The sequence below is a fragment of the Pelobates fuscus genome, chromosome 12 (genome assembly GCF_036172605.1).
Source record: "Pelobates fuscus isolate aPelFus1 chromosome 12, aPelFus1.pri, whole genome shotgun sequence".
In the NCBI taxonomy this organism is placed as follows: Eukaryota; Metazoa; Chordata; class Amphibia; order Anura; family Pelobatidae; genus Pelobates; species Pelobates fuscus.
The window spans coordinates 19,148,277-19,292,455 of NC_086328.1; the positions used below are offsets into that span (position 1 = coordinate 19,148,277).

A 144,179-nucleotide genomic window follows, 5' to 3' on the forward strand; every position below is an offset into this window, starting at 1 on the left:
TAGGTTTAAATTAATGGTGTGGTGGTGTTTAGAAAGATATAGATCCACTCACATGGTTCTGAGCCTTAACAGGATAGGCTCAGATCGCTTTAGCAGGCGTGTTTAGGGTAACACGAAACCTTGCACAGGAAGAAGGTCACACTGTTCCTTTAAAAGATAGGCAAAATTTGGTGCAGTATATAGGGATAACACAATTTAGGTGACAGGATACAGAGAACTGCTAACCTGATTCAGAGCCTAGACCTTGGCTCTGAGGATGTTGGCATATGTGTCAGTAAGGGGACACAAAACCCTATTTGTGGATAGCAGGAACACAGGATATATCATCAGCAGGAGGAGGTTAGGTAACAAAAGGAATTTATTAGAAATAAAAAACTTTTTGTATAAATAAAATCAGTATAAAAATCAATAATTAGAATAAGTCCTCATTCGTGCAGAATGTCCAAGACGCGTTTCGCCGGTCGGCTTCATCAATTGGTGTAATCCTGTGCCTTCCTGTTCCTCTTATATACCTTCAGTATGTGTTTATTTGCAGATTTCTTCAATTTTCAATCGACCGCGGCTGTGTTCCATCTGTTTCATTTCATTTACCGCGGTCGATTGAAAATTGAATCTATGGAATGCAGTTTGAACCTCAAACTGCATTCCATAGAGTACAGTGCTGGAACCTCAAACTACATTTCGTAGGGGACAATGCTGGAACCTCAAACTACATTCCATAGAGTACAGTGCTGGAACCTCAAACTACATTCCATAGGGGACAATGTTGGAACCACAAACTACATTCCATAGGGGACAATGTTGGAACCACAAACTACATTTCATAGGGGACAGTGCTGGAACCTCAAACTACATTCCATAGAGTACAGTGCTGGAACCTCAAACTACATTTCATAGGGGATGGTGCTGGAACTTTAGACTGCATTCCTTAGGTGACAGTGCTAAAACCTTAAACTCTATTCCAAAGGGAACAGGTTCTGAAGGTTTAAACTGAATTCCATAAGGGACCACATAAGTTCATCAAACTACTCTCCATAGGGAACAATGGCAGAATTTCAACCTGCACCCCAAAGGGAATAGTGCCGGAGCTTCAAATGGTATCTCAAAAGGAACAGTTCAGGAGCTTCCAACTACATCCCATAGGGAGCAATGCATGAACCTTATGTTTTGCTTACCATAAGGGAAACCTTAAACTGCAACTAATAAGATACCGATTTTCTCTTTATTGAGCGAGTGTCTCATTACACATTAAGCTTGCCTTTTTATAATTAATTTATGAACCAGAAGACATATCGTTGGCCACTATGATTGATGCAATTCATTCTACGGGTGTCTGCTCAAGAAATGGGATTTGTGCCTTATAGTATCCCGTCATTATATAAACCATTTATCAAAAAAAGCATATAGCGCACATTGTACACAGTCAAAACTTCTTACGAATACCAGATGTCATTGCAGAGTAAAGCCTGGCCGATGCAAGAACGTGCTCATTGGCTGAGAGCACTCACTTGACGTTCTAAGCCAATGATCGCAGTCCTGCATTGCCTGCGCTGCTTAGCTCTGTAGAGCTAAAAGGATTCTCCTTAAGCCCTGGAAGCATGACCCAAGGTAACTTTTCAAACTGCATTTAACCAGTTTGATCACTTACTGTGGGACGTCATCAGGAAATAATTGGCACCAAAACCACTATAACACGTGTACATATTTTATATATTTTTCTCATTATACTTTCAGTAGTATATTGTTCTTTACATTAAGGGCTTTAGACATTTGGAATCCACTGCCTAAAGAGGTTGTACTTTAAAACTAAAAATTTTATCAAAAAGATATAGATCCAATAATAGTTAATAAACATTTAATTGAGGAGATTCTTAAAACTAAACAAAATAGGTAATCTCTATCAAGTAAAACTTAAAGAACTAGTTTGGTACGTTCTAAAAAACTGCAAATTAAGGCTGCCAACGGATGTTTTTGTGACTGGGAAGTCGATGATTGGCTGAGAGCATCAGCTGTCTGCTCTCAGCCAATCAGCGACACCATAATCTTCAGTTTTAAAGCTTTTTAGTATATGGAAGAAAAGAGGGTAGAGGGATCTGGCGCTGGAATACAGACTTTGGGGTTAAACCATTTAAACAAAAGACGAGATAGCGCCTGGGACCTGCTGGCAGGATAACTTAATTTCAAGTGTTGTAGTGGTCATGGAGTTTTCTCTTCAAAATTGTCTCTTGACATTAATTACTATGTTAACATGAGATGTTCCAATGATGCAATGATGAAGGTACTTATTTTTTTTTTTAACTTTGGTGATGCTATGAATTGTTTGTATTTTTCCTTACAAATATAAAATGGAAAAAACATTTTTTATTAGAAAATAAAAGTATTATCGTCACATATACTAGTGTATAGTTGATTAAAAATTGATTAATAAAAAAATATATCACTGTCCAGATTATGGTAAATGTCATGTCTTGACAGGGTGAGAAAATTAGAGCATCTCAGCAAAAGAGAGTAGAAGTGGCACAAACTATTATATCTGAAATCCAAATTTCAGATTTCTTTACGATTTACCCACAAATGCCAGCTTACACTTTTTTTATGTTCCTCCATATGACCAGTAACATGTCCTATAAAATTTAAATTAACTTTAAAAATTAACCTGGTACCCATTTACATCCTGTAAAACACCATAAGCTAAAAATGTTTTTAAAAACTCTCACTTTAGGAGTTAACGTTAACCCCCCACGCAGACACACTGCCATGAAAAAGCAACACAATTAATAAAAAGCCTTTACAACTCTCTAGAAAAGCATGCGTTCTCTTATGCTGAAGACTAATATTTCGGGTCCCATTATTAAAAAACAAAACAAAAAGAAAATCGACCCATAAAATGTTTTACTCCTTCAAATGAATCCGTGTTCATATCGCCTGTACAGTCCAGGAAATGTAATTTGCATTTTTATAACCCTTTTACTTAAAAGTGAATTGGTAGTAGGAAAAGGCCCTATGTTAGTGTTCATTGGGTGCTTTAATCCCAGCCTGAGCTTTTTTATGCCTGAGAGCACCTTATGATGCTGTAACTAACCTCAAACCTTTAGCAGCAGGAGGCAAACAAGCCTGAAAAACCAGCAATGTCATGCTTTACAGACACACACTCTGCAACAGCATGAATGAAGTTAAAAAAAAAAAAAAAAAGAAAGAAATGGGTTGCCTTGGAAACACTAGAGTCTTGGTAATTATTACTGTAACTGTGTCTGCACACCCCACCTATAACAGAAATGAATAATAAATTTTAATCACTGACTGGCAGCTTTCTTGTTGTCCAATGTGCTCTCCATTGCTCCCTACTGGATAGAAAGAAGAACTGCACTGAACTGGAAGACAATTTTTCAATGTAGAGTTTGTGATGGTGGGGGTGAGGTAAGGAAAACAAATAAAAATAAATAAAAATGCAAAATACAGAGCAAATGGCAGTGGATGCTACTTTAGCGCACTGTATTTTTTATGGTCCAAGCTGAATTTTGAGAATTTGCACAGCTTTAGCAAAGAAAAGAAAAAGTTGAGAAGATAGATTGCGCAATTTTGAGGACTCTTTTCCAGTTCACTGTTGAGTAGACGTAGAGCTTACAAAAAGAACAGCACTTGTTCACATTACAATGAATGCATTTTATTATTATTTCAGACACATAAATCAGGCTACTGGAATTTTGAGCACATAATGTTATCATTGTGTTGACAGTAAAAAGCAGGACTAAACCAGCAAACGATGGACAGTTGACAAATATTTAATTCAGACTGTCAATTATGATTTAAGGCAAGAGATATAGTAATGAAAGTTGTTATAGTCAATTGAAAACTGAATTGCAAAAAGGCTGATTTGGAAAAATTCACCAGCTGAGCTATAGTCGTGACTTGGCTACTTTAATCTAAATTGTACCATTTTGTTGTTAATTCACTGCAATTTGGCATTTAATATGTAAAACCCATATTGTTTTTAATACTTTAAAATGCTGACTTACATCACAATCATGTAGATTTGTAGAGAATGTGACATTAATGTAGATATAATTTAAACCTATAAAATTAGCACTATAATTAAATGTGATTTATTTATATATGTAACTTTGTGTCAGGTTTTTATTTAAGTGGCTCTCTTTAAAGTGCACTAATGTACAAACTTCAAGTATAGGAAGTATATATTTTAGTCTGTACATTTGCGTGTGATTTTGTAAGCACAACATATAGATTAATAAAAGCAGAACTAAAACTGTCATCCTCTGGTCCAGTTTCAACATAAAAAGGTGAGTTACAGCTGGATTGAGGTTTTTAATGGACCGGCACAAATTATTACATACATTACAGTATCTGGGAGCTAAATTTAATTTCTCTCATCTGCCAATCAGCAATAAGATCTCAACATTCAAGAGGAGCAAACCAGATCTACAATGATCGTAATTGGTCCACTGAATAACAAATGGGAGATGTTTTAACAGAACACTAGCCCCTTGGCCCCTGTTAAATTAGTGCAATTCCATCATTAATCTGCTAACGCAAACTGAACAATTATTGCAGACAGAAAATTTGTCTTTCCCTGACTCAGTCATGGCTCTGCGTTAAAAGTATTTCTACAGCAAGCGGTTTATTTAGAAACTCGTGTGTTCACCTGTCAGACTGACAAGTGAAGATTTTTCAAAGGCTTATTTAATTTTGTTTACACATTTAATATCTGTCGTTAAAGGAGAACTGTCAATTGCAGGCATTTGTAATATTATGTTTACTTATCCCCCTATATTTAACAAATATGTATTTGTGGAACCTACAAAATAAAATTAAATGTACAAATCCACATAACTGTTATTACTACTATCTGGAAAAGGAGTGCCACTATCTTGGCTCCTTGTCAATCACGGTTATAAGCTCTGCCGTTTGCACCTGTCAATTAGTTTAGAGAGAGCATAGTTTCTCTTCTCCCTCCTCCAATGCATTGTGTGTCTGGATGTGTCAGTACTAAATGGGACTGTGATGTTGTTTTCTAAATACTTAGTATTCTATTAAAAGACAATTGTGTTTCACATATAAAAAAAAGTTAGCAATAGTTATTGCTAATTTCAATGGTTTATTAAATGATATAATTTCCAGAGAAGTGACTGTTTCCATTTAAATAGTAACCAGAGATTCCATCAGGGCTCAATCTTCCTCAACAGGACCACATGGCAGATATCCTAAATAAAGGCCAGCAATAGAGCAATTTGCTGGCTACCCTTGCACTCTGCAGCGGCGCTGGGAAAATGTGATATAAGATCACTCTCTTCAGGAAACTATGTGGGCAGGAAAGAGAAGCTGGAAACACGTCAGTCATCCACTCCCAACTGGACCCCAGGAAAACCACTCTCCTGCAGCAAACAGTTGGGAAAACAGGAGGGTGGCTAAACATATATATATATAATATACAAATCAAAGACAAATCTATATGTACGTGCTTACTTTATGTAGAAAAGGCTGCTACCAAACAGGTGTAAGTACGTGCCCAACTTAACACACTTAATACAAAAAATATATATACACAAAACTGAGTGGCAAGATGATCACAGTCGACACCGGATAAATTAGTGGAGAGCTAAAACATGTACAAAAAAGATATGTCTGGGGGCGGAGCCAGGGACTGATCCCGACAAGACGCACATTCTGCTAGCTCCCGCTGAAAACTAACTATAACCGACAAAAAAGGCAAAATCACGCCAAAATACCAACCTGAAAACAACACCGATTGAACTAGGGCGCCGGGAGGAACAAGCTGATGCCCTTCTTCCAGCCCACGAGAACCGGTAAGGCCAAACGCAAAACTCAGGCCTACCGCCAGCCCACACTCCACACCCTGGAGACTTACCTCGACGGCTTCTGGGGACATTACGAGCCAAGAGAGGAAAGGGGGAACCCTGCGATACCCGCGGACACTTCAACAACAATGTCACGCCGCTCTCAGAAAGGCCGGCAGAACTCCCCAGCAGAACAACCCGGCATCGGGGAACTGCTGCAACGCAAGGCTCCACCTAAGATGGCGGCGGAGGAGCCCTCCACTGCACTAAAGCGGCCCACGCTGTCAGCCTCACCACGGACAACCTCTGAACCAACGACGCAGCCTCAACCCACTGACCAGCCACAGGCAGCACCAACACCTAATATGCAGCCTGCACCTTCACCCCAACCACAGACGGCCACAACAGAAGGGACACAACGGGTCAAACTCCCAACCCTTCAAGAATCCGCGACGGAAACTGGGGAACACACCCTGGCCACGAAACAGGACCTCCAAATATGGATGCAGGCACTCCAGGATTTCATAACCGCGGACATAAGCACCATAAAGACAGAGGTACGGCAAAACACAACCAGGGTAAATACACTGGAGGAGAACGTAGCACAAATCACAGGTGACATGTCCCACCTCCAAAAATCCTTGCATGACCTACAAACGACCCAACAGGTGCTGGCAGCGCAGATATCCGCCCAGGTGGACCACCTGCGCCGCACCCATATCAAACTCCGAGGGGTACCCGCTACAATCCCCCAAGCCGAAATACCTCACTACATCAGGAGGCTCCTGAACACGATATTATCACCCCAAGCTGCCCGAAAAATCACCTTACAGGGCACTTACCGCCTACCACCTGGGCCCAACTCGCCTCCCACGGGAGCAAGAGACGTCATCATCTGCTGCACCACGACGCAAGATAAAATAACCATATTAACGGCAGTAAAAGGCAAGACACCCTTGAGCTTTGAAAATGCCCAATTACTTTTTTTCCAGGACCTGACAAGGGCAACCCTACAATGGAGGAGAACAATGCACACACTAACCAGCCGCCTGAGGGCAACAGGAGTGCAGTATCGCTGGGGGGCACCCAGGGTCCTGACATTCACGCACAATGACAACACCTACAAGGCCACGTCGGAGGCGGACATACCTGCTATACTGGCTACGCTAGGACTCACAGAGACACACAGGAATACGGGAGGCCCGTCCCAGATGGGGGACCCTGCCACAGCGTCCTCCTTTGTACCTCGACCCTCGGGGAGTTCACACACAACTCCCTGACGCAAACCGGTACCCCATAGCCGGATCAATGAGAACTCAGCCACCTACACCAAGGACATGGTCCACTAGGTCCTAACGGACTCTTGATTTGCAACTGTTTTTTGCAATTTTTCCTTTGTATTTGATTTGTTTTCCCGTCCACACACTTGTTTATGTCGGTTTATACCTCTTAGAATGCGACTGGGCACACCAGCCCACATTTAGCCTCAGAAGGGACACGCAGAGTACAACACTCACCCTTCCCCCCCCCCGCCACCCCCTTGGTTAGGGGTACCTACCAACGCGTAACACAACACCACAACGCACATCACATAGCAACCCATGGTAACCAGACACGATCTAGACTAGGCTATAGCGCCTACCCTGCTCGTCACAAACCTGCAAAATGCCAGATTAACCAAGAGATGAGCTAGGGCACATAACAGAACTGTACCTAAACGCAGCTAGGCAAACGACATGGGTGCACAGTCCTACACTAGGGACCTCACCAGTAACGTAACCTGTTTGAAAAAGTTGAAAATGTGTGCAGACTCAAATGACGAACCACTAACCTGTCTTTCTTTCTGTATGTAACAATATCGTAGTCACTGTAATGCAAGTAATCTTACCATGCACCTTTAAAATAAAGAATTAAAAAAAAAAAAAAAAAAAAAAAAAAAGATATGTCTGGTCGTTACTACACTGAGCAAAATTATAAACGCAACCATTTTGTTTTTGCCCCCATTTTTCATGAGCTGAACTAAAAAATCTAAGACCTTTTCTATGTACATAAAAGGCCTATTTCTCTTAAATATTGTTGACAAATCTGTCTAAAACTGTGATAGTGAGCACTTCCCCTTTGCTGAGATAATCCATCCACTTTACAGGTGTGGCATATCAAGATGCTAATTAGACAGCATGATTACTGCACAGGTGTGCCTTAGGCTGGCCACCATAAAAGGCCACTCTAAAATGTGCAGTTTTATCACACAGCACAATGCCACAGATGTTGCAAGTTTTGAGGGAGCGTGCAATTGGCACCTTGAATAGAGCCTTTCCAAACCTGGCTCTTGGTATGATCACAAATGTGGCTGTTAAGGGGGGCACTGCTTTCCTTGATAGCAGACCCAGCTGATAGAAGATGCCACAGGAGTCCGATTTTAAGGATATATACTTAAATTTATCAGTATAGCAATATTCCAATAAAAACTATAAGGGAATATAAAACCATAAAAATAATAAAAAGTCCATAGGCTCTCGCCTCAGAGACGCGTTTCGCCAGCAAGCAGCTTTCACTCATCCGATCGAGGCTGATTTTATCTTAACGATTACACTCCCCTCTTTGCCACTTGCCTTTATTCATGTTTATCTTTCCGTCCTTGTGCCTTTCCCTAATATCCGGGAGCATTCATTTTGTTCTCAACTGTCCATGCCCTTCTATGGGATTCTTTTGACTGATGGATTGTGGATACATCAGTTGCATTTTTTCCATTCTGATTTCAATTCATTACATTTCTTAATTTAGTCACACACACATCAAAAACGTAGTTCTTGGTTGCTAAAACCAACATTTTCATAATATGGTGTGTGTGATACAGGTTTATAGTGACTTCAAATATATATAACATCTAGAATGCATGCACATTCTTCGACACTAGCAAAAAGGTTCATGTAAAATTCTGTAATATTATTAATTGTAACATACAGGCCAAAATAATGAGTTGGAAAAAGTCTTCAATTCATCAAACGTCGCAGATTAGCTATATTAACTTGAAATTTGCTGTTTGATTTTTAATTCACCACAGTTCAGTAAAAAAAAAGAATGTGTATTCTTGAGTTCAGGGTTACAAAATTCTAAAGCACAAATATAGCTATTATATTTATATGTATGTTAGAGAAGAACACATAGGAAGATGTAGAGGATGTGATTTACAATGCTCAGCAGGGGCCAGTATTATTTGCATAGCACAGGGTTAATGTAGTAATGTGAGTTACAAAGCCATGATTTGTTAGATGAAAATAAAGTGCAGTTTAGACACTGATTCACATCTAAAGGCTTCATCCTATTTAATTTTCTAAATTCATTGTCAGAAGCACAAGCACCACTCGGGCATATAGAGAGGATGCATGATCATTATCAGCTGGCAAACTTGGGCTCAGAAATTAGAAAAATACAAAATAAAAGCATGTTCCCATGTATGTTACAGAAATGCAAGATTAAAGGGAGAATGTAGCTTGTCCCTGATTGCTGAGCCTAACACCAACTCTGATGGCTGTCGGATCTCCTTGATGAGGTCCTGCAACATTTGTAGGACTGACGTTTGGAGTCTCCATGCTCTACTTGCAGCCGCTGACCACTCCTCGTAGATATGTACTGAATCAACGCATCCATATGAGGAGATACTGATTCCCACACATGCACACTTGGCCCCCAATGCTTTCCTACGGGGAAGTATTAGATTGGCTGAGATAATCAGTAATGATGAGGAGGGGCAGCTGCAGCGAGACTGGTGTACTTGGGGAACAAATATTAGTGAAATCTATTAATTTATTTAGAGGAGGCCGACAATCTAAATAGTGGAGGAAAAACTGACAAAAGGAATATATTTGAGTTCCTAATGTTATAATGTTCCTTTAATGAATTGTAGAAATCTGTAGTTCAATCCTGATTGCTACTTTTTAAAGACAGATAATTCCTTTTTCTTTTTTTTTTTGTAAATCTTTTTATTTGTTCACCGTACAGCAACAATTGTCTTAGGCTCGCAGGCCAGTAAGAAAGAACACTGGTAAAATACACTTTAGGACTGGTAGCAAACAAATTGTCACGACATAACAGTTTATAAAGTGTTGCATAAGTACTGTACAGCATTTTTTTTTTTTTTTTTTTTTTTTTCTGTTTGTTTTCATTTTTCGTTTGTTGTTATGTTTTAGGTTTTTGAAAAGGAGTAGGATATCATATAAATTAACAAGGTAACAGTAATTATAGGGCTCGTAGGCCTCAAATAAACATTCGTGGTTACATAATATGTCTGCATCTTATATCTTTCAGTTTATAATTCAGCGTTTTTTTTTTTTTTTTCCCCCAACAGATTGTGCTTGTTAATACCTTCGATATGCGTAAGATGCAGTGTTCTTTTATATGAGTGTATAGTGTGTGTATGTCAAGATTGTAGCGTGTGTAAGTAAACAAAAAATAGTGCGTTCCTACAGGTGGGGTATTTCATCTCACATCTGAGTACCTTTTTGCCCCTCCGAGTAGAGTGTACGTGATGATGTCTATGTGAGATGTCTTTATTTGTAGGTAGTGAGGAAGATCAGATTGTTGGTAGGCGATATGACAGGTGAGTTGTGGTGGTGTTCATGTCAGCGTCCCCCTCCGGATCCCCGCGATGCGGCCCCCACGGCAAGCGACCCCATCGTCCCAGTGAGGGAAGACCTTGTTCGCTCGGGCTACTCATCCCCAGCGTCAGATTGGATGTGTGGGAAACCATGCCCGAGATCTAACGTTGAGGGTACTATTCTCGGGGGTATTCCCTCGGTATAAGGGTGTTTGTGTGTCCGGCAGTGTTAACGTGCTGTGTTATGTTCTAATGTTCAACCTCGTTTCCCCCTCCCTCATGCTAGGCTGTGTTTTATTTAATGTCCTCTGGCTTTGTAAATGAACCATGGTTGCCAAAGCTCCGCGTGCCTAGTCTCTCGGCCCGCCAGGGATGCCTGCAGTGCCTCCGCCAATTGTATGTCTCCGACCCTATGGCGCCACTCCTCTACCGTGGGGACCTCCACACGTTTCCAGTACAGAGGTATAAGGGCCTTGGCTGCGTTCAATAAGTGTCTGAGTATGGACTTCTTATATCTAGATATGGACTGAGAGGTGATATGGAGGAGAGCCAGTTCTTTAGACCACTCTGTATCATCCCCTAGGACCACTTTAATTTCTGTCCTAATTCGTTCCCAGTATGGTATAATGGTATTACAATCCCACCACAGGTGTACCACCGTCCCCCTTTCCTCCTGGCATCTCCAGCATGTTGGGGACACCTCTGGGAATATTCTGTGTAAGGCGACTGGCGTTCTGTACCACATGGAGATCAGTTTATAATTGACCTCCTGGTAGTGGGAACTGGAGGAGCTTTTGTGTTGCCACAAGAGCGCTTTGTCCCACTGCGATGTTGATATGGTTTCTCCCAGTTGGTCTTCCCATCGTCTCTTGAAGGTGTGGTTATTTGCGGTGGTACTGACTATTAAGTGCTGGTAGAGCTGTGAGACTGCTTTGTCGAGTTGCGCTCCACGATGGCATATATCCTCGAACCAGGTGAGTTCTCTATGCAGCTGTTCTTTAAGTGGAAGCGATTCATAATAATGTGTCAGCTGCATATGTCGGAGGGATGCCATTGGTGTAAGAGGTCTATCTGCCAACAGTGCGCGCAGGGGCTGTATCGTTCCTTCTTTAAGCACAGTATATATCGGGATGTAGTCCCTTTCCTCCAGGAATATCCAAGCCCGGGCCGGGACACCTCCCCCTATACCCGCGTTAGGTGTAATGGGGATCAGGGGGCTAGGGATCGGGGAGACCTGTGTGGTTTTCCTTATCTTCCCCCATGTCACCAGTGTTTGAGTCACTGGGTTCCCCGTTCCCCCGTCATTGTGACGTCTCGATCCTCCTTGCCACACTGCTGCCTTAAGTTTAGCTTTCGAGTCTCCTCTGTCCAGAGTCACCCATAGTTTTGGGGAGTCATTTGAGTGCCATTCTAGAATGCGCTGCATCGTGGTTGCTTGATGGTATCGTTGGAAGTCTGGGAGTGCCAGCCCTCCTTCTCGTCTAGGTAGGCATAGAGTTTCGTGTCGTAGTCTGGACTTTTCTCCCCTCCAGACGTACCGTATGATAGCCGATTTTAGGGTGGAAAAGAAGATAGGCGGTGGTGCCAGCGGGATTGTTTGAAACAGATAGAGGATTCTCGGTAGTACATTCATCTTAAGTACGGCAATTCGACCATGCCATGTAATGTGCGGATATCTCCAATTGTCGAGATCTCTGGTTACCTGTTGGAGGATGTGTGCGAAATTATATCGGTAAAGCTCTTGGGGGTTCGTAGTTATCCAGACACCGAGGTATTTCATCTTCCCTACGCACCATCGGAACGGGAAGGCGGCTCCCATGTCTGTGTATTCTCCTGTTGGGAAGGTCAAGTTGAGTACCTCACATTTTGAAAGGTTCAGCTTGAACCCCGATATTCTCCCAAATTTTTCAAATTCCAGGAGTAGGCATGGGATCGTGATCCGTGGGTTAGATATAAAAAAAAAGGAGGTCATCCGCGTAAGCGGCTACCTTGTGCTCTGTGTCCTTCCATGTGTATCCCGTGATATCTGGGTTCTGTCGGATCGCCTGTAGCAACGGTTCCAGTGTTATTGCGAATAAGAGTGGTGACAGGGGACACCCCTGTCTCGTTCCGTTGTTGATCGCAAAGCTAGGTGTCAGGGCCCCATTCACTCGGACCGTTGCGCGGGGCGAATCGTACAGCGCCGATATCCATGTCAGCATGTTTTGTCCGAGTCCCATGGCTCGTAGCGTGTCCAGCATGTATGACCAGTTGACGCGGTCAAAAGCTTTTTCAGCATCTGTGGAAAGTAGGAAAATCTTATGCCGTGACTCCCGGGCTCTGTGCTGTATAGAGAAGAGGCGTAGGGTGCTGTCACGGGCCTCTCTCCCTGGTATGAACCCCGTCTGATCCGCGTGGATCAGACTCGGTAGCACACGTTGTATCCTGGTTGCGAGTACTTTAGTGAGCAGTTTCGTGTCTACGTTTAATAGGGATATTGGACGGTAACTGCTGCACTGTTCGGGGTTTTTTCCGGGCTTAAGTAACACTGTGATGGTAGCTGTCAGAGATTCTGGTCCAAATCGTTGCCCCTCGGTGATGGTGTTGACCGCAGTCGTCAGTCTCGGCAGGAGGATGGAAGAAAAGCGTTTGTAATATCCTGTGGAGAAGCCGTCAGGTCCTGGAGCTTTGCCCAATTTGGTGCGCTTCAGGGCCGCCGCCATCTCCTCAATACTAATCGGGTCGTCCAGTATGTTAGCTGCCTCCATTGTCACTGTTCGGCTTACGGTGTTACGCAGGTATTCGTGTATAGATGTATCGTTATGCTGCGTCGGTGGCGTAACTCCGGGGCCAGGTAGGTTGTATAAGGTGTGGTAAAATCGACGGAATTCATTTGCGATGTCGTCTGGGTGTTGGGATGAATTCCCTGTCGGTAGTCGTATCTTGTGCACCCGTGTGCGGGGGGTGTCGCCTTTCAGGATGCGGGCCAGGTATTTGCCACCTTTGTTTGCGTGGATATAAAAAAAATTTTTTGAGCGTTGCAGAAATCGGTGGTGTCTTTTCGTAATTAGGTCCCTGAGTCGGTGTCGGGCCTCTGTCAAGTCCCTTTGTACGTCGGCACTTTGAGTTTCTTTGTGTTGGAGTTCCAACCTCGAGATGGTAGCATATAGGTCCGTCATTTCCCTCAGGATTGCTTTTTTCTTGCGTGAGGCGATTTTGATGAGTGTGCCACGGATGGTGCACTTGTGGGCTTCCCACAGTGTGATTGGTGAGATGTCCGCCACATCATTTTCTTGAAAGTATAGGTCGAGAGCTTGCGTAATTTCCCCTTTCACCTCCGGGTCCTGGAGCAGGGACTCGTTTAAGCGCCAAGTCCATTGTGCCGGCTTGAACATCGGCGATTCCAGTTCCACTGTCACCGGACCATGGTCAGACCATGTAGCGGGTTCTACGGCGGCCTTCCGTAATCGGGGCAATCCTTCCTGTTGAAGGAACAGGTAGTCAATTCGCGAGTAGCGCCTATGGAGTGCGGAGTAATGAGTGTAGTCTTTAGTATCTGGGTTGAGCGTTCTCCAGCAGTCTACTAGCCCCAGGTCGTCCATTGACTTACGTATTGAGTGAAGGCTAGATCGCGGTATATGGCTGTGCCCTGTGGAGGTGTCTATGTGGGGTTCTAGGGGGGCGTTAAGGTCCCCCCCCAGGATGAGTGTGCCCTCGGAGAATTCCCGCAGCTTGTTCAGTGTTCTTCGGATGAAGCGTGCCTGATTCTTATTGGGCACATAGACTGACGCTAAGGTGTAAAGCTTGCCTGCAATGGTGCCTTTGAGGAAGAGAAATCTCCCTTGTGTGCCTGTCATCTTACCTAGTTCTTTAAAGTCCAGTTCGGCTGCGATTAGTATTGCAACTCCGGCTCTGCGGGCCGTGGGGTGATTGCCAAAGGAGTTGTTAGGGAAATGTCGGTTTCGGAGTTTGGGTGCGGAGCCCTCAAGGAAATGGGTCTCTTGGAGCATTGCCACTGAGATCCGTTTCGTATGTAATTCCCGCAGTATGTGAGTGCGCCGTTCTGGGACGTTCAGGCCCCGACAGTTGAGAGTCATGACATTGAGCGGGGCACCGAGGTACGCCATATGCACACCACCGAGGTAGCCCGGTCGCGCGGAGACACCAGCACCTGTCTTTTAGCTATCGTTATCAATAGGCCTAATCGTATCTCCGTATAGTTTCCCGGGGTTCAATGTGTTGCGCGGGTGTGGTGTAGCAGGTTATGTCGTGTTTCTCCTTTGCGTGTACTGTAGTCCCTGGCTATACCTGTGTAGCAATAATTTGTGGGTCTCTCGAGTGTGCGGACTTTTACGTGTTGTCTGGATAGGTGATGTTGGGATTGGGTAGGGTGCCGGGTTCGGTGAGCTCACCCGCCCGTGGGCCGCACCGCAGGGCAAGGGAGAGGTAGACGCCGGTGTGTTAGGTGTGGGGTGTAAGGTGTGGAATGGGTGTAGTGGAGAGGTTAAGAAAATGGGGTTGTTAGGTCCCCAGATAGAGGTGATCCCCACAGTGGGAAGGGAGAGTGTTCACCTCGGTCCCCCTTCAGGAGAAGGGGGGTATAGTCGTGCGACGGCAGGGGTTGCCCAGGCCCACTCCAGTATCCAGACCAGGAGTTGGGGTCCCGGGGAGCTCCGCCGTTGTATTCTATGCACGGCCTGTCGTAGGGGTAGGCGGCCCCGCCCCGATCCGATACGGATCCAAAGTATGTGTGTGGTATGTGGTCTGTATCAACTAACTCCTCACCGCCAGCATCACAGCCTAGTGCTGTGAAGAACACATGGTATGGTATGGAACAAAGAAAACATGAATAGCAACATATAAACATTTCAACATAGCAATATTATTAAACATGTGGCATAGCTCAAGTCACTTCCCCTCCCCGTCTCCCCTCCTCCCATCCCACATCTTTCCCCGCAATGGATGTACATTTAACGAGTATCAGGCAATGCGTATAAGGTACAATCAATGGTATCACCTCCACGTGTTTCTGTATAAGTAATAAGTAGCATTATTCCTCGACATTGTTGTAGTCATATACCCCCTCGAGCCCCCCTCCCCCCCTTATATCATGTTGCGGAGTGTAGCATGTGGTATAGGTACATGTCCCTGCTAGTATACCCTGGTATTACAGATGTTGCAATAGAATGAGTGTTTGCATAACCTTTGAAATGTGAGCTGTGTGCGGCCTATGTGTAGGTAACATGACTATAAGCGTGTCAGTAAGTTGAACACCTAATGTTGTGTGAGTGTGGACGTGACACCCTGTACCGTTAGTCCATCGTGAGCATCTTTCGATTAGACGGTGCAGTGTGGGGGTTCAAAATTTTGTTCAATGCAGAGGTGTGCGGTTCTCACAACGGAGTCCTGTTTTGTAGGGGTATAAACAGTCACACGTGCATGGGGCCGTTCTCCTGTTATATCTGCTTTCCAGGGGCTGGTTCGGTGCACCATTCAACAAGTGTATCGCAGTGTCCATATTTTCCGTAGTTGGTGGGTTCTGTGTCCTTTGGTCTGAGAGTTGGTACTGAACGTGTTCTCACTTATGTCTGTGTGGGCATATAACAATAACCGTTCATATCCAGCGAGTTGGTGTAACGAAGGGATATTGTAACCTGTCCGTGTGAGGGGTAGTCCCCTAGGGTTCCAATGTCTGCGGTTAGTCCATAAATTTCAAAGGGATGGTGGGTACGTGGGTATCCAGGGGAATGCAGAAGTTGGGATGGGTATTCAGGGAGGCGGTGGGCATACTCATTATTCTGGTGCCTCTGGGTTGTTGCGTCTGCGCCTCGCTAGGCCCCGAGGCGAACCACCTCCACGCCTCCGTGGTGCTCCCCTTTGAAGTTGGGGTCTCCCTCCCAATGGGCCCAGGACCCAGTCCGGGACCGAGATGTTCGGTAAGTCCATTTCCTCGAGGAATCTGGGGATCTCTTCTGGCCATCGGATGGAGGCCCAGCCATTCTGGTGTCTGGCCATCAAGGCAAATGGGAAACCCCATCTATAGGCGATATTTCTTTCTTGCAAGGCTGCCGTGATGGGTTTTAAAGCCCTCCTGGCCTCCAAGGTGATGGGCGAGAGGTCGTTAAATATTGAGACCAGTGCCCCTCGGTGGTTCCAGGTAGGATGAGCTCTAGCTGCTTTCATGATGGCTTCTTTGTCACGGAACGAGCTGAGGCAGCATATAATATCCCTTGGGCTGTCATCTAGGGATCTGGGGCGCAATGCTCTGTGTGCACGGTCGTATTTGAAGGTGTGAGGAGCTTGCTCACCCATGATCTGACGGAAGAGATCATTCAGGGTGTGTTCGACATTTTCCTCCCCTTCAGCTTCAGGGACTCCACGTACTCTGATATTGCTCCTCCGTCCCCTGTTGTCTAAGTCTTCCACTGTTCTCCTCATGTGCAACAGCATTTCCCCCTGGCGTGTAAGGGCTGTGTCAGTTGCCTGCAGTCTTGTGGATTGGGCCTCCTGTGCGTGCTCAATAGTCTGAATGCGGCCTGCTTGTGCTGCAACCTCTGATCTGATACCTGCAATTTCCGCACGTAATGCATCTTGTATGGATGTGGTGTGAATTAAGAGGTCTGCCTTAGTCACCATTGCTGCAGCCATCGAGCGGATCTCTTCCCCAAGCCCATCTAGGGTAGTGCCACGTGGTCCGCTCGTGGGGGGTGATGTCGGCGCCATATTGGATCCGCACGCTTCCCCACTTACTTCGGTGTGGGTTTGGAGGAAGCCGTCCATCGGTCCGTGAGTGTGTCCGGACTGGGAGCCCCTCGGGGTCTGAGGGGTATCGGTGCGGCGGTTTCGTCCCATGTGTGCCGTTTATTGCTAGTTTTAAGGCTATGTTTTGTGCTGGCGGAGCGGAGCTCACTCTCTAAGCGTCCATCTCGGTCAGAGCTCAGGCCACGCCCTCGATAATTCCTTTTTCAACCACATTCTGTTTAACCCCTTAAGGACATATGACATGTGTGACATGTCATGATTCCCTTTTATTCCAGAAGTTTGGTCCTTAAGGGGTTAAAGTCCTTAGTAGAAAACCGCACCTTATTTTTAATTTAATATGCATCTGGTGACATTTAGCTTTTGATAAAGGTAAATTCTTTTTTTTTTTTTTTTTTTTTTTTTATACTGACTATTCTGAATTTACTGAAAGGTTATACATAACATAAAGGAGGGCACGGAAGGCAAAAACAGCATAAATATGGGTAATCTCTCCCATCAACAGCAACTGACATGTATCTTGTATAATATATAGTAAATGGACAATAAATGCATAAGAAAAATTGTTGGAGACTTGTGACACACCAGCCATGTTGCAGGAAATTGTCTAGAACCCTTGTCTTGTATTCTTGCACATAAGTTCAGTGGTGACACATCCGAACAGGTCAGGCTTCCAGGAGCTGCAGAGAGAAGGTTCAAATCTCTCTATTTCCCACTCAAAGTTGGTGTTGGCTAGACACAGCAGTAACCTAGTAAGTCACACACAAGGATCAAAAGACACAGGCTATCTCCAACACAGGCACAACAAGGGTAAAATCAGACAATACCTGTCTGTTGGTCTGTCTCCCTCAATAGTTGGAGTCAAATTCTCTAGATGAATCTTGCTTGGAAATACAGTTCTTTTATTGCTTCTCCCCCACCCCCCATATTGGTAATTTCACTTAAACTGTGAATGAAATTAACATTTATAGGCTGTTCTCTAATAAGTATGTAGGGGTTTAGAAATATACCCCTCTCTGCCTAATAAGTGATATTTATTTTCCCCTGAAGCTGATGCATGCAAGGTGAACTGTTAGTGTAGGACCCACCTTGACGTGGCAGGTGGGCTTACACCTAATGGCCATTAGAGTGAAACAAAAAATCTAAAGTTATGTAAATCCACCTTTTGATTGGACAGGACATTCAGGCAACATTATTGGGCAGATCACTTGTCTATCATGTCAATCTAAGCTGCTTATCCCCCCACCTCCAAAACTTAAAAAAAAAAAAAAAAAAGACATGGGTGAAAAAGCAAATCACTCCATTGCACAGGTTGTTTGTTACGTGATATGTCCATATGGTGCTATAGAGTTATGGAATTCAAACAACCTTTCAACATCCAAAATTCGCAGCCTTCATTTGTAACCGAATACATAAGACTAATATCGAAGGTTCCTGAACTACAAAGAGCACTATATTTCCTTGCAAGTTGCAGTTTCATAACAAATCTCTCTATGCAATGGCTGCCAGTACCAGTGACACCAAATCTAATGAGTTGGCTGAAAACCCTGATTTATACGCAGTGTTTTTGCAATGCTGTTATAAAAGCATATAATACCTAGTATTACATGCTTTAATAGATGGCATAGTCACACACCTCACAACTGGGAAGGGTAAATTGGGTGGGCCAGTGACGTGATTTGTGGGGCAGAGCCCCATGTAGAATTGACATGTCAGTCTGATGTGAATGCACGCTAAGCTGCCTGGAAATCAGGTAGGCAGGTCCACCAAGGACAGACCATACAGGAAGCACTATTTCAGGGCTCTCTGCAGGGTCCTAATGCCCTGCACATAGCGTGAGCCTGTCTAATGATGAGCTTGCACTATGCTTGTTAGGCAAAAGCGGGACACCAGGGAATTAAGTTAGGACGGCAGGACAAGACCCAAAAATCTGAATTGTTCTGCTGAATTAAGATGGTTGGTAAGTTTGTTGTGAGTATTCCATACAGTCCCATTGTACAGAGCTATGGAAATTGCTGGCGCTATATAAATAACGAAATAATAATAATATATACCAGTCATGTACTGCATAGCTTCAATGCCTAATTATGCCAAAGAAATGATTGCCAGTTTTTTCTTTCAATTAAAGTTTTTTTTTAGTTTTTTTTTTACTTTCCATCATCAAACATCGTTACCTGTCAGGAAACAATATTTCAATAAGATTCTATCCCCACGGTTATTATTATTTATAAAGTGCCAGCAAATTCTGTAGCGCTGTACAAAGTGAAAATCTACACTTTAAAAAGTTGGGAACCAGGATGGTAATGGAGGCATGTTAAGAAAGGGGATGTACCACTGTGTATCCAAAAAAGGGACAGTCAGACTGCTTCAAATGCAGGCCAAGATGACAAACCCAGTGAGGGTAGCACATGTGCAGATTGCTCCTAAAACGTTATTGAATGCTGTTAGTGCATCCTGCTCACCATGAGCATGTTTAGCAACACAATCATATTGCGCTTCATGGAGACCTGGTCTTTTGAGTCCAGTATCTTGGGAACGGCAGGAAATAAGCCTGATTTCTGGACTGTCCTGCAAAACCCAGCACTGTTGGGAGGTATGCACAAACCCTGCCACAATACTGAAATTGTAACTGGCACTCCACAGGCAGGAAATGCCTTTTTTGGTAGCTCTTCAAAGTATTAAAACTAACAGTAAAGTACAGTAGTTATAACTCAGTCTGTGTAAATATGACATTTTGGTCCTGTTTTAAAGCAGTGATTCTCAACCATTTCAAAACCTTTTGAAAATACCACTGTAGGGCACAATATAAATATAAAATTCGAAGTACCCCAGGGGCTGGTGCAAGTATGTTTCCTGCCCTAGACAAATATTATGTTTGTTGATCCTTTATGTATTTTCCATCTTTTTTTTTCTTTCAACTTTCTCTCTATGCCAATATTTATTCCTTCTTTCTCCAGTGTCATGCTACATTCGTGTCTGTTCTCTAACGTCTGTTGCTTTTCCAATATATCTCTGCCAGTCTCTGTTTCTCCTCTGTTTTCATCCTTACAAGCATTTCACACTCTTTCTCTACCAGTCTGAGTGTATTGGAAGTTGCAGATGAAGCTTGTTGCTATAGCTGGGATGTATGGGGAGGCTGCTGTTTTGGGAGGCTGTAGTGATGTGTATGTTGTGTTAGGAGGCTACTTGAGATATGTATGTATATTAATTTAAGTATGCTCATGTAATGTCCCTGAATGGTTGTTGGGGGTGCAGAGTAAGACAAAAATACATTCTACATCTAGGTACATCTCTGACCTGTACCACCATAGGTGCAGACCACTTGCTTCCTCGCTATAGTGAGGCAGCAATAGGACAGTCAGGGATACTATTGGTGGGAATACAGGGCAACCTGTCCGTGTACCCTTTGGCTGTGATGAATGCACTCTCTGAGGTACATGTACCTCGGGTTGAGAACCTGGGAAATGAACAATTCCTCTGTCCATTTAAACGGTTTTATGTGTAAGCAAGTGGCAAAAGCACCGGCTAATAAAGGTTAATTTAAAATGGTAAATGTATCAAGTACAGAAGAAATCAAAACAGCAGATGTATATATAAAGTGTATTGTTCACCCGGCCGATTAAAAAAAAAAAAAAAAAAAAAAAAAAGATTAAATGTTCATTCAAATCTAGCTCTTACTTGCTTTAAAAAGGGTTTTTAAAGTTCTGTATAACAAAGCCTTTTTTATATGTAACTCCTGAATCTTGTACAGGGCAACTCAGAAAGTATGTGTGCTGGTAAAATAGACTTTGTACACAATAGCCGGCTATGGGGATTTGGCAAGCATGCATATGCTTTACAACAATGGTTATTAACCTACATGATGGGGACACAAAACTCACATAGGAATTTCGCTTGGCAGCCCTTTTTTCTAACTATACAAGTGGCACATGAACTGTTTTGTAATGTCTAACAAAATGAATTCAGTAAAACAACTTTATTACTCTCTTCTCGTTATCAAAGTGGTTTTCATGGGACAATTGGAGGTACTTCTGTTACAGTTTATTATAACCTATACCAACCATTGAGTTACCAACTATAAAAGCACATGAACCCAATTTTGACATTGAATCTAAGGACTACTGCATTAGAAAAGCTCACATCTTGGAGGACTATCTGTAAGGGAAGGTCTGGGATTCTTGTACCCTTGAGACCACAATAGTGATTTTACTTTTCATCTACATGTTTCCAGTTTCATGTAAGTAAAAAAATATTTTTCTATTTTTAAAAGAAAAGAAAACACCAAAACAAAACAAGAAACAATTGATAGCCAACTATGCTTCTTTAAATATACCGAACAGGAGCTATTTGCACTGTCAATTTGATCAACAAATTAATGGTAAGTACAGCCTTGAAAGAATGTATATATTTTTCCAAATATGGTTTCATTAGGTTTCTTTAAATGCCACTGATGAATAGCCACGGTTTTAGAGGCATCAAGAACAATTAGTTGGTGACTGTTATAGAACAGAGTTTTGTCTTTCATTAGAAAACCTACATTTTATATATTATTAACCTGTGATTTGCCAATTGCCCACCTTATTCATCCTTGTAAAGAGATCATGGCTTATCTGTATTCCCAGAATAGGATGGCTTCATGAATCAAGAATTCCACCAACACCAATAATCCCAGTGAGGGGAGGAATTCGGAAAGGGATAGATCCACTTCCATATAGGAGAGTGCATGACTCCTTCTGGTAAAATTTAACTTGGCACACCATCCCACAAATAGGTTTTGCTCTACAAATGAATTACCTTTTAAATATAGAATATTACTTACTTATTTTGTCCCATACAGCGAGTGAGAAATGAGCTTCATTTTTGGGGATCCCTATATGGTCAACCACCTCAAATGCCAATTTTGCATGGATTCTTGCAAACATTATAAAGTAATTGAGGAATAGGCATAGGGGATACAAAATGTCCAATCAGAAATAAATCCAAAGATTCAAATGCTTGCAAGACACAGACAAGTGTGTGATCAGCTATGATATATACCTTTCCATAATAATCACATAAAAATACATTATTTTGCGTTTTTTTGTTTTTTTTCCTGAAAAGCCTCGGTACTATAATTCATCCAGTGTATTATTATCTATATAGTGCCAGCAAATTCCGTAGCGCTGCACAATGGGAGGACTAACAGACACGTAATTGTAATCAGACAAATAGACGCACAGGAACAGAGGGGTTCAGGGCCCTGCTCAATGAGCTTACATGCTAGAGGGAGTGGGTCATAGTGACACATAGGGTATAAGTAGGGGTAATGAAATAGGTTGTTAGAAAAGTATTCACTGAGAACTTAGTATGTTATTTTTAACAGTTGCAGGAGAGGAGTCATGGGTGGTGGGGGATAAAAACCTGCTAACAGTTTATTTGATATGCTTTCCTGAAGAAGTGTGTTTTCAAATATTTCTTGAAGGAGTGGAGACTAGGTGAAAGTCTAACGGGGAAGGGAAGGAAGTTCCACAGAAAAGGTGCAGCTCTGGAGAAATCTTGGATGCGAGCATCAGATGTGGGAGTATGGACAGAGGATAGACGTAGGTCTTTGGCAGAGCGCAGGGGCCTCAACGGAAAATACGTGTGTATTAGGGAGAATAGGTAGGTTGGAGCAGTGTTATGTAGAGACTTGTAAGCAAGCACCAGAATCTTAAAATGAGCCCTATATCTAACTGGAAGCCAATGTAGGGACTGAAAGAGAGGAGAGGCGTGGGCGGACAGGAAAATGAGCCTTGCCGCCACATTCATTATAGATTGCAGCGGTACAATCTGGGAGTACGTAAGACCACTTAGAAGGGGATTGCAGTGGTCAAGGCAAGAAAGAACAATGGCATGGACAAGCACCGTAGCTGCGTCTGGTGTTGAATAAGGGCGGATGCGAGCTATGTTTTTGAGATGGAAGCGGCAGGATTTGGCGATCACCTGGACACATTAGGGGCGAAGGAGTGGTCGGAGTCAAAGAGAACACCTAGGGAGTGAGCTTGCTAGGTAGAGGTGATGGTGCCGCCGTTGACTTGGATGAAGAGAACCTACTCACAATGACTTTTACTGCACTTAGAACAGATAATCTATGTCACTCATGAAGAACAAACAACCTTATATCCTTTCTGTTATATGCAGCTATATTCCATGTAAAATAATTGCTGGGGTTTTTTTGGTGGGGGGGAGGAGTTACATAATCGATAGATCATACTACTCATGGATAACTCCTCAGAATGTTAGTATAAAGAGAATATGCTTTACTGTGAGTAACATGGACTGCTGGGGAGAGTAATTCTAGCTAATGAGAACTTTAACTTAAAGTATTACAGCCACACTATAACTGTACTTTAGGGACTCATGCAATTATAGCACCTTATAAATTCTAGATGCTAGTCACAAACACCACAGTGTGTGCTTATTATTGTTGGTTAGAAAAAATAGAATGCAAAAAGATTTTCATCCAGCCAAATATGTTGAAGCTATCTCAACCTGCCATTAGAGGAGGCATGGATGGATACCCTCTCAAAATGCAAGAGAAAACAATCCTGTTTATTCTGGCTAAACAGAACAGATTAGAATATATGAAGAAACACTTTCTTTAAACAAATAATGGGGGGAAAATAGGAGATACACAAAACAGAACAAAGAATTAGATCAGTGAGATGATACATTCTTACATTTTGAGAATCTTGTTTGCTCGTACAAACAGAAGTTTACTACAGTGAAGAAATCTGAGCCACAGATATGAGAGGCTGTTCACTTACCGTACATTCAAATTAGGTTTTTTTTTAAAGTTAAAGAAGAAGAAAAGTGCAAAGTGGTACAGTTGGAGAGATATACATATCACACCTAGCTGGACTGCATTTTGAATAAGAGACTGAGCTGGTCCCTTCATGGATTGCATTGACAGGCATCATTCCTCTGCTGTGCTCAGTGAGATGAAGTGATGTCAGATCACATTATCCTGGCGCTAGAATGAAGAGAAACCCTGCACTTTTTAGGGCCCAAAGCAGCTCACTGCCCCACTGGATCCGAATGAAGCCACCCTCCTCCAGCCCAAAAGGTAGGCAACGAGGAGGGTGGGTAGCCAAGATAGAGTGCAGCCAAGCATAATATATTTTTCAGTATCTGTGATTTTATATATGCATTGTATTGGTTGTGTGTGACTGTAGGTGTCTGTATTTGTGGCAGTATATATCTGTGTGCAGCACAGTGTATTAGTTTGAGTGCATACATGGCACTTGGTATCAATACGTACTGTGTGTATCCGTGACAGTGTGCATCTTGCAGGGTTATTTAGGTTGAGAATTCTAAGTGACTTTAAATTCTAAGTAATTGGGGAGGGGATGGGGTCGTTGCCTTGTTAGGGGTCCCAATATTTATTTTATATAATTCTTTATTTTTGTTGCGCATTGAATAAAGAACAACCAACAAGCTATTCGCCTTGCCACAACAGCAATAGCGTGCATTTCGGAAAACATATGGATGAGTGGCATGATATATATACTGCACATTTTTTATTTTTTTTAGATTCAAACATATATGCTACGGAGTACAATAGAGATCAGGATCAAGAAAAGAACATGCATGTAACTATACTAGAGATACCGAGCAACTATAAAGTTATGCGGGGGCCTGTTGAGGGGAAGGGACAGGCTGAATGATAGGGTGGTACGATGGTGACCTAGGATTTCGTATTTTATCTGATCGCAAGTATTGCCTCTTTCAATGGTTAACAAACAGGCTGTCTGTTGGTGGTACTCCTAACCAAAGGGGTCATGGGAGGGGGGGGGGGGGAGAGCGGGTAGATGTAGAACTAGACACCTACTGGATATCGCCTGAGTACCAGGAGCTAGAAATCGGGGAATGGTAATACCTCTGTGGAGGTCACATAAATAATAAAATTAACTCAACATGGAAACGGGCTAACTAAAGAACAAAATTATCTGCAAACGGGTATACACTTCATAAGGAATTCAGGTCCCCGGTTGTAAGGTAGAGCCGCCACTAGGGAAAAATGGTTTAACTTGGGAAGGGTCCCAGATGTTGGTGCTTGGTCGCCTGTCATTGGCAATCGAAGGTGTAGGTAGGCCCAAGGCTGTGAGGAGAGTTGGAGATTTAGCAAGCGATGATATCTTGTGAACTGTCCCTTCATTGGTGACCACTAGGTGCCTTGGAAACATCCACCGGTACTCTATTCTAGCTGTTCTCAGTTGGCTTGTGAGCGGGTGTAGGGATCGCCGCCATTGTAAGGTGGACCGTGTGAGGTCCTGATAGAAGATAAGGTTTGAGCCTTCAAATACATAGGGCGTGTTGCCTTGTAGCGCTGCCCACGAGTCTTTTATCTTGGGACTCAGGAAGACGGTAGATCCCATCCAGGGTGAATTTTTTTGGCCAGAGTAGTGTCAGGTATGCCTCTGATCTTCAGTTGGTTTCGTCTAGATCAGTCAACTAGTGCGGCGTAGTGAAGTGAGAGACTGTTGCATGGTCGGTAAGGCGTCTTGCAGAGTTATCAGACCCTGTTTGAGATCCACAATGTCCCCCTCTGCAGCGCTCACTCGGTCAGTGACCTTCTGCATGTTGGCCTTTAGTATAGCTACATCAGGTGCCAGTAGGTTTTTAATTTCCACCACCAGGTTTTAAAAATCCTGTTTGTTAACGGGAACGGACCTGTCTGGGACAGTCAGTGTGGTTTGCTCCGTGTTCGGCAGCTCAGGCCGCGTGGGTGTTTCGGCTATATTTATATATAAATGTATTTTTTATGGCAGCACTGCTTCAGCCAGTAAAATAAACTGTGTATTCACGTGACAAAGTTAATAACTTTGCTTTACTCAAAAACAACTCAACAAAGTATTCTTTTCTCTAAGAAGATTTGCTTTTTTAAAGTACTGGTAAAACTTCATCTATTCGTAAGTTACTGATGAAAGAGACCATAATGTCCTGTGTTTAATTTTACAAGTGAATCTATTTACTATTATTATTTATTTGCATGTCATCCAATACACGATCAATTAACTTATTTGTAAGGTTGGCTTATTGTGGAGGAAACTTGAATGTATCCATCTCTTTATTATACTGTACTTATACCAGTGGTGAAGATTTGGCAGAATATCGAATATAGTAACCGTCAAATATAGCACTAGTGATGAACATTTTACGAGTATCTCTATTAACCCCTAGGCTCTCTCTACTATAACAACCAGATTTGGCACAACTGATACTTTTAAACTATAATTCCAAAGATGCTCTGACAGCCTCTAAAACAAACACCATTAATATAAAGAAACATTGTGTCTTGAATTCACAGTAAAAACTTTTATTTGTCTTTTATTTTTTATTTTTTTAACATCTAATGTTGTGAAAATATACAATCCACAATATTTTTTTTCTTGGAAAAAATACTATTACAAAATACAGTTTTTCCTTTGAGCTTCTTCTTGAAAGTTGTCAGCAGAAAATGTTTTTTTCACAGAAAATGTCCACATTAAACAATAAGAAAGTGGAAAAAAAAGAACAAGATATAAACAGATTTGTTCGGAACTGTTTTAAAACACATACCAATCCAGGTTAAAGTGGCATTTTCCACATGAAGAGAGTTTTGGAAACCAAAAAGCAGCTTGCTTCTTTAACATCATATGATTTTCCTTTTAAAATGGGCAAGTCAAGAAACAGTATTTTTTAATAAAAATGTAATATTTTATAAGCAGTGCTAAGTTCTTACCCTATTCAGCAGAGAACAATTCTGGTATTCCCAGTAAAATACTATCACTCTCCTCTCGATTAAATGGTCATCCGTGTATTACATATAATATAGTTGTAAACTGTGCAGCCAGATACAAAATTTGCAACAGTAAGAAAATGTAAAGAACTCAACTACCCGTACCTGATACCTCTTCGAAACTGAATCTCAAAACCCAAAATATATGGTGGGAAAAGTCTATTTGGACTCTCTGGGATTTTAGAGTTAAGAGATTTATAGTTCTACAACCAGTTTAGCCAAAAGGGCATTAGAAAAAAAAAATGGCCCTCGTGATTACTTTTGGCATCAAAGAAAGACTCACAAGTTAGGTGACTGAAGCTTCAATGTAAGATTGTTTGGTGGAGAAACATGGTGCTAATGGGACGTGTCTAATGAAATTTGGCTAAAGAGAACAATGTGGATTTAGTTTACCCTACAGAGGCAAATGCAGCATCAAAGGGCAACTTATTGATGGAATCTAAATATTACCTAGATACAAATGATGACCTCTCTGTTAATGGCTATGGTACATGACGATTTAAGAGGTGATTGCTTAAAAGCAGAGAGGTCCACAAAAGCCGTAAGCAGACCAATATTTTGATGTGTAAATGGAAACTGTACAGCAAGGTGTGCTGGAAGCCCTAGGTAAGCTAAATGGCGCCGGACATTCTGAAAATGTGTTTGTGTTCTAAATACCTTTTCATTTAACAAAGGAATCAATGAAGCACATTGCAAAAAATTGGCAATGGCAATTTATTGCTGGCCATGGATGGGTACTCTCACCAATACCAGTGAAATTACTGGCCATAAATGTGAACACTCTTCGATTACTGAATAAACCACTGTGCTAATTTGTTCATGTGATGCTCCATTATCTTTAAAAATTTATATTAATTTTGCAAATGAGATCACAATCCAGCCCAGGCACAGAGAGGGCACACAACGCAAATGAGGAGAACAAAACACACAAACATTTGTTTCATTTCTGCTCCTCTCTCTATGCTAACCAGGTTTGCCAGGTGTAAAGTACAGAGCTTATAACAATGAGCAACAAGGAATTAAGATGGAGGCGCCCAGTTGCAGAATAGGGAGGTGTGGATTTCTACATTAAATGGATCCTATAGTGCCAGGAAAACAAACCCTATAGGCTCCTGAAGTGCTCGCCTTCCTCGAGGGCCCCCTCCCGCAGGGCTGAAGGGGTTAAAACCCCAATCGGCCAATTACCTGAACCGTGGGAGACCTAATGCACATGCGCGGCACATTGGACCTCCCCATAGGAAAGCATTATTCAATGCTTTTCAATGGGTAAAATCTGACGATGGAGGTCCATGAGGATGTCCAGCGTCAGATAACGGACCAAAAGTCCACTTGGATTTCGGAAGCCCTCTAGCGACTGTCTGGTAGACAGTCACAGAGGGCAGACTTAGAGCTGCAACGTAAACATTGCAGTTCCCTGGAACATATATTTGTTACATTCAGGGCACAAGTAAATTATACTTCTCAGAAAGTTGCTTTTTAAGATGAGATGTTTCAAACACTGTGCGATTTTCGAATATTCCAATCAATGCTGGGAAAAATTAATGAAGTAAGTGAACACAGCTCTCCAAAATCACTGCTTTTAGACAACAAACCGCTACAGGAAGGTACAGACCATGCCAAACTCTTTAAACCCTAGCCTGCATATTTATATATCACTAAAAGGGTTAAGGAACATTCATGATTGTATATTCACTTAAAATATCTTTATGAAAAGCATGAAAAGAAAAGCAAAATGTTTTTAAGAGTCAGCCACCTCCTTTAATGCAAAAAACAAAAAACAAAAAAAACCTTAGCAAGACAGCACCTCTTCTCAAGAACAGAGAACGAAGTATCAGATAAAATTAGACCAGATTATTGTTTTCGATGTAGCCTGGAAGCTTTGAATTTTGAAACCCTTTTCGTGGTTTCTTCGGTGACCCCAGACGACAGCTCTTCAGACTTCCGTTCCTGGATGGTAGGTAGTGAGGGGTGGGCAATGCTCATTAACGGCAAAGAAAAGGAGAAGGGTTCTTTTTCCACCACAGTTCCAGAAAAAGCCTAAAATACAGGAAATTGACTTGCTTATAAAGATGCAACTGATAATAGCTAGAAGATGCATTGCAGTACCAGGCCTACACAGCAATCTCCTAAATTCCTGCTTTTACCTATTTATTTTCAAGTCTGACATTAAGACAGCAGTAAAGACTTTCAGAAATTACCATAGGGCCATAGAAAGCAAGAAATTGGATGCTACAACTTGGAAAATTGTAATACCTGGAGCTGAGGTATTATACAGACACCACAGAAATACTCAAATAGGGAAAACACAGCACAATACCAAACAGCAGTCCGATCATACAAAACACTGAGCCAAAACAACACAGCATTACATAAAAGATTGCAACACCCTACTAAAGAATATTATATACAGTGCTGTAAAACAGAGCCCAACACCTAGGAGTGCACTTACTTTATACAAAAGACTAATAGCAAACAAGTGCAATGCTGCTATATACAGTCTCACACCAAAGAATGATGAGCGGTTTTGAGAAAAACAAAATGCAGCATTTCAATAGAAAATTATATCAAAGTGTCCGATGTTAAATAATTTCACAGTTAACCAATGAGTCTGGTGTTGTTAAAGACCATCATGACTGCTGTATATAGAAGTAAATCACCAGGTTTTAAGCTGTAAAGCAAATCTGTGAAGAACAACTGGATTTGGGAATTGAAGGAGGGCCGTAAAATATACAGCATTACAAGATTAGGTGGTTTTGTTTGCATAGACCGATAAAGTTGCAGCGAGCGGTTTATGATACAGAGCATAACTTATTGTAATCAAGTTAAATTGCTAAAAGATTTACTATAAAATAACTATTTAATTCCAATAATCATTTCATAATGAAGTTTGTTTTCAAAACACACACTTTGCATAGTACACTATAAACTTTTTTTTAAAATTAGTTTAACAAGGTTAGTGCTCTTTAAAAAGCTCTGCACATCTCACCACTTTCACCACATCAATTCCCTGCCAAATTGCATGTGACATTACATTAGCAGCCTAAATAAGTCTAAAAATCTGATGCCATTTCCATTTGCTAAACGATTTTAATGTAGGCATGGCATAGCCTGCCCTTAAAGACCAAAACTTCATTAATTATCAAGAGGTACAGAGGATATACTTTTAAACTACCGTACATCTTTGGGGTTGAAAAAGTACAACTTGCAAATTATGTTTTTTAAATGGTTTTCAGTTTTAGAAAGGCAGCTTTGCTGTCGGTTACAGAGAGAAAAATCTTCAAAGTCATACTTACTCAAACAAAAATATCTTACCTCCAAAGGTTCAAACACAGGGGGTAGTTTTTTATTGAAATGATCCTCCATGTCTTGGAACCAGTCAGCATCATCACTGCAAGGGCTTTCATCCCAAGTAGTACGCCTTAAATGGCACGGTTTGTCGTCAAACTCCGGTGCACTGCTCTCGCTGGTATCACTACACACACTGTTTTCTCGGCTACGAGATTTCATTATAGATTTTCGAGGGACATATTCCCCATTTACAACATCGACAAATATCCTGCAAAAGCATAACAGAGGCTTTTATATTTCACTGCATATAAAAGACAGGGACTCACTGTCTCATGATCTAGAGAAGTTTCCCATAATCACAGTCACCAAGTAAAAGACCAAAATAAAGGAAAATAAAACTGAAGGGTCAAAAGATTATTAGACCTTCAAATAACCTTCTACTTATATATTGTACTAGGGAAATAACCAGCAAACATTTAGGTTAAATGTCTGCTGTCTGAATCTGAGGTATAGCACCCAAAGCGTTACTTTCTAAGAGCAACGGTAGGCCCTTCCAAATCGTTACTTTCCCTGTTTTGCTTTGGGTATTGTGTGCACAACTCTTCATTCTGGGAGTTCACTGAGGAATGTGCACTCACTACCAATATCATATATGCCAACGGACTGAAGCAGAATCTAAAAATCTGAATAAAGACAATTAAAACCATGGCCAATGTCCACAACATGCACATACATGTATCAACTAATGGCCATCCCTCTGTACTTCCAAAGAGTCATTCTAAAGCAATACAAAATAAAATCAGGCACGTTCTCCAATTTCACACCACATGTATGGCCTGCCCTCCATGTACTCTGTTAGAGGAGAAGGTTTTTTTTTTGTTTGTTTTTTTAAATTTACCTTTCTTCCACAAACGGTGTAGATGACAAGTTCACATCCAGATTAGTGTAAACATAAGATAAGATGCAAACTAGCACATTTACCAGATCTACTTATCAACCAGGCAATGATAGTGCACCACATACATTCTTAATTAACCACAGAATCCCTAGAAAATACAACCGGGTTAGCAAGTCTCTCCCCTACAGTGTCACGCATACTCTACCTATAGATATCGGTCGGTGATTTGATGATTGGCAGTTCTGGAAAAGAGTGGCCATTACCATTGCTGTTTTTTCTTTTCCTCTTGGCTTCTTCCTTTCTTTCACTATATTTTAAAGTAGTATTTTTTCCAGTGTTTATTCTGACCTATAATAAATAAATACACTATAATAAATTCAAACAAAACGCAATTCTCATTGTGTGAAATGGAGATTAAAGGGGAACTGCCATTTCCCAGGATTTTATCATGATCACCTAAATTTAACAAGCATTGTATTTGTGAGGTCTAAAAAAATATTAAGTGCAGATACCCACACCTCTTTATCCAGCAATAGCATGCCTCCACCTCAGCTCACAGTCAATCATTGTTATAAACTCTAGCACAGCACCTTACATTCAGACTACAAGCATACATAGAAGATAAATTAAACAATGTTTCTATTCCCCCCTCTCCATTTGCAATTTGTGCCCTGGCTGTGCTTAAAATTACTGCACTGTCATGTCATGAGCTATATCTTTAAAGGCACACAATAGTGACATGTATTCCTGTCAATAGTGACATGTATTCCCCATCCCACACATCAGGACAGTAAAAAGTGAGTTTACTCACATTTTTTCCATTGTCATGCGGGTCCTCGTTCCATCTCCTTGGCTGAGATTGTCAAAATTGACGATCTCAGTCAATCCAGTGCTTTCCTATAGGAAAACATTGGGAGGCTATTTCGCATGCTTGGCAAAACATCGGGCTGCTCCAATTAGCATCTAGTCATAGAGATGCATGGACTCAATTAATCTCTGAGGAATTTTCAGTGGAGCACTGACCCAGGATGCACCTCTATTGGCTGTCTGAGTGGCTACCACTAGAGGGGAAACTAGGCAGTAATGAAAAACAGCCTTTTCTCTGAAAGGTAGTGCTTATATTTAACAGCCTTCAAGGAAAGACTATACACACCAAAAAAAAACTGCATTAAGCTGTAGTTGTTCTGGTGACTACAGTGTCCCTTTAATTTAATTTTTAAAGAAAACAGAGAATCACATTAAAAAAAAAAGGTTAACAAGTTATAGTAGAGTTTTAATGTTTTATTTCAAGGACTGATTTCCAGAGCTATGACAGTTCTCTTTTAAGTAACTGATCCAGCATTTAGCTTGTTGTGCCTAAATGCCAGTCTTTACTTTATTTCTGCCATTTAACCTGCAAACACACATTAAAAATTAGATTGTACAAAATGGCCAGCCAAGGACACTGAGCATGCAGAAAACCTGACAAATCACTACAAAAAAAGACTTCTGTTTCCAGCACATGACCCTACCATTACATTCAGCAATAACAGTACATTATCTGATAAAAATAATTCTCAACCTATAAACCAGCAGCTATAAATGATCTCTTATGAGACAATTCCATTTTACCCTTTAGTCTTCAAACAAACTTCAAAAGTATTTGTTAGTCTGCCAACAATCCAATTATACAGCCATCTTCTTCCAACATACATTTTTATCTCTTATAATTTCACCATGACTTTTTCATATTGTTTCACAATGTATTAGGTTTGCAGTATGTTATGAATTTAAACAAAAATCCATACATTACACAAGTTACTGAATTTGGAAAACACCATTTGTCAGATCGCTAAAAAGAACCCTTAATGGATGCTTTTAATAAAAAAAATCATGTGGGTAAAAAAAAAAACACAAAAAAAAACAAAAAAAAAAAAACACCCGTCTCCTCCAGAAAGGCCCCAAAAACACTGTAAAGACGGTGACAAAAAAGTGCTTCCTTTTAGATGATTGACGGTGAGCTGAGGTGGAGGACCCTTTTGCTGGATAAAGAGGTGTGGGTATCTACACTTAATTTTATTTTTTAGACTTTACAAATACATGTAGGTGATAATTATAAAATCCTGGGAAGTGACAGTACCCCTTTAATCTCCATTTCATTTTAGGATAAAGAGTACTATAGGTACCAAAACTACTTTAGTTAATGAAGCAGTTTTGGTGTATTGATCATGATCCTTTAGTCTCATTGCTCAATCCTCTACCATTTACGGTTTAAATCACTTTTGTTTCTGTTTACGCAGCCCTAGCCACAACCACATCTCCCCTGGCTGTGACTGACTCAACCTGCATGGAAAATAAAATGGATATATTTCAATCAGATATTAACAGATTTCACATATTTTAATAATTTGATTAACCCCTGTTATGTAAATTATACTTAAACACCTAGGATGCTCCTGCAGGATCTGGAAGGCTATTAACAGGGCAGGAAATAATACATTATAAATTAAACAGAATGTGCAGTAAAGGAAGTTTAAACAATAGATCTCTCTTTACAGGAAGTGTTTATGAAGGGTGTGCACGTCACATGCAGGGAGGTGTGACTAGGGCTGTTTAAACAAAGTGATTTTACTCCTAAATGACAGAGAACGGAGCAGTTAGACTGCAAGGGCATGATCTATACACCAGAACTGCTTCATTAAGCTAAAGCTCTGTTGGTGACGATAATGTCCCTTTAACACCTTAAGGACACATGACATGTGTGACATGTCATGATTCCCTTTTATTCCAGTAGTTTTGTCCTTAAGGGGTTAAAGGTTGTACATACATAAAAAATAATAATAAAGAAATATATATATTTTTTTGGTTGTAGATGAAAAAGGAGGTGGAAGAAACTAATAAAAATTACAATGACATTAACAATGCACCTTTTTTGGTTCAACAGTATGTCGGAAATGTATAGTAGCCACCGCATTTCTACTGCTGCCTGCATCATCTTCCTCGTCGCTGTGGTGAGATGATGTATTGTTGGCATAACTGGTAGTTAATATGCATTCTGGCCTGGCAAAATTGCCCTGATAGTGAGAATCTTTAACTCCCTTTTCCGCATTGAGATCTGTTTTCTGATTCTCTTTGTCTTCTTCGGAGCATGACTGGTTCCTACTCCTTAATGCCTCTATTTTCCTGGAATATAAAATATAAGTAAAAATGAATGGCTGATGCCATCACAACTCAAGAAAATGTATGTGCGGATGGGAAATTCAAGGATGGTGATAGTCAGTACAAAGTAAAAGGAACAATCCAAATACCTAAAGCACTTCAGTTTGCTTAAGTGCTTTAAGGTAAATTGCCTTTCCTTGTAAGCTTCTTTGATAAAAGTTACAAGAAATTGACACTTTTATAAATCTCTTTAGTAGCACCTCCTTACGGTCAAGCAGAAAAGCACTGGTTTCATGACGTTTAATGAGAAGCATTGTTGGCCGATTGCTGTGAATGCCGCAGATCAGAGCTACAACGAGGAAACTTACCTGGTGCTGAAATAAAGCGGATTTTAATCCATTGTAACTCTGAAATGGGGGTATATATACACACACTTGATATTTTGTTTACAGTTACAGAAACTGCAGAGTTTAGACATATGAGAATGCCTTCTTGCAGACTACGATAAGGTTTTAATTCCTATGCAATGTTCTCTTTTTCTCAGATGTACAGCAGACATTGAAAAAAGAACTGTTACACCTACATCATCTTTACAGAAGTAGAAATTAAGAGAATGCGTTAACTTACTCTTGCTGAAGCTCCTCTTCCTGCAGCTCCTCTAATCTTGCCCATAAGGACTCATCGTCTAACATACGCTCTTTAGATTTGCTGGCCTCATCCTCAAAAAAATCCGATGCAACAGCGATTTCTGGCTTTGGCTTAGAGTGCGGTGTGTGGGCCACTCGCAGCTTTCCTACAATAGTCATTTCCAAGGTTAGTGACACAGCTGTGACATGAACTAAGACAGGGGGTTTCCAACCCAGTCCCCAACTACTCCCTACCAGTGCAGGATTTATGGATTACCTAGTTGTGTCTAAAGTGCTTTTTCTTCTTTTTCTAAAAACATCTTAGACAACTTGATAATCCCTTAATCCTGGACTGGTAAAGGGTACGGTACTTGAGGACTGGGTTTGGAAACACTGGACTAAGGAATGAAGCTTATATCATCACGTTTGGCTTCAAAATTATTTGAAACTCATTGTCAATCCCCAACAACAGAAAATAAAGTATTGGGACTATCAAAAACAGGAAAGACAATTATCACCTGGAATTATTTCAAACATTTAGTTTATGATCTCATGAAAATCAGGTAAAACAGAGGCTCTAAAAGCCTTATTTTAAAATCTTGAAACCAACTAGTTGAAAATTGCAATATATTTATATTTAGACCGATATGCCAAATGTAATTGACCATGGAAAGTGCTCTCTTGAGCAGCCAGTAAAAAAAAAAAAACTTGCAGCTCTTGGAGCGCTACAGGCTGGCCAGTCAGCAAAATACACCAAAGAACTTGTGGCAACTGGAACATAGAAAAATAGAATGTGACTGTAGGTAAGAACCGTTTGGCCCATCTAGTCTGCCCAATTTTCTAAATACTCTCATTATTCCCTGGCTTTATATTAAGATTAGGAACACAATAATCTGAAAAGCACCATTATTCTCAAGCTACAAAATTCTGGTCAGATAGGCCACAATATATCATTGGGCAAGATTAAGCAAAATATCGGTTAAGGGTTAAAATGTCAAGGACGTAAACCTCGGAATATGACAGGAATCCAGAGCAGCAGCCCTACTTCTGGAGCGCTGTTATCAGAGCTGCTGTGTCTACTGATTATGCAACTCGTTTATTTCTATTGCTCTCCAAAATCTTTATTCTCATTACAAGTATCCTGCTCTGGTAATAAAAGATGCAACAGAGAATCTTTCTCCAGCTTTCCTATGAATTTTAATCCCTCTTAAAACAATTGGCCTTGATAGCAAAGAGCAGGAGATCAATGCAGCAAAACAGCCGGCTGACATCAGAGCAGTCGATGCAGGAGTCTAGGGTGGGGGATAATATAAAGATACTGTACAGATAAATATAGAATGTACTCATAAAACCATTAGTAAAGCCTATACAGAACCTTTCCAATGAACTGCATTTCACTATATTTTCAAAACTGTACACTGAATTCAGTTGACACCAATATTTTATTATTATACATAACGAGATACACACAGATTATACAACCCAAGGTTATGTTAAATTCCTTTTGACAAAAAACCATGTCTGAAAATATAAGGGTGCATATGTGTAATACCATCAAAATAATTAAATTATAAAGACAGCTATTAAAAAATAAAAAAATAAAAACTTAGAGAGGGAAGTGACAAAACATTAAGCCAATATAAAAAAACTACTGTTTTCCAATACTGGCTATAATCTATAACTAATAATAATACAAAGAAGGATTTTTTTTTTTTAATTGAAAAATAAATAAAAAGAGACAAAATATGCTTATTAAACAGACACATTTAAAGAATATAATATCTGTTGTATATACCTTTTGTCCCAACAGTTTCTTCCCTTGCTTCTTCTCGAATATCACAGTATTCACTAGAGTCCTGCAATAAAGAGACATATTTGGTTTTGTCTAGACCCTCATTTGTACCAGGTGAAAAACTATTTTAGTGCATGTGCACAAAGGTGGGATCATGTGTTGGCTCTCTATCAGTCTGGGCCCTCACACCTCCCGATCCCTGACAGTTTTACATCTCTTCCCATTAACGGCACACCGCAGACTTACATCACTCATCCTTTGCAGGTCTTTTGTGAATTCCACTCTGGATTCAAAGTTCTTTACGACTTCTTGCAAATCATCCAATGCTTTCCTAACATCTAGAATAATAAAAAAATGAATGTAATCGCTGTCCCATAACACAAGAAGCATCTATGACAGGCAGACGGCAGTGCATTGCAGGGTTATCATTTTACCAGCCTATTACACTGTATCTTATGGAAAAAGCAATATTTGATGAGAATAAAAGAGCAGGTCCCATGTCTGCAACAATATAACACAGTGTAACCTTTTCAGTGGCAATTGAGTGAGTATGGATTGCAAGGCCCTGGCACTTGAAGGGTTTCAGAATTTAAACAAGAACATATAATTAATCCAATATTTTGCATTTTAATGCACCTCTTTAAATATACACATTTACATTTATTTGTAAAGCAATATATCTAAGGAGGTCGTCATACATTGCCCTCTTCTTCACCAAATAAAAACAAAAAAAAATTCAATATCATGGGCTACTTCGGAATGACCCCATTATACCAATTATGCACTATTACATGGCTTGACAATTTTACTTTGAATCTAGGAGCCAGCTAAAAAAAGTTAGGAGCCAGATTTTTTTTTTAAACTTACAAAGCTTTATTTTCTTTTTTTTTTTTAATTCTTTATTTTTGGTGCAATAAGAATTACAAACAGGCCTGTGGTGCCACGACAGCAGACACAGGCTCAATGATGCAGGCACAGTCATGACAATATTCAGTTGCACGATTTTTGTATATAAGACAGGATGTATTCGCATGTGTGTTGCATATAGCATGTGTACATCGGCATTTGTGAGATGCGTTTCTAAAGAGTACAAGAATTTAAACTTTGCTTTTAAAACTAGGAACATGCTTAAATAACTTAGGCTAAACATGAGAAATAAATTGAGAAAACACACTTATGGGTTGTGCATGAGACTGTGGGTATCATGTTGTAGAGCTTGGGTGTTTAACTGTATAGATTGTGTCACCAGTTTGAGAGGTAGGGTAGCTTGTACCGGTAGGGTTAAACTGGCTTTAAGTGCTTGTGGGCCTTGTTTTTAGTTTGGTAGAAGCTCACAGGACAGGTGAACCGGATAGCTGGGGTTAAAAATGTAAAAGGGTTGGGAGAATTGAGTGCGCTTAGGGCGCCGTCACGTTTCCAGCCTACCCTGAGGTCCCAGTAAGGCTACTCTTGCCCGGCATGTTGATTGCCTCCAGTATGCTGCGATTTATAACTTTGCTAAATCAACTTAAATGAGACTACAGGAAATGGTAAAAACGTTAGGGAACCTTGCCGTCCACATGACTTGCAGTATTAGGTTCGTCCGTTCCTTGCCGGGATTATCCGACGCCCTGCTGGGGTGTTACAGACTGTGAGGGATTTTCCTATACGGCTGTCCCATGGCGTAGGTGCAGACTTAATAGGTAAAGTTAAGGTAGGTATCTCCAGTGAGATTGCGCCGTGCCACAAAGCTTTATTTTCAACAACAAAAGTACAATTCTTAAAGGGTCACTATAGTCACCAGGACCACTACAGCTTAATGTAGTGGTTCTGGTGTCTATAGCCTGTCCCTGCAGACTTTGCAATGTAAACACTGCCTTTTCAGAGAAAAGTTAGGAGAGAAACATTCAGAGAAAAGGCAGTGTTTAAATTGCTTAATTGTGACACCTCTAGTGACTGTCACTCAGACTGTCAATAGAGGTGCTTCCTGTGGCAGTGCTATAGAGTGTGCGGAACGCTCCCCATAGAGATGCATTGATTCAATGCATCTCTATGAGGAGATGCTGATTGGTGCAGCATTTTGCAGCAAATCCTATGGGGAAAGTTAGGATTGGCTGAAATCATTAGGTTTCATGATCTCAGCCATAGAGTCCGGGGCAGTCGAGTGGAGATCAGCACAGCGTGGGGAAAAAAAAAAAAGGTGAATAAAAATACCATTCCCTTGCGAACGGAAGGAGTCTGGCCACCTAAACACACACATCATGACAAACAGACACACACGATGACAGAGACACACACTCACACTGACAGACATACACATTCACACATTACTGCTTGTTTTAATACCTGTGGGGTCCAGGGGGCGACAGGCTGGGGGATTGTGCAGGCGAGTGGCATGCTGAAGGATTATGGAGGCATTTTTTTTTTTAAATGAGCTGCAATTATTAGGATCTAAATTGTGTACATTAACATACAAGTGTCCCAGCAGTCAGCAAATTTGCAACAAGCAAGTGCCATAAATTGAGATCCATTAGTGTTTAGTGCTAAGAGAATGTGCACACAATTATGATGCAACTGTAATATAGATTCCAGCTAAAATGTCATACTCCCCTTAAAGGAGATGTATCATGCAAATATTAAAGGGACACTATAGTCACCAGAACAACTACATCTTATTGTATCTGTTCTGGTGAGTAGAATCGTTCCCTTTTCAGAGAAAACGCAGTGTTTAACATTACAACCTAGGCATACTTCCACTGGCCACTCCCCATATGACTACTAGAGGTGCTTCCTGGGGCAGTGCTGCGCAGTGTACAGCTCTGACATTCAGTGTATCCACCCTCTGCAAGGAGACACTGAACTTTCCTCATAGGGATGCATTGTTCTCATTGTATGAGGAGATGCTGATTGGCCAAGGCTGTGCTTGGCTTGTGCTGGCTCTGCCCCTGATCTGCCTCCATGACAGTCTCAGCCAATCCTATGAGAAAGTATTGTGATTGGCTCAGATAATCACTTCTGGTGTGGTCGGACAAACAGGTAGATCAGTAACAAAGCCAGCAGCAGCAGAATGAAATAAAGGTAAGATTTTGCTATATTTAAGGGGGTGGGGGGAGTAGAGGTCAGGGGGGGCTAGATGGTGGTTTTAAAACTATAGGGTCAGGAACACATTTGTGTTCCTGACCCTATAGTGTTCCTTTAATGTCTGATTTGATATAGTGATATTATTATACACAATGGTCTACTCGGCAAGGTTGTATTGGTCATAGCTATTTCATTTAAAAAAGACACTACGTTTCGATTCCCTCTTCCATCCTCTTTTGGGAGCATCACCAAGATATTTTATCTTTTCGGCAGTCCAGATGTTGTGGACTACATCCCCCCTAATGTTTTGCTAGCATTATGGCTGTAAGAGAATTAAGCGTAATGTAGTCCACAACATCTTGAGTGTCAAAGTTGCCTACCCATGTTTAAAGGACTATGTTGATTACAACATGGAAAGTAGCATATATATATTAACATAAATTACAAAGTATCAAAACAATGTTTTTTGTGCTCCACTTTAGCAAACCTATTTTGTGCTTGAATTGTATATAACAGTTAAGCTTTTAATTTTCATTGCATTAAGTTGGCGTACTTGTATTTGAGGGTAAAGTCGGTAATAAGCAATCATCCCATTTTACCCACCCACAAATGCATGAAGCCCCACCACAATCATACACTTGCAGCCCGTTTTACTGCTATAATGTCTACCTACTCTGCAAATCCCATTAGCCTTACCTTGTGGAACTAGGAAGCAGCTTAAGTACATGCAGGGGTTCATTTGAAAAAGAGGCTCAGAAACCAATCAGAAAATAAATTCTCAGGCTAATGGAAAGTAAACGCACTTCAAAATAGCCTGTTACTGTTTGTGTTCTGTCAGGTTTTATAAATGCTTTACACAAAAGGTGAATTGAGCAGAGACAAGTTTGCAAAAAGCCGAGCTGTATAGCCCACGGTAAAATATGATCTAATGACACATCATGGAGCTAAACGCATGGGATAAAAGTTACATTATATACAGAAATTGACGTTTTACACTTTATGCACATTTCAGCCAAATCCAACAATGTCAAAAGTAGTCATTTATATCTTCCAATTAATTCATACGATAGTGCCATAGATTCACTCTAATTGAATTTATACCAATTAAGACTTAAATTTCAGTTAAGGTAAGTAGGAAGGTAGCATTTTTGGGGGGTAAAATAAATTAACTTTATAAACTTGGCAACAACACTGATGTATTTGAAAAATAAATAACTTTCAGGGCAATTTACATTTCAGCATATATAGTATATAAAAGATTTCCTCAGTCTAACGGAGCTGCTGAACGTACCAACCAGAAAATCGAACAATATTTACGATGCTTTGTTTCTGAACACCAGGATGATTGGGTCGGTTTGATTCCTTGGGCGGAGTTTGCACACAACAATCTCGTTTGCGATTCTACTCATTCAAGCCCCTTCTTCATGAATTATGGTTTTCATCCGTCTATTCTTCCTTCGGATTCCCCTTCCCAGGGGGTGCCGTCGGTTGATGTTCATGTTGCCAATTTGAGGAAGTTGTGGGATCAAACTCGACAAATCCTTGTGCACAACTCTATGTTGGTCAAGAAACACGCTGATAAACGTAGAAGGGCGGCTCCGGTCTTTGTTCCAGGTGATAGGGTATGGCTGAGCACGAGGAACATCCGTTTAAAAGTGCCCTCCATGAAGTTCGCTCCTCGTTATATTGGACCCTACAGGGTGCTGACCCGTATCAATCCAGTTGCGTATCGTTTAGCTCTTCCTAATACCTTACGCATCCCGAACTCGTTTCACGTTTCATTGCTGAAACCACTCATATGTAACAAATTTTCCTCCACAATAGCCCCTCCTCGCCCCGTTCAGGTGGAGGGTCAGGAGGAGTATGAGTGAGTATTTTTCTGCATAAGCAACTCATAATCTATCTGTACACCATGAGATTTTAAGTTTAAATGCTAGGTTTTGATAGATCAAAACTCTGAGTCCAGGAAGGTAATTTAAGTCCAAATATAAACAAAAAGGGGGAAATAACATACAAACCGGATTAGTCTGCATCTTTATTAGATGAATTTCCGAGGTTCACTTTAACTTATTGAAAAATGCAGTCTGCTCCCCAGACAGATCAAAATGTTTCACATTTGAAATAAATTTAAATTGCGTATTTGCAGATTTGTGTAAACACCATACTTTTTGTCCTTTAAAGCAAGCATAGAACACCATAATCGTTTTATCAATCTTGAAAGCAGCTTTGGCTTCTGCAAAATAAACGCAATGTACAGTGCTGCGTGGGTCCAAGATTTGATTTGAACTGCGCAGGAAGGGAAAACAGAAGCTTTTGTTTTTTTGGAGGGTTATTTAAGTTTTAAGTGGAAGGATTTCATAGCTTCTTTATTCTATTTTATTTTTTTGAAAGTTATTACAAAAAGTGCCATGTCGGATCTTTCCTTGCAGAGATTGGCTTATGTTTAGGGGAGAGGGAAATGGAGGAGAGAATCTTGAACACATGAAAAAAATGAACCGATAAATAAATAAAGAACTGAAACTCATACTTTGGGCTATGCACAAATCATGAGACAAAAAGATTTGACAAGATTTAACCCCTTAAGGACCAACCTTCTGGAATAAGAGGGAATCATGACATGTCACACATGTCATGTGTCCTTAAGGGGTTAAGAGTACCACATAGATATGTGCTGCAATTTATTTAATAGAGAAAGTTTGCATTATTGGAGGTTGTCCACACATTCCTTTGTAGGATTGGCTAAATGAAATTCCATTACAGGACTGTCTACATTAAAGACTCAAGTTTATGGCAAGATTACAAATTATTAACAAATTAATTGATTAAACAAACCACAAACTCTTTAGAACTGGGGTGACCAGTGTTCGATCCCCAGATGTTGTACAACTACACAGCCCATGATGATTTGCAAAATGTACTGCTCACAAAGCATCATGGATGAAGTTTTCAAACAGGTGGGGATCTGAATTTGGCCAACCCCAGTGTACAGTAGTATCCTTTGTTTAAATGGTTACAAGCACCAGCCTAAAAAGAGTTATTAGAAGACTGTCTGAAAAGCAGTGGAAGAGCTGTTATTTTACTCTGGATAACCATAGGTTATCTTAACCTGGATGGCAAGATTTCCTGGACGATCCTTTGTACAAGCTATTCCATTATACTAGGATATATAGAAGGAATTTTTGGTTCCAGCACGATAGATACACACACTATTTAGGAATGTATTCTGTAAAATGGGTTTTAGTTGCTAAGCTAGGCAAGTCTTCAGAGCACATTTCTTTTCAGTTTTTAGAAAAAAATGCAGTTCTGTCATATATTTGCTATTGGGAAGTGTGATAGAATGCTCTAGGACAAAGGATGCTGCTTCATTAACATGTCTGCTTATACAAATGCATATAGCATTCAGTTTAAGTACTGGCTTTGGTTTGTTACAAGATGCATGTACTTTATGGGGGGTGGGAGGGGGGAGCAGGCATAACTAAGGATGTCTGTATAAAGCAGCAATATCACATAACCAGCCAAACTGTAGCTCCTACATTTACTCTATAAGATCTATGTGATATGTTAGCATTAAGTCTGCAGTTAGCAAATGACTTGTATGACTAAGAATCCAGATCGAAGTGATATTTTAAATTTTACAAATACAACTTACATTAGGGTTTTTTCCAGATAATTAATTCCATGTCATGGAGATGTCCCTAACCTTGCTGGTGTGTGATCTGCTCACTGAATTAGGGAACTCAGCAATAAATGATCTCCCATGTGCTTACTTTACTGTCTGGTGCACTAATTTGTGCTTTATTCCAACGCCCCAGCAAGACGCACACTCTGTCCGTACTCACTGTGGCCGGTCGTACAAAGCAAATATCCCATCAACTTACATTTCAGACATATTTTGTGTTTTATTTGCACAGACTTTGGTCTCCCTCCCAGATCCTCCAATTTCTATAAATATTCACCATATCTACACGCCCTCTCTTACAAAATTGATGTTTAGAGGAATACATGTATGAGAACTCCGCTGTCTATCATAAAATAAAACAGGCAGAGGGGAGTGTAAAATACCTTTGGTAAATTAACATACTAAATGTCAATCAGTTAACAGCAAATAAAAAAAAAAAAAACAACAAACAAAACAACAACAACAAAAACGAGAAGCAATTGCAATTACTTAACCCTCCCAGGTTTGACCCCCCTCTCCCCATAACCCCTAAAATTAGCAAGAGAAAATTCCATAAATCTCTCAAAAGAAAAGCAAACGTCTATTTTCTTGCTACAGTTCTAAGCAGAGACAGCTGTTGCAATGAACGGGTTACAAAGAAAAGGGGAGAAAAAAAAATAGATGGCATTAACAAAATGAAAATTACGGTGTAAACAGTTCATAAAATCTCGCAGCCCTGATGTCGCTCTAGATCATTAAATTTCTGCAACAATTAGACCTTTTCTCACGGCAGCAAATTGGACCGGTTGCCATGGCAAATCTGAGCCCTTAAGTCATATATCTTTGATTGCAGAAAGGTCAGCCTCAGACAGCCTAATAACTCAAGAAGCTGTTTGACAGATTTCATCGGTGCATGGTCACATAACAGCATAAAACTATGTCGGCAGTTGTTAAAAGCAGAGGGTCAGGGAAAAGGTTAAGGTTACGGAATGTTTTTGCTTCAGTAAACCCAGTCAGATAATGTGTCTAACCAGCTTTAGATCTAAAGAACATTATTTTAGGTAGGAGGTCAAATCAATAACTTTTTTTTCTCCTCCAAGACAACTGGAAAATATTAAACATGGAACGTGGGGAAAGTATTATTTTTTTCGACAGAAATCAGGCTGCTTATGAAATTCTGGGGAACTGAACTGAAATGTTATCAGTCGAATCCTTGAGTTGACAATGTCTTTAAAATTCATTGCTCATGGATAGTGCCTCATGAAGGGAGAATAACACTAAATCACTGGTCTGGAGATTTCACTGTAGTTAAAACGAAAAGGTTACATACTATATTCAATGCACTACCTGAACAATCATACTAATACAAGTCATAAAGACACAAGAGGGAGGGGGCTTTAATTCTTCTACTGTCTCAACTGCCATTCTAAATACCAACCTTCTAATGTATCTCTTGAAATCTATCAATACATTTATTTACCCGCTTCATGCCAATGGGGGAGGCTGCAGTTTCCTAAACCCAGAGCTTTCTTTTATTGCCTTACAGCACTGCACTTTATAGATCTACGCAATAATAATACTAATATATTTAAACACCTGCTCCCCCCCCCAACATAACCGCCTCTTTCCACCATCCAGCTGGCTTTCCTAACTTTATACCTTCCATTATTTGCCAAATCTTGTTTTTTCCTCTTGTTTAGGTCTCCATAAATCTCAAATCTCTCAATTCTAAAGTCCTGTGACTTTGTCTTCCTCTCATCTCTATAATGTCATAGATCTGTGTTCTCCTAAATAGTTATCTTTAATTTATTTTTTTAAACCTAACCATTCACTCTCTACAATGTCTTAATCACACCTTTCTTTCCTCCCTCTTTCCAAAAAAACTAGATTCCATAACACACCATTCATGTATTTCCACTTTCTCCAACTGTCCAGTGTTCTTTTACAGCTATACTACATTACACCCCTGTTCTTCCTCCTGTTTCCTGTGCTTTGATCTTTTCAAACAAACCTCTCCCCCTTGGTTCCCTGCCTTCTGACCACAAGTTTATTCTATCTAGATGTAATAGCATTTTCCACCCATTTACTAAATTCCTCCAAGTAACCCTCCAACTGTTGGCCCCAGTTTCTGTGTTTTAATTTCTTCCATCTAGGGTTCCTACCCTTTGAGAGCCTCAATTTAGATCCTTGGGAAGACCATTTGAACACCTCCTGGTTGGTCCCTGCCATTAAAAGTCCTCCAACTAGCCTCTTCCAGGTCCCTACAATTCAGTCTCCTCCATCTAGTCCCCCTCACAATGGCAAAACCTTTGTTTTTTATTCAACTTCATAATGGAACAGGCCCATTCTTTCTCTGTATAATCTTTTTAATTTCTATGTTTACGCTTGCAATTTACTGCAATGCATTTAAGTCATGCAACCTTGCTTCCCCCCCCCCCCTCCCACTGATCTGACCTTGTCCCTTGTTCTGTCCTAAAATAATCAATTAAAAAATGTAATTAAATGAAACCGCAACATTTAAATATATTAACATGGAAAAACCCTTCCCCCTTAAAATATTTTGGAAAAAAAAAAGTATCAATACCTACGCTGCCGTGTTACGAGCAGAAATCTTATATGATTACAGCCTAGGTGGTAATTAAATATGCAAATTTATCGGCCACACAGCGCAGCTGACAGCTGCCTAGCATTCAATATGGTTTTTAACTTCTACACTGCCACACTAACAATGTTTAATTTGTAAAGAAGAGAGCAGAGACTTCTAATATATATATATATATATCTTCGTAATATTCTCTACACTGACAAATGCCTGCATCATAATTCAGATGCACCTTGCACTTAATTAGCTTAACAGGGAAATGGCTGGATTGTATCTATTCTGTCTCTCACTAATGTAAACAATCCAGCTCAAAATGCTTTAAGAGTCATTTGAGAGTCTCAAGATCAAACTACAAGTGTCTAACACAGCTGGGAATTCTTAGAAGCTTCAAGTGTGGATATTAGAGTTTAACTTAACATCCAAGCAGAGGTTCACACAAAATACGAACACCTTCAATTACTTCTCAGTGATGTCCATAGCTTTCACGTGTTTCTGTAAAAAAATCCTTATTAGTCAGCCCGGGAAGGGAGCTGAAGGAGATACAGGAAAAAAAACTCTTAACTGATGGCTCATCAGAAATTCATTGAACACAAGAGATTTTAATTAGGTAAACACTAAATACAAACATGCACAGAATCACACCATCATGGAAATACGCAGTAATATAGGTGTTCACAAACCGCAAACTACAGCAAGGAGACAAATCTTTCCTTCAACAGGTATCTCCAGTGGAAAACTGGAGTGAAAACCAAAATGTCAATATTGCAAGTAGGTGACTACAATTTTCCAGTCTATCAACAAGGCTTGACACATTGTCCTAGAATGCTGCAGCCAAAGCCAGGTGGTAACACTAAAAAACACACAAACACACACACACACACACACACACACACACTTTACAATAACAAATTAGTCACATTCTCAAGCATACCACATCAGACACTCCACTCCCAAAGATGCATATGTACTTGTATTTTTGCCAACAGCTTCAAAATGGTTTAAAAGAAAACTAGGTAAAGACACCCATAGACCCAAGATGACCTGTAGTGAATATGACTTTTAATGTATCTAAACATTTTCCATGGATTGAATGAGAGAAACAAACGGTGACCCTAACCATTCACAGAGTCACTAGTTTAGCAACTACATCACTACAACTGAAAGGGACACTATAGCGACAAATGTGTATTCTTAGCACTATAGAACCCTGGAGGCCATTTAGGTTACCGGCCCTCACATGCTGGAAAAAAATAAGAATTTTAAAATTAAATTTTCAATCTTGCAGCATCAGTCTCCATGGCTGGCCCCACCTCCGTGGCTGAGATTGATTATCTCAGACAATCCTATGCTTTCCCATAGAAAAATATTGAGAGGCTTGTGCTCAAGTGCAGCAAAACACTGCACTGCACCAATCAAAAACCCTTCAGCTACTTATCTGAATCCAGAGCTGAAGTCCTTGGCGTTGCATCAGGCTCCACCCACGCTCCTCCCCTGCCGTCAGCTGGCGTGGGGGATACCTAATGCGCATGCACGGCAATGGCCTCGCGCACAAGACCTCCCCAATAATAAAGCATTATTTAATGCTTTCCTATATGGAAAATCTGTCGCTAAAGGTCCGCAAGGACGTCCAACGTCAGATAACCGACCAAAGGTCGGTTTGGATTCCAGAAGCCCTCTAGTGGCTATCTGATAGACAGCTACAGAGAGCAGACTTAGAGCTGCAATGTATAAAGTGCAATAGGGGCACAGCACCCAGACCACTTCAATTAGCTAAAGTGATCTGGGTGCCTGGAGTGTCCCTTTAATTGTAGTTAAAGGGACACTATAGTCACCTGAACAACTACAGCTTAATGTATTTGTTCAGGTGAGATCTATAGCTCCCTGCAGGCAATCTAATGTAAACACTGTATTTTCAGAGAAAATACAGTGTTTACATTGATTGATAGGAATACCTCCAGTGGCCGTCACTCAGACGGCCACTAGAGGCACTTCCTATCATGCAGGGCCCTAAAAAGGCCCTGTACACGTCAGACGTTTGAAAATACGTCTGACGTGTGCTGGAGAGAGAAGGCACTGTGTGCGCGCCTTCTCTCTCCAGCCTGTCAGCAGAGGAGGGGGGCGGGCAAAGACCGCTCACACCGCGCGCATGCGCGGTAGTGCGCTGAGGATTTCAGAGGGCGGCATGAATGCCGCCCTCTGAAGTCTGTGCGCATGTGCGGCGAAGCCGCGCATGCGCACAAGGGAGCAATGACGCTTCCAAATGGAAGCGTCTGATTGCTCCCTGCTCGCACCCGCCTATTTCGTCATTTTGACAAAATAGGGGGCGCGGCTTCACGAGGCTCCCGGCGCTGGGACCAGGTGAGTAAACAGGGGCTCCCTGGAGAGTCCCTTTAAAGAGGTATTACAGGATGAGTTTAAATATTTATATATTTTTTTATTACCGGTAAGCACAGTAAAGGTTTCTGAGAATTGTAGTTATGCTGTTATTAGCTCTCCAAATAAAATATTGCTGGACCTTTTGACGATAAGTATAACTGTGCTACTAGAGTAAAAACAAGTTATCAAACACTAAGTCTAATGTGGTTGCATAGTCCACACGTTATGTAGTAAAGCATCCAAAGGCTAAAAATAAAAGACAGAGCAGATGTTGATTCTTTAGACACTAGTAGAAGAACAGTTTCACTAGTAAGTCAATCTGTGAAGTTGTCTGCACACTTGTTGTACATGTTGTTTCACCAGGTTAAATTTCTTTAGTCTATTATCCTTTACCACCTCCTCCAAACCGAACACATATGTTTGCCTTAATAACCAATGTGCTTCTGGACCCTTTAAAAGCACCAATCTCCAGCCTGTTCTCCAGGCATTTATAATTAGTGCAATAAATAAAAAACAGAAAAGTATTTTTTTTTTATTTTAAAACCTTGGTATTTCTTTATTCTTCAACCAATAAATATATCATCAAAATCTCACATGGTAGTCTGGCAAGCATTATAAATGCATAGTTGTGGCAGGGAAGTAACTAAACATCACTGGAGCCCAGTGTTAAAATAAAGACAGGCCGCTCTTGTCGTTTCCCCGTCTAAACAATACACCTGAGCAGGATGTGTGTGGTGGTGGAGTGTGATATGCATGTGTGGACTTGGCAGAGTGTTATTGTGTGTGTAGAGCTGGCTGAATGTGACTCTGTGTGGGGTTTGGCAGAGTGTGATTGTGTGTGAAGTTTGCTAAGCGATTGAGTGTGAAGTTTAAAGAGTGTGAGGTTTTCTGAGTGTGATTGTGTGTGGAGCTGTAGAGTGTTGGGGTTGTGTTAAAATCTGGTACAGCTCAAATGACTCTCCTAATGAGCTTTAGATTGGCATGAGATTCTGCAAGAGGAAACATTATTGGCCAAGATCATTTATCTTGATGATCTCACCCAGGGAGGCAAGGCAACTGGAGGAGGTAATAATAAGGGTACCGGTAAGTAAAAACTAGATTTTAAAGTCCTGGGGGGTAACACTATAGCATTAGGAATATATATTTGTCTTACTTTAAATCAGAGTGCTGCCATGGCAACCTGGTGGTAACGCTCTGTATCATTCAAGGGAGTGCTTTAAATGCTCCCTGCATTTAGTATATTGCCGAACAGGCAATATACTAAATGGTTTTGTATGGTGGAACAACAGGGCATGGTTGCAATAGCAAACATTGCAACCCTAGTAGTTCACACACTAAGTAGTAGTTCTGGGTACCGGACAGGCAGAAGTTTTCTGCATTTACCCCCAATGCAGGCAAGCAGCTGGCTTGCTGCAGGGCGACATTTAGGAGGAGGGGGCTGGACAGGGAATGTATGACCTGCATCTCCCACAGGTACAGACCACAGTAATTGCTCCCTCGTGGTCTGACGCTCAGTAATGAATTAAGAGCACAGTCACCCGGATTCCCAGGTTCACTCTGACTCACTGAGTCCCGGTTCATGAGGGAGTATTTACTGTGGTCTGCACCCGCTACTGGCAACATACTCCCACAATGGACCACCAGGGACTTATAACTGCCCTCCCGGACCATCAGTTTAATTCACACTAGACAGCCGAGGAATTTAAACCCCTTACTAGAACATTAGGAATCATAGCCCACCTTCCCGCAGAAAGCTATGCAGGGAGAAGTGGGGGTGGAAACAAAGCACTTGCAAACACACATTACACACTGCCACCACACAGACGAACTACACAAAGTCAATAAACACCACGAACATACACAAATATTACACAAAGCCTGTACACATACTGAAATTATTGTGTGTGTCAGGACAAGTATACGGTCATCACAGTCAAGGTAGACTGGGCTACCACTCTAATCCCTTTGAGAAGAATTTGTATTTATTTTTTAAATTTCTTAAAGAAACACTGCAGTCTCCTAAAGCAATTCAACTTGGTGAAGTGCTCTAGTGGTTAACTGAAAGTCTCCTCTGTGACATATTATTTAAGTGCCAATTCCAGTCTAATCAATACTTTTGTGAATTACATCAGTAACGCTTTCCCACCAGCTGTCATTTAAACAGTTGGGAGGATGGCCGGCACACTCCGTGCTTGTTCATCCAAGTGTTAGGGAATGCTTCTTATCAAAAAGCACTGGTTACAAGGTCAGCATTGGACTCTGCAAGAGATCATCAGTATTGAAAGTCTTGGTGCTCGAATAGAGTGGAGTCTATTTTAAAAATAACTTTAAAAGAAAACTTTCTATGTTAGAAATAAATATATTTCAACTCTGGAGTGTCCCTTTCAATATTTATATAAATAAACATTACAAAACAAACTAATGATGCTTAGATTTCTTCTTAATTCCTTATATTAAATGGTGTAGTAAGGACACAAAGATCACATGCATTGGTCTTTTAAGACCATGAGTGGTATTGTGGATGTATAAATATTAAACCCATTACGTGCAATCCGTTCATATTAGTATGAGGAACTGGCTAGCACTGTACTCCACAAACATATTTTTGCATGTTACCTGCTATGTTAAAAAAGGTGTAAATAGCTGTTCTTGATAATGTTCTGGGGAGATATTCCACCTTTTTTTCCAGCACACTGTAGAAGTTTGCTCTCGCACAAGATGTTCAAACATATTGGGATCATCTGCCGTACAGACATAATATTACAGCCCACAAGGGTTTTGGCTGGGCAAGAAAGAAATCCTGATACCAGAGACTTCCTGGCAAATTCTTTCTTGATGATAAAGGGAGAAGCACGTGACATAAGTCATGCACTTATAAAGAACAGTGATTGACTTGAGAGTTATCCTAAATTGACCATTGCTCCCTAGGTATTTGTAGCCATTTATGGTGATAATCAATAGTAATGTTACAGAGTTAATCTGAGACAGAAATGGGAAAAACGAAAAAATGCTAAAAGCATGCCTGATAGCAAAGTAAGTAAAAAAAAAAAGCGGTTTTCTCCATATGGCTCAGATGTACATATGATCTTATTTAAATGGGGGACAAAATACATTACACTCTGTCCCCAAAATAATGAAACATTGGGGGAAAACAGTATTTTGTTTTAAAAAGCGGCGCCAAGTCCCAAAACGTGCACTGTCACCATGAAAACTAATGCAATCGGTAGCAGGTGCAATCCAATGATGATTACACCACATTCACAACTTTCAAAACAAGCCATTTCGAGAATTTCCTACAATTTTTCAAAGCTTAAAAAGACACTTTGGCCCCCATTCTGTGATACAATTGTACAGATATTGGAGTAAAAAATATATGCAAAAAATTAAAAATTAAGAAAGACATCTCTTATGTTCTTCCACGTATTGCAAATCCCCAGGGATTGCATATTTGCCCAGTCACGCTGTGTAAACTAGGAAACACATACCCTTGGTCAGCCAATCCTATGTTTCACACCGTTTTCAATGGGGAGTGGAGTATGCGGTTTATAGCAGCCGTGGATTAACTCTCTCGGAAGAAGATGTTTGTGTGTGTGGCACGAACAGCATTAACATAGGCAGCAGCCTGATTGACAGCTGTACAGAGCTGAGTATTCTCTTTGTAAAGATGCAACACTGCTATGGTGCTTAGAGTGACCCTTTAAATATAGAACAATCAAGTTTTCTGAAAACGAACGCAGAATCAAATAACGAAAGAAACATGAAGTAATTATTTTGCGATTTTGAGGTTTATTAACCTTAAAAAAAGTGTCTTCTTGTTGATTCCCATTCAGATCTTATAATCATCAATGGAGCAAAGGCTTGAGATTGTTATTTCAATAATCCTGGTAATTTTCTCTTTCATGAAGATTTTTTTTTTGCCCTCTCTAGATGATTTCTTTTCTTATGCTAAATAGTTTTGAATATTTTTGCCAGGATATTTATGCTGCAGCGCATTCTGTTATTTCTATTTTTGGAGGATAAAACTGAAAGTCTTTAAAAGAACTTTAATAGCTTAATATGTTGAACACATCTTTAGAAAGTTTTGGAAGGCAGCGTAATAGAACAGAAAGGATGCAATTACGGCCTCTTTTTTAACATGAAGCAAAAACGACAGTGCCATGTATTTAGAAAATATCTTGCAGACAGACCTCAACACCCGGGTGGGGGTAATGTCAGAAATACAGTCATCAAAAAGTTTAGTTTTTTTTCCCAGATTGTTTTATAGGATGCTAAAACCTGGCATTCTGATAATGTAGCAAGAATTAAGTCTTTATCACAAGCACTACAAAGAACATTGGGAAAAGCAATAAGAACACCGTAACATGTCAATCTGATAAATCTGTGAACAGATAGTCTGTATGTGATATTCTGCAAGGTTAGCCGAGTAACAATTTATAATATGCTTTGTTTTTTAGCTTATTTTTGGTGAATATAAAGTTACAACTGTCTTTCACATCAAACCTTTATTTGAAAACTTTAGACGGTTTGTTGCACCAAACAGCACTTACTCTCTGCCCCGAGAACAGACACAGAAAGAAGCCATTGTAGTGTTGTACTAATCTTAAGAATTAAGCTAGAGAGAGTCAAGCCAGACACTCAAATCAATCGTAATGGGCAAAACAATCCTTAATGCAGTATCCTGCACCCAACACCTAGATCAGTTTTTGAAAAGGAAAATCTAAAGGTTGGGAGAAATTGATCTTCTTGGATCAGTGAGGTTGACAAGAACACTATATTTGTGCCACAAGAACTGGTCAAATATTCAAATATGTATAACATATAGAGGATGGAGGAACCAAGGCAAGCAATCCAAACTAAGTGGGTTCTGGTTTCCAGTCAATTAGAACAGAGATATTTCCATTATTACTTTAAGTTTGACTGAGAGTATTTGCAGAATTGGTATAATAAAAGCATTCCTCTTTAGGTTACAGTTGTAATTATAGCAGAAATAGATGACCATGGCTGGGTAGGAACCAGAGCATTGCATGAAAAAAAAAAAAAAAAATTAACATTATGCTACGCACGTCCAGAGGAGTTACATAAAGAAACTTCAGCCACCTCCTCACTGGGTAAAGCAGTAAACCATCTAGTGCATATGCAAAATACTGAGGCTCAGTTTGGTGAGATGGAATCCTTGCATCACCAGGAGACTTTGTATAAAGGAAGGGGAATCCTATAGGTAATCTTGGCAACATCCCAAGATTTAAAGGAACACCATAGGGTCATTAAAGGGAATCTCCAGTGCCAGGAAAATCCGTTTTCCTGGCACTGCAGGTTCGCTCTCCCTCCCACCCCCCAATCCCTGGTTTCTGAAGGGGTGAAAACCCCTTCAGTCACTTACCTGAGGCAGCGACGATGTCCCTCGTCACTGTCTCCTCCTCCTACTGACTTCGTCGGCCGGTGGGCGAGACTGATCTCGCCAACCGGCCGGGGAGACCTAATGCGCATGCGCGGCGATGCTTTCAACGCTTTCCTATGGGGAAATGTGCGACGCTGGAGGTCCCTCACACAGCATGAGGACGTCCAGCGACGCTCTAGCACAGATAATCTGTGCTATAATCCAGGAAGTTCCCTCTAGTGGCTGTCTAGTAGACAGCCACTAGAGGTGGAGTTAACCCTGCAAGGTAATTATTGCAGTTTATAGAAAACTGCAATAATTACACTTGCAGGGTTAGGAGTAGTGGGAGTTGGCACCCAGACCACTCCAATGGGCAGAAGTGGTCTGGGTGCCTGGAGTGTCCCTTTAACACAAATGTGCATTCCTGACCCTATAGTGGTAAAACCACCATTTAGGTAGTCTTATTTCCAGCGCTGCGCGGGATCATTTGTCCTGGTCCTGCCGCGGATGCACCTTCTTGACTGACATCATCAGAATTGATGATATCAGCCAATCCAATGTTTTCACATAGGAAAAGCCCTGGTTTGCCAAAATCGCCAAGGAGGCAGGACGGGGCTAAATGCTGGCCTGGCCAATCAGCATCTCCTCACAGAGATTAATTAAATCAATGCTTCTCTATAAGGAAAGTTCTATAAGGAACGTCAGTGCTGCACAACCCAGTTAGCACCTCTAGTAGGCGTCTGAGGGGTGACCACTAGAGGTGTCCGTAGGGAACAATGTAAACACTGCCTTTACTATGAAAAGACATTAAGCTATAGTTGTTCTGGTGACTATAGTGCCCCCTTTACTCTTGATTTGGATGATTATTGATTATTTTTTTACCTCCGACGTGGTGCAAGAGTGCATATATGTTTCAATTCAATTTCACAGTAATATGCTCTGTAGGCAGGGAAAGGGTTAACGTAATTTAAAATAAATAAAATAATATTTTAAAAAGTTTTCTTTTCCTGTCATTAAAACTCATAGCAAAACAGGCTACACAAACAATCTCAGTACAAAGACATACTTTTATTAAGACACTTGCAGGCACAGTCTTATTGAGCCACAAACTAGTGGTTAATCAGTCCCTCAGCACTCAATAACAATGTACCAGTACTTCTTTCTCATTTTTTTTTTTTTTTTACAATTTCAGACATATGTGCTGCTCTTTCAGAATACAGACAATACAAATACATTAGAAAGTTCTGTTTCTTACTAATTCCATTAAAACAATTTTCTAGAACTATCCTAGAAACTAGTTCTCCCCAGAAAGTAACATTACATACAACCACACACTGCATAAAGTGTGTGTGTATATATATATATATATATATATATATATATATATATATATATATATATATATATATATATATATATATATATATATATATATATACACACACACATACAAAATACAAGATCCAGCGCACTCTCTCATTCCCTAAACAGGAATTTCAAATGTCACAGATTGTAAGTTTTATTTATAATCACCTGAGCTAGGCAAAAAATAATGGGGGTTTAATAACAGTATATGATCATACGTTACATAAGCCTGCCACAACCCCATTCTTGGTAGGCCTAATGCCTGCTATACATATATACACATAAACAAACACACGCACTGAAATCTACACATACATAAAGCCATCGCAGCACACGCCACATGCATTGCACACGGTTAGCAAACACAACAGTATTTACACCCAGCCAACATAACACCCTAATTTCACCTAACCAACATGGGAGAGAGAGAGAGAGAGAGAGAGAGAGAGAGAGAGAGAGAGAGAGAGAGAGAGAGAGAGAGAGAGAGAGAGAGAGAGAGAGAGAGAGAGAGAGAGAGAGAGAGAGAGAGAGAGAGAGAGAGAGAGAGAGAGAGAGAGAGAGAGAGAGAGAGAGAGACTAAACACCAGATATTCGCAAGTGAAATGCAAATGGTAAATTGAGGCAAAAATAGGTGTGACTATAGACGAGTTGGAATTTTTTTTCCCATATTTGCCATTTTTGCCTTGGTTTTACCATTTGAATATAATTTAAGAAAATTCTGAGTTTAGTGAATAACTCTGCCAATGTCCAGGTCTAAGCAGGGCCCAAAAACATTACAATTTGAAATTATTTATTGTCTGCACAATTGCATTGCCATGAGTGACAAGTAGATTAGGCTGCCACTATAATCCCTAAAACAAGTACACCTTTTATTTATTTATTATAGCATTATACCATCCTAGGAGGTGTGTGTTCTGGGCCAATCATCCATTTAGAAGGAATATTACAAAACAAAGTCTCAATAACAGATATGTTCCATACTCTTTAAATTGCATGCTATTTCAAGTAACATTAGCCAAGGTGCACTGCTGGATGTCTGCAAAGAGACAAATTGTGTATTCCCCAGTGGGAGTTGTATCAAAGCAGGAGCAAGAATCAAATTCTAAATGTGAACATTCAGGAGCCTGATTAACATTCTCCTTAATCAAGAAGAGAAGGTGAAGAGGCAACAGAATGTAGAGCATCAGTAGGGTTAAAGTAAGAACTGTTCTACCTATATGCCAGCTTGATTTTCCTATAGCCTTAAATGTGCTGTGCAACAATTTCAGATAGATTCCAATTTACATTCTATTTGTCAAACTGTGCATCATAAAAGAATACATTGCCAGTATACATTAACATTGAGCACTTCTGCTTACTATTTTTTAAACACGTTTTCTTTGTTCAGTAGATATGCCCAGCAAAGAGCCCTGGTTTATCTCTTTGCCACCCTTCTTCGTACAATGCGATGTTTGCTGCTTACAGTTACCACAGAAAAAGCTTTTTTTTTTTTTTTTAAAGATCTCAATACACAAGATATTCACTTGTGCAGGTTCCGTCATGCTGAGGGAAGAATAAAAAATGTAAGTAACGTTTCACTTCCGTTAATAGATTGGAGTATGTACCTCTACTCATTAAGTGTGGTCAGTGATATGCTGAGAACATCAGCTGATGCTCTTAGCCAAGCCAACACCTCCTCATCAGTGTGAGAGCCTGGTGACACAACCTCAGGGTTGAAGTGTTCTAAAACAGTTTAACTCTCAGGACCACAAGCTCAACTTGGTTGGAAACCACTGAATTAGAGTAATTAGCTGTATCTCAAGGGAAGAGAAAATAAAAAGGAGGAGTTACAGTATACATCACTTGGTTTTGTCCCTTAGAAAGATATAAGGGTTTACTTTGCCTTGTGGCTGCTATTCCAGGAAGACAGCAATTTGCTATATTGGGAGGCACAAAGGTTAGAGCCATGTTTTATTCTTAAACAATGTAAAACTTGTAAAACAGGCAGGCACAAGGTTCTCATCTAGGACTCAGAGACAGCTCAAAACATCAGTAATTTAAACTGTAGTCAATAAAAAAAAAAAAAAACATCCTATATACATACGTTTTTTTCTGTGATCAACAAGTTCACCGGCTTGTTTTGCTGAACATTTGGCAAACCAGTTGTCACCAAGTAGTACGGTAATTTCGTTTGTTTGGACGAGCTTTCCAGGCATAAAGGCAAGTGGCCCAAACGGTACCTGTCAAAAAAAAAAAAATCAAAAAAAAAAATCTATCAAATTACATCAACTGTGCCATAAGGCATCCTTAAAATTACAAAGCCATAACAAAAACAACTTGGTAAAATTTGGTGCTTCAGCTTTACCAATGAAATCCTACCGAGCACTAGTTTACCTGATATATAGTTCACCTGTGGGCAGCACATCACACAGGATGTGTGATACTCCTGAATAAACAGAGCCCAAACAAACTTAGGATAGCATTCACCATAACCTATACAAAGAGCATTAAATATGATTATCAGTGGCTGTAGGATAAAACATTGGTACATTTCCTGATGGAAGTAAAAGAAGGGCCACATTGAGATATGCATGTATTTTGATTAAAAATATAATTGGGATGCTAAACATGGCACAAGATAACTGAACACCGTATGTATGTTGATCTCCACACACACGGCTTCAAGAAAATGCCTTCTATATACACCAGAATGATCAGAGAGACAGAGAATACACAAGTATGTATACACATAAAAATCCCTTCTAACCCAGCCTAGTGTTTCTGTGAGTGTCCAAGCACAGACTTCCCAAATGAAGAGTCTTTGCAAGGCAGGTGCTCTAGGCAATTGCTTCCTCTTGAGTTTAGCTTCGCTGAGATAACCAAACAAGGATGTAACAGGACCGGTTATCTGATTGACAGCCAGGGGGTGTAGAAAGCTTAACTTATAAATTTGCTAATTTCAATACGCAACACTGATGCAGTTTAGAGTATTTTAACTTTTAATGAAGTGGTCTGGGTGACTATAGTGTCCCTATTGAAAAAGAGGGTCACAAGAGTGACAGAGTAAGGAAAAGCATAAAAGCAGATGGCAAACACATAGCTAAATACTAAATGTAATACATCAATAAAGTAGCACTATAATAAAAGTTTGCTCAAGTTCAAACAAAATACGAAGGGGAAAAAAAGCAAACAAATAATGAAATGGCAATAATCTAGTAATTAAAAAAAAAATCCTAGGGGACTATTTACCCACCATAACCTCATAGGAAAGTTTATGAGGCAATATGTGAAGGCGCTTTTCAAGTGCTTCATAATCACTTTCTACCTTCTTCCTGCAAGAAAAAAAAAAAAAGAGTAACATAAAGCACAAAGACAGTCTGAAATTGTAAAAATGTATTACGTTACAGAGCAAGATAAGAAGAAAAATCTATAATAAAATTTACCTGGTTACATTTCTACAGATCAATAACACATTTTGAAATATATTATATAATATATGTAGATAGAAGACATAGATCTTTGCAAAGATTAAAGAAACACACCAACCAATTTCTCTGTAGTGATTTGACTTCTTACAGCAGGTCCGCTCGGCCCAAACCCCTGCCTCCACAAGCTAGATCAGCTGATGCTCTGAGCCAATGAGCTAGCTCATTGCAGACCTTCACGTAGGAGCTTACAGCTCTACACAGGAAGTAGTAGAGCCAGGAAGTAGCACCAGGGAATCCCCACTTGGAGTGGTCCAATGAATACATGCATGCATATTTTAAGTATGTATTCATTAGGGGTATAGTCTAATAGAGCTTGCAAAAGCTGCAGTTCTTAGGACTTCAGCCTTTGAAAGCCCACCCCTTTTTCACAGGAAGTGACTTCCAGTCACTTGACAGAGAATTGTCCAGTCAGAGGCTTCTCATAGAGACCTCTATTTCTATGTGTGACAAAATGCCTTTTGTCACTGGATTTTTATATGACCAACTGCCCTTTGCCCCTGGCTGTTGGAGGAGCCTGATTACCAGCCTCCTCCCTCATGACTATGGCCCTGGGGGGACTATTTGGGGCTTATTGGCTTCTAAAAGACTTTCTGCTCATTTGAATCCATGGGAAGATGTGTCTCTTCCTCTCCCCTGTTTCCTGTCTATTGTTCCAGCAGGGCGTTGTCCCAGGCACACTGCCAGACCAGTTGGAACTTGTTGTTTTGCCCTTCCTCTGTCTCTCATCAGCTCTTGCTGTGTTTTAACCCCATGGCGATTTGACTGTGGTTGTGGTATCTGAGCGTGTTCGGCGATAGTGAGGGCTCAGATCCAAGCTATCTGGGGATAGGTTGAATGTGGGGGGTACTGTTAAGTAGAATAGGAATTATGTATTTTTATGTGTTACCGTTGTTGTGAATAGAGCCATTTTCCGTATGCTGGAGGTAATTGGCTTACCACACCCAAGCCATGCTTGCAGATGGTCACAAAGGGATTTTCAACTATCTTTTGACCCACTGGACCAATTTGTATGATTTTGACGTATGTTTGTATTTGGAGTATGCCGATTCTGAAAATGTAAGTTGTGAATGTGATGTATACTTTTAAAGTTATAAATATTGTGTAAAACTGTATTTTCCTGCCTGTGATAATTAAGTTAGACCATTGTGTTCAGTAATTATATCACAGGCAGAGGGGAGGATTTTGTGTGGGTGTGTCTGAGTGTATTGTACGTATTGATTGGTTGTTCTGCAAAAGTCTGTGGGCAGCACTATGTGTGTAAAATGTGCATAAAAGCAGAGTGTTTGATTAAAAGCTTCAGTTCTACTTCACCCTCAATTTATTGGGGGAATCTGCTACAAGGGATTGCTATGCTTGTCATACTCCCTTGCTAAAATCACTACTAAGCTCTTGTAAGAACGTGTTACTGCCTTGCTCTCTGGAGGAGTCTACGGTGGTTATGGTGTCTGCTGCAGCGTTAGGAGCATCCATCAACGGAGGTACCCAGTCGGGGTGCCCGTCGATCAGTTACACTATGCTATTTCAGCGTCTCTCCTGCCCCCAGTCCCCCCATGTGTCACAGCAAACTACCTATTCCATGTGTCACAGACCCCCTCCCCTCCATGTGTCTCAGACCCCCCTCCCTCCCCTCCATGCGTCTCAGACCCCCTTCCTCTCCCCTAAATGTGTCCCGGTAGCCCTTCCCAGTGTCTTAGACCCCTCTACCTTCCATTTGTATCAGACCCGTATCCTCTACCCTCCAAATTTCATTGTGTGAAAACTGTTTCAACAGTGGAGCTGAAGTAGGAAGTGAATCTCTAGAATGTAAGCTCATTGAGCAGGGCCCTCCTGTATGTCCAGTTGTATGGTTTCAATTACATGTCTGTTAGTCCACCTATTGTACAGCGCTACGAAATCTGATGGCGCTATATAAATAATAAAATAATAATAATAATAATAATAATCTCCCCAGCTGTTTCACAATGAAATTGGCACTTTTTTTAAATGGAGGTGTTAGAAGGATACTCCACAGCCACATAGCAATTCAGCAAGTTGAAGTGCTCTATGAGTGTGGGGTGCTCCTTTAAAAAATATATATATATATTTTAAAAACGGTTTAACTCCTTGCAATGAGGTGTAGCGGTTATGATGCTTGGAGTGTTCCTTAAATACATTTTTTTTAAAAACCCAAAAACATATTACAGGATAGTGTTGGCAGTGCCACTTAGGCCATGACTTAAAAATAAATAATAATAAAGGGACACTACAGTCACCAAACAGCTTTAGCTTAATGTAGAAGTTTTTCATATAGATCATGCACCTGCAGTCTCTCTACTCAACTCTCTGCCATTTAGGAGTTAAATCACTTTTCGTTTCTGAGGTTGCATCCCTAGCTATACCTTCCCTTGCTGTGACTCACACAGTTTGCATTAAGAGAAAAAAATTGTTTCACTTTCAATTAGATGGTAACATACTTTAAAAGTTATTTTCTCTTGCTCTCTAAATTGAACTTTAATCACACACAGGAGGCTCTTGCAGGGTCTAGCAAGCTATTAACAGAGCAGGTAAAAACAAATTATACTTTATTGCAAATTCTGTTTAATTTAGAAACATTGGATGACTCTTTACAGGATATGTTTAGGAAGGCTATGTAAATCACACACATGGAGAGGTTACTAGGGCTGCATAAACAAAGTGATTTAACTACTAAATGGCAGAGAATTGGGTAGTGAGACTGCAGGTGTATGATCTATACACCAAAACGGCTTCAAAAGAACTAAAAGTTATATTGGCGACTATAGCGTCTATTTAAGGGTTCTTGAGACAAAGAGCAATAAAAAGGTTTGCAATGAAAATTAAAAAAATGTAGATTGTAGGAAATACATCTGGCAATAGAAGTTAGCATTTCAGCTTCTCCTGTGTAAAATAACATTTATAGGTGTGTGGCCCCTTGTGTTATCAAGAGAGGCCACCTCTTTACATATTTCCAATTCTATGTAGAAAACGTGCTCAGATTCAAACTGGTTTCAGGGCTGCCTTCAGAGTGGGGAACGCAGAGCACCACATTTAGCCACCGACACATTACAGGGAGTGCAGAATTATTAGGCAAATGAGTATTTTGACCACATCATCCTCTTTATGCATGTTGTCTTACTCCAAGCTGTATAGGCTTGAAAGCCTACTACCAATTAAGCATATTAGGTGATGTGCATCTCTGTAATGAGAAGGGGTGTGGTCTAATGACATCAACACCCTATATCAGGTGTGCATAATTATTAGGCAACTTCCTTTCCTTTGGCAAAATGGGTCAAAAGAAGGACTTGACAGGCTCAGAAAAGTCAAAAATATTGAGATATCTTGCAGAGGGATGCAGCACTCTTAAAATTGCAAAGCTTCTGAAGCGTGATCATCGAACAATCAAGCGTTTCATTCAAAATAGTCAACAGGGTCGCAAGAAGCGTGTGGAGAAACCAAGGCGCAAAATAACTGCCCATGAACTGAGAAAAGTCAAGCGTGCAGCTGCCAAGATGCCACTTGCCACCAGTTTGGCCATATTTCAGAGCTGCAACATCACTGGAGTGCCCAAAAGCACAAGGTGTGCAATACTCAGAGACATGGCCAAGGTAAGAAAGGCTGAAAGACGACCACCACTGAACAAGACACAAAAGCTGAAACGTCAAGACTGGGCCAAGAAATATCTCAAGACTGATTTTTCTAAGGTTTTATGGACTGATGAAATGAGAGTGAGTCTTGATGGGCCAGATGGATGGGCCCGTGGCTGGATTGGTAAAGGGCAGAGAGCTCCAGTCCGACTCAGACGCCAGCAAGGTGGAGGTGGAGTACTGGTTTGGCCTGGTATCATCAAAGATGAGCTTGTGGGGCCTTTTCGGGTTGAGGATGGAGTCAAGCTCAACTTCCAGTCCTACTGCCAGTTTCTGGAAGACACCTTCTTCAAGCAGTGGTACAGGAAGAAGTCTGCATCCTTCAAGAAAAACATGATTTTCATGCAGGACAATGCTCCATCACACGCGTCCAAGTACTCCACAGCGTGGCTGTTAAGAAAGGGTATAAAAGAAGAAAATCTAATGACATGGCCTCCTTGTTCACCTGATCTGAACCCCATTGAGAACCTGTGGTCCATCATCAAATGTGAGATTTACAAGGAGGGAAAACAGTACACCTCTCTGAACAGTGTCTGGGAGGCTGTGGTTGCTGCTGCACGCAATGTTGATGGTGAACAGATCAAAACACTGACAGAATCCATGGATGGCAGGCTTTTGAGTGTCCTTGCAAAGAAAGGTGGCTATATTGGTCACTGATTTGTTTTTGTTATGTTTTTGAATGTCAGAAATGTATATTTGTGAATGTTGAGATGTTATATTGGTTTCACTGGTAAAAAATAAATAATTGAAATGGGTATATAATTTGTTTTTTGTTAAGTTGCCTAATAATTATGCACAGTAATAGTCACCTGCACACACAGATATCCGCCTAAAATAGCTATAACTAAAAACAAACTAAAAACTACTTCCAAAAATATTCAGCTTTGATATTAATGAGTTTTTTGGGTTCATTGAGAACATGGTTGTTGTTCAATAATAAAATTAATCCTCAAAAATACAACTTGCCTAATAATTCTGCACTCCTTGTAAAGGAGCCCCAGACAAAATATCTGTGCCATTGTAAGCAGAGTTGCGGTCTTGTTCTATTAACCCAAGGTTTGAAAAATTTGCTTGGAATCTAGGATCCAGCTCGAAAAGTTAGGACCCAGAGAAATCAACGTTAAAAATAAAATTCTTAAAAGGGACACTATAGTAACCAGAACCACTACAGCATGCAGTTGTTCTGAAGTCTATATCCTGTCCCTGAACGGTTTTCAATGTAAACACTGACTTTTCAGACAAAAGGCAGTGTTTACATTGCTGCCTGGTAACACCTCTAGCGACAGTCATTCAGACGGCCTCTAGAGGTGCTTACTGGGGCAGTGCTTCAAAATGTGCAGCACCTACGTTAATGTTCCCTATAGAGATGCATTGATTCAATGCACCTCTATGAGAAGTTAAATTGGCGCAGTGGCATTTTGTTGTGCATGCACAATAGTCTTCCAATGCTTTCCCATGGGAAGCATTCGATTGGCTGAGATCGTCAAGATTGATTAGCTCAGCCATGGACGTGGGGCCAGCCGCAGCGTTATCAACATGGCGTGGGGGAAAAAAGGTGAGTAAACACCTTTCCCGTGTGATTGGAGGGTAGACACACACACACACTCACAAGTAATTACTTTCTTTAAATCCACCCAGGCTCCTTACTTCTAGAGAGCTGGAGTGGATAGGCTTTCCCTGGGGTGCAGTGGGGCTGCTGTCATCTCCCTGCTCAGCTCCCTCTCGTGCACTGTTTAGTGAGCCAGAGTGACGTCATAACCCGGCTCCTGGCATCACTGCAAGCTGCGCGAGGGAGCAGAGCAGGGGGATTACAGCTCCCTCGCCGCGGCATTAAGTCGTCTGTCCGCCCACCTCCCTCTTCTCTCCATCACCCGGCCGCCCCGGCCGTCAGCCTCCCTCAGCTCTCCATGTGCTGGCTGCCCCCCTTCCTCAGCAATAAATGAGCTGGCCACCCCACTCCCTCTGTTATCCGCCTGCCTCCCTCCCTCTCACAGCTTTCCATGAGACGGTCTTCCTCCCTTACATCTCAATTAGCCAGGCGCCTCCATCAGTCAACAGCCTGCCTTAGCCCTCCATGATCCGACTGCTCACCTTCGCTCTCAGGCAGCTGGTCACCTCGGGGGCTAAACAGCCTCCCATGGCGATCTGGCGCCTGGGATTTGTCGAGCCCTTAACCCACAGGAATTCATGAACTGGCTTTTCACATGGAGTTCCTGCTTAATGCTTTCACCCCTATCAGTCAAAATGGGATGAGAAATGCCAAGGTTACAAATGTTCTAAACCAGTAACGCAAGGCAAACTGCAACCTAAAACTGTAAATCCTGAATCGGTATCCTGTCTTGCGAATGAGACTTACTAAGGCCTAGTTGATAAAAGTACACAATTGACTGTTACATGGAAAAAAGTTTCAAAAGAGTACAAGCCTTGCAAATACTACAAAATAGTGCAGTTAATTTCCACCCACTGGTCACTCCCTTTTAAGGGTCTTTTACTTCAAAAAATAAAATTCAACAGCCACCAGTCTAAATTTATTTTCATTACTGGATGCCATTTGGCATAACATGGTTGACTTTTAATATTTAAAAAAGTTTTAATAGGAAAAGGGATTGCTTCTTTGCCGTACTACAAGTTTCTCATGGCAGTGATATTTCAGCCCCTACTGATATGTGTCAAAACAATTTATAATCTAGTTCAAGGTCAAGTCGTTCTTATAACTTAACTGAGAAATAGTGTGAAGGTCACATCACAAATTGGACAGAAAGAGTTCATACACTGGCAAACAGAATCTGAGGTTTAAGGAAGACGAAAGCTCCCACTAAGATTGGAAGCAAATAAATAATTTTAAAATAAACTAATGGAGATTAAAGGGGCACTATAGGCATTAAAACATCTTTAGCTAAATGAAGCAGTTTTGGCGCATGGATCATGCTCATGTAGTCTCAGTGCTCAATTCTCTGCCATTTAGGCACCAAATCACTGGTTTTGGTTTACACAGCCCTAGCCACACCTACCCTGGCTGTGATTGACACAGCCTGCATCAAAATGGTTTCATTTACATTAAAATATTAACTAGCTTTAGAAGTGTTTACCTCTTGCTCTGTAATTGAACTTTAACCACACACAAGAGGCTACAGTAGGGTCTAGGTGGCTATTAACAGATAAGGAGATACAAAGTTAAACAGAATCTGCAATATGGGAGGTAACATTAGATCTCACTTTCCTGCATGTAACTTACACAGCCTACTTAAACACTTCCTGTGAAAAAATATCTAATGTTTAAACTTCCTGTGTTGCACATACTGCTAGACCTTGCAGGAGCCTCCTGTGTGTAATTAAAGGGAAACTTTAGTCACCAGAACAACTACAGCTTATTGAATTTGTTCTGGTGAGTAGAACCTTCAGGCTTTTTGCTTCAGGCTTTTTTTTCTCTTTTCAGAGAAAATGCAGTGTTTACATTACAGCCTAGTGATAACTTCACTGGCCAATCCTTAGATGGCTGTTATAGATTCTTCCTGGGTCATGGCTGCCTAAACTGCATCCAAATATTCAGTGTCTTCACCCTCTGCATGCAGACACTGAACTTTCCTCATAGAGATTCATTGATTCAATTAATCTCTATGAGGAGATGCTGATTGGCCAGGGCTGTGTTTGAATCATGCTGGCTCTGCCCCTGATCTGCCTCCTTGTCAGTCTCAGCCAATCCTATGGAGAAGAATTGTGATTGGATCAGGCCACCACTTCTGATGTCAGCAGACAGCTTGTTTTTTTGAGGAAAACAGCATGCAGATATACAGCTTTAGGCTTGAATATAGTAAGAGTTAGCTATATTTATGGAGGCATGAGGGGCCCGATGGTGGTTTTAACACTATAGGGTCAGGAATACATGTTTGTGTTCCTGACCCTATAGTAATTCTTTAAAGTTCAATCTACAGAGTAGGAGATATACAAGTTCTAAAGCAAGTTATCATCCGATTGAAAATGAAACCTTTTTTCCCATTCAGGCTGTGAGTCAATGTCAAAGGAGGTGTGGCTAGGGCTGCATGGACAGAAACAAAAAGTAATTTAACTGCTAAAAGGCAGAAAATTCAGCCATTTGACTACAGGTGCATGATTTATGCACAAAACTGCTTCATAAAGCTACAGTTGTTTTGGTGCCTACAGTATCCCCTTAATATGTATTCATTTTAGTATTAAGACAGAACACAACATGACAACAAGCAGATTGTCTCCCATGCCTCAATTTGCTAAAGAGAAACTCACGCTAAAATACAAGATGTTTTGCAAAAAAATTAAAAATTTGAAGTCACTGGTATTAATTCCCCGAGAGCCTGGAAGTGTGAAAGGCTATCATCTGGCAATGGAAGGGTACAAATCCTTTTTAAGTGCTTTTAATATTGTTCTAAAGCTAGCAATCCATAACATGACATTTACATTTCAAAAGTCACCATATTAACCAATACATTTCAATGCAAGATATCTTAAAATAGCAATCTAGCAGTGCCTTTACTCCTTAATTTAATAGCTTGAACCCAAATCGAAGAAAAGCCTACAAGGTTTGCTTGTGTATAGAGTAAAACAATACAAACATCATGGGAGCTCGCAGATTTCAATTGTGCAGGATATGGTTCTACAAAAACATTGATAGTCAATGCCAAATATGCTGAACGGATTTCAAAATACTAAATTGAGGGTATTTTTAGCACACCACTTGATGGTACATATGCTAAATATGAAGGCAGAACCATTTCAAGACAGTACATTTTTTAAAATTAAATATCATAGACTAAATGCTTAGCTTTTTTGATGTAACGATTCCAAGAAAAATTATACCATGTTGTATTGTCATAAATAAAGACAATGTGTATTGAAACACAATTTCTTATAGACAGGGATTCTAGGTGACCTATTCTATGGGGCAAAATTCATATTAAAACATATAATCCGTGCTCATGGATTTGTCTTGTATGGAGAGAGCAGAGGTGCAGTGTGTTTGAATAAAATATAATTACAAGGGTACGTTACTGTTAACATTTAATGAGTCATTTTCACGGCCTCCTTATAAAGAATGAGAAAAGATATTAAAGAGAGAGAAGACAGAAAATCCTTGGCTTCCTATTCATATGAAGTCATTAATAAGCGTATACAGGGCACTGGAAGTGTATATTATGACTATATCTAAAATATTTTGGCATTAACATCTTAAAAAAAAAACAAAAAAAACACAATGGTTGTTTATACTCTTGTTCTAAGAAATGTAAACATTGTTTAAACAGATTAGGTGTAAATAAAATAACACACTAAAGTATCAACAGAGATCCCCTTTGTTATCTCTAAAACATACACCTGACCATAAAATGGACACCAACTAGAATTCAGGAGTGGCGTGCCCATGATTGACAAAGATTGAGTGCCACAATAATAATCCCACAACAGCTGAGGAGCTACCTCTTGGCCATTCCAGCTCTAGAAGGTGTAGACCTAGAACTTGTAGATCTTACTAATTTTAGTGAGTTCCAGAGGTGTTGAAGATACAGATCTACCAGAGGAAGACACTTGAATAAGTATATGAATCTTTGAAACCAGTAAATGGAACATTAAAGTTTCCTACTAACATCCCTTTGATTTCAAATGTAAATGAAAAGGTAACTGAAATGAAGTCTAAATGGCTTTTTTTTTTTTTTTTTTTTTTACACAAGAACAGGAAATTAGTCAAACTGCCAATATATTCTTCCTCCCCTTAGACATTTCTTAAAGAGAAGGTAACCTCGCAATCAAAGGGGGAAAAAAAAAGGGGGATTTTTATGACTTAATACACGACACGTTTCAAAATTCCAAAACAAGAAGGACATTGCTTATCACACCCATGGGGAAAAAAAATAATCCTCTATATATTATTATTTTATTATTTATATAGGACAAATTCTGTAGCGCTGCATACGGTATATCCCTCCATTTACTTAGATTCACAAAATTAAAAGGTCCTTGACATTTATTGATGTGGGGTGAATCACATGATTGTAATAATAAGCCTAAATCATATTAGAAACAAACTGCAACATAATATCAGGAGGCAAGTGGAAGAATGATTTTAAAAAGGATTATTCTGAGCCTTAATATTCTGCAGGCTAAAATATTGAACTGCAATATAAACAGCATAACATAAAAGGTTACTTTATCTGTATTTTACACTTACCAGTGTTGGATTTTTTCCTTGCAGCCGCTGACCACCTGTCATTAAAACAGATAACCACTTATGAAAAATATGAAATACATTGTGATAGCAAGTACAGTAATATCAATATATCAGGAGCATGAAGCTTACAGATTCCACAGCACCCAACTAAACATTTTTATTTGTCAAAGCAAAGACTAGCGAATGTTAGTTTGGAAGCTAAACGCTTTATCACATCCTCCTAGCTCAGGCAGATAACAGGAAAACACCAATGTCATTTTTCTCTGCTTCCTATTCCTGCATAGTATCTCGCCTTAGCTGATATCGTTGATATGACATGAAGAGACATTTGCGCAGATCTCTCCACCCCCCCCCCCCCCTTCATACAATAATAATAGAATAATAAAAATGGGCAATTTTGATAAGAAAAGATCATCTTCAGGCAAGCGGAGGAGAAAGGAACATCACGATTTGTTTATTACAGTATACAGTGAATGCAAACACTGGATTTTTCCTCCGCAAGTAAATAACAGCAACAAAACTGACATAATAAAAAGGTTAATTCCGTTATTAAAAACACAAGAGGAAAATGCAGCATTTATTAACGATATCGCAATGATTATCATGATTTAGTGTGCAATTATATCTTTGTAAAGGGAATTGAAAATAAACCCTTTTTACATGAATGTGAATACCATTTGCTGCAAAGTTGAATGGAATTATCTATCCTGATATCCAAGATCCGTCATCCGGATACTGTGCCGAACATTATTCGAAGGAAGTCTCCAAAATACAATGCAATCAAAAGGAACATCCCAATGAGCGATTACATCAGTTTAAAAACTTGCTGCAGGATTACTCTTTATACAGACCAGCAGTTTTGCTTATTTTTTTTCTTCTTAAAATAAAACTCTCTACAATCTCTGATTTGGTTGAATGATCCGGAATTTGATTCTCTAAAGGCAAGAGACATGTCCCCAATAAACGCAAAGCCAGCTCACCATTAAAAGTGGCCAACCTATAGAAACTGAATTCAGGGCATACAGTCCACATGAGAACACTTTAACAGTGATTAACACATGGGCTACTGTGAGTGGAATTGGCCAGTGGATGGCAAGCATGCTTGACCGGCTGGCATGCAAGTTATTGAAAGGGCCCAATCGCCTATTCGTCAACAGTAACACAAACAGTGTAAGTGGCGCTACCTACTGGCCCACCCCATCCATATCACCCAAAGGTATTGCATTATAGATCAATAAAAATACAATAAAATTATTTAGAAAATGCTTAACAAGAGCTAATCTTTAAAGAACAACGATTACTATTATACAAAAAATAAGTCCTCCGCTCAAACTACCAACACTCCCGGGCGGGAGCAATGACTACAGTACAAATCAATCTCAATACATACGATAAAAACTAAAGAAAAGAGTTACTAGCGCAATATCCCAGGCGTAGGACTAACCTAAGGGGTTTGCCTTGACATGGCAGATGAGCTTGCACTCAAGTGGCCACTGGAATGATACTAAATACCTCCAGTCATTTAAATGTGCATAGAGATTTGGGGTAGTGCACAAGGAACTCTTTTCTTTGTTTTTTTAAAATTATTATGCTATTTTGACGCACCAACATTTTCTCTAGCGCTGCTCAATGCGTGAATAACTTACCGGCCTAACTCTTATACATAGTCTACTGATCTCAGCATCTGTTCAAATTCCATACACAACCTTTCTTTATGATATTGTGCAGCCCTTTACACAATTAACTGACACTGTGGATAATAATCAATTTCAGAGACATATTAGGGACACGTAATCTAACACTATGCTTTGTTAAATCACAGAGTGTGATCTGGTCTCGTTAACAACTTCTCCCCTTTTGGCCAGCTGCACTAGGAATGCAGCCCTGAGCTGACCTTTAATGGGACATATCTTCAGCTCCCTAAAGTGACTGGTTTAATGGCAGGATTCAGAGGTTGCTTGTCCATTACAGAGAAACTGCATGGGGAGGAGAGAGAGGTTTGTTTACATAAACTATATATACGCAAGTATGTCTACTATGTGCGGGAGTATGAATGTATGTAAATGTGTGTTACTGTGCGAGGGTGTCAAGGAAGTAGATGAGGGGCAGAGCAGACATAAGCCAAACACAGCCCTGGCCAATCAGCATCTCCTCATAGAGATGCATTGAATGAATGCATCTCTATAAGGGAAGTTCAGTGTCTCGGTGCAGAGGGTGGAGATACTGAATGTCAGTCATACTGTGCAGCACTGCCCCAGGAAGCACCTATCTGAAGAATGACCAGTGGGAGGTATCCCTATGCTGTAATGTAAACACTGCATTTTCTCTGAAAACACAGTGTTTATTGCAGTAAATCTGCAGGGATAGATTATACTCACCAGAACAAATACAATAAGCTGTAGTTGTTCTGGTAACTATAGTGTCCCTTTAGGTTGCTGAAATGCTTTACAAATGAAGAATGTATAATCTTTTTTTAATTTACAAAAAAATTTCAAGAGAAATTGGCACTTTTATAAATCAAAGGGACACTATAGTCACCCAGACCACTTCAGCTCAATGAAGTGGTCTGGATGCCAGGTCCCTCAGGTTTTAACCCATCACATGTAAACATAGCAGTTTCAGAGAAACTGACAGCCGCTAGAGGCGCATCTGCGACGCTGGATGTGAAATTTGCATCCAGCGTGCAGAACGTCCATAGGAAAGCATTGAGAATGGTTTTCCTATAGACAGTTTGAATGCCTGTGCGCGTGCGTATTCCACTCCACTCGGGAGCTCACGTCGGCGGGGGAGGAGAGGTCACCAGCCCTGCGCTGAAAAGGGTAAGCTGCTGAAGGCAGGGATGTATTTACCATAAGGCAAACAAGGCATTTGCCTAGGGCCGCACTTTCAGGGGGGGCACCAAAAAATGCCACCCCAAGCTCCCAGACAAATGCCTTGTTTGCCTCATGTTCTGGGGCTGTCCACCTTACTATGAGTGAGTGAGTGTAGCTGTCAGTGTGTGTCTGTGAGTGAGTGAAAGTGTGTGTTTTTCAGTGAGAATGGGTGTGCCTGTGAGTGTGTGTCAGTGTGTGTATGTAATTTTATGTGTATCTGAGAGGGTGTGCCTGTCAGTGTGTATCTGTCAGTGAAACAGTGGGGGCACCCTTAGGGCACTACAGCATCAGGAAAACCACTTTGTTTTACTGACACTATAGTGATCCTTTAACCTTATTATACCCCCTGGCTGTCAATCAGACAAAAGATCCTGTTACTTCCTGGTTGTTTAACTTAGTGGAGATATACTCAATAGACAGCAATTGCCCAGAGCACCTACCTTGCAAAGACTTCTCATTGAGCTGCACTGGGAAGTCAATAATTGGACAGCAACACAAAGTCTGGGCATGGTTACAAGGGGAGGGCTTGCAAAGGATTTAAGCAAGATCGGCACCTTTTGCAACCTGGTTTTAGATATACGCAGATGAAAACATGCATAATTAAATACGTGCATGTTTTCATTGGGTGTATATCTACTTACCGTAAGTTATTTTTATGGTTTTTTTTTTGTTTTGTTTTTATTAGGGCAGTGGAGTGTCCCTTTATGTTTTTGGCTTTCTGTGAACAATAACAACAACTCACAGAAATCTTTGCTGTGGCCATAAGGCATTGTGTATGGCATGAGTGCAGTAGTGCTATAAGAAATTATGTAACTATCGTTTTGGCTGAAATACTTCCTGGTTTGGTGGAGATATCATTGCCAAAGCTGGACAGCTTGAGGATTTGTAGCAGAAAGCGCCAACAACTAGAACTTATTATGCTTTTATGGAGATCAGCATGCAAACTCCCTAAAACTGTAAAACATTTCTTTTTAAATATATGTGACTGTACCATGTCAGGAGACAAAAATATAATCAATCAGGACTGCTCTTTTAAGCTGCCATTTTGCTCCAACACAGAATTATGCTCTGGTGCCCATTTCACGTCACTGACAATAGATTTATGCCAGGCTGGCGAAACATCTGCCAGCACATTTGACTTTGCATCCAAAATGAAGAAACTATATATATATATATATATATATATATATATATAAAAATAAATAAATCTAAAACAAAAACAAACAAGTCACGACTCTTGACACTAAACAATCTCTCAGTTCTGTGAGACAGAGGAATGTTTAGATATTTTAAGAATGTGAAGCATTGCTAAACTGCAAGAGGAGACTACAGAACGTAATGCTTTTTCAGTTTGATTAGAAAATCTCCCCTCTTGAAATATAGCATACTCCACATTGATGAGAACATATTGTAATCAAACATTAAACTGAGAAGGCTGATATGTGCACCTGTGCATTGGATATGTTGTTCATCCATCACATTATTGGTGCCTCAAAAGGTCGATACTTTTTGTCACATATTGATAACAGAGCTGCTGATTCCAATATATTTACTGCTGTAATGTACTGACATTCTTAAAGGAGTAGACTTATTGAATACAATGTAACATCAGCACGCTTATAATAGTTCCAAAAACCTTACTGACCAATTGCAGCTGTTAAAAAGTCTGATTCCTTGATACTGTTGATTTGTTTCCGGCAACGCAGTATGAATGTATTTAATGCCTAACTACTGTCTGTTTTAGAGCAAAATAAACAAAAGTAAATACATGTTAAAATGTTTTTTTTTTTTCTTCCAGGATGATACAAACATCTCTGCATTTTTATCACGTAGGTAAAATAAGAAACAGCCTATATCCATTAATGATGTCTATGGAAACTAGAAGAAAATGTACGAACAGTAATAAATATTTATGAAAACAGGCACATAGAAAATATGAAAACATTACAGGAGATTGATTTAAGAAGGTGGGAAAAAAAAAAGCAAAGTGGAAAGAGATACATACACACTATTATACAAATATTGGAGAACGACAAATTAAATTTAAAACAAACATACACATTGAGTATAGAAAATTCAGGCACATATATGCACGTACACACATATACATATAAAATAAAGAAGCTATGTTAATGTCCTATGCTTGTCCATGCATGAAGTAAGACAGAAGTCTTGCAAAACATAAGAGCAGCACATTCATTAACCTCAACACGATAATCCTTTCATGGCTGCATATTAACTAGTTACATATTCATAATCATTTACATTATTTAAAGGGCCGTCTATGAGATTTGCTAGACTATATCCATTAACTACAGTGATAAAGGTTACAGAAGATATTTTACTTAATGTTTCCAAGAAGCTACTTTAATTAGCAAATATGCAAATGAAGCATATTTTTGACAGATAGGGCCAATGCCAGCAGTTCATATGTTCTTCCAATAAGCCATATTTGTTTATAAAAAAAAAAAAACTCAGACCCTCAAACAAACATTCTTTTGTTTTTACTAAAGATTACTAAAGAAATCCTTGGAAAAACAGACAATTTATTTATCAGAATTATTCACAAAAGGGCCAAGTGTCCAGTAGAAAATTAGAGTTAAACAATGTATCCTTTCATTTGAATACCTGTCACTATATTTTATATCGGCCTTATTATTATTATTATTGCAATTTATATAGCGCCAACAGATTCCGTAGCGCTTTACAATATTATGAGAAGGGATTTAACTATAGATAGGACAATTACAAATAAACTTACAGGAACAATAGGTTGAAGAGGACCCTGCTCGATCGAGCTTACATTCTATAGGAGGTGGGTGTAAAACACATTAGGACAGGAATTTGCAATCAAATAAGGTGGACTGCCCTTTAGGAGAGGGCAAGAGACAGGTATGTGAGGTAAGGGTTAGTCTTGGAGGCCATATGCTTTCCTAAAGAGATGGGTTTTAAGGCACTTCTTAAAAGATGCAAGACTAGGGGAGAGTCTGATGGCCTTCAAGACCCCCTTAAAAACAGGACATAACCTGGGCTGCGTCCTTTCAGATTCTTCGTCTCATGTGTGGACGGTAAGAGGATAAATTAAACATATATGTGTTTCCCGACCCCAGCAAAATGAGAATGCTGCAAATGTGGCATTTTATCCCATCCTTAACACAATGTGTTCTATGGGCCCTATATTATTCAAAACCTTTCAAACATCTTTTCTGAACTACATTACATAGTTACATAACAAATTTAAGTATGTTAGAAACATAGAATGTGACGTCAGATAAGAACCATTCGGCCCTTCTAGACTGCCCAATTGTCTAAATAATCTCATTAGTCCCTGGCCTTATCTTATAGTTAGGATAGCCTTATGCCTATCTCACGCATGCTTAAACTCACTCACTCACTGTGTTAACCTCTACCACTTCAGCTGGAAGGCTCTTCCATGCATCTACTACGCTCTCAGTAAAAGTAACACTTCTTGAAAAAATTTTATATTGAAAGGTGTGACTGCTTTCATGGGCATGAGATAAGAATCAACTACATTAAGTAGTTTTATGTTAGAGGTATTTCTATTCTTATAGGAAAATAATAGGGAAACCACCACCTCACGCCCATATATTTACAATATATTTATAGCAGTAAGGAGTTGACTGTTCACATACTTTTGCCTGTTTTCGCTACCACAAAAGTAACTGGATGAAGGAGGTATGACACTGCAGCAGGGTTCGTCAAATTTCAGATGGCGACTAAAAACTTTGCACTGGCGTCTGGTATTTGTCAGCCCTTTAAAGGACCACTCTAGGCACCCAGACCACTTCAGCTTAATGAAGTGGTCTGGGTGCCAGGTCCCTCTAGGATTAACCCTTTTTTTTTTATAAACATAGCAGTTTCAGAGAAACTGCTATGTTTATAAATGGGTTAATCCAGCCTCCAAATCCTCTAGTGGCTGTCTCACTGACAGCCGCTAGAGGCGCTTGCGTGATTCTCACTGTGAAAATCACAGTGAGAGCACGCAAGCGTCCATAGGAAAGCATTGTAAATGCTTTCCTATGAGACCGGCTGAATGCACGCGCAGCTCTTGCCGCGCATGCGCATTCAGCCGAAAGGGAGGATCGGAGGCGGAGAGGAGGAGGAGAGCTCCCCGCCCGGCGCTGGAATAAAGGTAAGGTTTTACCCTTTACTCTGCATCCAGCCCGGCGGGAGGGGGTCCCTGAGGGTGCCAGGGCACTATAGTGCCAGGAAAACGAGTATGTTTTCCTGGCACTATAGTGGTCCTTTAACAGACATCTTCAACTGCTCTCTCTTTTCTGGCATTGTCCCTGCTGACCTTAAACATGCCACTGTAGTACCTATACTAAAAACCACCCCCTCTAACTATCATCCCATATCCCTGCTCCCTTTTTCCTCAAAGCTTCTGGAAAGACTTATCTTTACCCGTGTGTCTCATTTCCTCAATTCCAACTCTCTCCTTGACCCTCTTCAATCTGGCTTCCGCCCTCTCCACTCTACTGAGACTGCGCTTATCAAAGTTAGTAACAACCTAATCGCAGCTAAATCCAAAGGCCACTACTTCATACTAATTCTTCTTGACCTCTCAGCGGCCTTTGACACCGTTGATCATGCTCTCCTTCTTCAAACTCTTCAATCGCTTGGTCTCTGTGACTGTCCTCTCGTGGTTTTCCTCTTATCACTCATTCAGTGTCTCTTTTTCTAATGATACCTCCTCCCCTCGTCCTGTCTCGGTTGGAGTCCCCCAAGGCTCTGTCCTTGGTCCCCTTCTATTTTCTCTTTATACTGCCTCTCTTGGCAAACGTATTACCTCTCTTGGATTCCACTACCACCTGTACGCTGATGACACCCAGCTATATCTCTCCTCCCCGGACCTCTCCCCTGCCGTCCTGCAACGTGTCACTGCTTGCCTTTCTTCCATCTCTGACTGGATGTCCTCCCGCTTTCTGAAACTCAATCTCTCTAAAACTGAGCTCCTTGTCTTTCCTCCTCCTAATACTGATCTTCCTCTTTCGCTCTCCCTTCAAGTTTGTGGTACCCACATCAGTCCATCCTTGCAAGGGCGCTGTCTTGGCGTCATACTTGATTCTGGCCTCACCTTTCAGCCTCACATCCAGCATGTTGCCAAATCCTGTAGATTCCATCTTAAATCATAGCCCGCATCCGCCCCTTTCTTGTGCCAGATACTACCAAGGAGCTTGTCCATGCTCTAGTAATTTCCCGCATGGATTATTGTAACCCTCTCCTGATAGGTCTTCCCAAAAGCCATACTGCACCGCTACAGTCTAATGAACGCTGCTGCTAGACTGATTTTCCTCTCTAGTCGTTTCTATCACACCTTTCCCCTCTGCCAGTCCTTACATTGGCTTCCTGTATGCTATAGGAGTCAATTCAAAGTACTAATTCACACCTATAAAGCACTGAACAACTCTAGGCCCTCATATCTCCTCACAGACCCATAGGTATGTCCCTTCTCGGTCTCTCCGCTCTGCCTGTGACCACCTCCTGTCCGTTGTCCGCACCCGTACGGCCAACTCATGCTTGCAGGACTTCTCGCGGGCGGCTCCCTTCCTATGGAATAGCCTGCCTACTGCCATCTGACTCTCCCCTAGTCTTGCATCTTTTAAGAAGTGCATTAAAACCCATCTCTTTAGGAAAGCTTATGGCCTCCAAGACTAACCTCTACCTCACATACCTGCCTCTTGCTCTCTCCTAAAGGGCAGCCCACCTTATTTGACTGCAAATTCCTGTCCTAATGTGTTTTACACCCCACCTCCTATAGAATGTAAGCTCGATTGAGCAGGATCCTCTTCAACCTATTGTTCCTGTAAGTTTATTTGTAATTGTCCTATTTATATAGTTAAATCCCCTCATATAATATTGTAAAGCGCTACGGAATCTGTTGGCGCTATATAAATGGCAATAATAATAATAATAATAATAATAATAATAATAATAATAATAATAATAATGCCATCCGAGGGAGCATTGAAGCCGGCCACCCTGGGGAGCATGGAGACGGCGATATAGGAAGCGGTAATCTTCCTGCAGCTCCCTCACGTTCTGTTTAGTGATGCCGAGAATCAGAATATGAAGTCACTTTGGTCCAGTCATCACTGCAGAGAGCGTGCAGGTGAGCAGAGAGAAACTGCAGGAAGATTAGAGAGCAATTCCACTGGACCCCAGGGAAAGATCCACTCCAGCTCTACAAAAAGGTAGGGAGGCTAGGTGGACTTAAAGGGACACTATAGTCACCAGAATAACAGCATATTGTATTTGTTCTGGTGAGTAGACTCATTCCCTTCAGGCTTTTAGCAGTAAACAATGTATTTTCAGAGAATAGGCAATGTTTACATAACAGCCTAGGAATATCTCCACTGGCCACTCCTCAGATGGCTGCTAGAGGTGCTTCCTGGGGCAGTACTTTCCAGTGTGGCCAGGGGCCAGTGGCTTTACACTAAAAGTGGAGATTGGTTCAAGTACAAAGGTACGAAACTTGTAAACTGCTATACTGGTCACTTTGTATGCAGCATTTTGCAGAATTAATTTTAAATCCCCATACGTGGGTGAATAATGAAGATTAACTTTTTATTTTGAAATCCGGTTGCTGTTTTCCATCTATTTTGTGCATATATATGTGTGGTTGGATCACCACATTCCATAAAGCGAAGGAGTGGGGTCACCGCAGGAAAAAAAAAGTCCTGTGTGCATATATTACTCCAGCATTTGTGGATAATTTATTGTATTTGGAGCCAGTGACTTGATGTGGTCATGGTGCCTAGAGTCTGTATGTGCAGCATTTTGTTTTGAAACACAGCACACACCAAGTGTAACCCCTAGGCTGTCAGAGGTGTAACTCCACCTCTGTCTGCTGGAAAAAACTAAACTTTGGGCTAGCTAATATCAATTCTGCATATTTCTATGAACTAAACTGCATTGATTAACAGGGCGTAGTCAGCTACTGCTTTTAGCCAATGAGAGGAGATGACCTCAGCATCCGTTTTCAGCATAGGTACATCATTAAAGCATGAAAAACCCAAAGCATCCAACAGGACCAGAGTAGTCCTCACATCATAACCACTAAAGAGGGCTGTAGAAGTTATAATGTTTGGAGTAACCCTTTATTTCTGTCTTAAATTACTGCACTCACCTAAACATGCATATATTTATAAGGAATCTGCTGGGGCTGATACACACAACACGTCAGAATCTAGCACACTCACTCAACTTTAAAACTAGTTTCAAAGGCCAAATGCATACACCCAATTTTAAGGGGTCCAAATAAAAATAAATCTCACTGTTTTGTAAATATATACTCCACCTAAAGAGACTCTATAGTAACCAAAACCTCTTTAGCTTGGTTTATAGATTCCCCCCCCCCCCCCCCCCCTGCAGTCTCACTGCTCACTTCTCTGCCACTTAGGAGTTAAATCACTTTGTTTATACAGTCCTAGTCACACCTCCCTGCAAGTGGCTTACACAGCCTTTCTAAAACAATTCCTGTAAGGAGATATATAATATTTACACTTCCTTTATTGCACATTCTGTTTAATTTAGATTTTCTTATCTCTTGCTTGCTAGACCTTCCAGGAGCCTCCTGTCCTTGATTCAAGTTCAATTTTCAGGGCAGGATATAAAAACTTCTAATCAAGTTAATACCTGATTGAAAGTGAAACATTTTTTTTTTTTCATGCAAGCTGTGTTAGTCACAGCCAGAAGAGGCGAGAACAGAAACAAACGTGATTTAACTCCTAAATGACATAGAATTGAGCAGTGAGACTTCAGAGGCATGATCTATACACCAAAACCACTTCATTAAGCTAAAGTTGTGTTGGTGACTCTAGTGTCCATTTAATCATGCATTATTTTCATTGGAGTTAAATCTAAAAACAGCTTGCAAAAGTTGCAGTTCTTTTATATATTGCCTTTGCAAGCCCTCCCTTTCTTCTCAAGCTCAGACTTTCTGCGGCTGTCCAATCACAGACTTCCCAATGCAACTCAATGAAAAGTATTTGCAAGACAGGTGTTCAGAGGAATAGCTGCCTATTGAGTTTAGCTCCACTGAGCTAAACAAACCAGGAAGTAACAGGAGCTTGTGTCTGCATGAAAGCAAAGGGGTGTGTGACAAGGTTAATTCATAAAAGTAACAATTTCTATTGAAATATGCACTTTTTGTGAAATGAAAAAGAAAAAAAAAATACAAAGTATTTCAGCGAGCTAAAGTGCTTTAGGGGTTCAGAGTGTCCCTTTTAAGATTTTATCTCCTGCCAGATTGACAATAATATCACTCAGAATAGTAAACCAATTGCCAAATTACATTACACCAGCAAATAATGTTCACATATAATTTGTTTTACAAAATAATGGCTGCTGTGGTAGAAAGCCTGGATTTTGCCACACTGGTCTCCCACATGCAAAGTGGTTCTAAATTCTGGGCATAAGTGCACATGCAGTAATATAAAGAATGGTCCGGGCAAACAGGCAGGTTACACCCCTCCCAGCAGATTTGCAAAGAATGTTCACTAACCATTTCTCATAATCATGGCAAAATTAATGCTCTTAATAAATCCAAGATCCCCCATGATCCCTAGCTTTTATTTCAATAATCCAGCAGCAAACACGGGTTCCCTATATTTTAAGCACATCATTAATTATCTAAACATTAATAATAAAAATGATTTCGTAATGGTTTAACATTTATAATTACAAAATCTAAAATAGGGATAATGTGTTGGTATCACAATCACACTGCAGTGTAAGACTGCAAACTCTGGTGACAGGGAACACATTAAGGATAAGGTGCATAGGATAGGCTTAAAGCATTATTATTAAAACAATAAATTATATGTTCTTTCTGCCTTAATTCACTTTCACACACAATCTGCAGTCAAAATTATATCCTGCTTAACCTTCAGCAGTACCTGCTAAAATCATACGGCGTGTTTTTACAAGCGGCCACCAGGGGGAAATAGTCAGCAAGTTTTTAGCAAACCAGGAAGTTTGTTTGCAGAATTCACTCAGCATAGACTGTACTATTATACTGTACTATTATTTTTGTATTAATATTTATAAAGCGCCAACAAATTCTGCATAGCTGTACAATGGGATATCTACTTCACACACATAAGTTTTTTCAACATTCAGAGAAGCTGAAGTTACAAAGATTGTAACTGGAGAAAACTAAAAACAGGATTATAACATCTCTACCCAAGATTTTACTTGAGTTTAAATTGTCTAAACGTAAACCCCCTCGCTCCTTTTTAATAGAAAATATTGTAGCATAATATGCAATTCAAACAAAGGATTGCATAGATGGTATATACAATGTAATACAGCAAATTTTTTTTATAGGTAGATTTGCAGACAAACGTAAAAGTAAATAATTAAGTCAATTTCCAACATTTTTATTCTTCACTTATTCATTCGTCCTTTATAAATACATTTGGGAAATGTAAATATTTAGACAAGATAAAGTGTCCTTTAATATTTCACACCAGGTCTGAAATGTTCGTATACAAGCAAAAATGTGATTTTCCTTACTTACAGGAGATGTGAAAAAACAGATTATTATTTTTAAATGGTCAAATATCGTACTTATAATTATTTGTAAGGCCCCGGAAGCAGTACAGCTTATGGCAACAGAATGTAAAAAATAATGTCTGCATTTGAGCATAATGCCCACATACAGTAAATAGCATTAAATCTAATTCCTAAAATAAAGGTATTTAAAACTCTTACAGCAATCACTATCAATCTCTGCGATGCTAATGTAATAGTGGCAATGTAATTGAAGACCCCTAAATGGCAGAGAATTGAGCAGAGACTCCGAAGGTGTAATTTATACATTAAATTTGCTTCCTTAAGCTAACGTTATTTTGATGCCTATAGTGTTCCTTTAACTAAAGCCACAATAAAATAGCAAAACAGGGTGGTAGATGTGATTACCACATTAAAGGATGTATTTGCTCGACAGTCCATTCTGATTAAATGAAAACGGATAAGTCGCACTCAAGGTAAAATAAACACAGTATATGACTTTATACAAGTTGGGAAAAAAAATCTCTCAATAAGATATTTAGATCCAAGCTTTGAAATTAATTTTCAATTCACTAATATATATATATATATATATACACACACACACACACACACACACACACACACACTAGTTCAATGCAGGGCTTGACAAGTTTGCTTTGAATCTAGAAGTCAGCTAAAAAAGTTAGAGGCCAGTTTTATTTAAACTTACAATGCTTATTTTCAACGACAAAAATACAATTCAAAGAGACACTAGTTACCAGGACCACTATAGCTTAATGTTGTGGGTCTGGTGTCTATAGCCTGTCCCTGCAGGCTTTTCAATGTAAACACTGCCTTTTCATTGCTGCCTAGTGATACCTTTAGTGGCAGTCACTTAGACAGCCACTGAAGTGATTCACAGTATGCAGCACCTACAACCAGCGCCTATCGTTCCCCATAGAGATGCATAGATTTAATGCATCTGTATGAAGAGATGCTGATTGGCGCAGCATTTTGCAGTGCATGCGCAATGGCTTCTCAGTTCTTTTCCATAGATTATCTCAGCCGAAGGCAGTGCCAGTCGCGGGGAGAACGCTGTGAAAAAAACAGGTGAGTATAAACAGGGGGGGGGGGGCGGGCTGGTCACCTAAATACACACACTCAAACACACACATCATCAAACAGATGCACATATACACTGGCAGGTGCACAAACAGACAGACGCACACAAACACGGACAGACGCACACAAACACGCACACAAATACTTGTTTTAATGCAGAGAGCTGGAATGGATCGGTTTTCGCTGGGGTCCAGTGGACAGTCAGCTGGGGGACAGTGAAGGCGGGCTGCATGTATTGTGGGCGGTGAGGGAGCTGTGATCCCCCTGCTCTGCTCTCTCGCATGCCGCTTAGTGATGATGGGGCCAGAGTGACATCACATTCCAGCGCCAGCAACATTAAGCGGCGTGAGCTGAGCAGGGAGATCATAGCTCCCTTGCTGTCAGCCTACAGAATGCCCACAACTTAATGTATTCATACATGGAAGATAAAGTAGGATGGAGATAGAACATTGGTCACACTGTATCAGGTCAACAAGGCCTTGAAATCGCAGATCCTTTGGGGTTAGTACAAAATAAAAACAAAAGCTGTGATTTCATGAAAAATGTTGTTAGAAACACTAAAGGCACCCAGACCACTTCATCTCATTAAAGTGGTCTGGGTACAGTGTCCCAGTCCCATTAACCCTGTAATTATTGCAGTTAATGAAAAACTTTGTAATCCTGTCACTATAGTTTCACTTTTAACAGGACTTGCATGCTAGCTATATTAGCTGTGTGCAAAACCATCAGGCAGTCTATTCAAACACAGCTTCCTGGTCCCAGGCTCATGTAACTCTATGCTTTCCCACAGTGCACAGCAGTTGATACACCAATACCTAGCACCCCACTACATTCCCAGGCTGCAGCATATTTAGGACATTTGATACCCTACTGATAAATACATCACTGTATGCACCAACTGTTAAGTGTCTCACCTATTTTATACCACTATGCTTGTGGTAGTGATGCACTAAAGAATCTCCCACTAACCCAAATGGAATGTGGAGCCTAAAGAAAGGTGTTTTGTAGAATCTGTTGTACCTTCTATTGCAATTGAACAAGCAGTTGCAGGGAATACCTTTACAATTACAAGAATTGGTTCCCAAACTGATGCTATGTACAGAATTCAGGTTTCTCACACAAAAGGAGGTGAAGCACAATTGATCCAAATACTAAACCTGTGTACATGCTAGCAATATGTCCAGCACTACAAAGTTCTAGCATGTTATATTAGCATTAAAATTCAAGAACATTTGTTACAGAGAGTAGAAGGCTTTAAGCACCGGTATACGGGTGCTACATGCGCCAATTTGCAAAATGCGAAAGGCAAATTAGCATTATAAATAGCAAGACAAAAATCCCCAGCCTTTAGGAGATTGAAGACTCTCAAATAAAGCTTTTCAAACGTACACACACACAAAAATTTGACGACTGGTTTGACAGGAGTAACTATTTTGCAATCAGTTATTTGACAATTTAAAGTTACTGCCACTGATTTTGAAGGCCTGGCTCCTGTGTGAAAAAGTCCTCAACAGAATACTTTCTGCTCTCTGCATACAAAAACAGCTGCTACAATCCCATGAGCTTGCAAGTGCCCTGCAGATTGAGCCTCGTTTATCACACCTCGCATGTGACTGGGAGCTCACTGGGGATAATGCACTATTTAAAGATAGGAATGATATTGCATCTCACAGGAAAACAACATGGGAGGTTCAAGATGTTACTTGAAAACATGACAAACACCAGGCAACGACAGATCAAAAATATGCATTTCTGTGGAGCAATATTTAGCCAACCCTGAGGATTCGTAAAAATAAAATATGGAACTATCAATTGTCTGATAGTGGTATAACCTAATCCATTCACCCCAGTAAAAGCTACTGATGCCCTTAATAGTAGAAGAAGTGCAGCAGAGGTTAGTAAGAAGCATACTTATCCCCACAGCACCCCTGTATCCAGGACAATGTAATTGTACCATCCACTGATACTGGCTGGAATCAGGGATTGTCGGGTAATCCCAGCCAATCCTACGCAGCCTTCTGAAGTCAATAAGGGAAGCACTATTCGTGTGCCATCACACGCCTATCCATATACATAGGTTCATTATTTTATGTTGTAAAACATCAGCACTTGTCTGTTCAAATCAAGAAAGCCTATCACTGGCATGTCAAGCGTGCTTTGGCAATTTCTAATCATTTTTATGGGGAAACAAGTCCAGCAGTGACAGAACAGCTGTATAAACTCTGAAAAGTAAAAAAATATTAGTCAAACATGGTTGCAGTTAAAGGGACACTCCAGCTCATTGGAGTGGTCTGGGTGCCAACTCCCACTACCCTTAACCCTGCAACTGTAATTATTGCAGTTTTTTTAAAACTGCAATATTTACCTTGCAGGGTTAAGTCCTCCCCTAGTGGCTGTCTATTAGACAGCCACTAGAGGACACTTCCTGCTTCATAGCACAGGTTTTCTGTGCTAGAGCGTCGCTGGACGTCCTCACGCTGTGTGAGGACCTCCAGCGTCGCTCTATTCCCCATAGGGAAGCATTGAAATTCATTTTCAATGCTTTCCTATGGGGTGCGCTAATGCGCATGCGCGGCATTGCCGCGCATGCGCATTAGGTCTCCTCGGCCGGCGGGCGAGATCAGTCTCGCCCACCGGCCGACGTAACCAGAAGGAGGAGCGGCGGGGGAGGAGGAAGCAGCGACGTGGGACCTGTCGCTGCCCCTGGTAAGTGACTGAAGGGGTTTTCACCCCTTCAGCAACTGGGGATTGGGGGGTGGGAGGGAGAGGGACCCTCCAGTGCCAGGAAAACGGATTGTTTTCCTGGCACTGGAGTTTCCCTTTAAGGTTAGGCGATACAAAAATATGACCTTCATATTTACTAGTGTACAAGGAAAATAGAATCCTTGACTTGACAGACTTTCAGCATCATTGGAAACATTGTGTCTACAAAGTCACTACAAAAAGGAGATAGGGGCTAGGCGTACACAAGGTTTTCAGCATTAAAGGGACACGTTATTCACCAAAAACAACTTTAGCTTAATGAAGCAGTTTTGGTGTAAAGATCATGGCTCTGATGTTTCACTGCTCAGTTCTCTGCCATTTAGGCTATGTCGTCCATGTGATTGGGAGGTCCTCGCAAGGACCTTGCGATCACATGGCCCAGGGGGGGCGATTGGAAGGAGGGGGAGTCCCTGGGCTCCCAGGTAAGTCCCCATACAGCGAACGCCGGCGACCGGGTAAGTACATAGGACGGATTGAGCGTTCTATGCCGCCCGCAGGCGTTTAGAGCCTGGTTCCCAAGGACGGCATAGAACGCCCGCTGTCCTTAAGGGGTTAATGTATGGAATTGTTTTACTGTTTGTACCTCCATGAGCAGGAGATGGCAATCTGTAAGCCATTACCCCCCCTCGAGCTGTGGGAGTGTTATAGGCATGTTGTGGGAGTGTTCCAGGGTCGGTTTGACTGTGTCAATGTTTGTATAAATTGGCTGTATGATGTCCCATTAAACACATTCCTGTTGTACCCTTCATCAAGTCTAGGCTGATGTTTGGGTAACCAAGGGCTCTGATCACTTTCACTTGGGAGACTTACAACGGATATACTCAGTCGGAGTATAGGAGTTCTGTTACACTAATTAAAGCAAACATATAGCCATTCAAATCTAAGCTAAAAAGGTATCACATCGTATCACCACAGGAAGGATATGAGCAAATCTTCTCTCAAACTAGTTGTTAAATGAAGATCATAAAAAGTTGCAATTCCTGATCCCTTGTATTCATTTGCAGAGAAAATAAAATCTGTTCTGGTAATGATGCATTAGCATTTCTCAAGCAATGTCTAAATCTAATCTGTAAATTAATTTCATCTCTCGTATGATATGCTAGTGGTGAAGTAGCTGAAGTCGAATAATTAAAATGTCTCTTCAACTTGTGCCTCTGGAAATAAAAATGAGGCACTATTTGATTTTTTACCTAGTAAGGAAAAACAAATCTCCCCCCCCCCCCCCCATCCCCTCAGAGAAATGCATACAGACAAATCCTTTTGGCCAGAAGTGACAAGGCACCAGGGAGTCATTTATTTGTTAAAAGAGAAACTTCAGGATAAAATTTCTCACCCATTTTGTATACATTAAATAGGCAATGCATGTAAAATACATGTATTAAAATGTATTCATGTGCATGTACCACTTTTGCAGGTTTTCCCAAATATCTGGTGGTCCTTTGATTCAAACTCAAACCAGGTACTGGCTTCATATTGCTTTCTACATGATAATTACAGAGTATGTTCACGTGTATGATGGCATAAATTCACTTGTGGCGTTCCCATTTATTTTTTAAATTAAACTGGCATTATCCGCTTCATTACGCTTGTGCAAGAAATATTACAATGAGTCTTATGAGGGGCAGTTAACAATGCCCCTTAAAAGACAGCGAGTGCAAAAGAAAAGGTTAGGTTTACAAATTTAGGCTGAAAAGACTTGCGTCCATCAAATTCAGGTTTCCTCACAACTGTTTTTGATGTTGATAGAAAAGGCAAAAAAAAACAAAAAAACAGTTTGAAGCCCTTTTGATTTTTGCAACAAACTAGGAAAAGATTAATTCGACACCAAAATGGCAGTCAGATCTTTCCTTGGATCAAGATGCTGTTACCCTACATATTAAAAATTATATCCCTGAATATTATGTTTTTGCTAGAATGTATCAAGTTGCTGTTTAAACATATGTACATAGTCTGGTAAAACCATCTCTTGAGGCAAATAATTCCACATCCTTATCATTCTAACTGTGCAGAACCCTTTCTTTTGCCTTAGAGTAAATCTCCTTTCCTCCAGTCTAAGGGGACCGTGTGTCCAATGTATAGTCCGGTTTACGAATAGACCTCTAGACAATGATTTGTATTGGCCACCACCTATATTTGTATAATGCTATCATATCACCTGAGGTGCCAATTTTCTAAACTGAAACATTACATTTGTTTGCCTTGCTTCATAATTAAACTCTTCCATTCCTCTTATTAATTTTGTGTGCTGCCTCTGCACTCTTTCTAGTGCCATAATATCCTTCTTTAGAAAAGCTGCCAAAAATTGCACCTGTTCTAAAGAAGGGTTGGCCATCTAGTTTGTACCTTAACAGTAGCCTGCATATAAAGCCAGATAAATGATTTTATTATTATTAAATTATCACATGTCTAATTTTTGCACAACTGAATAGCCAACTAAATAAAGTTAGCCATGGCCTGTATTTTTATAAATAAAATATTTAATATTTTGAGTTGCATCATATAAGCCAGTTTGTAATTTCACAGCAATAACCGACAAGCAGATTTATTTAACCCCCATGGTACACTGAAGAGAGTACATAATACTAAACATTTCATACAAATTACTGAATTATGGACCCTTGATGACACCCACATACGTTTTTAGAACTGAGGTGTGTTTTATTTTATTATTTTTTTATTTGCCTCCTCTACACACCTCACCTGAGCAAACTATTCAATGGTGATTACTGGGGTGAGAGATTGAGGAATTGTCTCTTATAGACAAGTGACAGCTCCTCTTTAATATGCATAAACGCTGTCCTTGCTGGATTGTCTTTCAGTGAAAAAGATAGAGAGCTTGACAAATGTCTGCACAATTTAAGAGCTAGACAAAAGGCTAACTTATCACAAATTGCACGGACAGGCAAGTGTGGTCTGATAGCATCAATTACATTTTACAGCAGCCTAAGGATTCCTCTGCCTTCTAACAGCCAATGTGTTTACCTATTCCTGTGTCCTTTCAGGAAGCCCCAAACATGAAAGGCTGGAATCCTATTTTCTATGTAACAGCCAGTTAGTCTACACTGCACTGTTCATATGTTCTGTTTGTAACTTAATTTGTTAACCTTCCTCCAGTGTACTGAATAACTGACAATTCCTGACTCCTAAATCAGCTTTCAACATGAGTGACCAACTCTCCAATATTCATGACAATATGATGCGCCAAGGTACAGTCACTGTATTGGGGGATAATCAATATATTTGACCTTGTGTTAACTGTTTCACTCATATGATTGATTTAGATTTGTTTTCTTACACATGTAGCATTCTGCATGATTTAGCTGTGAAATACCATTTTTATTCAACACTATTGAAAGTTTTTCCTTGTCTTCCCTTTTTCTTTTTTCCACGTACGTATAAAGCTACCAAACACAGCAGGTGCTCCAGTGTCGTTTATTTTCATCGTTATTTTGAAATATTTTTAATTACATCTATTTTTGTTACCATTTCCTTTGCACTTGTGCCTACACTACTAAGTTGGTAGAGTTTATTTTTAACATGAATACAGATTTTTGTCAATTGGATTCTTGACAAAATTAGCATTATTGGAAAATGGAATGGAATGGAGTGGAGTGACCAACGTCACTAATTCAGACACCGGCATGCTGACAGAAATCCAGTGTGTTCACACAGCATCATACAGGTAGTTTGTCCTGCTGGGGGAAGGACAAAAAGAGGAAGATGTTACATGAAGAGTAAGATCCATCATGCTCTGCAGATGGCGTGGCCGGAACGGGGCTAAGTTTTATCTTGATAGTTAACATCAAATGAATCATGTATTTGTGGTACGATGCATTCAATGTATGTGGTGGCAAATTAATTTAAGTTTATTTATTTTATTACAAGCTCAGATTAATGTAGTAGTTTTGATGCATAGACCCTATTCCTGAGGTCAGTCAAATGTAAAAATTGCTATTTGTGGGAAATGTTTACATTTGTCATTTAGAATGCCTCTAGTGGCTCCCAATCAGACAATAGCTAGCTGCAGGGTCAAACTGAAAGAACAATTCAGCCCAGGCATTTAAAATCAGAATGGCCCAGTGGGAGGGGCCAGGAAGGGGGATGTGTTGTGTCATTACTAATCACAAATACACCCAGTCAAAGAGAGCATGTTAGTTCAATTCCATTCCAAGGAAGTCCTGCTGAACAGCTCTGCTCTTGGTACGGTATTGTATAAATAGGTCACTTTCTGCTGTGTTTGCAATGTAGCAAGTATGGCAATGGGTTGTAACGTGTGTGTGAATAAGGGATGTTCTGAGTGTGTATAGGGGAAAAAAAGATTTGTGGAACATTGCAAGCATGTGTGTAGTAATGCAGCGTGTGTAGTGATGTAGTGTGTTCGTACGGCATCCATGGTGTGTGTGTGTGTGTGTGTAGGCTGAGTAGTGTGTGTGTACAGTGGCTGTACTATGTGTGTAGTGATGTAGTGTGTGCATTCGGCATCCATGATGTGTGTGTACAGTGGCTGTACTATTTGTGTAAGAGATGTAATCGAGGGAAGGCAATGTGTATGTAATGGCGGTGTGTATGTGATTATGTGATATTATGGGGTGGTTTAGGTGTATGTATGGGCTGGCAGAGGACATCCTTTTATCTCCCCTGTTGACCACTATCAGTGGCCATCACGACCTACACCAGTGCATTTGCTCGGTTTGTTTGGCCAGTCTTGACCTGACTAGAGGCATTTCCTAGTAAAGACTTTCAGTTTAATAATGGTCACCTTTTTAGCATTAATCACACACTGCATGACTGCTGCTGAATGCTTTGAATACTTCACAAAGTGACGCGTTGGATTCACAGGTTCTTAATGAGAAGCATCCAGTTGGCTCTGTTGGGCCACAATGTTTCTCTCAATTATTTTCACTTTATAATTTTGTCATATCACAATCTGTTATACTATTCACTAGTGGATAAAACCAGCTCCCTGCAGATATATTTTGCTTCACACAATCAGTGTTAGTCACTAAAACGTGACTTGTTGGGAATTTAAAGTGTATTTAAAATGTTAAGCCACGATCCCTGCACTGAAAAATGTCTCAAAGTTTCATGGTTTAATTTATGGCTATTTCAGTATAAAATGTAAAATGAATTCTGCATTCCTGACAATTCACACTTGAGTGAATAACTTAATGCCTTTTCACTTCACTTTCCCTGTTGGAATGTACCCATTGCTTAGAATACTTGGGAGTGATTTTTGTGGTCATCACTGGACTTTATAATAACAAGTCTACTATCAGATGAATACTTATAAAAGAAGATGTGTGTAACTATTATATCAAACCCTTCAGTAGCAAAACAAAAATCAGTTTAAAGGGACACTATAGTCACCAAAACAACTTTAGCTTAATTAAGCAGTTTTGGTGTATAGATCATGTCCCTGTAGTCTCACTGCTCAATTCTCTGACTTTTAGGAGTTAAATCACTTTGTTTATGAACCATAGTCACACCTCTCTGCATGTGACTTGCACAGCCTTCCACAAACACTTCCTGTAAAGAGAGCCCTATTTAGGCTTTCTTTATTGCAAGTTTTGTTTAATTTAGATTTTATTATTCCCTGCAATGTTAATAGCTTGCTAGACCATGCAAGAGCTTCCTGTAGGTGATTAAAGGGACACTATAGTCACCCAGACCACTTCAGCTCAATTAAGTGGTCTGGGAGCCAGGTCCCTCAGGATTTATCCCTTCACATGTAAAAACATAGCAGTTTTAGAGAAACTGCTATGTTTACGTAGCAGGGATCATCCAACCTCTAGTGATTGTCTTCCTGAAAGCTGCTAGAGGCGCTTCTGCGACACTGGATGCGAAAATCGCATCCAGTGTGCAGATCGTCCATAGGAAAGCATTGAGAAATGCTTTCCTATGGACTGTTAGAATGCGCGCGGCTCTTGACGCGCATGCATATTCCGCACTACTCGGGAGCTGTCGTCAGCAGGGGAGGAGAGGTCACCAGCGCCAAGGGAGCCCGGCGCTGGATTAAGGTAAGCTGCTGAAGGGGTTTTAACCCCTCCAGTGCCACGGGAGAAGGACTTGTTTTCCCAACACTATAGTGATCCTTTAATGTTCAATTTACAGAGAAAGATACAATTGTTTAATGTAAATTACATCTGATTGAAAGTGAAACCAGTTTTGTTTTTATGCAGGCTCTGTCAGTCATAGCCAGGGGAGGTATGGCAATGACTGCATAAACTGAAACAAAGTGATTTAACTCCTAAATGACAGTGAATTGAACAGTGAAACCTGAGAAACACGATCTACACACAAAAACTGCTTCATTAAGCTAACGTGGTTTAGGTGACTACAGTGTTCCTTTAAATAATACTTTCTCCAACTTTCCCAAACTGACGATATTCTACTATGACAAATTGGCTGCGCACATAACTATGTATGTCAGGCAGACTATTATTGGGAGTGATGTGATACTGTCTCAAAGCTTCACAAGTTCATTTTAGACATCACAGGAAAGGACTATGTGTAGGGTAAAAATATTTTATTCAGTGCGAACCAGACAACTATACAGTATTAAATAAGGTTAACTGTTTTATTTATTCTGAAATTCACTGCAGGGTTCTTGTTGGAATATAAAATATACAATTGCCATTTTCTCAAAACCTTTCCAAAAGATCCCAAATGAATTGTGGGGTATGAAAATTATTTTACATATTGGAAAAACAGATGCATGCCAATTTTCACTTAAAAAAGTTACTTTAAATAATAAAAATAGAAAATACAAATCATAGCACATAGTAATGAAGTGTAACAAACTGTCTCAAACCTTGAACTCAAAAAGGCAAAATGATTGCATCACCTTACAGGAGGAATTGAACTAAGCAACGGCTTCTCTGGAAGGATTTGACACAGAAAGAGGACAGCACTGTCCCATCTAAAAAAAATTAAAATTACGCTCTTTTAACCTATCATGGTGCTAACAGATAGAATAATATAAAATTTTTAAAAAGGGACACTATGCACCAAAGGAGTACACATTAACATAGCGGTTTTGGTGCAGATATTCTGTCCCTTCTCTTGGACAAAGTAAAACATTGCCGTTTCTGTGACATTTTTTACATTTGGCTATATATATATATATATATATATATATATATATATATATATATATATATATATATAAAAAACATTTTTTTAAAAAGCTTCTACTCCTCTACTCAGCCACTAGAGATGCTACCGTCAATTTTTAGCATTGGAATATACTGATCACTGTGATTGCTTTGTGCATGTGCCATGTGTCCTCAATAGACAAAAGTCATAAGAAAACATACAGACGAGTGTGCCATGTGCATCCCATACATCTACACACTGTACACCAATATATATGACTACTAATTAAACAAATTTTTAAAAAAAGTTTATCCAAACCTATAAAAAAAAATTAAAAAAAATTAAATAGAGGCCTAAGCATTTAGATAACAAATACAAACAAGGAAGTTCTAGATCTCTTTAAAAAAAAAAAAAAAAAAAAAAAAGTACTTTGGACAGTGTAAACAACACAGTGAAAACACATGCCCTGTTAAAGGAAAAGCTATGTTACAGATCAGCTCTGATTAAAACAATGTCAAAGCAAAGAGGATTATTAAACACGTAAGATGCCTGTTGGTACAGGTTCATTTTTACTTTTGGTTTGGACAAGAGCTTTGAGTTTGCATGGGTTATCTTCAAATGGCTTACTGCAACAAAAAGGAAGTCTTTAAAACTCGTGGTTTAAAACCTGTTCCTCTTGTCTGTTTGATTGTTTCAAGCTGAAATGCAAGACAGACAAAATGTAATTCTCTGCACTAAAGAGGCTTAATGATACTTTGATGCACGGGAACTTAGAAGCTCTATAGCTGCACTCTGCACGATCGGAATAACTTTTGAAATTAGGTTTTTAATGTAGCCCTTATGTGAAATTTAGAAAATGGTATAGTCAATTCAGCTACCAAAAAGAGAAAATGAGTTACAATGTGAAGCATCACGTAAAGACTTTTCCAGTCTGAGCAGAATGCAGAAACCATATACATTTCGTAAAGCAGAGTTTCCCCATAAAACTAAAAAGGATCTGCTTCCAAAATACAGATGGGAGAGGCTTCCTGATTACTTAGTTAAAAACTGGTGCAGTTTGCAAAAGTGAAAGGAAGATGCTAGTGTATTAAAACTGAGAAATTAAAGTGCATGCAAGTGTGCTTTCACACACATGAGCATGCTCAGTAACTTTCCTACAGAAAGCAAGGTCTCACCCACTTCCTGGTTTAAGCAGAATCTGTGATTTGCTGCAGTATACACACATTCAGAGCTATTGGTTTCATGTAATTATTTATTATTTTAAAATGCATAACTTTTTACCAATAAATAAGAGTACTAATAATCAAAACAATCTAAACAAATGACATTTGATTTACACTAGAAGCAAAAGTATACAGTACTTTTATTGTTGTAAAGGTCAAAGTAAGAAGATCTGTACAAGATTAAGCATTAACCATTACTTGAATTGTTAGCTTACTAGTAGTCCGAAGTCAGTGCACTAGGCCTATCTTGGGGGCAATATTTGTTACATTACTAACTTATAGTATTGTTTGATTTACTACTATGTCCAACTACTTCAATATTCTACATCTCATCAACAGCCTAGTCAGGGTATATTGACGTTCTTGACGTTTTAGCAAACAAGATTGTATGGTTCAGTTAGAGATGGACAAATTACTTTGTCAAGGTTTATCAGCAAGTATGAAGTGTTTTTGATTAATACAAGCCCAACCTAAAATGGGTCATTATGAATGTCTCTTACAAGTTATATATGTGATTGACTGAAAATGTAAGTCTACATCTACGTGGTCTCTGAACACTGACAACTTACAGGACAATATATGTCCACAATAAAGTTTAAGGTAAAAGTTCAAAGTTGCTTAATATGCATTCTGTAAGCTAATTATACTTGGCAAATAAATTCTGCAGGTAACAAATGCAGGATTTTGGTTCACTTCTAGATTCTGTTTCCCAAAACCCAGGTACAGTGGCACTTGCATTAAAAATAATGCAAACATATGTCTCCCTAATGTGCTGTCTCAAAACTTTTCCAATTGAATGTCCTGTGCAGGCATGTGGATGTGACATCATAGGTGTCATGCATCAATGTTCACAAATTCAAAGATGTCACATGCATACAATATCACGCTCAAGCATTTGTAGGGGAGAGCAGTGCAGGGCTTACAAAATCTAGTTGCTGCCAAATGAGCAACAATCAGGAGAAGCAAATCTACATAATATATTGAAAATGGAGAATCAACTCCAGGCTATGTAATCCTATTAAACTCTAAAAATGAAATGTTTCTGATAGTGTGCTTGCTTTTAGCTACAAGTTTTTAGCCACAATCAATGCTATTCTGGTATCTACTGTTAGTAAATTTTTTGCAAGTCAATTTCGTGAATAGGGAGTCACTGATTGGCTGAGAGCGGCAAGTGTGCAGTTGTGAAAGCAAAGTGATTGAGGTTCTTGAGCTGGATGTCAATAATACGTTTTAGTGGTGTAAAAGGAAGGGAACGACACTAAACTTCCAACCTGGCTTACTCTCTTAATTTGCACAGGTTTTGAGAGAGTTAATTCAGAATAGGCATGAAACCCCTGGCTAACAGTAAACACCACAATTGTTTTAAAGGACCACTATAGGCACCCAGACCACTTCCGTTCAATGAAGTGGTCTGGGGTGCCAGGTCCATCTAGTATTAACCCTGCCTGCTGTAAACATAGCAGTTTCAGAGAAACTGCTATGTTTGCTCCATGGAAACTGCTATGTTTACATTAGGGTTAATCCAGCCTCTAGTGGCTTCCGCACTTCTCACTTTGATTTTCACAGTGAGAAGACGCCAGCGTCAATAGGAAAGCATTGAGAATGCTTTTCTATGGACTGGCTGAATGCGCACGCGACTCCTGCCGCGCATGCGCATTCAGCTGATGACGTCCAAAGGAGGAGGAGAGTCACCGGCGATGGAGAAAGGTAAGTGTTTAACCCCCTTCCTCCAACTTCGGCCCGGCGGGAGTGCGACCCTGAGGGTGGGGGCACCCTCAGAGCACTATAGTGCCAGGAAAACAAGTTTGTTTTCCTGGCACTATAGTGGTCCTGGGTATCACTACAAAGCAAGATAACTTATGTTTGGAGGCAACACTCAGGTCAAATAGTTGAACAGACATGCTGTTAAAAACAAAACAACAACAAAAACACGAGTCCAGATTTCGAATGCACCTAAGTTTGGGCCAGTAAATATGTTGGGCAAAAGCAATTGGAAAATGTATGTTTTCCTTGTTCTGGTGAAAGTAGCTGTGCGTTAAATGCACAGTGTCTTTACAAATCTCGGTTTTGTCTCTGTGCTGCATTTCATAAAGCCCATCGCTCTGTATTAGGGTAACCTTTGCTACAATCAAGTTGTGTATTAAAAAGTGTCCTTATGTCTCTCTGTGCTAAAAAATTAGGGTGCCGTGTTCTCCCCCTGGGGCTGCACATTAAGGTTTCACCCTCTTCGTGAGTGGCAATATTAAGGTACTGCCCTTTCCCATCATGCAACATATTAGGATGTCATGTTCCATCCTTATGCTGTATGTTAGCTGTTTTCTCTTTGTGCTGCATATCAGAGTACATTCACTATAAATTAAGGTATAAGTTTCCTCCCCACACAATGTTTATTAGGTGGTCTCCCATCTCATGCACTGTTTAAAAGGCTGTCTCTCCCCCCTTGCACTTCATATTAGGCTGTCTACCAGTTTGTCTCTGCTCGACGTGCACTGTATGGTAGCCTGTCTCTGCTCGACGTGCACTGTATGGTAGCCTGTCTCTGCTCGACGTGCACTGTATGGTAGCCTGTCTCTGCTCGACGTGCACTGTATGGTAGCCTGTCTCTGCTCGACGTGCACTGTATGGTAGCCTGTCTCTGCTCGACGTGCACTGTATGGTAGCCTGTCTCTGCTCGACGTGCACTGTATGGTAGCCTGTCTCTGCTCGACGTGCACTGTATGGTAGCCTGTCTCTGCTCGACGTGCACTGTATGGTAGCCTGTCTCTGCTCGACGTGCACTGTATGGTAGCCTGTCTCTGCTCGACGTGCACTGTATGGTAGCCTGTCTCTGCTCGACGTGCACTGTATGGTAGCCTGTCTCTGCTCGACGTGCACTGTATGGTAGCCTGTCTCTGCTCGACGTGCACTGTATGGTAGCCTGTCTCTGCTCGACGTGCACTGTATGGTAGCCTGTCTCTGCTCGACGTGCACTGTATGGTAGCCTGTCTCTGCTCGACGTGCACTGTATGGTAGCCTGTCTCTGCTCGACGTGCACTGTATGGTAGCCTGTCTCTGCTCGACGTGCACTGTATGGTAGCCTGTCTCTGCTCGACGTGCACTGTATGGTAGCCTGTCTCTCCTCGACGTGCACTGTATGGTAGCCTGTCTCTCCTCGACGTGCACTGTATGGAAGCCTGTCTCTCCTCGACGTGCACTGTATGGTAGCCTGTCTCTCCTCGACGTGCACTGTATGGTAGCCTGTCTCTCCTCGACGTGCACTGTATGGTAGCCTGTCTCTCCTCGACGTGCACTGTATGGTATCCTGTCTCTCCTCCCCATGAGATATTTGGCTGTCCCGACCACCATGCACTACAAATATTACGCTGTCTCTCCACATGCACCATACAGACATTACGCTGTCTCTCCACATGCACCATACAGACATTACGCTGTCTCTCCACATGCACCATACAGACATTACGCTGTCTCTCCACATGCACCATACAGACATTACGCTGTCTCTCCACATGCACCATACAGACATTACGCTGTCTCTCCACATGCACCATACTGTCTCTGCCCCACTCTTTGGACATCAGACTGTCTCTCTCCATGCACTGTATAGATATCAGACTGTCTCTCTCCATGCACTGTATAGATATCAGACTGTCTCTCTCCATGCACTGTATAGATATCAGACTGTCTCTCTCCATGCACTGTATAGATATCAGACTGTCTCTCTCCATGCACTGTATAGATATCAGACTGTCTCTCTCCATGCACTGTATAGATATCAGACTGTCTCTCTCCATGCACTGTATAGATATCAGACTGTCTCTCTCCATGCACTGTATAGATATCAGACTGTCTCTCTCCATGCACTGTATAGATATCAGACTGTCTCTCTCCATGCACTGTATAGATATCAGACTGTCTCTCTCCATGCACTGTATAGATATCAGACTGTCTCTCTCCATGCACTGTATAGATATCAGACTGTCTCTCTCCATGCACTGTATAGATATCAGACTGTCTCTCTCCATGCACTGTATAGATATCAGACTGTCTCTCTCCATGCACTGTATAGATATCAGACTGTCTCTCTCCATGCACTGTATAGATATCAGACTGTCTCTCTCCATGCACTGTATAGATATCAGACTGTCTCTCTCCATGCACTGTATAGATATCAGACTGTCTCTCGCCCTTGCAGTGTGTATATGGCAGATTGCTCCCTGTCACGGTCAGGTTACCTTTCCTTGTTCCTCCTGCAGTCTGGACACCTCCTGCTGACTGAGCAGTTTCCGCTCCCCCGCTGTCCTCTCCATGCTGTGTGCTCCCACAGATCCTCTGCCAGTCCTGTCCGCCCCTCTCCTAGCCTCACACTGCAAGTTACGCACAGACATGGAGTGACGTCACGATCCCGCGTGAACTCAGCTTCGGAGTCTCACGTGGAACCGAGGCACGTGTGTAAGGATGAAGGGGGATGATACCAAACATAGCAACTGCTGCTTAGCAACTGCCACTCCCCCTGAGCATAGCAACCAGCTTATTCTGCTGTCTGGAAACAATTCTGCAATGACTACCACGGCATCCATCTAAATGGCAATCACTGCATCTAGCTCCATGGCAACCACTGCATCTATTTAAATGACAACCACTGCATCTAGCTCCATGGCAACCACTGCATCCTCCTCCATGGCAACCACAGCATCCATCTAAATGACAACCACTGCATCTTGCTCCATGGTAACCACTGCACCCAGCTCCACTACAACCACTGCATTTAACTTCATGGCAACCACTGCATCCTGCTCCATGGCAACTACTGTAACCTACTCCATGGCACCTAGATCATGACAACCACTGCATCCATCTTAATGACAACCACTGCATCCAGCTCCACTACAACCACTGCATTTAACTTCATGGCAACCACTGCATCCTGCTCCATGGCAACTACTGTAACCTACTCCATGGCACCTAGATCATGGCAACCACTGCATCCATCTTAATGACAACCACTGCATCCAGCTCCACTACAACCACTGCATTTAACTTCATGGTAACCACTGCATCCTGCTCCATGGCAACTACTGTAACCTGCTCCATGGCATCTATATCATGGCACCCACTACATACATCTAAATGACAACCTCTGCATTCAACTCCAAGACAACCAATGCAGCCTGCTCAATGAGAACGACTGCATCTAACTCCATGACTGCCATTTCACCAAACTCCATGACAACTACTGCCTATACCTCCATGATAATTTCTACATATATTTAGCATACAGCTAAATAACAACCACTCCCATCAACACCATGACAATCATTGCATCCAACTCCATGACAACCACTCCCACTAACCTCATGTCAACAACTACCTTCAACTCAATTACAAACACTGGCTCCAGTTTAATGACAGCCACTGCCACTAACTCCATGACAACCAATGCCACCGACTCCATGACAGCCACTGCCACCAACTCCATGACAGCCACTGCCACTAGCAGGCAGAAATTGTAGGCTGCCTCACATTTCCATTTTTCTGATGATTATATATAATGGGAGTTGTATTGAGATGTCTGTTGGCAAAGTACAGTATGTCAAGGACAACTTCCCCAACAAGTAAACAATAAGGCAACTAGTACCCTATACGGAGATAGAACATATTACCGGACCTTAGAGTGGCTGGGCTAAATGCAAGGATTGGAACATATTCGATAAACGAGAAAGACACAGCCAAGGTCAAAGATTCCGGAATTCTGGGTTATTAAAGTACACAAGTCAAGTCAATAACAGAAAAACACACTAATAGAGGAACACACTCTCAGGCAACTGAGACCATGACAGGACGAGGAAGCGAGATCAAGAGGGCTATAAAGAGGCCCAAGTGGCACTTCATTGGTTTAGGTCATGAGCAATGCCAAAATGTACACGACCCGCATCTTGTGAGTAATGTAGATCAGGGATGTGCATGGGGAAAATTTTCGGTTTGGTTCGACATTCCGAAATTCGGTATTTCGGGACTTCTCTTGCAGCCGCCTAGTAGATAACTCCCTAATTCCCACGGTATTAGAGAGTTATCTACCAAAAGGCTGAAAGACCAAAGTTACTAATACTAAGTAAAAATTAGTACTATTAGTAGATTCTGCCCCTACTCGCTATACCGTCACAGGCCCATGACACGCGAGTGGGAGCTTTTAAACTAAAGGGGGGATTTATTTCCCCCCCGGCCCCCACCCCTGAGCGGCGGGTAGGGGCCCTATTGTCCTCCCCCGGCCCCCACACCTGAGCGGTGGGTGGGGGCCCTAAATTACTTTAAATGGGGGGACCTATTGTCCTCCCCCCCGGCCCCCACCTATGAGCGGTGGGTGGGGTCCCCTAAATTAGAATAAGGGGGTGGACCTATTGTCCTCCCCCCTGCCCCACCTCTGAGCGGCGGGTGGGGGCCCTAAATTAGAATAAGGGGGGGGGACCTATTGTCATCCCCCCCGGCCCCCACTCCTGAGCGGCGGGTGGGGGCACTAAGTTAGAATAAGGGGGGACCTATTGTCCTCCCCTCGGCCCCCACCCCTGAGTGGCGGGTGAGGGCCCTAAATACCAATAAGCGGGGTCCTATTGTCCTACCCCCTGGCCCCCACCCCTGAGCGGTGGGGGGGCCCTAAATTAGAACAAAGGGGGGGGACCTATTCTCCTCCCCCCTGGCCACCACCCCTGAGCGGCGGGTGGGGGCCCTAAAAAAAATTTAACCCTCCCCAGGTGACTGGGGGTCCCCAAACCCCTAGTCACCCCCTACCCAAAAAATGAATTAACCCCTACCTACCCCCGTCACCATAAAAATAATGAGGGGGGACCAATACCTGTACCTGAAAAAAAAACACCATTTGATTGCTTCTTTTTTCTAAAATCTTCTTTTTTTCAGTCACAAAAAAGGTCAAACAAAAATCCATAATAACCGTCGGACTTTAAAAAACAAAAAAAAAAAAACAGATCGCAAAAACAAAAATCCATCTTCACCCATGGAGGGCTCCGTGCAGACTGAGCTCTGCAGGGTGGGGGAAGGCTTATAAAGGCTTGCCCCGCCCTGCAATTAGGCTCAGAGCACTCTGGTTAGTTGGTTTAAGCCATCCAATCAGAGTGTTCTAACAGGTAAATGAAGAGACTGACAGGTGATTCTCTACATTTACCTGTCACAGCATTCTGATTGGTTAGCTTGAAATCCAGCCAATCAGAGTGATCTATGTCATTTTACACAGCGTAGGAAAGTTCTTTGTAATTTTCCCACGCTGTGGAATTTGACTCATAACTCTCTGATTGGTTACTTTCAATTAACCAATCAGAGTGTTGTTATGAGTCAAATTACACAGGCTGCTCACTGTTTAATAGACATGCCCCTACTCGCGGTATAGCAAGTAGGGGCAGAATTTACTAATACTAAGCAATCTTTACTTAGTATTAGTAAATTTGGCTGAAAGACCAATTTAGGTCTTTCGGCCTTTTAGTAGATAGCTCCCTAATACCGTGGGAATTAGGGAGTTATCTACTTATTCATTCCTGTCATTCCATTGACTGGCTAAGTAACTTACATTTTATATGAATGTGTGTTACTTGATTGTTGTGTGAAGTGTTGCAAATGCTTACTGCTGAATCCTGGCTATGTTTATATACACTTTTTATTTAAGCTTGTATACAGTATAACATTCTTCATTCTTCCATTGGGTAGGTTTATTAGTACTTTGGCAATACTGTGCTTCGGAACTTCGGCAACTTCGGAAATTCAGCAATTTCGGAACTTCGGCCATTCGGCCATTTAGAAGTATCCGAATGTCGAAATTGCCCGAAATTTTTTCGAATTCGGAACGAAATGAATTGCACATGTCTAATGTAGATTGGTTAGGCTCCCACATATTAGGTGGGTCATGAAGTGCATATAGGGAAACAGTTTTAGAACAGTCCACGTTATTAACAACACCAGATTGACGTTAGGGGTCATTACAGACGGCGCCAACCATGCAGAGCAACAAGAAGCTTGCTATGGTGCCCAGACCAAGGGAATGACACCGCATGAGTGAAGCAGCAGGTAGGGTTTTGCTAGCCTAGCATTGTGATGGCCTGAACACTCCTGCTGGGATATTTCCTGGGAGACTTTACAATCTGCACTGACTAAGCTGACAGACCTTAATGAGTAGGCTGCACCCACTACATCCAACTAAATGATAACCATTATATCCAACTGCCTGACAACTACCGCATCCAGGTCAGTAACAGCCACCGAATCCAACTCAATAACAACTGTATCCAACCGCATGGCAACCTCTTATCCAGGTCACTGACAACCACTGTATCCAACTAAATTACAATCGGTAGAACCGCCGGGCCGCGCGTTCAGGGGCCCATTAGATGGCCCATGCTGTAAGGGCCACGCAATGGCAAAGTATTTCCAGGAGACCCAATCAGCGCTGCGATGCTTTAACACTGCAACCGGGCCCCCTGTAATTAAGTGTTCTTGCATAGCAAGACCACTTAATGTTATCTCACATATATATTATTATTCATATTATAGCCAAATTTACCACCCTAACTCCTCCCACAGTTTTTACACTACATAGACAGTAATATACCGAAACGTGCGGATTGTTCCCGATTGGATTGCTATTACTTTGTGGAATGTTTCCCCGAATGGTTCACGGAATATCGTCGTTCTTGTGGCGAAATTGGTCCCATAGGAATGAATGGCAAAATGTTCAAAACTAGAGTGGGAGCTGGCAAAAGCTGAGAATTCAGGACATGATTTCTAAACTGCCACCACTCCCTCATTTTCAAGTCCACCTACACAAATCTTATATCAAAATGTTCAGCTATCCTTGCTGCCTCTAAACATGTCCATGGCTAACCATTGTCCTGATAGTTTTCACAATATGACCATTTGTTTGCAACTCACGCCGTCCATTGACATTCATTGAAACTCCACTCTAGCCAGCTCAAATTTGAAGGGCAGTTTCTAAACTGCGACTGTGCCTTCATTTTTAATATTTCAGAGACATACTATGCATCACAATGTATGTCTGGCTCTTGTGATTCTCACAATATAAAGCTCTTTGCTTTAGGATGTATAGTTTTTAAAATACGACCGTTTGAAGATGGCAACTGCCAAAATACTCTGACCTGTGCCAGGCTGGAGCAGCAAGTGATGTCATAGACAGGGCCTTTTGTACACCTGCTAATGTTTTTATAAATGTATGTTTTAATGTAACTGTGAAGCACTTTGGGCAACAACATTGCAATTAAATGTGCTATATAAATAAATAAAAGTTGAAATGCATTTCTCACTCTATCAATATCGACAATATCGGTATCTTTAGTGGCCGATACCGATATTGGCGAAAATACCAAATATCAGCCGATAATATTGGTAAAACCGATAATCGCTCGATCCCTACTTGTAGACTACTGGTGGAGGCAAGAACACTTCACACAATTTCCCAATTTTAGCTTTTCTAGTGTTATTATGTTATTATTTATATAGCGCCAACAAATTCCATAGTGCTTTACAGTGGGTGGACGAACAAGCATGTAGTTGTAACCAGACAAGTTGGACACACAGGAACAGAGTGGCTGAGGGCCCTGCTCAGTGAGCTTACATGCTAGAGGGAGTGGGGTAAAGTGACACAAAAGGTAAGGATAGTATTAGACTAATGACAGTTGCAAGAGAGGAATCAGTTGGGAGCTATTAACAGTTTAATTGATACGCTTTTATGAAGAAGTGGGTTTTTAATGATTTTTTTGAAGGAATGGAGACTGGGTGAGCATCTAACGGAGGAGGGAAGTGACGGTGCAGCCCCGAGAAGTCTTGAAGGTGAGCATCAGAGGTGGGACTACAGACAGAAGATAGACGTAAGTCTTCAGCAGAGTGTAAGGGCCTAGACGGGACATTGTATTAGGGAGGATAGATAGGTGGGAGCAACATTATGTAGAGATTTGAAAGCAAGAACCAGAATTTTAAATTGAGCCCTATATCTTACAGGAAGCCAATGTAGGGACTGACAGAAGGGTGAGGCGTGGAATGTGTGGGCGGACAGGAAGATCAGTCCCTGCATTCTATTTGGACTATAACGGCACAAGTTGGGAGCACGTAAGACCACTGAGAAGCGGATTACAGTAGTCAAGGCGAGAAAGGACAGTGGAATGGACCAGCACCTTAGTCGCAACTGGCGTTAGGTAGGGTTGGATGCGCGCAATGTTTTAGATGGAAGCGGCAGGATTTGGCGATAGACTGAACATGAGGCGTGAAGGAGAGGTCGGAGTCAAAGAGAACATCTAGGCAGCGAGCCTGCGTGGTGGAGCTGATGGTAGCACTGTTGACTTGGAGGGAGGGAGACTGGAGTAGCAACACTTGAGGGAGGAAAGACCAGAATTTCAGTTTAAGGAAGTGGGCAGTTGAGTTTAAGGAAGTGGGCAGCCATCCATTAAAACCGCGGTATGTACGCCAGTGCATGCAGATACACATACACTTAAAGGACCACTATAGGCACTCAGATCACTTATGCTCCATGAAGTGGTCTGGGTGCCAGGTCCCTCTAGTTTTAACCCTGCAGCTGAAAACATAGCAGTTTCAGAGAAACTACTATGTTTCACTGAGGGTTAATCCAGCCTCTAGTAGCTGTCTCACTGACAGCCGCTAGAGGCGCTTCCGCAATTCTCACTGTGAAAATCACAGTGAGGAGACGCTGGACGTCCATAGGAAAGCATTGAGTAATGCTTTCCTATGGGTGGTTTGAATGTGTGTGGGGCTCTTGCCACGCATGCGTAGCTCAGAAGGCCGATCGGGCGGAGAGATCCCCAGCGCCAAGGGAGCCCGGCGCTGGAGAAAGTTAAGTGCTGAAGGGGTTTTAACCACCCACACACACTCTCACGAACAGACGCATACACCCTAGCTAACAGACACACACATTTACTGACAGACATACACTCAGTGACAGACATACATGCACACTCAATGACAGACAGACACACATACACACTAACCAGGCCCGGTCGCAGCTGCGACCCTTGCGGTCGCAGCTGCGACCCTTCCGTGGTATGTATGCCAGCGAGCGGAAACCAGACTGAAGTGGGTCTAGCAGAGAGTTGGAATCGAGAAAGTCTGTCAATCTTGCATACACAACTCTTTCAAGGATGTCAGACACTGGGAGGAAGTGACTGCCCTGGTCTCTCCTCCCAGCTTACAATGCAACGGGAAGAGAGGAGGGAGTCTCTGTATGTATGTGTGTGTCTATGTATATCGGTTTTCTGCATGTGTATCTGTATGTCTGCGTATCTGTATGTCAGTGTGTGCCTTTTGTATCTGTATGTATGTCACTGTTTGCATCTGTATGAGTGTCATCCTGTGTATCTGCATGTATGTCTGTGTGTATATATGTGTCTGTATCTATGTGTTAATTTGTTTGTCTGCCTTTGCGTGTGTATGTGTGTCTATGTATCAGCATGTGTGTCTGTATCTGTATGTGTTATGTGGTGTATATCTGCATGTGTGTCACTGTATGAACCTGTGTGTCTGTAACTGTCACCCCACCACACATACGGTCACCCCTCTTCACCCTGCCACACTCACAATAACTCCCCCAATCCTGTCACTCACCCATGCCATAATCACCTCCCATTGCTCTGCCATATTCACCCTATTACACTCACCTTCTCTAGTATTGTCAAACTCACCCCCCAATCCTGTCAATCTCTTTCTACATCCCTCCGTCACATTCGCCCCCTTTCACCCTGCCACACTCACCCAATTAGTATTATTATTATTATTCTATAAATAGGACAACAAAAAGAAAACTTACAGGAACGATAGGTTAAAGAGGACCCTGCTCTAACGAGCTTACAGTCTATAGGAGGTGGGTATGGGGGATGAGAAGGGCAATTTTCGCACAGAGGCCCCCATGGTTTCTAGTTCTGCTTCTGAATGACATAAAACATATTCTAAACTCATATGATGTAATTTGGACGTAAACCACTCAATCAGTCAGATTTTTAACATTAGTGATTGAAATAGTAGTTGTAAATGAATACCGAACAACTGTCCTGGTAATAAATAAAGCCATTCACTCAGGCCTTTTCCAGACCCCATCCTGTAACTAGATTCCCTAATGGTATACATAGTTGGTTTATTTATAAACAGCCTTACATAACTTTTGAAGAATACTAGCCCCTGTTAACACTTAGCAGAGATCCCATCAATCTTCCATTTAGTGACCCTAAATCCCACTGTTTAAAGGGTTACTCTAACCCTTCCTTTTCCACAGTTCCATTTAGTGTATAATGCCCTAGTGGGTGTTGCTAACTACACTCCCTCCCTTATAAATGAGGAAATATTAATATATTCAGCTGGAATCCAGTGCCAGGCGAACTTCCCGGTGCCGTTTTCCATGTTTTCACCTGTCATCACCAAAGCCCTTGCAAGGTCCAATCAAAGGCTTATCATAGAGTAGCCTTTGATTGGACTGTTTTGTCAGCTGAGACACATGCGCATGCTCTGAGCCAGGGAGGCGGAGCGATTAAGAAGGGAGTTAATTTTTTTGTAATTAAAAAAAATAATCAATGGCAATAGGGGGGGGGGGGGGGGGAGGGGGAGCTTTCCCTTGAAGTCTCCCTGCCCGCAAGTGAGAAGATGACTACACAAAAAATGCAGGTACCAGGACAAAGACAAATTCCCAGAACCTGCTCACCAGAAGTGTCTAAGGGCTTAACCCTAACATACAACAATCAATTAAAATTAGCACATAATTCACAAAATGTGAATACGTGCTGTCTGAAATAAATGTTGTATCCAATTTAGTATAGTCTCAGTATGTATAATGTGTAAACCAAGAATCACAATACAAAATAAAATAAATAAAGGGACAATACAAGCCTTATAAGGCTACTCCTTAACCTAACCTGTTAATCTATAGCAAGGGTCCTCAAACTAGGGCCCGCAGGCCGGATTCCGGCCCGCCAGGGTCCTGAACCCAGCCCAAGCACTCAGGGCCACCAGATGGGCCCTATATCTTCAGGGGCCCGGTCAGCGCTTCGACCGTGCAATAGCGCAACCAGACCCTTTTTAAAAAATCGCAGCCGCAAAGTAGTAGTGTAAATGTATGTGTATGTATTTCAGTCTGTATGCATGTCTGTGTATGTCAGTATGTATGTCAGTATGTCAGTATGTGTGTGTGTGTGTGTGTGTGTATGTATGTCAGTATGTGCATGCATGTATGGCTGTGTGTATGTATCTGCGTATATGTGTATGTATTTCAGTCTGTCTGTATGTATGTCTGTGTGTATGTATGTATCAGTATGTATGTGAGTATGTCTGTGTGTATGTATGTATCTATCTGCGTGTATGTGGATGTGGATGTATTTCAGTCTGTATGTATGTATGTCTGTGTGTTTGTATGTATGTATGTATCTGTATGTATGTCAGTATGTCTGTGTGTATGTATGTATATGTATGTATTTCAGTGTGTGTATGTGTCTGTGTGTATGTATGTGTATGTATGTAGGTCAGTATGTATGTCTGTGTATGTGTGTGTATGTATGTCAGTATATGTCTGTCTGTATGTATGTCAGTATGTGTATGTATGCATGTCTGTCTGTGTGTATGTATGTCCGTATATATGTGTGTATGTCTGTGTCTGCCTGTTTATGTATGTATGTGTGTATTTATGTCCTTATGCGTGTGGGTGCAGTGTGCATAGGAATTTGTTAATATTTTTTATAGTCCAGCCCCCAACAGTGTCTGAGGGACCATGAACTCACCCCCTGTTTAAAAAGTTTGAGGACCCCTGATCTATAGTAATACTGGATATGGCTTGCTATGAAAATATAGCAGACTTTATTATACAGTATATATTATATTATATAGTCTTAATGGGAAAAATATATCCAAGATATATATATTGCCTGCCCCCCCCCAAAAAAAATCGCCACCTGGATTTAACTAAGCAAAGAGGTAAGAGTCTTCTGTTGGCTAGTTACTGCATGGGCGATTATTGTTTCAGCTGGCAACAAGTTATTTAACCCCAACTGATGGCAATTAGTAGCTTCTCATTTCAACCATGTCAAAAAACACATCCCGTGGTCATGGAAAAGATGTTAGTCTGTTTGAGAAGGGTCAAATCATTGACATGCATCAAGCAGAGAAAACATCTAAAGAGATTGCAGAAACTACTAAAATTAGGTTAAGAACTGACCAACGCATTATTAAAAACTGGAAGGATAGTGGGGAACCACCGTCTTCGAGGAAGAAATGTGGTCGGAAAAAAATCCTGATTGATCGTGATCGGCGATCACTTAAACGTTTGGTGAAAACAAATCATAGAAAAACAACAGTAGAACTCAGGGCTATGTTTAATAGTGAAAGTAAGAGCATTGCCACACAATGCGAAGGGAACTCAAGGGATTGGGACTGAACAGCTATGTAGCCTTAAGAAAACCACTAATCAGTGAGGCTAATCGGGAAAAAAAAGGCTTCAATTTGCTAGGTAGCATAAATATTGGACTCTGGAGCAATGGAAGAAGGTCATGTGGTCTGATGAGTCTAGATTCACCATGTTCCAGAGTGATTGGCGCATAAGGGTAAGAAGAGAGGCAGATGAAGTGATGCACCCATCATGCCTATTGCCTACTGTACAAGCCTGTAGGGGCAGTGCTATGATCTGGGGTTGCTGCAGGTTGTCAGGTCTAGGTTCAGCAACATTATGTTTCCAAAGAATGAGGTCAGCTGACTACCTGAATATACATAATGACCAGGTTATTCCATCAATTGATTTTTTATTCTCTGATGGCACAGGCATATTCCAAGATGACAATGCCAGGATTCATCGGGCTCAAATTGCGAAAGAGTGGTTCAGGGAGCAAGAGACATAATCCAGAGTCCAGACCTTAACCTCATTGAGAATCTTTGGGATGTGTTGCAGAAGGCTTTGCGCAGTGGTCTGAGTCTCCCATCATCAATACTAGATCTTGGTGTAAAAAAACACAGCACGACCCCAATGAGTTCCAACGCAAAGAAAGAGGCTACACCTTATATCCTGCCAGACCTACTGTGACTTCCCTGTGGGCTTAGACCATGTGTCTGGAACATACCCCTCCAAATATAGCTGATATATCAGGTGTATAAAGGCAAACCTTCCTTCAGTACCATTCCGGATCTTTCACTTGCTACACTACTTAGAGCCCTAACCTATTGTATAACAAACCAGAAAAAAAAGGAAAAGGTGACGCTAAAATTCAAATACCTAAAAATACAGTTAGGTATTATTAAAATGTCCAATCTCAAAAATACTTTTAAAATGCCCCCACTCCCGTCTATTGCTTAAATATAACTTACACAGGGACATAAGACCTTTTCGTGAAAGATAGAAGAAGGGAGAATAAATAAGATTTAAATAATATATTGATATATATATATATATATATATATATATATATATATATATATTGAAAACGTTGTTTACTGAAAACAAACAACTGTATTGTTATGACTCAACTTTGACTTGTAATTGAATTTTTAACTATCCACTGAGCTACGGAAGATGCGGTTTTGATAAATCAATACTGAATAATGCTGGCTGTTATGAATGCTGGTATATCAGATACCCATTCATATTTGGTTCCTCCCGAACTGCCAAGACCTGAGTGATTATAGCTTGCAGTTCGGGTATCAAGATGAATATTCCCCAGCTAGAATGCAGCATAGAAGAAGTCTTCCCCAGCAGTCAGTCATATACCCAAACATCACCCTGAACTAGGCCGGCTTTTTATGCAAGTACCCAGGCACGGGGTTTACAATAACATATTCCAGGGGCATTCCCCACTGGACCTGAGAGGGCACAGGGACAAATTACATACTGCGGTTACATTGGCTCTCAGGTCCAGGACATTCCCGCATAGAATACAATAATCCTTCCCCTTCACTTAGGAGATAATTGAGTCAAGTATTGTACTCAACTCAATTATCTCCAAACACAAAAAAAAACATTTTCACAAAACCCCGAAAGTGCCTTAAACCCCATTTGAACCCCACAAAAGTCAAATCCCCTGATAGCCCCAATCTGGGGGACCAACATATCCAAAAATCACCCAGATCAGTTCGGGGTTTAGGAGTTCCATGGAAGTCATAATTTGACCGACCGCACACAAGGCTTCTGCCCAGAAAGAGTTCCATGGAATCAGGCTGTGCTGTCGGTCTCTTTCGGGCAGTCCAAAAGCCAAACAAATCAACAAACTGTTTCCCTGGCTCATAGGTAGCGTTTGTTCCCCAAGTTTGTGGGAACAAACCTACCGAACAGCGCTCTCCTGGCTGGTCGGTGAACAGAAGCAGGCGTTCACGAAGTTTGACCGGCGTTCGGGAAGTCGAGTGTCCGATTTTAGTTCCAGACACTCGACGACCAAGTCCCGCTGCATCTGTTCGTGCGACAAGATGGCCACACAGAGAGAGAACTTAATTCACCGTTTCCTTTGAAGTTAATGAGCCAGGGGGGGTGGTCGTTGTTTGGTAGTCTCAACTAACGAACGGGGAAAATTCAAAATATCGAACAAACAGGGTAGTTTCTTCACACTGGCTTTTAAAGATGAGATTTGAAACCAACTGAGATACCTTCAATGGAACAGTATGTACTCATCACAAAAATCGTAGATCATTTTTACAGAACCTTGAAAGTTTCTTCCCTATGAGTTCACAGAACTTAGGATCTGGAAGGGTTTTTAATTAACATATTGTGTTAAGCCCACCACTACGTCACAATACGCCAATGTTAAGCTCAACACTACTGTGATGGTACAATCCTTTACTCCGTCAAGCATTCCTTTCTTCCCATAAAATAAAATCGCCAAGTAATCCACATAGTAATAAATCGCTGGTATCGCCGAATAATCCATACATAAGCCAAGGCTTAATGCTGGAATGTCAGGATCGGGACAGGGATCCAACACGCAGAGTACAAAGAGTGGAAAGGTACGTATACCGGACCTTAGAATGGCCGGACTAACGTACCGAGAGTAAAGAATAGTCAGAGGCAAGCCGAGGTCGAGGGAACGAGAAGACAGATAAGCGAGAGACAAGCCGGGTCAAGGGATAACAGAGAAACAGGGTAGTACAACGAGCCGAGTCAAAACCAAAAGAGCAAACTAGAATACCAGAGCACTGAGTGACTAGACAAGCTAGAACCACGACAGGGCAATGAGCTGAAGTAAGGAGTAAGCTTAAATACCCTGGTTCTAGATGGAAATCACGCCTCTGAAAAGTACCGATTGGATATCGGACACTTGAGTGACAGATTGCTCGTGCTAGCGTCATGACGTCACGTATTGAGCGTCCTGCTAGAAAAGGACGTGGATTCCTCGCGGCCGGTGTTTAAGTGACTGGATGAACCGCGAGGAACGGAGGAGACAGCTCGCCTGGACGGATACACCACCAAGTCTCTACCTCCCTTAGAGGTAGAGGCCTCAGGTACCCTGACAGTACCCCCCCTCTCAGATACGCCCACCGGGCGGAATGAACCGGGGCGAGATGGGAAGCGAAGGTGAAATGCTCTGCGAAGGCGAGAAGCATGGACGTCCTCCTGAGGTACCCAACTCCTCTCCTCAGGACCATATCCCCTCCAGTTGACCAGATATTGCAATTTTCCCCTTGAAATTCTGGAGTCAATGATGGAGCTGACCTCGTACTCCTCCCGACCCTCCACCTGAACAGGACGAGGCGAGGAGACCTTAGAGGAGAATTTGTTGCAAATGAGGGGTTTCAACAAGGAGACATGAAAAGAGTTAGGAATGCGTAAGGCAGGTGGCAGAGCAAGGCGATACGCAACCGGATTGATACGAGTGAGAACCCTGTAAGGACCTATGTAACGAGGAGCAAATTTCATGGACGGAACTTTTAGGCGAATATTCTTAGTACTCAACCATACCCTATCCCCAGGAACAAAAACAGGAGCCGCTCTTCTATGTTTGTCAGCATGTTTCTTGAACAGCGAGGAACTATGTAATAGAATTTGTCGAGTTTGATCCCATAATTTCTTCAGGTTGGCGACATGATCATCAACCGACGGTATCCCCTGAGAAGAGGAAACCGAAGGAAAAATCGAAGGATGAAAGCCATAGTTCATGAAGAAAGGGCTAGAGCGAGTTGAATCGCAAACAAGATTATTGTGTGCGAACTCCGCCCAAGGAATCAGACCGACCCAATCGTCCTGGTGTTCGGAAACAAAGCAACGCAGATACTGTTCGATCTTTTGATTAGTACGTTCAGCAGCTCCGTTAGACTGAGGGTGATAGGCAGAGGAAAAGTTCAATTTGATGCCCATTTGAGAACAAAAGGATCTCCAGAAACGTGAGACAAATTGAGAACCTCTATCAGAAACAATCTCTGAAGGGATCCCATGTAAGCGAAAAACTTCTCTCGCAAAAATCTCCGCCAATTCAGGGGAAGTCGGAAGTTTAGGTAATGGCACGAAATGGGCCATCTTAGTAAATCTATCCACCACCGTGAGAATAACAGTCTGTCTCTTGGAAGCAGGCAAATCAACGATAAAGTCAATGGACAAACAGGACCAAGGTTTCTCAGGAATGTCCAAGGGGTGTAGCAGGCCACATGGGGATGCATGAGATAGTTTAGTCTTGGCACAAGTCTCACAAGCTGCGACGAACTCCTCAATATCCTTACGAAGTGAAGGCCACCAGAAATCCTTGGATATCAGAGAGTACGTCTTGCGAATACCAGGATGACCAGCTATTTTACTTTCATGAAAACATTGTAAGAGCTCCAGTTGAAGTTCAGGAGGAACAAAGTTTCTTCCCTCAGGAGTGTTTCCGGGAGCTAGATGTTGTGACTTCAAGATCTGGTCAAGTAGCGGGGAATGAATTTTGAGACTGGTATTAGCAATAATATTGCATTTGGGTACAATGGAAGACAAAAGTGGTTCAACTGAAGCAGAGGGTTCATATTGGCGAGATAGCGCATCGGCTTTAGAATTCTTTGACCCAGGTCTGTAAGTCAAAACGTAATTGAAATGGGTAAGAAACAACGACCAACGAGCCTGCCTGGAGGACAGACGCTTGGCCTCTCCGATATAAGACAAGTTTTTGTGGTCTGTCAGGATGGTAACAGGATGTAATGTACCTTCCAATAAATGTCTCCATTCTTTCAAAGCCTTGATAACCGCTAGTAATTCTCTGTCACCAATGTCATACCTGCTTTCAGTACCGGTCAATTTTTTAGAGAAAAATCCACATGGATGTAATGGTTTATCAACACCCAACCTTTGAGATAAAACAGCACCTAAACCAGTCTCTGATGCGTCTACCTCGAGCAAAAATGGCAGAGAAGTGTCAGGGTGAACTAAAATTGGAGCGGAAGCGAAAAGCTCCTTGAGAGTCTTGAACGCAAGGAGAGCTTCAGTAGTCCAATTCTTAGTGTCAGCCCCCTGTTTGGTCATGTTAGTGATAGGTGCAATAATGGAAGAATAGCCCTTAATAAAGCGCCTATAATAATTGGAAAAACCAATAAATCTCTGTATGGCTTTAAGACCTGTGGGTAAAGGCCACTCTAGAATGGATTGGAGCTTATCCGGATCCATCTTAAATCCCTCCCCAGAGATCACATAGCCGAGAAAGGTTACCTGGGTTTGATCAAAGCTACATTTCTCCAACTTGCAGTACAAGCCATGCTGGAGAAGCTTGTGCAAAACCCTCCTGACTTGTTTGTGATGAATCTCAATGTCACTAGAATGAATGAGTATATCATCTAGGTATACAATGACGCACTCTTGCTGAAATTCCCTAAGAACCTCATTAATCAGATCTTGGAATACTGCTGGTGCATTGCATAACCCAAAAGGCATGACGGTATATTCATAGTGGCCATATCGAGTATTGAATGCCGTCATCCACTCATGTCCCTGCTGGATTCTCACCAAGTTATATGCCCCTCTGAGGTCTAACTTGGTGAAAATTGTAGAGCCCTTCAAACGATCGAAGAGTTCGGTGATCAAGGGAATCGGGTAGGCATTTTTAATGGTTATCTTATTCAGGCCTCGATAATCAATACAAGGTCTCAAAGAACCATCTTTCTTTTTAACAAAAAAAAATCCAGCCCCGGCAGGGGAGGAGGACCTCCTGATGAATCCCTTGTCTAAATTCTCGTGAATATATTCCTCTAGGACTGAGTTCTCCTTTATAGATAATGGGTATACATGACCTCTGGGAGGCATGGTACCAGGGAGTAGGTTAATTTTGCAATCAAAGGACCTGTGTGGGGGTAAGGTATCGGCTTTCTTTTTGTCAAATACTGCCTTTAAATCTAGATACTGAGACGGAATTTGTGTCTCTGTAGGATTGTCAGAGGTATTCGATGTATTAGTTAATCCAAGAGGTAAGACCTTCCGCAAGCATTTTTCTTGACAATTCTCTCCCCATGAAACTATCTCCCCTGATTCCCAATTAATAATAGGGTTGTGTCTCCTCAGCCAGGAGTACCCCAGAACTATGGGAATAGACGGAGAAGAAATGAGCATCAAGGATATATCCTCTTTATGCAGGATGCCAACAGTCAAGTTAATCGGTATGGTCTCATGAAAAATAACAGGCTCAAGTAACGGTCTACCATCGATGGCCTCAACAGCCAGTGGTGTCTCTTTTAACTGGGATGGAATAGCATGCTTGGCAGCAAAACCCTGATCTATAAAGCTCTCAGCAGCTCCAGAATCGATTAGTGCCATAGTCTTAACTACTCCCTTCTCCCACTTTAAAGAAACGGGTAACACAAGCCTGAGCTCCTTGTAGTTGTGAATTGAGGACAAAGTAGAAACACCCAAGGCCTGTCCTCTAGAGGAACTTAGGTGCGAGCGTTTCCCGAACGATTGGGACAATTTAGGCGTAAATGACCCCTGACTCCACAATACATACATAAACCCTCCCTTCTCCTGTACTGTCTCTCCCTTTCAGTGAGATGAGTACTGCCTATCTGCATAGGTTCAGGAATACGTAAGTCTTCGAACTCAGAGATTTGAAAGGTAGGCGCTAGTTTAAAGGAGGGTCTACGGGTCCTATCTCGAGTGTTCTGCCTCTCTCTTAAGCGTTCATCAATACGAGATATAAAAGAAATTAAATCCTCCAAATTTTCAGGGAGTTCTCTAGTAGCGACCTCGTCAAGAATTACATCTGATAACCCATTCAGAAACACATCTATATAAGCCTGTTCGTTCCACTTAACTTCTGCCGCCAAGGATCTGAACTCTAGTGCATAATCCACAAGTGTTCGATTGTCCTGTTTAAGGCGCAACATTAATCTAGCTGCATTGACCTTTCTGCCAGGAGGGTCAAAAGTTCTTCTAAACGCAGCTACAAAGGCATTATAATTATAGACGAGTGGATTATCATTCTCCCATAAAGGATTGGCCCATCTCAAAGCTTTTTCAATGAGTAGAGTAATAATAAATCCAACCTTTGCTCTATCTGTAGGATAAGAGCGGGGTTGTAGTTCGAAATGGATGCTAATCTGGTTTAGAAAGCCACGACACTTCTCCGGTGACCCGCCATAACGTACTGGTGGGGTAATACGGGAAGAAGCACCTACAGTGGCTACCTCTAGACCTGAGACTGCAGGAGAGATAGAAGGAGTACGTGTCTCCTCAGGTGGATTACTAGCACGAGACAAAAGTGCCTGTAGTGCCAAAGCCATCTGATCCATCCTATGTTCCATGGCGTCAAACCTGGGATCCGAAGAACCAAGCTGACTGTTTGTACCTGCAGGATCCATTGGCCCTGTCGTAATGTCAGGATCGGGACAGGGATCCAACACGCAGAGTACAAAGAGTGGAAAGGTACGTATACCGGACCTTAGAATGGCCGGACTAACGTACCGAGAGTAAAGAATAGTCAGAGGCAAGCCGAGGTCGAGGGAACGAGAAGACAGATAAGCGAGAGACAAGCCGGGTCAAGGGATAACAGAGAAACAGGGTAGTACAACGAGCCGAGTCAAAACCAAAAGAGCAAACTAGAATACCAGAGCACTGAGTGACTAGACAAGCTAGAACCACGACAGGGCAATGAGCTGAAGTAAGGAGTAAGCTTAAATACCCTGGTTCTAGATGGAAATCACGCCTCTGAAAAGTACCGATTGGATATCGGACACTTGAGTGACAGATTGCTCGTGCTAGCGTCATGACGTCACGTATTGAGCGTCCTGCTAGAAAAGGACGTGGATTCCTCGCGGCCGGTGTTTAAGTGACTGGATGAACCGCGAGGAACGGAGGAGACAGCTCGCCTGGACGGATACACCACCAAGTCTCTACCTCCCTTAGAGGTAGAGGCCTCAGGTACCCTGACATGGAACAAGTCTGATTTACTGAGAAACAGGGGACACAATTTATACAGTACATAACTCCTCCTCTGGGCCAGGCTAGATAATTGGGTTTGAGCACTTATCAAACTCAATTATCTAGTGGCCAGAAAAGTTAAAATTTTTCACAATTATTAGAAACATACTTTATGCATAACATATCAATATAAATTGGGTAGCTGAGGGTGATCTAAGCAACATATCCAAATTTCGTGAGAATCCGTTCGGTAGTTTTGGAGTTATACCGTGTGGAGGTTTGACCGGCTCGAGGTTGTAGCCGACTTCAGAGTTTCATGAAATCAGTGGTGCGAGCCGGTCTCCTGATGAAAGTTACATGAAAACCCCCATAGATGTAATGTAGCTGGTTACATGAGAGTGCTCCCCTTGTTCGGTAGATTGAAACTGGGGGACCGGGGATTGCTGGAGAGCCATGCCGAAAATAGTTCCAGGTGCTCGACGCCTAAGTCCCGCTGGCCGGCCGTTCGGGAGTTTAAGATGGCCGCCTTCCATTGTTCTCGGGAACTCCATGTTCCCCTTTTTTCTCTAAAGTAGGAGTGAAACACAACTAATAAATACCGTATTTACTCAAATCTAATGCGCACCTTTTTTGGAAAATAAAGTTTCTACATTTGGGGCAACATTCAAAATTTTCTGTCGAATTCACACAGGTGAATTAAAATTGGAGAATTCACACAGGTGAATTAAAATTGGCGAATTCACAGAGGTGAATTAAAATGGGTGAATTCACACAGGCGAATTCACACAGACAAATTTCATTCCTAAAAGAGGGCTTAAGAAAGAACAGACTTACCATGTAAAACTAAAATTGAAATACCATCAGTGTTACTGTGGTATATGGCAATAAACAGTTTCATTCTTGTATAGTAGTAATGTGCATAACATTCACCAGCAAAAAAAAATTTCAGCTTCCAGGTTTTAAAAATTAAGGCACGTATTAGATTCGATGGCGCATTAGATTTAAGTTAATACGGTATATATAGCTACGTATAGTTTAAGTTTGAAGAAGGGAAAAGAGTGATGACATGAAACATACAAGTATACCAAAGGACTAATGTCAGGGCCGGACTGGCCCACCGGGATACCGGGCAATTTCCCGGTCCGGTGGCACACTCAGAGGGGGCCGGGCCGGGTGGCAGCCTCGCCGGTCCGGCGGCACTCCTAATGCTGAAGACTGAAGGAGGAGGGAGCATGTCTCTCTACCATGCTCCCTCGCGGTTCCCACAATTCCCAGCACAGCATACTGATACAGCATACTGTGCTGGGAATTGTGGGAACCGCAAGGGAGCATGGTATAGAGACATGCTCCCTCCTCCTTCAGTCCTCAGCATCAGTGACAGGAGTGCAGCCGGACCGGCGAGGCTGCCACCCGGCCTGGCGGCTCCAGCCTGGAACGCAGCCGGCCCCCTCTGACTTCCCTCGGTAAATGGGGGGGGAATATAGAGACACAAGGGGAGGGGGGAAAATAAAACAGAGAGAGGATGAATAGACAGACGCAGGGGAAGAGGGAAGAAAGAGACAGTGGGAGAATAGAGAGAGACAGAGGGGGAGGGAGAGTGCCACAGGGAAAGGAGGGAGAAAGAGACAGAGGGGGAAGAGTGAGACACAAGGGGAGAAAGAGGGGGAATAGAGAGATGGTAGAGGGGGAGAAAGAGACACAGGGAAAGGGGGGAGAAAGAGACAGAGGGGAAAAGAGAGACACAGGGGGAGAAAGAAGAGAGACACACAAGGGGAGGGGGAGAAAGAGGCAGAGGGGGAAGAGAGAGACTGAGAAGGAGAGGGGGACATGGACACAGGGGAGCAGTGAGGGGGAGAAAGAAACATACAGAGGGACTGGGGGGATACAAAAAGGCACACAGAGGGGCTGTATATATCACTGGTGGATCCAGGGGGGCAACTGGCAATTGCCCCCCCTCGCAGTGCAGGGCTGGCACTGTCCAAGCGCCATGTGCCTCTTACGGACCGGAGGGGAGATCAGAGATCTCCCTCCCCATTCCGCAGGCACTGTGCAGGCAGCCGGCAGGGGAGGGAGGAAGAGAGGACCCGGGAGCTCAGCCTGCAGCTCCTCCGGGTCCTTCTTGCGTGAGTACAGAGCGTTGCCGCGGTTACAGCGGCAACGCTCCGGCTCTCGCGAGAGTGAACTCTAGCCCTGGAGCTACGGTCTAGAGTTCACTCTCACCACTGCGACCACCAGGGATTCCTGGTGGTCGCAGTGGTGAGAGTGAACTCTAGCCCCATACACACACTGCCCCCACACACACACCATACACATTCACACACTGCCCCCATACACATACACTGCCCCCCATACACACACTGCCTCCACACACACCATACACATTTACACACAGCCCCCTATACACACACACACACACACACATTGCCCCCCACAAACACACACACACTGCCCACCATACACACACCATACACATTTACACATTGCCCCACATACACTGCCCACCCATACACACACACAGCCCCCCATACACACATTGCCCCCCCCCACACACACACACACAGCCACCCATACACACATTGCCACACACACATACACAGCCCCCCCATACACAACACACCCTACACACTGAACCTTTCACACAAACTGCACCCCTCACACATTGCACCACTGCTCCTATACCTTACTACAGCCCCATATCCCAGCAGACCCCAGGTAAGTTGTCAAACTGTTCTTAAACGGTTTGACTACTTACTCTGGGAGTGGGTCCCGGCACTCCTGGCACCATAACCAAAACACAGAGCAGTAGTGGTTATTGTGCATGGATTATTTCTTTAAATAATCTATCAGGCTCTGGATCCGCCACTGGTATATATATATATATCTCATGTATATTAATGTGTGTGTTAGTTTTATATTTATATATATATATATAATTTTAAGTTATCTTTTCTAACTCTGTATCTGCACACTATGCTGGCGCAACGCATTATGGGGCTGGTAAATAATTTTTTTCCAGGGCTGCTTTTAATTCCCAGTCCAGCCCTGACTAACGTGCAATATGGTTGCATTTTCTGTAGCAAGAGGCAGGCTACAAACAACAGAAAATAGGCAGAAGTGGAAAGGGAAGTTTAGGGCTAATATAAAGAGTGATCAGAGTAAACAAGGTTTATAATATGCAGTATGCTGGAACATAGGAAAATGAAAAGAAAGCCTGTGATTTTATAAAGGGAAAAAGAAGACTATAAAGGGCCAATAGCTTTTAATTACCATACTGTTTCTAAAATTTAAAAAAAAGCATGCAGAGATTGCCACTGATTCGAAATTAGAATGTCATTGTTACCACCAATCAGCTGTATGCTCAGTTATATTTAGGTTTTATCCAAAGTGCTTATTTATTTTAGAGTTAGACAAATGATCGCTGCTTCTGATGAGCCCAACATGTTTTGCATTACATGGGCTTTGTGTGACCAGGCAAAAATACAGTGCAGTTACACATGTGAGTGCAGCTACTGTTTAACTACATGCTTCCTCCAGAACTAATTTATTAGGAAAAATATATGGATCTAGAGTCAGTTTTCTATGCTTTATAGGTTCCGTGTCCCGCTTAATAAATAAATTACTAGTGCAAAGCAGGTCAAATCTACTGTAAATATACACCACTGCAATAACCTTCAATGACAACCTATTGGTTATATTTTTTTCTTTATGCTTCCTAACGCATTTTGGTACCTGACTTGTATATTTATGTGACTATTGTTAGAAATGACTAATTGGGTTTGATTAGCTTCATCATTAATATTCTGTCCATAATTTAACATGCTTCAATAAAATACCCTAAAGTTGTATAGTGATTAGATTTCAGGAATATGTGTTTTGCAATTAAGTTCCTCTTGATTTTGATATGCAGATTAAGAAATGGTGGTCTCATTTAAAGAGAAAAAAAAATTGCCCTTATTAACTCAGCAGCATACTCTGAAGATTAGGCAAGAAAGCCTACATTCGCTTTCTGTATGTGCTAGCTAAATGTATTTCAATCAAGTCTATGTGGGCAAATCAGATGTGATTAGTTTAAGTTCACAGTCATCCTATCTAAATGAATAATGTGTCACCTAACAGTGCAAAAATGTGATTAATAGTTTATCAGTTAATTAAAAATGATGTTTCTCTTTTTTATTATTTTTTTTTAGAGCAATGCAATGAAGGTATTATACGTGTAAATCATAAATGCTAATTATTTTTCACCTAATTCGGTTCTTTATTTTCCATTCTGAATCCTCGAAATTGGAATTTATATCTCCTTGTGATTTGATTTATGGTGTTAAGACAGATTAGTTAATGTTTCTCAGAAAATGTTTGGAGCTTTACTTAAAAAATAATAAAAGCAAAAATAGATCTTAATTTTCTTGATTCACGGAGAAAGAGTGCACGTAGCTGTTTTAGTTAAACAATTCAGTTCCTATTTATATGACTATAATAAAAAAAAAATAACAGGATAGAACAAGATTAGATAGATATAGTGTGACAAACTCCCCTTTCCAAGTGAGTTTGCTACGAGCTCCTAGAGGAGCCTGCTTGCCAGCCACCTGCCCGCAGACTACGGACCCTGTAAAATGTAATAGAAAAAAGTCTCCATTCGTGTATTTGGATTAACCGGAGACCACCCTGAAGCTTGTTAAGCCTAATTGATACTTTGTAGCAATTTCCACCGCAGTGTTCTAAATGTTCGTCTGGGTGGCCGCATTGCCTATGGACGGGGTGGCGGCTATCTTGTTCGCACGAACGCAGGCAGCGGTGTTTGGTCATCGAGTTCATGGAACTATTTTCGGACACTGAAACTCCCGAACACCACTGGACTTCTATGATCGCCTGTGTTCAGTTCTACAACCCTTAAAAAGACACTGTTTCGTGGAAACGTTCCCACGAACAAGGGAAACAAGCTCCAGGGTAAGAACATTGACTATGTTAGGTAGTTTGTTTGGGTTTTAAAATACCAAACTAGACCAACCGCAAGCCCTGATTCTCTGGAACTGTTTTAGGCATGGGACCATGCTTGCGGCCGGTCAAATTATGACTTCCAGTAAATTCCTGAACCCCTAAACCGATCTGGGTGATTTTTGGATATGTTGGTCACCCAGATCGGGGCTATCAGGGGACGTAACTCTAGGGTTTTGTGTATTTTCAAGGTACTTTTGGGGGGTTGTTTGGGAAATGTGTGTTTTTGTGCCTGGAGATAATTAAGTTTAATGCAGTGCTTGACTCATGTATTTCCCAAGCACAGGGGAGGGATTATTTTGTTTTGTATGGGAGTGTCCTGGACCTGAGAGCCAATGTAATCGTGTGTATGTTTTTACTGTAGTCTGCTCTCAGGTCTGGGGGGGAGGGGGTGGGGGGGAGGGGAGGGGAGGGCGGGGGGGTGCCCCTTGCATGGGTACCTGCATAGAAGGCCAGTTGTGGCTGCCAATAAACATATTCCAGCTTGTACTCCCAGAACTATGTGTTGTCTGGTTACTGGGAGGGGAAAGGGCTACTCTTTAATCACTGTTCCCGTGTGGAGGATTCAACAGGGAAAGTCCGTGTAAGGACTAGAGCTCCCAGGACTGAGTGTCGTCCAGTGCCTGGGGATGTCTTGAGCGAATTCCCCATTCGACTCCAGGAGGGAGCGGTTCCAGGACCTCAGTCAAGCCACGGTGACTGAGGGCTAGAGTGCTGAGGTTAGTCCCCTGTTCCAGCTAGGAAGCGGTCCTTGGTGGAGGTAACCAGCCAGGGGTACAAAGAGTTCCGTTACAGAGAAATGTGACTGAACGAAGTCAAAGTTGTCTTGTTGAATTTATTTATATATGTCTTGTCCACCCTTTGCACAGCACTGTGGAATATGTTAGCCCTTCCTAAATAACGATAATAGAAATAATGATAAAACAATACAGGGGCAATATTCTAGAAAGGGTAAAGTTGAGTTACTGATCTCAGTCACTGTATTTCTGAGTGAAGGTCCATTATGGATTTTTACTTGCCTTGGAGAAGATAATAATAATTCTTCATTTGAAACACAGAATCAGTCACACCACTATGTAGAAATTATACTATATTCATCCTTTTATGCAAATAACAATCCTTTTATAAGATAATAACCCACAGTCTCGTTTTGTTTGATGCCCAGGCCCGATGAACTCCAATGCAGTGACACTAGGTTAAGGATCTCGATTTGAATCCCTCTTAACCTTACATTTTGCAAATATATGTTAATTCAGATATGTTAATGCTACTTAGCTAATAATAGTAGGCTCTCTTTCTAATAAAGTCTTGAAACTCAGTTCGTGGTTTTGTATGCAAGCACTTTCCCACAAAGGACAACCTATAGTACCCTAGCATGGCAGTTATGATTGCAGAATAGATCATATTATTCCAAGCTATAACCACAGGACTGAGTTTACAAGCTTCAGGGAACACATTACCACCAGAAAGCCAGGATGAATGCAAGCTAGGAAAGCCATCCTACATGTTTAAAGGGACACTCAAGAAGAATGTGTCATATCTTATTTTACATTTTAATTTAAAAAACTTTGAACAGAATTCAATAGAAATTATCACTTTTCTAAATTAGTCTTGTTAGACCCCATTGGCTGTCAAACAGATAATAGGCAATGTTACTTTCTGGTTGTTAAGCTCAGTGGAGCCAAACTCAAGAGGCAGCAATTGCCCAAATCACATGCCTTGCAAAGATTTCTCATTGAGCTGCATTGGGAAGTCTGTGATTGGACAGCCACAGACAGTCTGGGCTTTAGAATGGGAGGGCTTGCAAATGCTGCAGACAAGAGATTTGCAGCCTTTGCAAGCTGTTTTTGGATATAACCCCAATGTAAAAATGCATAATTAAATGCATACATATTTTCATTGGCGGTATGTTTACTAAACAGTGAAATTGTAGTTCTTTAATTTGGATAGTGGAGTGTGCCTGTACACAGTTTAGTAACAATATTACCACTGAAAGCTAGCTCACTTCGCCCAGTACAGACTCTGGGCAGATCTACATCTTATAAGATGATATATATATATATATATATATATATATATACATATAAATATATATACATGCATACATATACACACACAATATATATAGGGTTAGTTCGAAATGAAACAGATCTGGCCGAACCACTAAGATTTTAACTGATTGCAGGCCAGCCTGCTAATGATGAAATATATCTGACCAGTTCATTAAACACAATCTTCGTTCGGGTAACCATATTTTTTAATGAACAGTCCATTTCACAAATGGCAATATGGTAACCATAAACCGTTTATCAACAAGTTTGTAAATAGACATATGTTCTATTACTGTATTCATCAAATTGCTCTACTCAATGCCATGGAATAATAAGAATATAGAACCATAGAATCTGACGGCAGATAAGAACCATTCGGCTCATCTAGTCTGCCCAATTTTCTAAATACTTTTATTGGTCCCTGGCCTTGTCTTATAGATAGGAAGGATAGCCTTATGCCTATTCCACGCATGCTTAAACTCCTTTACTGTATTAACCTCTACCATTTCAGCTGGAAGGCTATTCCATGCATCCACTACCCTCTCAGCAAAAGTAATACTTCCCGTTATTATTTTTAAACCTTTGCCCCTTTAATTTAAGACTATGTCCTCTTGTTGTGGTAATAGAATGCTCTATTACCAAATTATCCATTATGTTTTATCTACATACAGTATGTGTTAGGTGGGGAAAGATTTAATATTAATGTGTACATCTAGGTCTTGTGAAAGGAGATAAATAATTAATCTAAGAATAAACAGACATCTCATCCCCCCCCTCCCCCCTGCACAAAGTGATAAATAAAATAAAGGACAACTTCCTAATGGACAAACTGACAGCGCAGGTGCGCAATACCACTGCCTCCTTTATCAATGTGTGGCAACCATGAGAAGACTTCCTGGACAAAAATACCCGTAACCCGTAAACCCACACAAGGGGATCTGAGCGGAACACACGAACCTCCGCACGGGGCCAATGCCCCGGTGCCCCCCCCCCTCCCACCCCACCCCTTTCTTCTCTACTTTCTTCTTTTGCCCTTCACCCCATTCTAAACAAAATAGCAGTTCAGAGTGGAGCGAACCACTAGATGGGCACACCAAGACAGAAGTGCGGCAGAAGCCCAGCTCCAACAAGACTCTAAAGTAGATGACACCACGAAATGTATCACCATAGGCCACTTTATACGTCAATGTATAAGATTAGCAGCAAACACAATTATGGCAAACCATTCTGTATACCTGATATGTGTGCAACAGATATGCAATGCTACATTCTTGAACTCAAAAATAAAGAAGTATAAAAAATAAACAGACATCTGGGTTTTATTTTTTTTAAGGAAAATATTACAAACATTAAAGGATTACTTTAGCCGTATTTTGTTATTTGTGTCTATAGAGCATTATTGAGCACAGGTCACTCCCCTTACTTTTTGTGAAGAAACATTGAAAATAAAGATCAAGCCATGTTCATCACATTGGTTCCCTCTCCGAGGTCCATTCAAATGCCTCTAATAGAGAAGCATTTTGGACTTTGGTTGCATGTTCAATGCGCCAGTCAACTTCTTCTGACAAAGAAGCATTGAATCCAATACTTCTATACCAGTAGTGGATGCTCAGCATTTATAAGCAGCAAGATGAGCCGAGTACCCACCCACCTCCCAATCCCGACGTAACTGAAGAGTGTAAGGAGGTAGGGATGCACGAAGGGTGGGGTAGATGTTTAACAGAGCAAGTGGAGTAAAAGAAGGTAGGGCTTCACATTGCAGGCGCTTTCATAGCAAAGAAACTTATTAAGGCTGTTGCCAATGCACAACGAGTGCCGACGATGGACAAATGTTTTGCACAGAACCATAGTATCAGGATATGATATGACCCATCAATAATGTAAACTGTAAGAAAAATCTGTATTACCGGTCCTTAGAGAGGCCGGACTTAACATATTAATAGATTGGTCAATAACAAGCTGGGGTCAGGGGTATAGAAAGAGACAGAAATGAGGAGACATGCCAATAGAACAAGGATACCTGAAATGAGAATAGTCAAAAACAAGCCAAAGTCAAAATACCAAAAGAATCACAAGATAAACACACTCTCTTTCCGTTAAATCGTAGCAGCAGGCGTCCTTCAGAACCCCATACCGGCCAGGGGCTACACTGAGAGCGGATTGGGTTGCCATTTTCCGCGGGTTAGGTAAGTTCCTGTTGGCATTTATAGTGTAACCATGGCATTTATAGTGTAACCATGTAGGCACATGATCGTGCCTACCAGGCGCCATTACCCATAGGGAGCCTGGAAAAGAGTCACATGTTCTGAAGGTGTAACTACACTCCAGCACAAAGTCACTGACTTCTCTGTACAGGCAGGGTTTCAAGCTGAAGCACTGTACATACAGACTGCTTGTACCATGACTACTTCTAAAAGCAGTAGAGGCCATGGTGGTTTGAGTAACCCTTGAATGCAGAATTTAACAAAACAAATAGAGGGCTTAGTGAAGGTAAGTTTCTATTCCATGGTTTCACTTTTTTTGTTATGTTAATATTTTCACAATAAAATGTTCTCAGTTGGAATAAAACAGCAAGAAATAAGTTGCGGCTGTTAAAATGTTGAATGATTTTTTTATAATTGTGGTTTACTTATTCCCTGCAAAGTGTATTTACTCTACTCAGTTCAAGAATTTTTAGCTACACAGGCGAAGATGCATTTTGCAGCCCAGTCCACCCTCTCCCCCCCCCCCCCCCCCAAAAAGAAAATCTGTTCCTTAATCCCACTCTTGAATTTCTTACTTTTTTCCTTTGTGTCTTACACTCCCCCGTACTTCCCACCATCCCCTTTATGTGTCTCTTACTCCCCTTCAGTCACTTTGTGTCTCTTCTTCCCCGCCACTTTGTGTATCTCTTTATTCACCCAAATCCCTTTGTGTTTCTCTTTCTCCACCCCAGCCCCCTTGTGTCTCTTCCCCTCCTCCAGCTGCAATGTGCCTCTTTCTCCCCTTCACCACCCCCTTTATGTCTCTTTCTCCCTTCAGCCCCTTATGTGTATCTCTTTCTCCCCTTCCCCTCTGTGTGTCACCTTTCCCAGCAGCTTGTCTCTTTCTCCCCACATTCCCTCTGTGTCTCTTTGTCATCGTCCTTAGACCCTCATGGTGTCTCCCCCAGCCCATGCCTGTCTCTTTTTCCCCTTCCCCAGCCCCTGTCTGCCTCTTTTCCCCCTTACCAGCTCCTCTGTGTCTTTTTGTACTCCCTAGACCCTCTGTGTCTCTTTTCTTCTCCCTAGCCTCTTTTGTGGGTATCTTTCTCCCCTTCCCAGACTCTTTTGTGGGTCTCTTTCTCCCCTTCCCAGACTCTTTTGTGGGTCTCTTTCTCCCCTTTTGTGTCTCTTCCCCCCAGCACATTATCTTTCCTCCCCAGCCTCTCTTTGTGTGTGTCTTTGTGTGTTTCCCAATCCCTCCGTGTTTCTTATTCCCACCAGCCCCTCCATTCTATGTGTCTAATTTCCTCCCCCAGTCCCATGTGTGCCATTCCCCTAGTCCCCCCAGTCCCCCCATACGTCTCATTCCCCTTGCCCCATACCATGTATTTCATTGCCCTTGCCTCTCACGTGTCTTATTCCCTCAGTCCCCCATGTGTCATACCCTAAGCCCCCCAATGTGTCTTATTCCCGCAGCCCACCTCCCCGCATGTGTCTCATTTCCTCCCTCCCAGTGTGTCTTACACCCTTTCCCCTTCCCTCCATGTCTCTCCTCCCCTTACTTCTCTGTAGCGTGGCCAATCCACAGACTGGGAGAGAGGAGTTTCAGGAACTTCTCCCAGGTCTGACAGGAAGCAGTTCTGCACTTCCTGCACGCACCGTGACAGTCGTACACCTCTCAGGGCCGGTGCACCTTACAGTGGCCACATGTGCCGCCTTATGGTAGCTAAGGCACTGATTATATTGTGTCAATAGCCCAATATGTTGGTAATAAAAAGTACTATACTAGCCACTGAGAACTAGTTCATGTATATTCAAATATTCACAGTGGCCACTTCATTAGGCACCATCAGCTCTTAAAAGCAGTACTGTCATTTTGGGGGTCTGTATATTTTGCAAATACGGCTGAGGGTAACATGCCCACTTGTACTGCAGCAAATGAGGCGAGGGAAAGATAGATAGATAGATCTATTAATTTCAAGAAAAAAAAAATACTTGGGCGTTGTGAATTTGAATAATACCGCTAAAATTAATAGTTTCTAAGAGATATCAGCCATCTGCAAAAGGACCTTTTTTATTTTTAAACAGTGACTTTTTGGTTCACATTAAATGTGCAATTTCTGCATTTAAAACTGTGAGCTGGGGCACTAAAAATGACACATGAAGCAAATTAACACACTTATGCTATGATCGAACATCCCAATGTAGCTATTTGCAACTGTGACCCTCCACACACTTCAGGGGGCACAGAACATTACAAAAGGAAAATTCACAACCTTATGGGCCATATTTTGCATTTTTCCCAATTAAGAATTTGGGTAAAAGAAAATAACAGCATATTGTCATAAACAATGAGGGGCTGTTTTCCAGGGAGGAAAAGGAATAGAATGTGGAGCTATCTTGCTGTGAACTGCACATGACATTTATTTAAAAATTATAAGAGAACTTATTCATTTTTTTCCACGAACAAGACAGGCACACAGGTAAAAAAAAAAAAAAAAAAATCAGCTAAGAGTTGTAGCAATTTATATGATGTCATTTTTTTTCCAAGGCAATAATATTTATAGACACAATTAGTCAGGTTAGACAATTGTTAGAAATTAATCCGAGATTTATTATTTGCCTTTCTCTAGTTCTGTAAGGAGCAGAGTGAATATAGTAATTATGAGATTTTAAAGTTTGATAACTTATAGGGGGGCTGTAAGTCTTCTGGAAATGCCACCACTGAAATCACTTTTAGCTTGTATGAACTTTTTTATTCATCTGATGTGCTGCTTGTTGTGAAATGGGAATAAATCTTTCTAGCAATTTAGTCGATAAACACCCAACGAATACATTAATTTAGCGATTTTTGCAGATTTCCGTTGGGTGTAAATTACATTTTATTTGGCAATAGTTGCAGATCTAGTATGTCAGGCATCAACTTCCTCTTTCTTATCTGTCTCACAGAGAAGCCATGTGGACCAGCCGTACATGCGCATGGCTGTAAAATCACAGGCTTCTCAGTAGGCTGTATTACAGCTCACTGATAAGTCTTTCAAAGGGAGGCACTCTGCGGGACAGCCTGGGAGGTCTAACAGGACTGAAATATAAAAGTACTGATTTCTATTGATATGTGCTTGAAGTGTTCCTTTAAAGATTTAGTAATTAACATCACAATTCAGTTCAGACTTGGCACAACCAGGACACACAGTGTATTGTTGGAGTTAGCGACACAGAAACATTGTGTTCAGTGACAAAAATGGAAAGATTTGATTACAGCGATTGACAGGGAACCAAGATGTAGTCACACAATCCTAGGACAGAGCTAAATATAGAGAGTGGATTTGTACATTTAATTTTGTTTTTCAGATCTTACAATCATATATTTGTAAAATTGAGCGGTTGAGTAAACCAAATAGTAAAACTCATAGGAACTAACAACCCCCTTTTAACTCTTTCACAAAGAGTTTTGGCAGGTTTTAATTCTAAGAAGCATAACGATATGGGGATATATTGTTACTGTTTGATCTAAGGCCAAATATAAATGTTATTAAACAGATTCTTCTTTTTTTTTTTTTTATTCTTTATTTTTCAACTCGACAGGAGTAACAAGTGCACAGAAAATTTTGCTTACGCAGAAGCCAACATTGGTATTACAATAAAATGCAGAATATGTTACAAAATACCCCTATGATACCTTTTTAATACATCTGAAATGTTTGTCTCCCATCGAGGGTTTTACTTATATCAGGCAATGTGAGCGTCTCTAAGGAGTCCTAAGCTGGTAACTAACCGGATAGCTCTAGCTCTCCTCGTTCCCTTATTATTTTGACCATGCCTGAGGAGATTTATGTGAAAAGTTAAAAAAATTAAAATAAAAAATAAAAGTAGTAAGAGAAGTAACCTTCCCTAGGGAATCGGGAAGTAAAAACAAAAGATGGGGATGAGAGCAGGAAAAAGCAGGAAAGCTAGTGAAAGAGAAGAGAAAAAGGCGGTGCGCAGATACCGGGACGCGACGGTGCGCAGATACCTGGACGCGACGAGCGAAGGTCGGGGGACGGGGGGAGACCCACTTCATCGGAGGCCATTCAGAGACCCCCTGCACCAATTAAACAGATTCTTGTATGAGAAAAATATGTGTTGAAAGATAAAAGCATTCGTTATTAAAATATAATATTTATAATGTAATACATTTATTAACCAAAGCATTTAAAACCCTGGTGTGCCAAGTTGTGAGCAATATATTGCAATACATTAAGCAGCATTAAGCAGGAGGTATAGGCAACAGGACAACCGGCTCGGAGAACCTTGTCTTGCAGATATAAATAAGACATTCTGTGCTTATTGTATGTCAATACAGCAATAAATGCCACAGATCCCAAGCTGTAAAAGGTACATTGCTATTTGCTTGCTGTTAATGATGATTTCATTGAAAACCTACAAAACTGATGAGGGATTGACGTATATGGAATATAGACATGTAAATACATCCAGGGCCAACTCAGTAATGCCTGATTGTGGAGGGTAAATGGGCAGTAAAGGACCGTCCGCTTATTGAAATTTAAAAATACTTGGTAAGCTGTTTAAATGTTAAAAATTACATGGAAGAAGCCAATTGTTTTCCTTTATTTTTATTCTGTCTGTTATCAAACATATAAAGTAAACACAGAGGGACACTTTAATTTCACTAGGTTGTGCCTCGATGGAATATTTTCAGTAATTTACAAATAAAAAACGAATTAAAATGAACATGGTATAACTTTACTTTTACTTACAAAAAAAAAAAGAAAAGAAAAACAAAAATAACTATATAGTTTAAAAAAAACAAAACAGATTCTGGATACAGCTTGATCACCAACTTAAGCAGCCACAGCATGGGTTTTCCATGAAATTGAATCTCTTTTCTAATGGGTTCTATGGTATATTTGATGGTGGTTCTCTTAAGTGCACTTTAGTAGTTATGGTTTTTTGGAGTGTTCCTTTAAACCAGTGGTGACCAAAAGGTAGATCCCCAGATGTTGTAAAACTACAACATCCATGATGCTTTGCCATTATAAAACCATTCTAAAGGTATGCAAAGCATCAAGGAATTTGTAGTTCTACAGCATCTGGGGATCTACCTTTTGGGTACCCCTGCTTTAAATCTTACCTTTACCTGTCTACAATGGTGGTGCTACTCATATCTAAATATAAAAGAATGCAGTTCTTTTGTGTATTGTTGATACATATTGTGACAAACTTACTTTCCTGTGTGTGTTTGTCCAGGATCTTTTGGCAACTGCACAGCCCTCTAGGGCAAGAAAACCAGGTCACGACAAAGTCCAGTTTCAAAAAGGCCTCTGGCCTGTTTATTTTCTGTTGTTCAGAAGTAACAGGATACAATAAACAGCAAACCTTCTTTCTCCACAAAGCACTTTCTTTCTCCTCAAAACACTTCCCTCACTCCACCATGCTTTAACCCCTTAACGCCGTTACGGGGTTCCATGCCGTCCCGCATTAAAAGGGCTTTAAAGCCGTTGCTGCGGCATGGAACGCCGTAACGGCTTTGAGCCCCTGGAGGAGAGGTGTACTCACCTCCGCCGCGATCCTCTTCTGGGGGGCTGCCTGACAGCCCAGCCAGCCCCCCTCCGGCAAATGAGGCCCCCGATCACAGCGCGAAGCGCGATCACATGGCCCCCTATAGCTGGCTATGGATCTGCCAGCAGGGGGACTGTTTGAAATATCAGACAATCCCCCTGCTGGTGGGAAGTAATAAAAAAATAAATTAGACAAGTGTAAAAATAAATTAAATATATATAATATATATACACATTTTATATATGTAACATCATACAAAGTATATTTTAATATTAATATAAGTATATGTATTAATATTAAAATACACTTAGAATGACGTTACATATATATGTATATATTATATATAATAGATGTACATATATATTATGTATAAATACGTATAATTAAAATAAATAAATACAATATTGAAACAAAATTTAATATAAATTATATATGCATATGTAATTTCATTCTAACTGTATTTTGTTATATATATATATATATATATATATATATATAATGTATATATATATATTATATATATATATCTCAAAATACACTTAGAATGACATTCTATATATAAAATACAAATAACCGCAAATAAATAAATATATATATATACATACACACACAAATGATTACATAAAAGATTACATTAGTATACACGTAGAATTTAAATACCTATAAATGCATATATAGTACAATTCTACGTGTATATTTAAATAATCTTTTAACATAATTATGTGATTTGATTAATTAAAATTTGATTGACATGCCTGACAACATAGGGAGAAAGTGCAGAGAATTTAATTCGCACTATATTTGACCCTGTAACTCTCCAAGACACCATAAAACCTGTACATAGGGGGTACTGTTTTACTCGGGAGACTTTGCTGAACTCAAATATTAGTGTTTCAAACTGGTAAATTGTATTACAACGATGATATTTTAAGTAAAAGTGACGTTTTGCACATTTTTTTACAAGCGAACGGCACTTTTATGGTCTATATTATTGTTGTAATATGTTTTACTGTTTTAAAACACTAATATTTGTGTTTAGTGAAGTCTCCCGAGAATAACAGTACCCCCCATGTACAGGTTTTATGGTGTTTTGGAAAGTTACAGAGTCGCATATAAGGCTTGCATTTCATTTTTTTTACATTGAAATTTGCCAGATTGGTTATGTTGCCTTTGAGAACGTATGGTAGCCCAGGAATGAGAATTACCCCCATGATGGCATACCATTTGCAAAAGTAGACAACCCGAGGTATTGCAAGTGGGGTATGTCCAGTCTTTCTTAGTAGCCACTTAGTCACAAACACTGGCCAAATATTCGTTTTTTGCTTTTTTCACACAAAAACAAATATGAATGCTAACTTTGGCCAGTGTTTGTGACTAAGTGGCTACTAAAAAAGACTAAACATACCCCACTTTCAATACCTTGGCTTGTCTACTTTTTCAAATGCTATGCCATTATGGGGGTAATTCTCATTCCTTGGCTACCACACCGTCTCAAAGGTGACATTACTAATCTGGAAAATTTCAATTTGAAAATGGAATGTTCTATATTTGACCATGTAACTTTCCAAAACAACATAAAACCTGTTAATGGGGGGTACTGTTATACTTGTGAGACATCGCGGATTACAAATATGTGCATTTTTTTGCAGTAAAACCTAACAGTATTATGACATTCACAGTTAAAATGTCAGACAGAACAGCAAATTTTTTTAAAAATCTTATTTTCTCACATTTTTTTTAAATGTTATTCATAATAAATTATGTTCCATATATGAATAGTTAATGATAAATTAAAGCCCTGTTTCTTCTGAACAAAATTATATATAATAAGTGTGGGTGCATATAATTTGAAAGAGGGGAACTACGGGTGAAAAGACATATAGCGCAAATTCTAGTTTTTGTTTACGTTTTGTTTTGATCAGAACGTGCACTATTGACTCCGTCCTGAAGGGGTTAACTGCAGTTATATAGCTGCTCACAGCCCCTACAGGTGAGGCTAATGACCTCGTTAGGCAGTGAGCCAGAACTCCTTATAAAACCTGGGCTGGACTCATGCACAACCACTCTGACAGTGGGTGGAGAATCGGCCCACCCTGCTCTTCCGAATACTCCACCCCAGGGACCCAAATAACAGAGAGAAAAAACCTACATTTAAACTTTACTTTCCCTGGGGCTGCATGTGCTTACCCACATGTCAGGATAGTGGCTGTGCAAAAGTCTGGGTGCCAGATATACACCCCTGACCACCATCCCCAACACTCTGTCACATATCCTCCCCCCCAGCTCAGACCCAGTGGGGTGAGCGACCACAGAAAACATTTTCCCGTGACAAACTGTCAGCATTTCCATGTTTAGAACCCGGCCTATGTTCAACTGTGAAATGAACTGGAGGTAAACTGAGGAACCACCTTGTCACCCTGGCATTATTATCTTTGTTTTGACTCATCCAGGTTAAGGGAGCATGGTCTGTGACCAACCTAAATTTTCTACCTAGCAAATAATATTTTAATGAGTCTAAGGCCCATTTTATGGCAAGGCATTCTTTTTCCACTATTGAATAATTTCTCAGCGGGAGTCAGCTTCCTACTTAAATAAAACACTGGGTGTTCTTCACCCTGATTTTCCTGAGACAGAACTGGCCCTTACCCAATCTCTGATGTATCGGTTTGGACAATAAACTCCTTAGTGAAATCCGGGGTTACCAGAACTGGTTGGGTGCACAAAGCCTCTTTCAAATTTACAAACAATTTTTCTGCCTCTACTGACCACTTCATGACTAGAGGAGCTTTTCCTTTTGTGAGATCCGTTAAATGAGCTGCTAATGTAGCAAAATCAGGAATAAATCGCCTGTAATACCCAATAAGTCCTAAGAAAGTCCTGACTTGCTTTTTAGTGAGGGGGCGTGGCCAATTTTGTATGGCCTTCACTTTTGCTGTTTGGGGCTTAACTAGCCCTCTCCCAATCGAATAACCCAGATATTTTGCCTCTTCCAAACCTATAGTACACTTAGACGGGTTAGCAGTTAAACCAGCTAGGCGGATAGAGTCCAGTATAGCCTGCACTTTGGGAAGATGTGAAGCCCAGTCAGAACTGTGAATGACTATGTCATCTAAGTATGCGGCCGCATAACGGCTGTGAGGCTTCAAAATCCTATCAATCAGTCTTTGAAAAATGGCAGGGGCCCCATGTAACCCAAATGGTAGCACCTTGTATTGGAATAATCCCCCCGATGTCGAAAAAGCTGTCTTTTCTTTTGCTCTGTCTGTAAGAGGTACTTGCCAATAACCCTTCGTCAGGTCTAAAGTAGTCAGGTACCAAGCCTTACCCAGTCTCTCTATTAGTTCATCAACCCTAGGCATTGGATAAGCATCAAACTTCAACACACTATTCAATTTACGAAAGTCATTACAAAATCTTAACGAGCCGTCAGGTTTTGGCACCAATACTATAGGGCTGTTCCACTCGCTTTGTGATTCCTCAATAATATCAAGATCTAACATCTTAATTTCAGCAGATACAGCCTCTTTCTGTGCTTCGGGAATTCTGTATGGACTTATCTTCACCCCTGGCTCTGTAACAATATCATGCTTGATAACGTTAGTCCTGCCTGGAACTACCGAAAATACATCCTTGTTTCTACCAATAAAGTCCCTCACTTCCTTTTTCTGGTGGGGTGATAGTGTGTCTGGTAGGTTTACTTCAATTTCACTACCAGTCCTATTAGTGACAATTGAAGTAGTTAAGACCGCTCTATCCTTCCAGGGTTTTAGTAAATTTATATGATATATTTGCTCAGGCTCTCTCCTATTGGGTTGTCTCACTTTATAATTAACTTCCCCAACCTGTTCAATATTCTCATATGGGCCATGCTAAGATGCTAGAAATGTATTTTCTACTGTAGGGACCAAAACAAGTACCCTGTCTCCTGGGTGAAAAACTCTCAGTCTGGCATTTTTATTATAACTGTTTTTCTGGGCCTCTTGGGCTTTCTGCATATGTTCTTTAACTATTGGCATGACAGCCGCCATCCTATCTTGCATTTGAGCTATGTGCTCAATTACACTACAGTACGGATTGGACTCCTGTTTCCAGGTTTCTTTTGCTATATCTAGAAGACCTCTGGGATGATGGGCATATAGGAGATAAAGGAGAGAAGCCCGTAGAAGCTTGTGGCACCTCCCTCATGGAGAACATTAGATAGGGTAGTAAGCAATCCCATCTTTTCTTACCATCCTTGTCAATTACTTTCCTTAACATACTTTTTTTTTTTTTCAATTTGACATATATTTTATTCTCTTGTTTGTCATTTCAATTTGTGGCGCCTGCTCGCCAGGGTACAGAAAGAAAATGGGGATATTTGTGCAGGAACATATATTTACATCTGAGGGATTATACACATAGCAGTATTTTATTTCCATTCACCACTTTGCTTCAACCCCAGCCTTAGGTGCCCTTCTTCAGGCTCTCCCCCTCCCTCCCGCCCATTGATGTCTTGTGGTTGCTCGGGCTTCTCATGCCCTTCTTTTAGGGACTTCGAGTTGACCTTGTACATGATGCTACTTTTTGTAGTGACCGTTTTCCTGTGCCTGATTTGGCCCACCCTAACTATAGCTATGGGTTGTCCTCTGTGTTTATCTATATAGTTTGTTTGTGAGGGTGCCAGTCTGTTAACTGTGGCTTCCTGTTTCTGGTATTTCTGCCATCTCTCACCAGCTAATGCGGTATGAGTTTGTGGCTTCATATGTTTAGCTGTCATTAGCTCATATTCCCAGTTAAGCGATGTTTGGGTGATGAGGGTCTCTTTCGAAGGTGTTACTGCTGATTTCCATGCCCTGGCTATAAGCGTCACCGCTGCTATCAGCAGTTGGAAAATCAGTTTGCCCTCTACCTTGTCTATAGTCTTGGGTAACATAAACAATATACATTGTTCAGGGGTTATTGACCACTTCCTACCTAACAGTTGTTCCGCCATGCCCTCTACCTCTCCCCAGAATGATGTTAGTTTGGTGCACGACCACCATATGTGCAGCATCGTGCCCCCCTGTGCTCCGCACCTCCAGCACACGTTAGGTGAGTTTGGGTACATCTTTGATAGCCTTTCGGGCACCATGTACCATCTGTATTGAAGTTTCCTAATTGTCTCTAGATGTGTGGTGCACATTGTATTACCTTTGTGGACAGTGAAAGCCCTTTCCCAGTTTGGCTTTTGTATGGTGTGCCCTAGGTCTTTATGCCATGCCTCTTGAAATATCGTTGTGGTCTCCATCTCGTCTCTTTGAAGCTCGTTATATAGTTTTGATAGAGTTTGCTTGGCCGGTTTGGGTAATAAACATATTTGCTCTATTCTAAATGTGTGTTGCAGTGCCGGGTCTTGTAGCTTGACCTTTCCTAGGAATGATTTTACTTGTAGGTACGGGAATATAGCTTTGTTGGGCAGGTTGTATAGCTTTTGAAGCTCGGGGAAGGGCTTTATCTTCCCATCTGTACATAGTTGGTGGATTTTGGTGCAACCTCCCTCCTGCCAAGGCCTGTGGTCGAATGTCTGAATTCCCATAGCCACTGTAGATATTGGGGCCTGTGGTGATACACCTCCCCCTTCTTTCTCTCTATGTTTTAACTCATCCCAAATTTTTAAAGGCAGGGAGGTGGTTGGTAGGGGGTCTATATGAGTCGGGCGGTGATTGTGTGCATGGCCGTCAGATAGTGTGTTGGTAGATTTATGGGAAGTGTTCTTAGTAGATATTGTAGTTTCGGTAGCAACATCATCTTTATCGCTGCCATTCTTCCTACCCAGGATAGATATTTACCCTCCCAGCCCTCTAACATTTTTTCTAGCTCCTTATGTAGTTTTGTGTAGTTTTTGTCTAGAAGTTTGTGAAGGTTTGCTGGGATGTCTATACCTAAGAAAGTAATGTGGTCTGTCCTCCAGTCAAAATTGAACCCCGTTTTGAGTCTGTCCAGGGCGTCTGTCTGTATTCCTATCCCCATCGCCTGTGTCTTAGTGATGTTAAGTTTGTAATAGGAATGTCGTCCATATTCCGAGATAGTCTCCAGGTAGGAGAAGGGATATTTGGGAAGAGATAGGTTGGGAAGGGATATTTGCGGTTGCGTTATTGTGAACAGTATATCATCAGCAAATAGGTTTGCTTTGTACTCCCTACCTCCCACTTTCACCCCATGAATAGAGGAATGTTGCCTTATTGCCACTGCCAGTGGCTCCAGGGCTAATACATATAGTAGTGGGGACAGGGGACACCCTTGCCGTGAGCCATTAGTTATTGGAATAGGGTCTGACATGAACCCCGCGTTCACTACTTTAGCTGTGGTCTTGTTGTATAGGGCCCTGACCGCTGAGAGGAAGACCTCCAGCATCCCAAACTTTGTTAGGACCGCCCTGAGGAAATCCCATCCCAGACGGTCAAAGGCCTTTTCTGCGTCCAGGGCCACCACAACACAGCCCACCTTCATGCGTTTGGTGCTATAGATGGTGTCCAATACTTTTCTGGTGTTATCCCCCCCTTGCCTGCCCTTCACAAATCCCACATGGTCATTGTGAATGATATGTGGGAGTATGTTGCTGAGTCGTTGCGCATATATTTTGGCGTACAGCTTAACGTCTGTGTTTAACAGGGAAATGGGGCGGAAATTTTGAGGACATGTGGGTGGTTTTCCTGGTTTTGGGAGGGTTATGATGTGTGCCATCAGCGTCTCTTTTGTCAGTTGTCCGTTTTTGGTGGCTTCGTTGTATGCGTTAGTGTCACGTTCCCAGTAAATGATGTGGAACACCACTGCAGATTTGTTAGGACTTTGATCTTTTATTAAGACACTTAGATGGAACTGAGACTTCAGTTCCAGAATTACAGATACTGTTTCTTTAAATAATAAACGGTTTGTTTCATTTAGCATTGACAAGGTTCAGAATTCATTAGCATCCGTTATTCTTGTAAACAGTTCAAATTATAAGAGATTATATACATTGGAATTATCAGCAGCAAGACTGGTGCAGTATAACTTAAATAATACTTGTTTTGAGGGAAGCTGTAGCAGGATTGCTGAACAACTTGATAGCAGACTTTAGTATGAAGAAATAAGATTATCTGTAGCAAGACAGGTACAGCTGAACTTGAATAATACGTGATTTGAGGAAAGCTGTAGCAGGATTGCTGAACAACTTGATAGCAGACTTTAGTATGAAGAAATAAGATTATCTGTAGCAAGACAGGTACAGCTGAACTTGAATAATACGTGATTTGAGGAAAGCTGTAGCAGGATTGCTGAACAACTTGATAGCAGACTTTAGTATGAAGAAATAAGATTATCTGTAGCAAGACAGGTACAGCTGAACTTGAATAATACTTGATTTGAGGAAAGCTGTAGCAGGCTTGCTGGAGAACTTGATAGCAGACTTTAGTAAGTTGAAATAAAACTTTAACATTGTTAGCTCTTAACTCAGAGACTGTAAATTACTTAACTTCTGGAATTAGAGGGATTGTGTCCCCAGCTCTCCTCAGAGGCGGTTGCTTCAGTGAATGGTTGCCGAGAGTGCTGGTAGTTGTCTGTGATGAAGAGAGATATTGGGGACTTGAATATTCCTCCAGTCCGGTCTAGTAGCGAGTGGTTGTCTCACCGAGGTATGTGAGCCGGTGAGTTTGGCTCGGTACGCGTTTCAATAATCCAGCGTCTATCAGCTGGTGCGGTCGCATTAAATAGCCGACCGCGGCAATGGGGGTGTGGCTAAGCTCCGTCAAACCCGGAAGCATGAGGAGACATCGGGAGGCTTAAGGCCTGACAGTTAGTTAGATATGGTGTGAGGGTGGTAGCAAATGTCTTGTAATAACAGTTGGTGAAGCCATCCGGGCCAGGGGCTTTGCCTGTTGGCAACCTTTGTTTTAAATTCTTTATTTTTTATTTTTGTTGTGCAAAGGCGGTTACAGGCATAAAGAAAGTGCCACAACAGCACACAAAAATTGGGTAACAAGATTATCACAGTGACATTGCATAAAAAGGTGCACATTTTTTGTTTATGTGTTGAGATAAGCTAGAGATGGCAGTAATTTCAACAAAGTTAGAGATCGTGTGGCATATGCTAGGAAAACATTATGATAATAACATGCTCTTGAAATATAACTATAGCGTAGTGAGAATTAAGCTGGCATAGCTGATGTGGGGGTACCAGTTATCTGTACGGGCTTAGGTGACCAGGGATGGGGGTTTGGAGCCGGGTGGTTGTAGTGTATCTTCTTACGCTGGGGCCATGCTACGTTGGGGTAGGTCTTTGTATGTTTCATAATGTGGGGTCGTAGTGCCTGTGTGTGCTATAGGGTCGGTTCACGTGTGATATTTCCAATCCTCCCTGTGTGGAGCGCTAGTGAGTGGTCTGGTGTCCCCATCTGCCATCATCGAAATGGCCCCTATTACCCTGGGGAGAGGGGGGGGGGTCTCAAGGGAGTTATATGTGGGTGGCCATAGAGTGCCCATGGCTACATTTACTAATGTTCAATAGCTAAAAGCTGCAAAGAAATATGCTTAAAACAAATCAAACAACGATTAAAGGTTCAACAGGTTTTCAAGTTCAGCAGACATAGCAATTAGTGTTGCTGAGGTATGGTGGCTGGTAGGCCAGATAATTTTTGGGTTGCCTCAGGTTTTGGCTGCTGCTTTGGTTGCTATCGCGGCTCGTCTGGGTACAAATGGGACCACTGTTGCGGGGTTCCAGGTGGAGCCTTGTGCCTGCGCGGAGCTGGACTCCATGGGGAGATGAGGGATCGGTGGGATTCCCAATGTTGGCAGCAGTTCATTGGCCTCTTGCACGTCTCTGATGGTGTGGGCCATATTCCCGTGATTGATTAGTAGCGTGCGCGAACCTCTCCAGTGATAGCTGATCTGATGCTGGCGTAGGAGGGTTGTAAAAGGTTGGAGCGTGCGCCGCCATGCCAGAGTGGATCCCGATAGATCCGCGTAGAAGGATAGCTGCATGCTTTCAAATGGGTATGTTGAGTGGTTATGTGTGGCCTGCATTATTGCCCTCTTGTCTCCGTGGTCTTGAAAACGCACCAGGAGGTCCCGTGGAGCTGTTTGCGGGGCCTTGGCTGCTCGTGGCAGGCGCAACATGTGGTCTATAGGCACCATCTTGGCTTGCTTGGGCGGCATAAGCGTCTGGATCAGTCTCCACAGTGTGTGTGGGAGCTCAGACTCGGGTATCTCCTCTCTGATACCTCGGATTTTAATGTTTCTGCCACGGCTCTGGTCTTCTAAAGTTGCTATGCGCTGTTCAAAGGTAAGGTGCTGCTGTTTGAGGTCCTGGACCGTTTGCTGTAGGCGTTGTGTGTGATGCTTGGTGTTCTGGGAGTCTGCCTCCAGTGTGCCTAAGCGGCCCGTCAGGCCCTGCAGGTCCGTTCGCAGTTGGGCCATGTCGGCCTGTATGGATAGCCGGAGCTCTGCCAGGAGGTCTTTCATGACCGTTACGGTCACTGGTGAGGAATCTGGTTTCGGGGGGGACTGGTGGGGTGGCTTCCCCGCGAGTGGATGCTCCATCTCCCCCTCTGTAGTGAAGTCATCGGACACTTCCGAGCTTTAGCCGTTGTAGGTGGCCATGTTTGGGCCTTGGGCGCTGAGCGCTTGCTTCCACATGTCCCCTATGCTTTGGTGCCGTGGGTTGTCTGGCTTTGGCTTTTTAGATTTGCGGCCCATGTCGTTTGCGGGCGTCCGCGGGTCGGTTTAATGCTGGTTTTGTTGGGTTAAGGTTCTGTTAGTGGCCCAAAGAGTTTGTTCGCTGCGGAGCTCGCTTAACGTGCGGCCATTCAGGTCGGCTGCTTGGCTCCGCCCCTGTCGGCAACCTTTGGATCGCCTCTGTCACTTCTTTCTCTGTGATTGGGGATGAAAGTGCCTGGCTTTGTTGAGATGTTAGTGTGGGTAGTGGGATCTTACTTAGATAGTCGTTGATGGCTGAAGGTTGCGGTCGTGGAGTTAGTTTATTATCTGCTAGATTGTACAGGGAAGTATAGTATTTGGCAAAGGCATTGCTGATATCTTTAGGTGCCGTGATCTTGTGCCCATTGTCTGATTGGAGATATGCAATCTTTTGTTTGGTTTGTAGTGTTTTGAGGCGTTGGGCGACTAGTTTGCTTGCCCTGTTGCCTTGTGTGTATTGGGTCGCTCTGAGTCTGCGCAGGTGTTGGCCTGTTCTTTCTAATGGCTGGTTGTGGATGTCATGTGTGATCTGAACTATGCGATCTTTTAAGTCTCGAGAGGGGTTTGTTTGGTTTATGAATGTGAGGTCTGCTAGCTCCTTCTGCCATGTACTCCTTTGGGCTTCTGACTTTCTCTTAAGGTGTGCAGCCCTTTGTATCAGCATGCCCCGAACTACCGATTTATGTGCTTGCCATATTGTGTTGTGTTGTGTGAGGTATCCGCTATTGTGTTTTCTTTAAAGTATAGTTGCAATTCCTGTTCCATTGTTTTCTGGAAATGGGGGTCAGCTAGGAGGGATCCATTTAGTCTCCAGGGGCTTCTATGCGAGGTGTCGTATCTGTCTGCGAGGGTCACTGTCATCGGTGCATGGTCTGACCAGGTGATCTGCTTAATGTCACACTCCTGAACCTGGTCTAAATATTGCCCTGTCATTAAAATTCCATCAATCCTGGAGTATGTATTATGCACCGTGGAGAAGAATGTATAGCCCCTCTCCCCTATGTGAGTCGCCCTCCATGTATCATAGTAGTGGTATGTCTGTAGCAGTTTCTGTAGTGCTTTGCCTTGTCTTTTAAGTGGTCTCATTCTGGGTGCTGTTGGTGACACCATGGTGTCCATCTTGGGGTCAATAACATGGTTAAGGTCTCCACATACTACGCTAATACTTTTCTGTATCGGTTCTAATTTGTGGAGCACTTTGTGTATGAAATTCCTTTGCTCCGAATTCGGGGCGTAAATGCTTGTGACCGTGTGACATCATTGAAGGTGCCCACTAAAATGACATATCTTCCCCCCTCATCAATCTCCACCTGGTTAAGTTCAAAAGCCACATCTTTGTTTATGAGAATGGATGTCCCTTTGGATATGTGTGGCATGAAATTGGTGTGGGTAGTTCTGTTTAAACAGGGGGGAGTGCGCATTGGTCTTAAAATGGGTTTCTTGCAAGCACACAATATCTGGTCTGTTGCGTCTTAGATCCTGGTGCAGAAGGCTGCGTTTTGCAGGACTGTTAAGGCCTCTGGTGTTGTGAAAGTATATTTTCATGGGGGTCTGTGATCTGTTTTCTGCTTTACCTGTTGTGTTAAGTGTTCTATATGGGAGGTTACCACCCTACCCAGCCATTTCAAACCGGGTGGTCCCTCCTTCTCTGTGTATTCCCTGCCTTTTGTACCTCTATTGTGGGCTTTCCCCGTGGTCGAGACAGTGGATTGAGGGTCATCATAGTGGTTTCGTATTGTGTGACAAACAAGAGGGTGAAACAATAAAACAAAACTTAGAAAAACCATCCAAACTAAACAAAGTGCCATGGATTTGGATTGGCTTCTGCCTGAGGTGCCCTGGGGGAGGATGCATGAAGCTTCCATGCCTGTTCGGAGCATGAATGCGGCCTACTCGCCATTGGTGCTCTCTATTACCCTTATATGTGATGTGAGTGGCTTAACATTAGGGGTGGTGTGGGGCAGCATTTCTTACCCTTAAACCGTAGGGTGTTCTCCCTCGTAACATGTAGTCCTTATTAGCTGTCTACCATCTCCCTTTCTCCCTATATATAGTCACAAATGTCCTTCCATTGTGGATTTAGCTCAATTATGGTTAAATAAGAAAAAGTAGCGTAACTAAAAAGTCCCACAGTCAATGTGTTTTACTTGCCACGCTTCGTGGGTGCTTCTATTTGTTTCTGGTCGCTTTCCGCCACGATGTTGTTGGTTTGCTTCGTTCTAGTACCGGCGTCGTGGTCTGCTGAGGTGCCAGTCCCCACTCCCGGAGTATCTTTAGGCCTACCTCTGGCATTCCCAGTGCCGCGATCTTGCCTTCGTGTTGAACCAGGAGCTTAACTGGGAAGCCCCATCGATACGGTTTCTTGTGCTGTCGGAGGATTTCGGTTATGGGTGCAAAGGTCTTCCTTTTTTTCAGAGTGGCCGCTGAAATGTCCGCATAGATTGCGGTTCCTTGATATGGCGCCGGGAATGTCGTGCGCTGCCTGCTGGATTTCATGATCACCTCCTTAACGTGGAAATAGTGCAGCTGCACCAGCACATCTCTCGGCGTTTCCGTTTATAAGAAGCTGGGCTTAGGGACCCTGTGGTAGCGGTCCATCAGGAACATGTCCTGAGGTAGGTCTGGTGCCAGGACTTTAAATAGGCCTTGCAGGTGTGCGTGAAGGTCTGTCGGTCCCACCGCCTCCAAGATGCCTCTAATCCTGAGGTTGTTGCGGCGCGACCTGTCTTCTATATCTGCCATTTTATTTTCGAATGTAAGCATATCTTCTTGCATTTCTTCCATGTCTGCCCGCATGGCGTTATAGGCCTCCGCCTGATCCGCCATTTTATCTTCCAATGTGGATGTTCTAGTGCCCAGATCTTGGATGTCAGACTTAATTTCCTTCAAAGCAGACTGTAGTGTGCATTGCAGCTTGTCATGCATGGCGTCCAGCATGCGCTGTAGCACTCCCTGTGTCACTGGCAAGTCCGTTAGTATGTTGTTATGTCTGTCTCCCTCGTCTTCTTCGGCGCCATCTTGCGTGCTCACGTGTTTACCTTGGGTGTTCCGAGTAGTAAAAAAGCTGATTTTGTCACCCTTGTCTGCCTGGCGCCTGCCTTTCTGTTGAGACATCTTTGTGGCTTGGTTTGCCTCGTTTTTGGGTATTCGTAACGCTAGGTTTAGGCCTCCGTAGCTCGGAGCTACTCTAACATGCGGCTGCTCCGCTTGAGCTCCAGGCCACGCCCCCTCCTTAACATACTTTTTAAGGTCTTGTTAAACCGTTCTATCAGTCCGTCTGTCTGGGGATGATAAACAGAGGTCCTAAGATGTTTAATTTGAAGTAGTTTACATAACTCTTTTGTAACTTTAGACATAAATGGTGTACCCTTATCTGTCAAAATTTATTTTGGTATGCCTACCCGGCTAAACATGAGCATGAGTTCTCTCGCTATTGTCTTTGCAGACGTGTTATGTAGGGGTACTGCTTCCGGGTACTTGGTAGCATAATCCAAAATCACCAATATATACTGATGCCCCCTTGCAGACTTTACCAGAGGACATACCAAGTCCATTGCAATCCTCTCAACAGGTATTTCTATTATAGGCAATGGTACCAGAGGACTGTGGTATGCCTTAAAAGGGGCGGTATGTTGGCATTCAGGACAAGAAGAACAATAATTTGCAACTGAAGCAAATACCCCAGGCCAATAAAACCTCTGTGTGGCGAAACCAACCTCGCCACTGGGCCCTGGAGAAGCCTGTTTGCTAGCCTCCTACCTGCTGACTATGGCCCCTGGGTTATTTGGGGCATATTGTACTTTATATTGCTGCTACTGGCCCTTTAAAATCAGCGATGGACAGATTGGGACTTTTGGGACTACTGTCCCTTTAAGACTGTGAAGCATATTCTAGTGTACTGCCTGTAATATTGTATATGTATTCATGTGTTAAGTTTAACCTGGGTGATATGTATGCAGCATTCAACTGATTGTTCGGTAGAATCACTCCATTCATTATATTGAGTGAAACTACCGAACAACCAGACCACCCAGGAATAAGTGTGCCTCCAATTACAGTTTTAACGGGTAATTGGCAATCAGTGTAATGTATTCTTTGTCCTCTGGGTGGCCGCCATTCGGGAAACAAACACGTGGCGGCGGCCATCTTAAACTACCGAACAGCGGTGTTTTGCCGTCGAGTGTCTGGAACTAAAATCGGACACTTGACTAGGCAAACACCGCTGAGACCTCCATACTTCCAGAAATTCGTATAGAAACTACCGAATGACCCGCCGTTCGGTAGAAAGAACCCCACAAACAAGGGAATTCATTCAAACCCTCTCCAGGCTCTATAACACAGG

The 144,179-nt window shown here is 41.5% G+C and overlaps 1 protein-coding gene across 1 annotated transcript; it reads right to left on the minus strand.

Annotated features, from left to right (window-relative positions):
- Positions 1-28,682: 28,682 nt before the first annotated feature.
- URI1 (URI1 prefoldin like chaperone) lies at positions 28,683-97,433 on the minus strand. Its single transcript, XM_063437912.1, has 11 exons — positions 97,256-97,433; positions 68,429-68,463; positions 58,360-58,438; positions 57,211-57,346; positions 36,936-37,027; positions 36,693-36,753; positions 34,899-35,064; positions 34,040-34,295; positions 31,339-31,481; positions 30,260-30,503; positions 28,683-28,984 (listed from the first exon to the last, which is right to left on the minus strand). The coding sequence occupies exons 1-11, from the start codon at positions 97,406-97,408 to the stop codon at positions 28,799-28,801; spliced, it is 1,551 nt and encodes a 516-aa protein (XP_063293982.1). The 5' UTR covers positions 97,409-97,433; the 3' UTR covers positions 28,683-28,798.
- Between the last annotated feature and the right edge of the window lie 46,746 nt (positions 97,434-144,179).

What these genes read in the sequence shown, in the direction of transcription:
- URI1 (XM_063437912.1), bottom strand. Translation starts at nt 97,408, where the DNA reads ATGTCTGTGCGTAACTTGCAGTGTGAGGCTAGGAGAGGGGCGGACAGG. An exon ending in TGTTGATCACAGAAAAAAAC is followed by an intron (nt 37,028 to 57,210) that starts GTATGTATATAG and finishes TTATTATTCTAG; the next exon opens with ATGTTAGGAAAGCATTGGAT. An exon ending in ATACTGTTGAACCAAAAAAG is followed by an intron (nt 31,482 to 34,039) that starts GTGCATTGTTAA and finishes TATTTATTATAG; the next exon opens with GTCAGAATAAACACTGGAAA.